The sequence below is a fragment of the Callionymus lyra genome, chromosome 1 (assembly GCF_982586985.1).
Source record: "Callionymus lyra chromosome 1, fCalLyr1.hap1.1, whole genome shotgun sequence".
Classification (NCBI taxonomy): Eukaryota; Metazoa; Chordata; class Actinopteri; order Syngnathiformes; family Callionymidae; genus Callionymus; species Callionymus lyra.
In genome coordinates, this window is record NC_141818.1 from 12,670,928 (window position 1) to 12,776,594 (window position 105,667).

The 105,667-nt window shown below is 39.4% G+C and overlaps 9 protein-coding genes across 9 annotated transcripts; 7 read left to right on the forward strand and 2 right to left on the reverse strand.

Annotated features, from left to right (window-relative positions):
* Positions 1 to 11,407: 11,407 nt before the first annotated feature.
* Positions 11,408 to 13,644, reverse strand: tmem167a (transmembrane protein 167A). The gene is made up of 4 exons (XM_087802554.1): positions 13,584 to 13,644; positions 12,325 to 12,434; positions 12,200 to 12,234; positions 11,408 to 12,129 (listed from the first exon to the last, which is right to left on the reverse strand). Exons 1-4 carry the CDS (start codon positions 13,584 to 13,586, stop codon positions 12,059 to 12,061), a joined length of 219 nt encoding a protein of 72 aa, XP_087658680.1. The 5' UTR covers positions 13,587 to 13,644; the 3' UTR covers positions 11,408 to 12,058.
* A 69-nt stretch (positions 13,645 to 13,713) lies between these two features.
* LOC148088097 (DNA repair protein XRCC4-like) lies at positions 13,714 to 41,923 on the forward strand. Its single transcript, XM_087802671.1, has 8 exons — positions 13,714 to 13,785; positions 19,035 to 19,195; positions 20,657 to 20,838; positions 32,009 to 32,175; positions 32,581 to 32,721; positions 33,109 to 33,182; positions 36,916 to 37,027; positions 41,584 to 41,923. Exons 2-7 carry the CDS (start codon positions 19,057 to 19,059, stop codon positions 37,017 to 37,019), a joined length of 807 nt encoding a protein of 268 aa, XP_087658797.1. The 5' UTR covers positions 13,714 to 13,785; positions 19,035 to 19,056; the 3' UTR covers positions 37,020 to 37,027; positions 41,584 to 41,923.
* Positions 41,924 to 56,183: 14,260 nt separating this feature from the next.
* LOC148088098 (versican core protein-like) lies at positions 56,184 to 64,897 on the forward strand. The gene is made up of 7 exons (XM_087779202.1): positions 56,184 to 56,254; positions 58,046 to 58,422; positions 58,516 to 58,690; positions 58,971 to 59,098; positions 60,478 to 60,771; positions 63,738 to 64,832; positions 64,890 to 64,897. The coding sequence occupies exons 1-7, from the start codon at positions 56,184 to 56,186 to the stop codon at positions 64,895 to 64,897; spliced, it is 2,148 nt and encodes a 715-aa protein (XP_087635328.1).
* A 1,284-nt stretch (positions 64,898 to 66,181) lies between these two features.
* LOC148088099 (uncharacterized) lies at positions 66,182 to 69,491 on the forward strand. The gene is made up of 3 exons (XM_087779203.1): positions 66,182 to 66,278; positions 66,494 to 69,396; positions 69,486 to 69,491. The coding sequence occupies exons 1-3, from the start codon at positions 66,182 to 66,184 to the stop codon at positions 69,489 to 69,491; spliced, it is 3,006 nt and encodes a 1,001-aa protein (XP_087635329.1).
* A 130-nt stretch (positions 69,492 to 69,621) lies between these two features.
* LOC148088100 (uncharacterized) lies at positions 69,622 to 71,681 on the forward strand. Its single transcript, XM_087779204.1, has 3 exons — positions 69,622 to 70,352; positions 71,157 to 71,226; positions 71,676 to 71,681. The coding sequence occupies exons 1-3, from the start codon at positions 69,622 to 69,624 to the stop codon at positions 71,679 to 71,681; spliced, it is 807 nt and encodes a 268-aa protein (XP_087635330.1).
* A 2,518-nt stretch (positions 71,682 to 74,199) lies between these two features.
* LOC148088101 (uncharacterized) lies at positions 74,200 to 78,868 on the forward strand. The gene is made up of 3 exons (XM_087779205.1): positions 74,200 to 74,303; positions 76,041 to 78,574; positions 78,798 to 78,868. Exons 1-3 carry the CDS (start codon positions 74,200 to 74,202, stop codon positions 78,866 to 78,868), a joined length of 2,709 nt encoding a protein of 902 aa, XP_087635331.1.
* A 183-nt stretch (positions 78,869 to 79,051) lies between these two features.
* LOC148088102 (uncharacterized) lies at positions 79,052 to 83,608 on the forward strand. The gene is made up of 3 exons (XM_087779207.1): positions 79,052 to 79,137; positions 79,194 to 83,166; positions 83,528 to 83,608. Exons 1-3 carry the CDS (start codon positions 79,052 to 79,054, stop codon positions 83,606 to 83,608), a joined length of 4,140 nt encoding a protein of 1,379 aa, XP_087635333.1.
* A 1,150-nt stretch (positions 83,609 to 84,758) lies between these two features.
* On the forward strand, positions 84,759 to 94,091 carry LOC148088103 (versican core protein-like). Its single transcript, XM_087794377.1, has 8 exons — positions 84,759 to 85,885; positions 85,959 to 86,072; positions 86,136 to 86,249; positions 87,625 to 87,783; positions 87,921 to 88,003; positions 92,322 to 92,466; positions 92,548 to 92,730; positions 92,795 to 94,091. Exons 1-8 carry the CDS (start codon positions 84,790 to 84,792, stop codon positions 92,941 to 92,943), a joined length of 2,043 nt encoding a protein of 680 aa, XP_087650503.1. The 5' UTR covers positions 84,759 to 84,789; the 3' UTR covers positions 92,944 to 94,091.
* Positions 94,092 to 95,896: 1,805 nt separating this feature from the next.
* On the reverse strand, positions 95,897 to 105,005 carry LOC148088104 (hyaluronan and proteoglycan link protein 1-like). Its single transcript, XM_087794391.1, has 4 exons — positions 104,753 to 105,005; positions 99,429 to 99,773; positions 98,238 to 98,537; positions 95,897 to 96,877 (listed from the first exon to the last, which is right to left on the reverse strand). The coding sequence occupies exons 1-4, from the start codon at positions 104,835 to 104,837 to the stop codon at positions 96,588 to 96,590; spliced, it is 1,020 nt and encodes a 339-aa protein (XP_087650517.1). The 5' UTR covers positions 104,838 to 105,005; the 3' UTR covers positions 95,897 to 96,587.
* Positions 105,006 to 105,667: the final 662 nt, after the last annotated feature.

The window sequence follows — 105,667 nt, forward strand, 5'->3', positions numbered from 1 at the left end:
AGCTGTAAAACTAATAAAACGCCCTCTAGTGGATACAAGGAGAAGATAGTGCCAGGGTGATGAAAGGGAATTATTAATTTTCTATAATTTTCCTTCACTTTTCCCCGTTTGCTCATAAAAATACAACACTTTTGTTCACTTACAAATTCGCAAAGTATTGTGGGATGGCAGCTCACACATCTGCAAGCTGAGCTGGCAAGTATAGAATTAAATTTAAAATTCCCTTAACTTTAGAATACAGATGAAAATAAACGTACAATATTAACAATTGAAAATAGTCTACTGACTTGTGAAAATGAACAATAACATTGAAACGTGTATTGTGTTCTTTAAAACACACATTAGCAATATATTTTTGACACATTTGTACTACTTCAAAAGCTCTTGAAAATGGCCACAAAAAGTTTAAAATAAAACATAAGTATTTGGATATACTTTGAAAAACGTTCTCGTGTCGGTGACTTGATTTGTATCCAAGCAACTGCAACTCTGGGGGAAGACATTCCCATCTTCACCACTAGATGGTGATGATGGGTAAAATATCCACACGCAATCTACGCGTGCACACACACGCACACAGCATGTGTTCCTCATTTGTGCGGGTCTTCTGGGCCGAGCATGTTGGACCGGGTCATCTCTTGGTTCTGATTTACGACATTTCACTTTGTTATATTCACATGTTAACAGATGATCGTCGTTTCAATGCAATTGTTTGTTCTTTATTTTCTCTGTGGACATTTATGTCAATTTAATGTTTATAAATGAGTCCAGCAGTTGAGTTACATGTAATTAGAGTACTTATGGTTAAGTAAACATAACTAAATATGTTGTTTGTTCTTCTGTGTGCTTTGATTTATTATAATAAAAAAGGTCCAATTATTGATCACTTTTTATCATCACAGTCTGTCTAGAAGTGTCAATGGATTCCTGCAACCCTGGAGACTGCATTGTTTCCTTTGATACATATTTAAAAGTGGAGTCAAACCTTTTCTTTGTTTTATGTGTCTTTATCTTTTAAAGTATATAGTTTTAACTGTGTATTGTTCTCAATTGTTTAAGTGCTTTGTGACCCTGGTCCAGAAATGCGCTTTAGAAATAATCTTTACTTTACTTACTTACAACCACACCCGGGAACTTCTTATTGTAGTTTTGTATATTTGCACACTTGGCTCTGGTTCTTGTTTGCCAGGTTTTTTTTGGAGATTGTACCAACCATCTTGTTAGTCATGGGAACAAAACCGAACAGTCTGAAGTTTCATCCTTTTTTTAAAAACTCAAAGTTTTGATATGGATGATTCAGATTGTTGGTCAATATTCACAAAAGCACATCTAGACGATATATTGAAGACTTTAAATCGATACAAGTAGGTCATTGGATTTGTGCAGCACCGTCTCTTTAAGACATGTTCTTTGAAAGGTTCTTCAAGCAACAACCTGTATGTTGTCGCAGGTTCAGGAAACATCTGTCAAATATAAATCGATGAAGTTGAAAAAAAAAAACAAGAAGTTTCAACCAATCAGAACTCTGGTTTTCAGGTGACGTATGAATTTAGGAAAAATGTATTGAGAACAAAAGGAAATTCAATTAAAATCTATGAGCTGCAGATCCACCATAATGACACTCCGCTTACTTTAGACCCCCGGATCAGTTGCGTGTAGTTTCACATGGAGAGATACCAGTTAAGGTAGATTAGGCATGTTTTAAGGTTGCCTAACTGGTGAGGTACTCTGGGCATGTGCAGATTAGAAGAGACCCCCGGGGTATCTTTTTATTCTAGATGCTGCCACCGCGACCTAATCCCGAACGATGGAAAACTATTTGATGGAAGTAAAGTAAAATTACATATATAACAGAATATTTTAATTCTTATGAAGACATTAAGTTACCACTTAAAGGTGATTCACTTCAAAACAAGTAGTACATGTAAAGCAAATGATAGTAATTCAAGATAAATGTATGTTTTATTTAGAAATGTATGTTGTTAAAGTAGACTAGACTTATCAACAAACATTAGCAAACTATTGGATGTGATGAACTTAAAAAAAAAAAAAGATTTACAGTGACCTGCACTTAGATTTATAGGATTTATTTCCATCTTTTTCCGCCTCTTTCCGCTCCTCCCTTGAACATATGGATGCTGTCATGATGACGGCGAGCGGTGATGACGCAACAGCGACCACAGAACCCCGCGCAGTTTCACTGACGCGCGTCATCTTTCCAGCAGAAACAAACACGTATAACAATGGTTCTGGATCAATGTGCTTTTCATTATCACTCACATGTCTTTGTGTGTATTTACTGGAACAAGCTGCACAAGGCGTTTAAAAAGCAATTCATCTTAAGGGCCCTTATGGACACACACGTGACTGTTGTGTTGCTTCTATATCTATATTTTACACTTACTAATTCTATTCAATTTCTTATAATGGGGATGAAAACCAAGCAATATTATCAATGTGCATCTTTCAAAACTACTTTTTTTCAAGAATAAACATTAGTTATTAAGTGCAATTCTACTCGTGGCCACAGAGGGGCGCCTTTGCATTGACTTGTCTCACTGTATCTCGGTGTGTTTGTGTGTATTTACATCTTGTGAGGACACGATCTACTTGCAAGAGCTGAATAAAACATTGATATGTCTGGCAGTGGCTTGGTAAGTTGAGAGGAGAGTGTGTGGGATGGAAAGATTTCAGATTTATTGATTTATTGACTTGGAGAACATTTCTGAGCCATGCAACTGGTGACGTCATCCAGACTGACTAACACACTTGTCTTTAACACAAGACATTAGAGTTACATTGACCGTGTCAATGGAGAGTAAAATATATTGCACTGCACTTTTGTGGTCAAAGGTGTCGACAGCTTTTTTTTTGTAGCTTAAAACCAATTTATTATGCTTAGTTCTTGTGTTAGGAAACTTTGGATGAAATACATATTTCAGCTAAGGAACAAGAAGGAGTGCATACCTCCACGAAGGAGCTCACTCTACTCTTTAAAACACAGAATAAACATTTAATCAATCAAGTTGATTTATTTCAGTGATTCAATTATTATATATTTTTTTGCTAGTCATGAACGCAGCAGCAGTTAAAAGCCATACGATTGATTATTGATTCCTTCAAAGCCTTTCAGCATCCAGATGGAACTCTTGAACTCCTAACCAAATTGAATCAACAATATCAACATTTTCAGAATATGTTGTGAAACACAATCAATTTAATGATTCAGGTACTGTCTCACCAGCGCCCCCCTTTGGACTACCCATGTTAAGGCAGGATATATGATGGGATTTGTTCTTCCTCAGGCTGGTGTTCTGCAAACTTCATTTTCCTTTGCTATGACCTTGGAACGAATTTCTCAACATGAGTTTACGACTCCATATGTGTGTTTGTTGTGAGCATTGCGAGTGTTTAAACACTCCTACAATTGTAGTATCAATACTTTTGCTGTGTTGGATCAAACTTAAAAACACGATTATTGAAGCTGACAATAAATAACTGAGGGAAATGAAACAAATCCATTGGACTAACGTCTTGTTTTCAATCCTCAATTAACCGTTGAGGGATGAGTGGTAATAATAATAAATAGAAAGAAGTGGGGGCGTCCAAACGTAAACATTCCCACGACTTTCAAAGCCAAAGCCAGCGAGGGAAGAGCATACCTCTGCCAGTGTTTGGGTCGAACACAAACAGTTTTCCTGGACTCTCTGTAAACCAGGTGATCATTTTTTATTTTTTTTCTTCCTTCCCAGCAGTTATCAGTAGCGGAGAAGGTTAGCGAAGCGAACGATACATCTGCACACGACGCTGTTTACTCCACGCTGTCAGAGAACACTTCCACTCGTGAGGGACGACTGGAGGATTTTTCTTCTTCTGTCCTCTGGATTCATTTCTTAACGACACTGACGAATGGTGCTAGAAAACACCAAATATGTCGAGGGATTATATTCTTAAAAGTGAATTAGGGAAGTTAGCTTCGGCAGAATCTGTGAGAGTGAAGGATCTCGACATCATCTGACTCACGTCTGAGGGAAGCAGGAGAAGACAGAGGAGCCTTTGTGGAGCTGCTCTGCTGCCACGTCTGGAAATCCTCAGCAAATATGTATTTTTTTTATTCCCACTGGAATAATCTGAGCAATAATGCCGATGAATCATCGAAATAATCAAAAGCAATGGAGTTTATTTTAGCTTAAAATATTGCAAATTACAGAAGAGAATTGTGTTTCTTTTTGTATTTGATGCTCATTTATATCTTTGTCTCTTTTTTCCTAGAAACAATTATCTTAGACTGATGCTCTTCTTAATCCAGCCAAGTGTTTATTTTCTGAGTGGGAACTCATTACGCTTCACAAGTGTCGCACCATCTTTTTGAAACGAGCAAAAATAATTAAAAACAGTTCGTGTTGTGATGGATCATTTATCTCACCCGCCGGTGAGAGCTGCAGGTGATGAGAGGTGATGGTTGTTTTGTTTTTTTCCTCCGCAGATAAAAGTCTTTCAGCAGATGAATCAGTTTAATTACACTGAGAATACAGATGATACACCTCAGCCTGCTCCATGACATCACGACTTTACGTTTGAAAACACTTTTGAAACAGGTGTATTTATTAAAAGTGTATTTTACATTCTCTAGTTGAACCTTTTTGTCAGCAGACGATCTAGGAAAACTGCGTGAAAATACTTTTTAATATGTGTCTGTTTGTACAAAACTCTCTTTTAATTTAAATATTTACATTAGAAGATGTGATTAAGCCCCGCCCACTTTTTCTTCTTCTTGAGATTAAATCTTGTTTACCATAACAACACCCATGCTGAGTACTAGCGTACTCAAAGTTAGTATTTTTAGTGCGTAAGTGCATCTCAATTCTTTTTTCTTTATTTCTTCTTCCAAACTTGCAAAACGTGCTGCCAGCAAGTGGCGATAGTGTTCCTACAGCTGGTTGAAACCATCGTTAAATAGAAGTAGAAGAAGGAGCTGTCGCGTCATTTCCGGTTAGTGTGTAGCAGCAGTGTTTGATTTGAGACATACTATCTGTTGAGAATTTGCGTACTAGTTAGTATGTACACTATCCTGATGCATACTAACTTCTAGTATACTAAGAGAAGTATTCGATTTGAGACACAGCACCACTCTGCTGTGATTGATCAAAAGTCGAGCTCTGTCACTTCACGTCATCAATCCCAGAAGTATCTACCTCCAAGGGACTTATTGTATAAACAAAGCGGGGCGTAATTACAGCTGGCTGGAGGAGGAGTGAAGCCATTATTACGTCATAATGGACTCCGCTCTCGTAACCTCTTGTTCGCCAAGATTTCCGACAGGGAGAACTTTATAAAGTAAAAAATTTCTAAACATGGTCGTGATGAGATCTTGGAGAGGAAGACTTCAACATTTGAAACATGTGAGTCAGTCGGGAAAGTTGGAGTTTGACATTAGTTGCCCTTTAAAAGAAAACAGAAACCACAGTATTTTTCTGGAACAAACTCTTTAATTACGACGCTTGACACAAACTTACCTAGAACACGATGATTTGTTTTTTTCCTTTTCATCTTTCTGGAAATTGAAGCTTTGAGCCTCGAAATGACGTCACGTCCTCGTGATTATCGTGTTCTTCGCTCACTAACACAGAATACAGAATTCCTGTATCAAGTACTGACACAAATAACCACTATAAAACACACTGTGGACCGCACACGATCTGTTCATGGGGATGGACTTTGGAACCAGAATTCTTCGGTTTATTAAAAGCCAAAGTAATGAATAAACTAATTCTAACTCATAATAACTAATCCGACCGCTGTAAATGATGCTCGTCCGACATTAGCATCACAATCAGCCACTAAGTCAACCCTTCCGTCCTCCGCACACCACGAGAACCAACCGAGTTTTCATCTCCTTCCTCCTGTGAAGGCGCATTTCAAAGTCTCAGTAACATCATTAATTGGTATCAGAGAAGCTTTACATCTTCCCCTTTCCACCGATAAATCTCCACGGGCGCCGACCGCGGCCTCCTCCAGCTCCGTGCAGCTGCCTTGTAAGGCAGACCAGAGCGAGGCCCCGGGGCTAATGAGCGCCGGGAGAAGCGTCCTCGGAACAAACCTCCGCTGCCACCTTCAAAGGAGCCATGTGGTGACCCAGTTACTGCGGCCACGGGGAGCTGTCTGACTGTAAGAGTTTAAAAATTTCTCATGTTACCATTAAATGTGCGGTAAAAAAGATTACACGTGGAAGGAATTAGAGTGACCTAGAAGGGCGGCTTTCTTTCACACACTCAGGACGTCGCTGTATTTCAGTTTCATTTTTTTTTTTTTTTTTTTTGGGGCGGGTAATGAGGAAGTGAGGACAGGACAAAGACGTTGTGGAGTGGACTTCAAATTCGAGCATTTATAATGAGGCTCTGAGAGTAATCATTAGACCTCAGATAAAACAGCTTTTTCCTGCCGTCGATGATCGGCTTCCCCCACGTTTTGAATATCTCTCTCCCGAGTTCATCTGTCTCTGTCATCATTTCAATGTTTAGAGTAATGGTGTTTGAGGTCCACTTAAAAAAGAGAGACATTTCCTTTTGTAAAGAATCTAAAACGTCTGAAAAACATAGCGTGTACCAAAATTAAAAGATAAATAAATAACAAAACTACATTTTGGGAATAAGTAAGACGTCAGATTATCAAAATTAACTAAATTTGGTCAGTTTTAAGAGGAAAAAGTAAACAAAAATAATGAATAAAAAAGAAATAGCTTGATGCACGTGTGAAAATTTAGAAAGAAAAATATTTCAGGAGAAGTTAAAAGAGCAACCATGACTCAAGAACATTTCAAAATGTTAACACTTATCTAAATACAAATGGTCCAATATAGTAGGTTAGAATAAATTGCATGTAAAAAAATGCTTTAGTTGAAAAAAACCCCAATAGAAATATGAATCAAAAACTAAATTTTAAAAACTGATAATTTAGCCATTGTGTACGTAGTCTCTGGGTCAACGTAACCCAGTGGCTCGAAAAAAAAAATGTGTTTGAGGTATCCCTTGTGTTGTCTCGGGGTCAAGATCAGCGACCTCCACCACTGCATATGTATTGTATGGAAACCGGGGAGGTTGTTCACCTTGACCTAGAGATGGCACAAGGGATACCACAAACACATTTGTTTTCGAGCCACTGGGTCACCTTGACCCAGAGACAACACAAGGGTTAAGAACCGGAATTAATTTTTCCATTTAAGGAAACACAGTTAGTTGCTCTAAAACAATTTATTAAAAGCTGAAAAACTTTAGTTACATGAAGCAAACAGGAAATTATGCAATGATTAAGATAAAAAACACAAAAAGATCATCAAGAAATCTAAATTGTATAAAAACAGTCATTATATTTGATTATATAACTTTTTTTTTGGCTTCTAGTATTTGATATTTGTTGTAGAAACAAGTGTTCAGCTCCAAGAAACTGGTCACGCTGCTAAAAGTTGACTAAAAGTTGAACTTCCTCCTGGAGCTCTAAGACCCCCTGCATCGCTTCACCTCCTCTACGCTCCTCCGCCAGCCGGCCTTAATAAACCTCCCTTGAACTCTCTCCACTGGTCACAGGTTAACAAACGTTCCGGAGCGACACAACCTTCTCATGTTCTCATCAAGTGTCCTTTCCTGGGCAGGAACATCAAACAACCACACTCGCATTTAATATCTTTATTTTTCCTGATTATGACATCCACTCATTTCCCACTGGCCTTAAAAGTTCAAACACAAAAGGTTAATAAAAGATGGCTCATTTAAATCCCACCAAATGAAAGACGGAGGAAAATAAATGGATTTTAATTTAACATTTGATAATCAGAAAATATTATTTCTTGCATAAAAACGATTGTTGTTGTATAATTTTGCTAAAGTATATATATATATATATATGTATACTGCATATATATACATATATATAAAAAAAATAATAATTTAGTATAAATTGACAAATGCCAACGATCAGAGTTAAAGTTGACGTCCAAATATACCGAATCAAAACAAATTTGCACCTAAAATGATCCTAATGTAATGACTATATTCGTGACTTTAGGAACGACCAACAATGATTTTTATTTCATTTTTTCGATTTGATTTGCTCTTGGATAGTTACACCTTCGGTTAGTTTCCTGCACTGCGGTTCTTTTATTTTGGCATGCATGTTGACAAAGGGGGACATTTTTTAAAACCTGTAATGATATTAATGTTCTTCACTAAAGTATAGTTTTCATTGTTTTACTGTCATTATTAAACTTCCTCATGTCATGGTCCTGAGTTGTAAATCTAATTTATTCTGTAGCCCTTTAAGTCCAGAAAAAATGTATCAACTCATTAAAATGAAAAATCTTTAAGTAATGTTTAGTCCATGTCATCTTTTAAATGTGATTCTCTACTAACGTGCATTGTTTAATCCTCTTTAAGTGTTGTGTTAAACTCAACATTTTCTTTAAATCACTTTACTAATTTACTACTTTCTCGCCTTTCCTTTAGTATCTAGATTAGATTAGAGTAGATGGACTTTATTAATCCCTCTGGAGATCTGCTTCAGGAAATTGGGTTTCCAGTAAAGAATAAAAACAAGAACAAAGATCAAATAAAGGAACAAAGTGCAAGGGACGACAAAGTGCAAATATAAAGAACATAGCTCAAAGGAAATGAAACAAAGGAAATGACACAAAGAAAAGTAAAAAAAAGATTAACATAGAATAACATCATCCTTTCACTCTACTCCTGTGTTTTGTCTAATAGCACAAGGAATGAATGAGTCCCTGAGTCTATTAGTGTTGCATCATGGGAGGAGCATTCGGGAAGAGCGATCTGCTTCTCTGCTCACTGATAACAGTGTTCAGAGGATGACTGTCATCATCCATGATGGACAGTAGTTTGTCCAGAGATCTCCTCTCAGCAACTGTCACCATCAATATCACTTGAGTCTAGTTTTAAAATGTATTTTAATTCAACTAAATGTAATTAAATAAAAGATGTTTGCCGGAATACATTGAGTTCTTGACCCATGACGATTACTTACTTACTTACTTAGTGGTTGATCTCTTGGTAACAAGCTGGACCGAGTTCATAAGGCATTTGTTTCTGGGCTGCACGGAAAAAACAATGAATATATACAGTATATGTTATACTGATTATAAAGTGTCTAATATCTGCCTTTAGAAAAATCAAGAAGCTTGTTTTGGTCACGTGATATGTCCCTCAGATGAGAAGCCGACAACTAGTGATGGGTTCATGAAGCTTCACGAAGCAGTGACCTTTTCTTCACAGTCCACTAGATGTCACAATTTGCTTTATACGCTATTGCTTTGAGCAGATCGTTTTTAAATTGAGGGCACAACCTACTGAGCTCGAAAAAAACGAAGCTTCACCCATTTTTCCTTTTCATTTCTTACCAATGACGAGAAAACTTGTCGACTGTCAAGTCGAACATTACAAGCGCAAAATGCTGCTGAGAAAACATTTCAGCTTGAATCCACGCAATTATGGTTCTAATAAGAATAATGGAACCTCTGGCATCGTCGAGAAACAATAATTCAAGTGACAATGTGAAAAAGAAAAACACTCCGAAGACATGGTTCAGACCAAGGCTGCCAGCTGGCATCTGTAAACATCCCAAAACTCTGTTCTGTATTTATTTAGAAAGCCAGCTGTGCCCCGTGATGGAGACGAGGAGCTCATGAAGAAGAGGGGAAACCGGGCCAAGCGTTGTGTGGGGATGACATGTACCGCACTAGGGCTGAGTTTTTGACACGACGACAACACATTAAATAGAGATTTGGCGTCGACGAGGGTAAATTCGCCGACGCCAAGTCAAATACATGGATCCATTAAGTCACTTCGTAAACGCTTCGGGTTGAGTCACGGCCGAGCATTTGAGGCCGTTTCCTTCCAGGTCAAACCTTTGACCAAATCATCGACTTCAAGTTGAGAATATCTTCTTTCCTTTCATCGCTTCATCTCCCCGGCGACGCTCCTCTCGCCCGTCACTATCTCTGCAGCCGAAGATAGAAGGCCGAGGGCGTCCGCCTCCTACGCGTCTCCTCGTCCTGCGTCACCGACCGATGATAGCGACTCCACCGGAAGACACTCCACGCGCCGTTATCTCCGCCAGCGAGTGACAAACGGATGCATACCAACATGGCAGCCACGCGTGGGAGTCGAAAACAAGCCTCTGCGACCATATAGACAATTTATACTCTTCATCAAACCTTCTCTAAACTGCTTTGAGGAAGAGTTTCTGGCATAAGTCACACCTCAAATGGTCACAAAACCAATAGTAACCCTTGTGTTCTCTCAGGGTCAGGGTGACCCGGTGGTTCGAAAACAAATGAGTTTGAGGTATCCCTTGTGTTGTCTCAGGGTCAAGGTAAACAACCTCCACCACTGCATGTTTTACTAGATGCCAGGGAGGTCGGTTATCTTGACCCAGAGATAACACAAAGGTTAAAGGTCTTAAATGAAGGGCCAAGTGCAATAAAAATGGACTTTTTAAAAAAAAAAAATCAGATTTTTTTTTTATTGCCCTATTTTTAAGTCACGGACCACATGTGGCCTTTTTACATCCCTCACATTAAGTACTTGCCAAAATAAAAAGCTTTAATGGTTGTAAACTTTGCTTTTAAAATCATTTAACCCTTGACTATCTTGTTTTAGTAATTCAATATATCTTCTGTCATTACATGTTGTATTTTTATTGTCGATGTAAAAACATACAGTTTGATTAGGAACTTGGGAAAATTGTCCATAGGTATGAGTGTGTGTGTGAATGGTTGTGTGTCTTCGTTTGTCCTTGGTCTGACTGGCGTCCTGTCCAGGGTGTCCCCCGACAAAACTGCTTCTTCTGATCATAAAACTACAAAAATGTCCATTATTTCCTCATGATTTCAAGTAATAGTTCCATAACCAGAGATCAACAAATACTGGAATACGTTAAGGAAATCTACTGTGTTGATCTGAATGTATTCCAGTTCATATTGGCTGTTTGACTATTTGAGTTGCTCAATACTCCAAAGAATGGATGTTATATGTCATATATAAGCCTCACTTTTAATGCACACGTCAATCTCACAACCTTGGTCTGGTGTGTATCAGGCTCGGTTGATTTGATGACGAGATTTTCCAGGCTTGTCGGGACTCGGATCCAAACCAGGAAAGATGTTTTTTTTGAAGGTTCCAAACGTTAAGTGTTCCAACTCTCTGATCTGGTAAATGGTTTCGTGAATCGATTCCGACCTAAAGTCGCCAAAATCCAACAACACTCACTCGATATAATTTAGGAGGTAAGAATGAGCAATAGTGGAATTACAGTCTTCAAGAAGTACTTTTTTTGATTTGAGTCGATACATTTTTCCATGCTTTAAAAGGTCTCCAAAATATACAAGCACAACAACTCAGGACCCTGACATGAGGAAGCTTTATTACGACAGTACGACAATGAAAACAAGCTCACGTGTCATCATCAAGCCATGGTTATCAAAAGAGGGACATTTCAGAAGTGAAACCAAAAGTGAACTTACATGAACCATGTTTAAAAAACTGTTCAATAGATATCACAAGATATATCCAAAAGCAAATTTGTGGGACAACCAAGTGGCCAAAAGCATGACACCATTAGCTCGACGTGGAATACAAAGGTTGGCTTCATCAGCTGTCATCTCAGGGGTCACATGACCATGTGTGTGTTACAAAAACATTCTTTCAAATGAGTGAAAAATGGACACAACATAGCGACAGGTTAAACTTTTGATCCCAGAATACAACTTTTTTTTCCGATGAGTTTAACAAGGAGCATTTGCCCTGACCACACACTACCCAGAATCACATCAGTCCTGGGATGACTCTATTGCCTCAGACAGAGGGGTTACCCATCTACCCCTCCTTCCAGAGTGACACATCTTCTCCCTCAGTGGCTTGAGCGGGTGTTGAGAGGCTCCTGCATCGACACCCAGATCACAGAGGAGAACCACAGGAGATCTTGTGCCAATGTTTTGTCCGTGCACTTTTATTCACCAATAATTCCATGTGTGGTCGCCTTTGGACAGCTATTGTTGAAAAAGTGTACTAAAAGCCATGATGATACAGCAGCAGGCCACCCAGGGACTCTTCCGCTCTCCTGCAAATGTTAAAGAAAGTAGATGGATTTAAAAAAAAGCTACAATATTAAGTTAATATATTAACATTACCTATTCTGGCACACTTCCAGAAGATTCCTAGAATCCTGAGAGGACAAATAAAAATTTAGGACAGGCGTAGAAAACATAACTAGTACTTGCTGTTGAGGCACTAAGCAATAGAAGATGCATCCTACCCAGTTTTGTTCTTGTCCAACAGGCTGGGAGCCAGAGCTCTGATGTACGCACACGTGCAGATCAGCAGCAGAATCACAGTGAGCAGTGACTGGAAGTTAAAAATGGCCGACTGGAAAAGAGAAAGAGAGAGGAAAAAAAAAGGAAAAAGGTGTTAACTTTTGGACAATGAAGAGCATTCATCTGCACAAGAAAATATTTGACACCCTTTGAACACAAGCAGATCTTGTACACAGATCACAATTATAAAATGGAAACAATTACCAAAATTACTTTGTCAAACTCGGGGCCAAAATGTACAACACTGTCCAAGTAAAGGGCTGAACAAATCCAACATTTAATGAACTGTTTTTAAGCAAATATGATACCTAAATAAACCATAAATATTAATGTGCTTTCCATCCAATTCCATTTTTTTTACCACTTTTGTTTTAAATCAATTTTGGATGTTTCCTTATAATTACAGATATCAGTCATCTCTGTTTCTTATGATTTTATAGATCACTATTCTCCATTAACCTGCAACAACTAGGGCCCTGAGTTCGAAGCATGTGCTTTACATAAACATTAGTTACACAATTATTATCTTAAAACGTCTAATATAAGTGCTTAACAAAAGGTTTCATCATCTGGCAGTTTATGATCTATTTGTTTAAGATATGAGATCTCTGTAACTGTACTGATACAATATATATATATATATTTATATTGAATAAGAGCACTGAGATCAAACTGTTGAACATGACAAGTAACGGTATTAACTTACAGAACTACCGATACAGGCTGCAACGTCATTGAAACTAAAGTACTACAGTGTGGATAAGACACAAAATAGCTGAGCTCCAGACAACCACAACCCCTGTATACAAAGACAATGAATGGACACTGTCAGGAAACAAACCAGGTTGTATCAACTTTATGGCTCATGAAGTTATAAACAGATCATGACGTGGCACACCATTCAAGATCTAACTGTCTTTTGTCTAAGACCGAACACAAGATACTCGCTTCATATCCATCGAATTACTATAGAATTAATATCATTTAAAGTTCGACAAAGTGTCACGAACATAAACTAATGTTTACTCGCAGGGGGAATCGTTAGCATGAGTTAGCTTGCACACGCTAGCAAGTCGATCAAGCCGCTCCAGCTAACCGGCATTTTAGCATTTCATGTTTTATTCTGACAACTATTATGACGATATGTATTTTAAAGAAAGTGACCCGCGCGAAAAGAATAAGTCATCAACAGAAATCTTACCATTTTTCGTCTTAAGTCAACGCCACATCACACTTCCTCCCGAGTGGAAATTACGTAATGCTATCCTCGGACATGACGACAGAGGAGCTTGTATCGTGATTGGCTCACGAAAGGTCATAGTTCACAACGTCTCAAACTGGTGTTGACGGAAGAAGCGACAGTGAATTGTCCGATGAATCCTTCGGCTGTAGTTTAATATCAAGTAAGTATCTCTGGAATATTATGAATGGAAGTACACATCGGGGAGAGGGATTGTTACTAAACTCTCTCCACTGATAGTTATCAAGTGAGGTGAGGCGGTTTTAGTAAAACCAAAACATTCGTTTTCTGATCTCGCATTTGAAAGTGTTGACTTTTATACATGCATGGATCGTTTAAACGGAGATGCCACATGCCGAACAAGCTACCATTTTAATGTAGGGCTGACGTTTAAATAGATAAAGAAAATATGCCATTCTTGGTGCAAGTCCTGTCAGACAAGAGAACAACACCAAAAAAACACATTCATGATGGTTCCAGTCACTAAAAGTATGAATAAAAGACAGTTACATGTTTTAACACAAAGACAGGGAAATTAAAAGCATAAATAAATACGAAGTAAATGTTTTTTTGAGGGGAAAGAGGAGGCTAATAAGAGGTAGACATAATAATAAATATGGTCCTTTTTTCTGTTCCTTTCCAATCTCTCAGTTTAAATAATTAATAAGAACTAAATATGTTTGGATATGTGATATTGTATGTTTAATTCAGATCTGTGTAAATTGAGTAAAGGTAAGATAACAAATATACAACTGTTATAAGACACAAAAGGGCAACAGATGTGTTTATTTCTCTTAAATATATGTTGAAACTCTATTGTACTCATCAATATGTTTCTGTTTGTACAAAACTCTCTTTTCATTGAAATATTTACATTAGAAAATATGCTTAAGCCCCGCCCACTGAAAGCATTTTTCTTGATATGAAATCTTTTTTTTCCATAACAATGCCCACTCTGCTGTGATTGGTCAAACATCAAAGTTTATCACCGCATGTCATCGATCCCGAAAGTCTCCACCTACAAGAGACTTGTTGCATAAACAAAGCAGGGCATGATTACAGCTAGCTGGAGCAAGAGTGAAGACTTTTATTAAGTCATAATGGACTTTGCTCTTATAACCCTTCGTTCGCCTAAGTTCAAGATGGGATGAGAACTTTGTAGTGTAATAACTTCAAAACATCATCATGATGAGGGACTTGAAGATAAAGAGACTTCAACTTTTGAAACATGCGAGTCAGGAAAATAACATCCCTATTATTACTTACTTAATGGGCTATAATATGCTAGACAAGCTGTAAAGAATAAATATTGTATATAATTGATTGTTTTAAATGTATGAGAAAACCAGGTTTTGCACTTGAAGTTATAAAACAATTGTTCGAATATTTTCCTGCTTTCACTGGTAACGGATAAATACTTTAAATATTATATCCATATGTTTTGTTTCAACATTTTATTTAGGTTTCAGTGCAATATAATACGATAGATTGGACAGGTTGATCAGGAGGACTGGCTCTGTGGTTGGAATGAAGCTGGACTCACTGGTGACAGTTGCTGAGAGGAGATCATTGAACAAACTACTGTCCATCATGGATGATGACAGTCATCCTCTGAACACTGTCATCAGTGAGCAGAGAAGCAGAATGAGTGCACGAATGCTCCTACCCAGGTGCAAAACAAATAGACTCAGGGACTCATTCATCCCTCGGGCTATTAAATTGTACAATTCTGAGTTCGGGGGCAGGAGTGCAGTGAGAGTATCTGGATGTTCTGCTCCATGTTAGTCTTTGTATCCTTTGTCTTTGTTGTTTTTCTTTCCTTGACCTATGTTCTTTGTCTTTGTCTTTAGACTTAGATTGTGTCATCTTGTTCTTCCTCTTTATGTTCTTCTTCTTATTTTATTTATTATTTTTTATTGTTTATGAAAAATTGCTGGCTATTGGTAAAAAACAATTTCCCGAAGGAGACCTCCTGAGGGATCAATAAAGTTTTACCTTACCTTACCTTACCTTAGATTGATCGATAGATGGATACTTTATCAATATCAAGGGAGATTTAGCTTTATCCATTTGCAAGAAAAATACAATCACGTGCAAATCTACAAATGAAATTTAAGAGATTAAATCAAATCTGATTCTTGTTGGCAGTTCTGGTTGGTTAAATTCATTAATTGAATTTGATTGCTTTATATCACTCTCAGCTGCCTAAAAACGCTCAAAGCAGGCCTTTCTATGTAATTGTAGTTTTTGTTTTAACGTCATCCTGATTTGCTCTCTGGAACTGATTTTTATAAGCCAGCATTGAACGCTGGAGAAAAACAAACACGATTTGTTTTGGAGGAGACTAAAACGGGGAAGTCCAGCCAGGGAAGGGAAAGTGGGCAAGTGGGCTCGTCTAATTGTCTGAAGCCCATTATGGAGCTAAAGGACTCGCTGTTTTCATCTAACACCAGATTTCTAATTAGAGGCTTTCCCTGAAACGGCTTTCTCCTAAGATTGCCTTATTTGCTTTGTACTTCCTGAACACAGAATTATGTCTCTCTGGTTAAGCTCAAGAAATAACAATAAATAGTTTTGCCACAAATTACAAAGGGTGGATTATGCTCGTCTAGCGTCTTTGTGTCATTAGAGATGATTAAGACATTCCAGCTATTTTGTGTGCGAGTAGATCTTGTGAACAGATGCTAACAGGAAGACTTCGACGTGGACTTTGAAGCGCTTGTGTGGTTTGCGATACGAAACAGACAGCACTGTTTATTTAATTGGACTGTCCTTCTGTCATTAGCGCAGGTCATCATCCCCGTGCACCAGATGTTACAGTAGCTAATGAGTAGCTCCACTCACTTTATGAGGTTAAAGTTGAGCCTTTCAGCTCCCACTTCTCTGCCCAGCCACACCCCCGCTGGATGCACAAGGGGTCAACTTTAATCTGTCTCAAGATCATCGTGTGAGTGCACATGTAATGGTGGTGGAATGTCTCGCGGGGGGGACATATCGGGCATGTGCTCGGTCGTCATGGAGAGAAAAGATACTAGAAAAGCAAACTGTCACGTCATGACTTATGGCACAGTTACCCAAGGGGCTCATTTTCATTTTTCAGACATGTCCACCTTGTAAAGTGGCAATTAGGGCCGTCCTTCTCCCCCCGTCCTCACACGTCTGCCCTGTATTTAAAGAGGAAAGATGTCCAACTCACCTCTCACTTCATGTGGAAGCAGTAATCACATGTTCAGGCCTGGACTTCCACAACTGAGTAGAGTTATTGCGAGCTTACACAGAATGATGACCAGAACAGTTCTGTCCGTCTGTCTAACTAACACTCGGTGTCTGTATGTATGAATTACATAGTAAATGAGATTTCCAAACCATCAGCTTATTTCTCTAACGTAAAAGAAGGCAAAAGATCTACCTTAAAAAATCAAATGGGTCTAATTTCAATGAAAATCATACCACATTTTATACATATTTAATACAGAACTTTAGCTAATTCCACCAATTATAAGGCCAATAATCCAACAATAACTCCTCCTCCTCCTCTCTCCTCAGTTTTTTTCATTTCTTTTATACAATCTAATAAGATAAAAATATAAATTGAATCCTAAAACTGTAAGAACAGAAGTAAGGATAGTCCTCGGAGATAAACAATTATCAAGAAATACAAAAATTCAGTGGATAATAGTAACACGGAATGATCTTTTTTTCCGTAGAGCAAGTTTAACTGATCAATATATATATATATATATATATATATTTTAGAGAAAAACCCTGACAGTACACTGAGCATCTTTTTTCAGCAAAAGAAGCTAGACTTCTGACCTTTTTTGTGGAATTTGTTTAAAAAAAAAAAGATATATAACAAAACCCAACCAACAACGTATTGTGCAGAAAGGTATCCATCGTCTTGACTCTGTTTCATGCATTTGTTTAAAATACTGTAAGGCATTAAGATAAACATCTTTATCAAATCCCAAATACGCTTTTAGAAATACATTCAAGCCGATTTGTTTTTTCATACTCTCATACTCTTGTAGTAAAACTCCTAAACGTTACACAGCAGTCGGATTTTCTCTTTAAATGTTTGTACATCACAGACGTGAAAACCTTGCTTGTCATCCTTTCATCCACCATTTCCCAAGTGAAATACTCCCAAAATGTCAAACTCTTTCAAAGCGTTTCTGTATGGGAAACGGCTACATATATACTCTACCGCTAGGCAGAAACACGATTGTGCACATGCGATTTTCAGCAGAGATTGTAAAGAAGTGAGATGCCTCACTCTACTGGAAAAATATGTCTGGCGACAATAGTGAATAAAGTGAAAAGAAATTTGTTGATTGATCGATCAGTCGGATGTTAAAAAGGCAAATCTATATCGGTCGGTATACTGCATATACTACGTATACCACACAGCCCTTACCCATATATATATATATATATATATATATATATATATATGTATATGTAAATGTATATTTCTATTTACGTGACTTCTTCCCCATTTTCTTTAGACCCTTAACTAAGCAAACCAATATACCTGACTTACCCTGGTAACAACAGGCATTTCAGCTAGTTCCATATTGTTTCACAACTGTTCTACCACTTGCTATAGATTAGTGTTTTGTTACCTGAAGAAGCAGTTCTAGATCAAATTTGGGATTTTGTGTTTTTTATTTGCTGTTTTAGTACTTGTACTACGAACCAACGGTTTATACCTCCTCTTGTTTAATTTGGATCTACACTTGTCTCTTATCAGTGTAAAGATAAACAAGTTCATACCTTACAAATAAAAGATCTGTAAATCGACATGCTTCTTATCTCTTTATTTCTGTTTCTTGATTCTTCAATTCAAAGCTCTTTCTTCATCGTAATACCCAATAATCTAGCTGATATCTACAAGCTACGTGTATCATTAAGAGGCCATTACATCTTCAAACGTGTACCTTGTTATTGGTGGATTCTGCTGATGTACAAATGAAAATGTTGCAAGAAGTGATGGATGATATAATTGTGTGCGTAATCCATTCTCCTTGGGGTGTTTCCAAGCAGTAAAAACAGGCTCGGAGGCAACAATATTTAGACCCACATCAAGAATAAAAGACAACAGCATGTAATTACTCTGCTGGTGGTGAGGAGCCCCATGCTACCAAACAGAAACCAGCGAGAACCTGTTAATCTTCATATGGTTCCACTGACTCAGCTGACCCTGTCAAAGACCCACACGGAGACTTTTATTACCCAAGCCCGAGAAGTGAAACAATGAGGCGCATTGATGCAACAGAAGGATTCCCACCAGCCTGCAACTGGGGGACGGACAAAGAAGCATTATTTTAAAGATCAAATTAAGAAACACAAAAAGTGGAAGACAATGAAAAATGTCAGAGGGTTTTAAAGTTTCTGTGTTTTTTTCTGCAGATCTGCGGCTGATCCTGCATCAATGAGTGGCACGGTGCGGAAGATTTCTCTGACCTCTGAGCCCCAGGCCACCTTTTTCCTGCGAGTTGACTGGACTCTAGACCTGACCTCAGGATTCACACTCGCGCTCACTGATGGAAGGTCTGCGTGGATTGGTGAAGGTAAAGGTTTATGTCGTCCACTGGATTTTAAATCTGCCCTACAAGCTCTTTTTCATGCACGTCCATCAAGAGTTAGTCGCCATGGATAAGGTTTGTGTATTATATGTAAATAAGTATCACAATACAGGGACATCATACTGTATGCACAACCATATATTGTGTTTCCTTAAAATCATTTAATTGCAGGAAAACTGTCAAACGCACAATTCTGTTACATCCACTTACTGAATTCAAACAGAGGATCTATATTTTTATTTCACACAAGAATAAATAGAAATGAAATCAACAAATTATTTTCATGTTAAGTAATAAAAAAAAGAAGTTACAATACTGTTGAATATTGATATGGTATCATGAAAAAAATCTTTCTAATAAGTGTATTGATATTTTTCTTACACCCCTAGTATTGATGACAACGGTAAAAACAAAAAAAACAAATACGAATGGCTGAGTTCACTGAGAGGTAGCGGGACACAGAGAGATAAGTGTTGCTAAGCTAGTTTTTCCATTTTATTTTACCATGGAATAAAGAGAAAACATGTTGTTTATTGTTTATTTATTTAAAATTTAACTGAAATTAAATACAACATTTTGAAAAAAAGCCCTTTTTTTTCTGCGATTAAATCAAAACAATCCCTGGCAATCTGTATATAGTTGTTGTTTGGTGAAGTCCAGTAATTTATCCAATGAAAGGGACTTCTAAAGTTTACAATGTGTGTCTCGTTTGAATGTTTATTATTTTTTGTAGCACTATAATACAAACCAGTTCCATTTATGAAGGTATAAAAAAACAACATAGTTGTGGTTAATAATGAACACAAACCTAAAAAGTCTTCAAGTTGTTTGGTGTCAGATTGTCAAACATTAAACAAACAAAAACATTTGTAGCCATAGAATGTATAGATGTTTAAGTTCTGAAGAAGGTATTGCTTCAAGTTTTTTTTCCAGCACCTGTCTGAGTCAGATTGGATGATATTGTAACTGTTAACCAGAGGGACAGCGGTGACCTTGTTTCCAGTCATCTCTCCTGCAGCTTACAGGTGTCTGAATCGGATTAAAGTCGACAACGCTCGTCTTTGTACGGGGCAATGCCTGTTCTGCACTTAAGGGTTCTTCTCCTGGAAAGACATCTGGATCATAAGTGCTCCCCAGTTTTCCGTTGCTCCATCTGCAGAGTTGACAGGCAGAGATGGGTTTGTGACAGCTATGTTCAGGCTTCTGGCTCTGTGCGTTTGATGTGTTAATTGGGACCCTCAACGCTCATGTGAGCAGCTGTGCAACAGCTGATGACATTCCCATCAGCTCCGCTGCATTCTTCCCTCTCGATCAGCTTTTCACGCTCGCCCCCCCCCCCCCCCCAAAACATCACAGCCTAATTTGTGTTTACCATTTCGGCTCTTTCAGTGACCAGCGTGTGACGCAAAAAGGGAATTAAAACATTCCGACTTCTTCTTGTTGTAGTTTCAGAAGACGAGGTGACGACTGAGGCTGAGAACCTGGGGGTCACCGAGGAGGTCTATCTGAAGGACCTGAAGCGGGCGCTCACAGGAGACGGTCCAGGAGATGACAAAGAGACGTATTCTTTCCAGCTGTCTGCAGATCATTCTCGACTCTCCTATCACAAACTCTGTGATGGCGTCGAGGTGAGCAAAGTTATTGTGAAATTTTCAAGTCAATCCTTTTTAAATGTATGTACAGCACTGAGACGAATGATGAACCACTATTTCAGGGTGTGTACAGTGGCTGTTGTGTGGGGCCGTCAAGCAAAAATAAAGGAGAAAAAAGTAAAATCACTTGTCAAATTGAATCAATATAAAACTATAAAGTAAAATCTAATAAATCAAATAAAAACTAAAATGTTTCTTTTTAAATATGTTTAAAATGTTCACTTTAATCATTTTCAGGCACAAAAATGCTCAAAAAAACAAAAGCTATTTATTGTCATATTTAAAGACTAGTAATGAAAAGGAATACAAAATACATTTGTTAGTTTTTACATGACCTCTTGCAATAAAGGGGCCGTTGATGTTTAATGGATGTTATCATATAGAGGTGGTAAGCAGCTCCATTCTCCAACAAGGTAGCTAGTTCTCTAGCATGAGGGAACTTATTAAGGTCTGTTATGTCCCTGAAAAAAACACTGTCTTTTTCAGTGTAATCAGAAAAAACTAATCATGATGCATATTTGTGTTTAACCCTTTTTTTAGACTTATGACTTTTTTTATTGTCATTGCACAGAAAACACAGCAGTGGAACTGGCGACGAAATATCATTGCTTGGCAACCGTTAAAAACACAGCAGAGAGATGTATATATAAAAAGTATAAATGTAAATATTAATAAGTAATAAATTGTGCAATATAGTATTAACAGAATAAATAAATAACATTATAAATATTGCATACAATAATTAATGTATATAAATATGTATATATTGTGTGGTCTCTGGTGACCCAGTGGCTCAAGGGATGCCTCCAACAAATTTGTTTCCGGGTCTTCGGGTCACCTTGACCCAGCGATAACACATGGGTTAAGAAAAACCCTTTCACTAAAAACTTTTTTTAAATTATTAATATGTTTGTGGACAATGCTATGTAGTAAAGGATTTACTTTACAATGACATTCAAATATACATTGCATAATTCAAAACATTTAAACTAGATTTAGATTTTAATTAATTAATTTAAAATACATTCTTGACACATTTTTTTATTTTGGAAAGCTAGACAAATGCTCATAGTTTGCTTGTAAATGTTTTCCTTCTCAAATATCTAAAGTTGTAAACTGGAAAGAAAATGAAAAATTCGATGCGAGAGTTTGGACTTCACTGTTTCCCACATCTGTCTCTTACAATATTTTTCAAAAGCCTTGCAGCTTTTTAAAAATGTAAATGTATTCAAAAACATGACATATATACATGAAAGTCCCTTCTCAAGTTATACTCAAGTTCTTTTTTTCGATATTTTCCACATCACAGCCATGCGTTTCTTAGGCTATTACATTTGCCGTGATTGGTCGGTTTGTGGTTTGGCCCTTTTCTTCTAATCGAGGCGATGCACAGGAAACATGCTTTTGGATGATAAAATGGGAAGTTAAGTTCAAGTGAGGGAAGTCTGTGTGAGAAACAAAGATGTTCGCTTTGAATCTAGATCTCGATCTTTAAATTAACATAAAATACTGGGTTAAACAAACTCCCCTTTAAATTCTTCATCTTATCATCACCCCCTGAGGAGAAATGCATGCAACAACAAGGCCAAAGAGAAAGGAAGTCTCTTTTTTTTTTATTTTTACTAGGGGTTGTTAACTAGATAAGTTTATAGTCTCTAGATCATTGCAGAATTAGAAAAGCCTGGCTGCCTCCAGGCCTCGCTGGACCCCGGCACAGATTGAAATCATTCAGTCCGCTGCATCAGATAGAAACAGTCAAACAATTGTGCTTTATTGGCTGCAGCTTGTGAAACGCTTGTGAATGTCTGTAGTTATTAATAATGAAATAAAAATCAATCTTTTATTTCATGCGTCAGATCATCCCGACATTTAAGACCCACTTAAAAAAACAATGCTTGAAAAGTGATAGTTTAGTGGATTTCGGAGGTGTCGCCTCCAGGAAACGGGTCACCTCAGGTCCTGGGAGTGCAGTGACAATAAAACTCTTGATTTATAGACACAACTGTTCGAATTGAAGATTGCGAAACGGCCGCTGGTAAAGGCCGTTTCTTTCTCCAGCCAGGTCCCCTTGGCCCGAGAGTTCCTATGACTGTGTCCGGACTTGCGGGGACTGTTGTTTTAGGAAGTCCTCCTAGTGTTGTTCATGTCAGATTGTAAATCCTCTGTTCCTTCTTGGAAATACTGACGTTTTCCTCCGCAGCAACATTCATCATTCTATCATCTAATCGTGGGGTGTAATTGGTACTGACTGTGCTTCTTAAAAACCCCCTTTTTGAGCGTCCAAAACCTAATCATCCCCACGTGCAGCCTGCATGTGCGTGAGCCCCCGGACCCGATGGTCCAGCAGGTTCTTGAGCATTACCTCCGAGCCGCCACGGTAGTTAAACACCTGCATTTGCCTCCTCTCCGCGCCGAGTCAGAGGTTAAAGGTGGCAAATTCTTTTTTTTTTCCCAGCCCGGTAATTTCAGGGTTCCAGAAATGACCAAAAGTTAGACAAGTTTCCTCTAGGAATGAAGGAAAGCTCCGTCCAGACAAAACAGGTGGTGAACTCGCCCTGACAGTGATGGTTTATGAATATGAGCCCAAAGGTGCAACCATTGAAGGTAATAAAGGTGTCATTAAACAGCTACTAAGCAGGTGTTTAACAACGCTTAGTTGCACATTAGGTTTTTTTCAATGCCTTTTTAAATACCAATCTGTGATGTAAAAGAAAAAAAGATAGTGTAGATGGATCTACTAAAGATATAGAGCATTAATATAGATGAATAAATACACGTTTTTATATCAAATTTACCATACTCTTACTCTACAAAAATGGCTAATGAGCCACGTTTACGACTTGGTGGTCTCGCTTTGTTCTTCCATTTCCCTCTATTGTGTTTAATGAGGAACACCGTCATGGTTTTTCTTTTTTACACATCGCACATGTCGTGTTGAGAAGTCAGCACAAATCTACCGCTGCAGTAATACGGCACGTCATGCACTCGATTTTGAGATTTGAAGTCGACTCTAATGAAGCCACAGAAGTCACAGGGTTGATCACACGTCGTATTTTGATTGTCAAATAAAACGTTTATGGTAAAACTGGGGTTTAAGCTACACACTTTCATTTGTCTTTGTCTAATTCACATTTAATTACTTGAGCTTCTGTGCAACAGTGTTGTATGTTTTCTCACATGTGTGCCCTGGTGTTTTATCCCTTATTGGAATTTTTAGCTGCAATATCACATTCGTTATAACATTAATGACTGGTAATGAACTATTTTCATTGCTAGTAATTGACAACTCTACCACTCCTACTACTCTTCCTTGACGTTTTTTGGTTTTTTTTTATTAACAATTTCCTACAAAAACTATATCAACAAGCTATTTCAAAAACTGATTTTTATTTTATTTTAAGTAGTAAAAACATAATTGAGGTTTATTTATTATTATTATATTTTATCTTTTTTCTTAACATACCTTCACCAGGAGATATTACATTTTTTATATTATTTTTATATTCTATGTTTTAATAAGATATTATTTTTATTGGTTATATAATTATTGTACGTCTTATTTAATCATATTTATATGAAGTCGGTCAGACTTTTGTTCATATTTGTCATATAAAGAAGTACAACATATCCATTGTCATGGTGATTTATCCCAAACATTTTTTTCACTTTTTCACAAGATCAAGATTGAATCAAAGACATCATCATTTGGATTTTAATTTGAATACAGTGTGTCTTAGGGGTGTTTTCCTGCTCTGAAGGTAAATTATTATTATAAGAAAACTGGAAAACTTGTATAAAAATACAAGTGAATTGGATTTGAAATGATTGAAGTGACTTTGTATTTTTCACCTGTATTCATTGTATTTGCTTTCTTCTTCAAAAACACAACAAACTCTGATAGAATTTAAAGGAGTTCCGTGTCTAAATTTAGGCTCGGCGTTCGATGATCATTGTGGGAAACTATCTACAAAGACAGGCTGGCAACTGCCGCCCTACATTTCCTGCTGGTTATCTGCCTCACGCCTCTGTACGGTGGCTGATGGGGAAAATACATTTCCACTGAAAACCCACCAGAGCTGATGTTCTTCTTCAAGACCGTCTTGGAGCATCAGACTGAGGCCACATTTTATCATCTTACAAAGGGCTGTTGCCGTCACACACAGACATCTGTCCAGCCCAGACATCTGCCGATGTTATTTGTGTCCGCGTCCAGCTCTGTGTCTTGACCCACCTCGTATTATGATATGGCTTTCAATGCCACTGTGTTCTGGTGGCCTTATCCTCCACCCCAGTCGTCCTCTTCTCCACAGGCTTGACCTTCTGGTCTGCCTCTCTGTTTGGAGACACACCAAACAAACAAACAATCAGACCACACACTCAACCGTGATTCACAGATTTTGTATTTGCCATTCCATTCAGTAGGAATGAAGCGGATTCTGTGCCTGAATCACTGTGAAGACTTCTATATAAATAACCATGTATAGCAGTAATGGACAATGAAAAAAGTTAATGACAACAAAAAAAACTTACAGTATTCATTAAACCTCTTGAAGGATGTAACAATACAATATATGGTATGAACAGAGCAGGAGGACTCTTCTGTCTTGTCCAGACCCGGTTGTTGCGCTGCTTCTTCCCAGAAGGAAAATGGTTAAAAGTGTGTATGTCTTCTTAAAACCTCTGTTTTGACTTTACCTGGATCCAACATGGGAATCCCCACATCTTCCCTAGAAAATGAATGCGGCGTGAGGTAGATCCTAGGTCGGCCCCGGGGCCTCCGATCACCTCTGATTAAGGCAAATATTTCAAATAGTTTATTGATGAGTTTGTAATGGTTTAGAAAACACATTTTGCCTGCTTTATTTATTTATTTCTTGCCTTTGGACTTCCTATTTTAAGTGGACTTTTGTGAACTGACAAAACCCTCCTTTATAACAACCAAGGGTTTATGTGCCCTAATACTGTACACAGTATATCTCTTACTCTACAACTTTTAATTCAAAAGTATATTATGAATCAGACCTTAATAAATCCCTAGCTAGCCTGGTAAAGGTGGTTTAGGATCACCGACTTCCCACACGGTGACGTCCTCCAGGAAAGCTGCGACCTTTTAACTTGTTTGTCTCAAGAATAAATAGAAAAATCTCCATGGTGACGTTTCTTATTTCCAAACAAACCCAAATCAGCTTTAAGAATAAACACTTTGTATGTGTTTAAAACCTGTTATTTTTTTTGTTAGATTTATACCTTGTTTAGTAGCGAAGCCTTTTTTTCTTTTTAAGGGCATCCATTAAAGGAAATATAAACTCTCGGTTATATGGAGCTCTCGTGTGAACAGCAAAGGGTCTTCTTTGGAATACTATAATCAAAGATGTTAAATCTGATGGCTTGCTCGGTGAATAACCTTTTCTCAAAGCAAAATAAAATAGGATGTTGTAGTCTGATTTAAATGTTTTGAGCTGGCATTCATTTAAGCGCTTTTAAAATCTGTATCCTTGTAATTTAAGCAGCATAAGAGCATTTCTCAGTCACTGGCCTTAATATTAGCATCTGATTTACTACAGAAAATAAAGCTTAGACAGTTGAAGCTGTGGTCAGAGCAACAAAACGGTACAAACTCGCCCACTTCAGTAAATGTACAGTATTTTTTTTAAAAAGCAGTCTTAATTTGTGATCACGACTAAAGCGCAGGATTTACAGCTCCCAAGATTAGTGCCTGTCACCGGCAGCACATCATACTTTAGAAGCGACTGGCATCTCATTAAGCTCTCGGTGAAGTTCTGAGATTTACAGTAGAATCCATGCAAAGAATCTGCTCTGAATCACTCTGACATCCTCACGTCGCCTTCAACTTTTATGAGAACTCTTAAGGAGTTTCATCCTCTTTTGATCCAGGGTGGTCTCTGTTGTAAGACTCCCATCCTATCAGATGGACTTTTTGTTAAATACTTTCTTTTTTTTTCAACGAAGTGGAAAAGACAATTGAACTAACATTTCAATTTGTCAATGATCGAGATATGATACGAGCTTACACTTGTTGTTGGAATTTTCCATTTAAAGTTATTTAAGACGAGAGAAAAACAACATACAAACATTAGAGTTGGATCCTTTACCACATTCTGATAGATTAATAATAATAAATAAGATGCAGAAAGATAAAGTAATTTAGCCTCCAGACCAAGTTACTATCATCAGGAAAGCTAAAGAGTGTATAGATGCAACCAACAATTTTCAAGGTGAAGTCTGAATAGATTATATAAAGTTATTTAAGAAGAGAGAAAAACAACATACAGACATTGAAGTTGGATACTTTACCACTATCTGATTGTTTAATATATGAGGATCAGAGTAAATAAGATGCAATAACATCAAGTAATGAAGCCTCCAAACCAAGTTAATAACGTCAGGTAAGCGAAAGAGTGTATAGATGCAACCAACATTTTTCAAGGTGAAGTCTAAATAGATAAGAATCTTGCATAGAAGGTTGAAAGAGTCTCTGCTAATTTATTCTTAACTTGTTTGCTGTTGTTCGACTGAATAATGTGTCAGGTGTCAGCAGATACGAGTCAACTTGACTCTCCATTAATCACTCACACCGGGCCTCTTTCCTTCCAAGACCATCTATATATCTGGATTCTATTTTCCCCTCTTTGACCTCCTTCACCTTCAGAAATGCTCCCTCCAGCCATCTCAGTGTCTCGTCTGCTCAATAGACCGGGAAGATTGTCTCTGGCTTTGTAATACGCTCATTTGAACTCTGTGATGTCGGAAAAACCAGTGTACACTCGGCTCAGTACGTTACTACATATTCATGACTCTTTATTGTTCCTTCAAGTTTATTTTATGTTATATTTTGTATGTGTGGTTTATTTATATTGGATAAGGTTCAAATGGTTCTAGACTCATTTGTCTTTTGGCAAACTATGATTACATTGGTGCCAGAAGCCTTTAGACCAATTAAACCCTCCCTTAGAACACTATTTATGTTACTCCAATATGCATGTAAATTAAAGATGTTTTTTTTTGGTACACATTTAAGCAAGATGTACCAAAAGTATTGAATAAGAAAGCGTCACAATCCAACCAATAATGGCTTTTTATACACATTTTTAAAATTAAATGCAAATCCTTGCTTTGATCCCCAAAATATTCAACTTCCAACAATCCATGTTAAATTCCCAATTATAAAGAATTTCAGATGCTACAACAAGATAATAATGTATAAAATCTCAATTCATAGATGTTGTATAATTACAGTCAAACTTTATTAAAACCATAATACAGAACTCTGCAGCAAGAATTCTATCCGGCTCTAGTAGAAGAACTCACATTTATCCGATCCTTAAATCTCTTTCACTGGCTGCCAGTTTCTTTCAGGATCAAATTTAAAATTCTGGTTCTTACTTTCAGATCTATTCATGGTCAGGCTCCTCCTTACATCAGTGATCTGATCCAGCCTTACACCCCAGCTCGGGCTCTGAGGTCTGTGGATCAGAATCTACTGATGGTTCCTGAACACGGTTCAGGACCAGAGGAGAGAAATCCTTCCAGGCTGTTGCTCCTAAGCTTTGGAACGATCTTCCTCTCTCTTTGTGTTTGATGGATCTACTGATTCCTTCAAGAAACATCTTAAGACACTTTTATTCGTGCAGGATTTTACTTGATTGTCTGAGACTCCTGTGTTTGTCTCAGTGGTGTCTTGACTTTTTAAGCATCTATTTCTTTTAGTTTTGTTTTGAATGCTTAAGCACTTTGTGGCCGTGGTCCAGAATCGCTCTACAGATATTACTTACTTACAACAAGATAATAATGTTAACTCATAAAATCTCAATTCATAAGTGTTGTATAATTAAAGTTAAATGGAATTAAAACCATAAAAAAGTACAACATTTGTATGCAGTCCCTGAGACACATTATCATTTTGAAATGACTCTCCTAAACTTTTCCCAGATATGATAAAATTCCCGTAGACGAGTAAATGGAAATTAAAGGCTTAAAAGGAATCAACACCACATGTTACTTAAACACAAGACTTACCGGCTGAATTCCACTGTCTTGTCATAATACTTGTTATGAATATTGTTGTATATTGACACACACAGAAAAAAAGGTTCTCCACAATCCTCGTTGAACTCTTGATAAGAAAGTCCCGCCATCTTGGCTCCATGTTTCAGTGTTCACTTAAACAAGCAAAAACGGGAGAAAAATAACGCGGAGGAAGTTAATTTAATATGAAACGAGAGAGCAATGAGTCCATGTTGTGGTGTTATATTTTGATACCAAACATGGAGATAAGTGCGCTTCATTTAGCCTCCAAGAAAACTACAGAAGCAATTTGTAAAGTACACTGATGCTTCAATTGCGTAGTATAACTCTGCCAACAGAACTCTGGCTTCTCCTGTGATGGAGTTTGACGCCTGTGGATTAAAACATGTTTCTTCAATGTAGCCAGACGAAAACCCAAAGAGAGGATTTGTCTACTTTCCATCTGGCTTTTTAAAATATTAATGTTATAAACTATTTAGAAGTTGCATTAACTTACCATTATTTTGTCTTACTAAACAATGCTGCATCCCGACCCATGATTATCCCCTTCGTATAGCCGCGGTTATGACAAACTCTTTCTAATTGTGGGAGTCTAGAGAACTGGATTTCCACACCAAGTTGCATCTTCACGAGTCTCGGCCCCGAACAGCTGTGTGGCCTGCTGGGACAGCAGCGGCTCCGGACAAAAATGACAAGTATTTTATGAGCGCTTTTGAAGATGATGGCTTTATTACAGTGGGTCTGTGACCTTGCAGCAGCCCACTTAAGATTTAACGCCCCATCGCCTTCTGGTTTCTCATCGCACCGTCAGCGACACGTCTGTGTGTTAGTGCTCGGAGGTCTACAACGAAACGTGCACGTATGACTGTTTCGATGAGCTGTTGGTCAGTTAGTTTCTAGTGAAAATAAATAATGTCTATGATTGACAAGGAGCTGCAGATAGTTCCTGTGCATTGAAAGAACACACACAGAATAAGAAGATGGTTCACAGGTTAGTCACTTCTTTTCCAGACAGACAAACACAGTCTTCAAACATATCGTGACACAACTGCTCATTTCATCCAATGATTGCTCAACATTTTGGGATGACACTTGGGTGTATTTGTTGACTCAAACTTACTTGCGATGGATTTCTGTTTGCCTTGGAAAATAGCATCAGCTTTTTTGCTGAAATGTGCACAAACTTTTGATCAACGTTTTGTACGTTAAATTAATTTTGTCTTTACATAACAACATCGTTTTTTGCAATAAATACATTATTTAGGCTTTTATTTATATATAAGATATGAAGATAGATATAAATAGTATTCCTTAACACACATTTAAAAAAATAATGATATATATTTAGATGATTAGTCATCAATAAAATGAATTTAATATATTTAAGTTCATAACTTTGCAATCCTTTAACAAGAGATTAGAGTCTAAATTGAACATTAGTCTTAATATTAATTAGTTCAGAGTAATCATAGCATAATAAAAAAAGTATATTTAGCTTTTTTCATTTAGTATTTAGATTTTTCAATACATTTTCAGGGTAACGTAGGAATATGCTATCTTAGAAATGCTTAGATTTTGATGTTGCTCTATAGCCCCACCTGGATTTATGAAGGTTGTGAAGTTATTTAATTTAATTGTACGACTTTTAACCACTAGTTCTCAAGCAGCCAAACTCACAAAACGGAAAACTATAACATATATACAACTGGATCACTGAGGTGAATGGACAATGGTAACAACAGCTGTTTTTGGCCATTCAACAAGTTGTTGTAGTTAGGAATGCAACTGATCCAACCACCTGGTGGTGAAGTTGTTAAGGTGCATGCTACACAAATATATTGAAATATATTATTATTATTGGTCTGGAAAATATTTTTCAATAAGCCAAAAAAATTCTGTAATTATTTAGGTTGTTTATTTTCTTTCATTTGATGAGCTCCTTGTTGGTGATATGCAGTGTTCTTGCACATTCTATATATGTGTGTTAAATGGTTAGTTTACCCAAAATTCAACTTTACCCATTTTCTACTCACCCTCATGTCGAATAAGGGTTATATTCAGAGTCATCCTCTCCTTTTTAGAGTTTGTAGACAAAAAATGATGTTCATTTTAATCTCAGTCCAAAAAACAAACTTAAAAACATCCAAATACCTCCATGATAGTCTATAATGTACATGTTATATTGATGCCTCAACTTCAGTATTTAAAAAGAACACAAACAAATCATTATATATATTTGTTTGTTTCCTCATTGAAACACATTGAAAGTGTCAGTGCCCAAGATTGCTGCCAGCCTAGCAGCTTCCGCTGCATACAAGCTTAAAATAAAGTTGTGCAAGATGGACGTTACAGATGATCATTGTAATATTTGGATGTTTTTAAATGTATCTTTTGGACAAAGGTGAACCTGAGCTCTGTTCGTAACAAAAACGAGAGGTTACGAGAGAGTCCAAAATATATATATATATATATACTGTATATATATATATACTGCAGTTAAAACAAAACTCTTCAGCGAAAATTCTGAGAATTCTAGTAGAATAACTCACATTTCCTTAGGCTTTGGAACAATCTTCTTCTCCCTCTGTGTTTGTTTTATGTTTATAGCCCTTTTTGATTTTTTTAAATTTGTATGCATTTTAAACTGTGTGTTGCATTTTAGTGTTCAAGTGCTTTGTGACCCTGGTCTAGAAAAGCGCTTTACAAGTAACTATTATTTACTTACTTGCATACATTTTTGTCTATAATTCTAAAAAAGAACACATTACTCCGAGAATAATCCCAACCCTTAGTAAACATGAGAGTGAGTAGAAAATGAGTGAAGTTTGAATTCTGGGTGGGCTATCACTTTAAACATCCAAATGCTGATACAGCAAAAAGAATCTCCTTGGACTGAATTTCTACCTCCACCCTTGCTCTTTTTTTTTAACTTCATTATCATTGTTTTCGTTGATCCTCTCCTTTTACTAGCATAAACACAACGTCAATGCACATCATTTTCAACCGAAACTTTGTAGTAGAAAAAACAGTTGTTATAACTACTATTGTGGAACAACTGAATTCTCATCTGACACAAGTCTCTTCTAAAAATTGAGTTTAGGTCCGGGTGGGTTCAGCGGATCTCCATCCAGCCCCGGACCCGGTCCTGATGACCCGTGAAATGATTGGTCAGTCCATGAAGCAGACGGCTCTCCTGGCCACAGAAAACGCTTCGCTGCTGGAGGAGAACCGTGAGCTGAAACGGACTCACAAGCGAATACGAAGCGAGTAAGATCAGCTTCAGAATTTTCATTTCTGTCGTTTTCATCGACCCATGCACTCAAAGTTAGGTTCCAGATTATTAATGCAATTATTGTTTATTTCTATTTCCAGCCTATAAATGCATTCATGCCACTATTTTGAGAGTCTCGCTCACTGCTATTGCTTTTTAATTCCCACGACCAGCTGTTTATTTGCACAGCGACCACACAGTGACATCACCATTCGCCACCCAACTCGGAGCTTGTCAGGGTAACGCCCAGAGTTTCGGGCTAAGATTATCATTAACAACCTTCACATAATCTTTATTTGTATATTGTTCCGTACACAACCCCCAAACCTTGTTGTTTCTTTTTCAATAGTGCGAGTGAAGCAGGGTTTTTATTGTGCAACACTGTGATCCTTCTCCTCTAGCTTCGATCAGCTGGTCCAGGCGAAGGAGCAGAAAGAGAGGAAGTTGTACTCTTGTTTTGTCATGGTGATGAAGGAGAAGAAAGCGAAGCTCCGAAGCCTGAGGGACGAACTCGACCAGCTCGAGAGCGAAAAGAAACGCAGGTAAAGAAAATGTGATTCATGGCTTCGACAACCTGAAGGTGTCAAACATTACGCACGAAAGGGTCGTAGGGCCGTTGGATCGACGTGTGTCACACCTCATTGTTTCGCGAGAAATACTCGACGTCTTCCGCTTTTATGAGCTGGTTTTGTGTTCGCCTTCTGCGGCGCCGTTTGCTCATAATGTCTCAGCTTTTATGCTCCTCTTTCCTATACATTGTAAAAGTAACGTGGTGAAAGCCAAACAAGCAAGAAAGAATGTCAGTGTCCTCGGATGTGTGGCAGCAATATTGAATTGAATACTATGGCAGATGAATATAAAACAAATGGTTTGATTTAACTGTCACTTACAATCTGCTCATGTTAACAAACGTCTATTGTTCACTCAAGACCAAGTCAAGAACTGAACAAAGGATCGGACCAAAGCGTTCATCCGTCCCAGGAACCGACCGTCATCACTGCAGGTTTGTTTTTGATTATTTACTGTGTGGTTGTGTATCTGTTATTTCTATCAATGGTAACCATTGATGTTTAATTTCCATCTTTAAGTAAGTAAGTAATTTTTATTTTTATAGCGCTTTTCCAGACCAGGGTCACAAAGCGCTTAAACAATCAAAACAATATTCAATTAAGTATATACTTTAAAGGTCAAGATAAAACTAATAACACAACAGGAGTTCCAGAAAATCAAGGAAAAGCCTGAACAAATTTTTATTATTATTTATTTAAGGAAGTCGACCCATTAATGCAATGCAGACTTCATATACAGGAGCACAATAACTGAATACATTTACTCCCCATTACCCTATAAACTCCAAAAAGTTAAAAATAATTAAGCCCATTTAACCCATTTTATTAAAAAAGGATTAACTGTAACTCAACAATATAATTAAAATACTTTTTCCTAACACTAAAATCTGTTACGGTTCCCACAAATGCAACACATGTCGCGTCATTTAAGGTTTCATTTGTCAATCAAAATTGAATCTATTCGTGTTTGGAGTATCCCAGCATGCATCACATGAGCCCTGGTTGCATGTGTGGTTTTATATTGTGTTGGTACTGAAGGAGAGTCCATTTGTTTTTCTTGTCTTTTACAACTAATGTGAAAAACCCAACTTTCCTGACTCAAATGTTGAAGTCTTCCTCTCCAAGATGCAGTAAGTCCCTCATCACGACCATGTTTTGAACTTATTACTTTATAAAGTTCTCCCCCGTCTTAAATCTGGGCGAACGAGAGGTTACGAGAGTCCATTTTGACGTAATAATGTCTTCACTCCTCCTCCAGCCAGCTGTAATCACGCCCCGCTTTGTTTATGCAATGAGTCCCTCGGAGGTGGTGACTTCCAGAATGAATGCCGCGCGGTGACAAACCTTCAAGAGACGCCGAAATCGACACATTAGTTGACCTTTTCTGTTTCATTTTGAATATATCTTTTGTATGCCACACATTTTCTTTTTTACGTAGTTGGCAAAACCTTTACCACGGAGCATCCTTCAACCCCTGAAAGTTAAGGTGGCTAGCAACGTCCCTGATGAAGTGTTCTGGGTTCGCTGGCATCCAGAAAGATCCAAGAACACTCCGGAGAAATATTGTCTATACAGAAAAGCGCAAGCATCGGTTCCAAACCTGCTGAGTGGAGGACGAATGATGTTGACAAGAATCACGGAATCATGGACGGTTCACTAAACTGTAATCTCATTGTTTAGATTTTGATCATTTCAGCCAAAAAGAATTACACAGTTGTTGTCTTGCTCGCTGGAAATTAATCACGCCACAGTCTTTGGTCTGGAAGGTTGGACTTGTACGGAGAGTCGGTCGGTCTGACTTCATAGGTCACAATCTGACTAAGCAAATCAACGCACTTTTGGGCTTTGGAGTTTTCTACGAGCCCGGTTTATTGTCCAGTAAAGCTGACAGTTGATCGCTATTGATTATGTGAGCAAGGGGGGGTTTGTGCGCAAACTTAAGCGGAGAATATACCCCCGGGTACTGGCTTTCTGGGAAAGACTTGAAGTGAGTCATACCCTAACAGAGCTGCTGTGATTGCTTCAGCACGCCTCGCCGTGAGGTGGTCTTCCCTTCCTGTATCACGCCGACCCGGCTCCACGTCACGACTGCTGAGTCAGACCTCCTCGTACCTCAGCAATGGCGTCTGCTGGGAAAACCCTTTGGGTCCCTCACATCCAGAGTTGACACCCCGGGAGCAGCTGATACGGTTGACACTGTTACGCCTTCATCTGGTTCTGATTTCCGCGGCTCTAATTTTCTCTCTTTTACATTGTTAATGTCCGCGCACAAGGCTCCCTTTTCCACTCTGGACTGACGTTATTTGAAATGATTTTTTTGACTGGCGTCTTTTCAAAACTTGTTATCTGATGTTTTTTTTCTATCCCCCTTGATGATTTTGTCGCTCCTGAAGCTTTACTACTTGGGTGTGGTTTCACCGTCATGGTTGCACGAGGGGACGTGTGTCAGTGTCTTTAGACGCTCAGACAATTTCCAAATGGGCGTTTCTCCACTGGCTGTTATGACTGTGACGCAAAAAACAAGTCGTGTTGTCGGCCATTAAAGTTTTCTAGCGTTTGTTCTAATCCGAAGGTTTCGTGTTTGGTTGCCCCGGCAGCAAATGAAACCCATCAGCAAGATGAATAAAACATTCACACGACAAGGTTTTGTGACTAAACTAGCGCCCTCTTGTTTTTCTCTTATGCCTTAAACAAAACTTTTTTTAAATCAGTTTATTGTAACGACCAGAGTCAAGCACCAAACATTTTCTCCTGGACGTTCTTGGCCTCGGTTAACCTTCTTAGCCCGAGGGTGTGTTTCTATAATGCGAGATAAGAAAGAGTAATTACAGAGTAGAAATCCACACAAAGGAAAGAAACTCTCTCTTTGACCTGTTCCCTCCAGGTATGGCATCCCAGCGTGACAACATGGGAAGCAGATCGCTCGCTCTAGGGGGATTGAGGATTAAGGTGATTGACAGGGAATGTCAAAGAAACGAAACGATTCGGGATCAACTTCTTTTTGATCGTGAATAAATGATGATGATTTTATTGTTTTGTGTAGCTCAATCCTACTCCAAATGTCTTCAGTTCCATCATCCGTGTTGTTTAATAAGAATCCTCATCTCACTATCAGCCCATCTCGGGTCAACTGAGATCGCCTGTTAAGCTAACACATCTGAGGATCTCAAATATGCTAGTAGCGGTGTTTAAGGGTAAACCAGTGTGTGTCGATGTGTACAAACACAAGTGTGTTCTTGTTTAAACTTAAGTTGTGTGATTCCACAAGGAGGCTCTTTGGAAGACAACAGGGGGTTTTAGATCATTTCAGCCACACATCGATTTTGAATTTATATTCAATACTCAAGCATCCTTTCCACTGTGTCCATTCACGTGGTCAAATCGTAGCCGGGTTGGCAGATATTCCCCTTTCTTTCTTCCCTCGTTTCCGTTCCCATGCTTCAAAAAGTCCCCTACATTATACACAGACTCATTTAAGCCCATGCAAACTCCCACAATGCTCTTTGATATTTGCACACATCACCACAGACGTCTCCTTAGTCACACAAGCCGGAGAACAATTTGGTCTCCTTCCCTCCCGTTCAAAATGATGATAAAAAACACATTTTATTTCATCATAGCCAAACATGAATGTACTTTTAGTTAAAGTACACAACAGCCAGCTTGAGTGTCATTCGGTGTAAAGTGACTCAATCAAGTATGAAAGGGCTTGAGAGTAGATGGTTCTGCCTTGACAAAAATGGAGTCGATCAAACATCCTTGATTACAATATAACATTAAAAGACACAAGTGAGTGTTTTTCTCTGCCTAAATACAAATCATTTCACTTCTTTATCAGTAATTGTTTTATTTAGAGACTTGTTTTTCTTTCTGCTTGACCCTCATGGGTTTTAACAGCAAGTTAGCATCCTCTACTTGTATGCCTTCGTCATGTCCATAAACCTCTTTATCCAATATATCGCTATATTCCCTCTATACTTGTCCAAAGCATCCATGACTTTAACCCACTTCTTCTATTTCTAACATTCAAAGCAAAAACACAACAAATATTTATTGATGCATTTAAAGAAAAAGAGCCTTTTTTTTTTTAAATACCTGCAGCATTTTTCCTTCATTCCATAATGGATTGCTATAAAATGTAAGTAAATGAAATTCTTTCTAACTCAGGCCGGGATATGACTTGCTACGGCATCACGATGGAGCCTTCTGATGATGGACAGGAGAGCCAACAATGTGACACCCAAGACACGGATCCATCTTTTGATGACTGAAGTAGCAGGTTAGTACGGAAATTGACTTTAAAAATACAGACACTGAAACAAATGTTTAAAACTTGATATTTCATTTGTTTCTGAACCAGAATTTTATCTGAAATGTTCTTTGAAATCTCCATGACATGATATTCAACCATGATCTTATTAGAAAGTTGAAATAATGTTTTTATTCTGAATGAAAAAGAATAATTCATATTTGTTTCATGTACTCATCAAACATGTGAGTAACATTCATTCTGTTCCCATAATCGTTCTTTTGTCGCTGTGTGGACAACATCTTTTTGAGTTGCCTTTGTAAACCGTTGCTTCAGTTCTAAAGTTTGTTTTTGCTGATTTTTCATGCTGAAATATTCCCTTATAGCATGTTACTTCTAAACAGTGAAGCAGTGAAAAGATGGCTTCATATACTGCTGTCAGTTGTCTCTTGTTTTCTCAAACATGTTTTATAAAAGATCGGGATCTTTTGGGAGTGAGAACAGGCTTATTAGATAAGATGGAATTTATAAATAACTCTGGAGATCTCCTTCGGGAAATAGGAAGAACAAAGTGCAAGGGATGACAAAGTGCAAATATAAAGAACATGGATCAAAGGAAATGCACAAGAAAAGGATATAAAGATTAAAATAGAATAACAAATTCAGAATTATACATCTTATACATTCACAGATGAGGATAAGATGAATCGGCCAGCACAGATGCAACGGCTCGCATTTCTTCACTTATATGGAAACTGATCTGCTTGTTAGCATTAGCCTCATCATAGTAAGTAAGTAAGTAAGTAAGTAAGTAATATTTATTTATATAGCGCTGTTCGAGACCAGGGTCACAAAGCGCTTAGACAATCAAAACAATACTCAAAAAAGTACATACTTTAAAGATCAAGATAATACTGAGAACAACACAGGAGTTCGAGAAATTCAAGGAAAAGCCTGAACAAATAGAAACGTCTTAAGGTATTTCTTAAAGGAGTCAGTAGACTCTATCAAGCGCAAAGAGAGAGGAAGATCGTTCCAAAGCTTAGGAGCAACAGCCTGAAAAGATTTCTCTCCTCTGGTCCTGAGCCGTGTGTGTGGAACCATAAGTAGATTCTGATCCACAGACCTCAGAGCCCGAGCTGGGGTGTAAGGCTGGATCAGATCAGTGATGTAAGGAGGAGTCTGATCATGAATAGCTCAACTCAACTGTACCTAGTTTGTGTTGCGTTTCCACCAGCTCGGTACTTCGAAGCAGATTCTCATTTTGGTACCTGCTCCACTTTAGTTCCGAGCGAGCCGAGCCGGGGCTTAAAAAGGTGACGTCAACCGACTACGAGCCACTGATTAGTCTGAGAATTACGTGATTAAAGAGCCATCAGTGCATAAAAAAGAAAATAAAAAGGAGTACAGTATGTCAGTTTTTCCGTGGCCATGATATTTTTGGAAGTTTGATCGAGCGACCTGGAATGAAAAGGGTTTTGTCTGTTGTTTGTCTTTGTGTCGTGTAAAAAATGAGGTGAACAGTGAAACTGTGTTGAAAAGCACCAATTGACATGTCATAAATCAGTCAACACTCATTTAGATTTTATATTCAACAGAAACATGTTTGCGGAGGACGGATCATCCAAAATTCTAATCATTTAAATGCATTCTTTCAACACATTGTCTCGGACCCTTGAAACAGTTTATAACTATAAACAGTATAATAACTCATAATAGTTATTCATGAAGCTTCATCACTAGATAACAAAGTTCTTGACCACAGATTTTTTTTTTTTAGTCATGATCACTCTTGTTTTTTAAAACAGAATGTTTTGAAAAGATAAATCAGAAGTTGATGCTATAACGATAGCAAGAAACCGTTCTCGAGAAGCTGGTTGGATTGAGCTTACTAGGGAATTCATTTATTTCTTTGTGTTAGATGTGTGAATAATTTAAAATCCAGTAGAATGTGGTTTAAAAAGGTTACCCCTCATTTAAAGAGATAATAATAAGAAGCATGACAAGGATGAACTAATGCGAACAAAAGTACATCTTGTGTTGTTAAGTGAAAAGAAAAGAAAAGCAACATATTTTCTTTTCTTTTGTCATTTTTCAAATACAAATCTCAGCTGAGCTTCTCTCTAAGATTTAGCTACTACTTGTTGTCCAAAACTATATTCATCTTAATTTGATGTGAAACATGATTTTCTTTTTCCTTTTTTTTTTAACATTTATTCTTCTTTGGAGTCATTGTTGACTAATCCCCGCGGTCAGAGAAACCAGCGTGGTCTATCAAAATCACCCCCTTCCTTGATCCAATTGTCCCATTAACAAATGTCAACTCATTATTCTGTCATCAGCCGCGGTTTTTACTGCGGCGCTCTCGCATGCAGGCGCAGAGTCTGTGCCGCTCAGACGCACTTCCCAGCATTCTCGCGTCCAACTCTGGATTTCTGTCAACTCGTTTATTTTTTATGATGCTGGTGCTAATTTCTCAAGCAATTACCTGCCGGTTCCGTCCAAATGGCTGCCGTCTCCACAAAACGCATGCACGGTTCTATAAATTACTCTTGAAATACTTAACTGACATTTATTTTCTCTGTACATGTTCTACTTTGAATAAATATATATATTTAGTTTACTACATTTTAGTTTATAATATTGAACTTATTTTTGTGAAAAACACATAACAACTTTTAGTTTAATTTTAAGATTAAAGAAAATTATTATTTTAATGATAATTAATAAGAAAATAATCATGATTTTCTGGAACTCCTGTTGTGTTATCAGTTTTATCTTGCCCTTTAAAGTATATACTTTATTGAATATTGTTTTGATTGTTTAAGCGCTTTGTGACCCTGGTCTGGAAAAGCATACAAATACAAATTACTTACTTACTTACTTACTAACATTTACTTTTTCTTTTCTTGTTTTTTATTCATTATACATTTCTGAATCTAAATAGTTGCTCTAGTCCAATCTGATATGTCGATTTTCTCTCGTGTAAACTGGTGTCCCACGTATTGTTTCTTGTGATTATTTTGACACCAAATTTTCTTTGAAATTTTCAACATTTTGTGAGTCATTTATTGTAAATTAATGGCCACTTTTACTCAAATAAACTCTGTCTATACCAGACATTATGAACATCTGGCATGAGGGACATTTTTGCCCTTGATTGGAATTATTTGCGTCTCAAAGACTCATTAAATGAGTCTTTTTTTGTAACAAAACTAACTGCTCAATAATAGTTAAAGACAATAAAAAGGAACTACCAACCTACTCTAGTTAAGGGACTCAAAGATCATGAGCTATTAGAAGATGTTGACTTAGTAAGTAAGTAAGTAATTGTTATTTCTAGAGCGCCTTTCTGTTCCCAAAGCGCTTTAACTTAGTAAATGTTGTTGGAAGAGATTGTTTTAAAATGAAAGGCTTATCGGACAGATTACTTCATTTAGATATGCTTTTTTTTTAACTTTTCCAAATCAACTTTTAATTAAAGTTTGGCAATGCTATATAATGAAACTGTGGAAATAATAATAAAAACAGTGCTACAAATTACTTTTTTATTAATTTGCTGGAAATTATATTTTAAAGTAATACAAGTTCAGTTAACTAGTGTAAGTAAGAGTCATTGATAGATTTTTAAATATAAAGGCTTTGAACCATCAATTGTACAAAAGGACTCCAATATTTTATTTTCAACCTAAAAAATTGTCTTTTTCCACAAATCATTAGCAAATATCGCTAAAATAACACACTGTGGAGACATTCAGTTTGTAACACGTTTAAGAAAGCAAAATTATTTTTATCACGGCCTGTATTTCCCTTCCTGATGTTACATTACCAGTAAATCATGGTTCAACTAAACCAATGACCAGTTTAGTTTCAGCTGCACACACGTCCCGTCGCTCCAGCTTCTGTCCACTTACGTAATATTTCTGGTTTCAAGAAAATTGAAAACGCTTTCTAAACCGGAACCAACTTCTTAAAGGTTTCTCTTGACTCATGAAACCAGAACAAATATGCGGCATCTGTCTCACATTAGCTGCACAAATCATATACTTGTGTTTATCCCGAGTCGAGAGAAATGTAATTATTTTGGATCCTCCTCTTCCACGTTTTCTTTGGCACCCGGTACGAGTCTGATGCCGCCGTTTGTTCGGCCAGACTTGGCCCTGGATCAGAACCTGCATGTTGGACGATACAGTAACTGCTGATCTTATTGTATGTTGACCAGGCTCTGAAGGGTCGGGATTGATAATGAATCTACTTTTTTTCCCTTGACCTTGAGCTGGGTTTTTGGCTGGGTTTGAGCTGGAGTGTTACGTGCCGAGGACAACACCCAGAACAGGGTGTCACCACCAGGGAACCAAAGCTGTCCTCTTGCTACTTACTCATCATGTCTTGCTTGTCTTTTCGCTCTTTTCATTACCGGCATCATCATCATCATCATCATCCCTCTCATTTCCACCCTGAAATTTTCCTCCACAATAATAGGACAGTCTTTGTCTGAGCTTTTTGATTCTCCCGTGTCCTGGCGAAATCTGAAAGGATGGTGAAGAATCTTGTTTGACCGTCTTCCTCTCACCTTCCGCCGCCAGCTTTAGGTCCCGAGGTCATCACAGCGAGGGGGCGAAACCAGAGAGGAGACCCTCTTCCCCGGTCTCACCGTTTTACCTTTGACTCCTGGACCTTTTGCGGTTCGGATGGTACCCGCACATCGGTTCGGAAGACGACGGGGGGCCGCCGGGGTAATCCCAGCGCACGTGATGGCGGCTTCAGTAATCCTCCGAGGAATGTCACACTTTTCTAAACATCTAAATAAATAACAGCATCAGGATATTCGTCCGAAATACGCTGACATGTGGGTGGAAAAGCACTCTTTTAATGAGATATTTTGTCATTTTTTTCTTCTAAAAAAACACAATAAAGTCTCGTGATTTTAACAACAATCCTGTTTAATTCTTTAAATAAATTCAATGTAATTCTAACTTTACAAGCTAGCTAGCCATTCGAGCTAACTAGACCAGCTAGCTGAAAGGAAAACTGCAGTTTAAACTTGTTTCAATTGAGTCAAGATTGTTATAACTCTGATGTAATCTCGTCCAGTGAAAGTGGGAGGATGGAAGATGGTTTTCAGTCGTCAAGCAATGTATTTATAGATGTATACATCTAGGAAAACCTTATGAATTGAAATAAAGGCAGTATTTAGAGATCAGGGGCATTGTGTACTAAGGGGTTTTACGCACAAAAAACGTGCTTAGCCACCTTTTACGTCAAAGTCCATATGTATCAACACTGAAAAGAGCGGTAAAAAGTACATCATTACCGCAAGGTCTGTAGTTCGCGTACGCCTGGATCAGCTACTCAGATGCATGAGTTACGATCAATATTGATCATAAATTAACACACAGTAGTTGTACTTACACGGGTTAATATGTTCTCATGTTCCCAAATAAGTAACTAAAAGAGTGTTAATAATGATGAAAAGATGATCGCCTCAGCTTCATATGAATGTGTGACACGGCTGCGCAACACAAGCACAGATTCTTATTACATTTCTAAAATTAAAAGCGTACGATGACATGAGGAAAACTTTAGCTGCTTTTATTCTTCAGCTTCACTCTGATTAAACGTGATGTCGTTTCACAAGAACGTCGGTGACTCTCGTGAAGAAGACTTAAGGCGATCAGACGCTGATCATTTTGTTCGTTATATTATAAAAACAACCTCTTCATTTACATTTTTTATGAATATCAGCTTCAGGATATACGTCCAACTGGATTAATATTCAGTATAAAACGCTCAATGTTGTCTTTAATAAATACAGATCATCCGTTTGCTGAATGAGAACATATTTATAAGTTTGTGAATCATTTAAAATCCACTCGTGTAACAACAAACACTTTCCACTTTGCCGTGGAAAAGGTACGTCTGTCCGTTTTTTGTGCGTACGACCCCTTAGTACATAAGAGCCCTGGATTATGAATATTAAATTTAACATGTGTGCAAGACTAATTGAAACCTTGCTAGCGTAATGTCCTCGTATCAACCACCGATATCCTGTTAAAATTAAAGGAAGTATTGTTAACCGACTGACCTCTTAAGTCTCACGTCTACATCCTTAAAACTTTGGCCCCAATTTTCCAAATTATGTATCTCAGAGAAGCTCCTGCCTTGAGAGTTTGGGCAGCGCAGGTCTAAAATTATACAGCGACGAGTGACACACTGATACACCCACAGTTTTCGGAGGAGAGATTGTGTTGGTATTTACTTCCTGCAGCTGTAGCAACCGCACACACAGACCCTTGTTTCATACTTTTAAATTCTGTTTGAGTCCGTCTTCGGTTAAAATATTGTACCAGGTACGACTTTATAGTCTAATAATAATGTCTTATTGATGGATAGTTTAGCGTACAATGCTAAAATGCACAATATGTTGGTCAGATTTATTTATTTTTGGCAATACACAGTTAAAATATATGCTTTAAAAGGCCAGGACACGTAAGACAAACACAGGAGTCCCAGAAAATCAGGGGAAAGCCTGCACAGATAAAAATGTCTTAAGATGTTTCTTGAAGAAGTCAGTAGATCATCAAACACAGAGAGAGAGGAAGATCGTTCCAAAGCTTAGGAGCAACAGTCTGGAAGGATTTCTCTCCTCTGGTCCTGAAGCATCGTGTTCAGGAACCATCAGTAGATTCTGATCCACAGACCTCAGAGCCCGAGCTGGGGTGTAAGGCTGGATCAGATCACTGATGTAAGGAGGAGTCTGACCATGAATAGATCTGAAAGTAAGAACCAGAATTTTAAAATTGGTCCTGAAAGAAACTGGTAGCCAGTGAAGAGTTTTAAGGATTGGGGAAATGTGAGTTCTTCTACTAGAGCAGTTCAGAATTCTTGCTGCAGAGTTTTCTATTAACTGCAGATGATAAATTGTAATGCAATTCCTAACTAAGTGTTTGCACAAATGTTTGTTTGTCCCCCAGCATCTAACTTTAAATAGCTGGGATAGTCTCCAGCCACACCGCGACCCTTGGGAAGTTTGCTAGCTTCATGGAATGAACTGTAGAAAATGAATCATCGAACCATTAAATCTTTCCGTAAGTAATTAAGCCAGAGCAAAGGCACAAGTTAGTCACACTGACAACATTTCCTGGTCATTTTGAGTCATTTTTTAAAATATATGTTGATAATAATCATGTTCACAGCAAATTTTCAATCGATTTTTTAATGAACTAAAGACAAGTCATTCTCACGCAGGGTTCTACGACGTAAGTGCTTTACCTTGACCTGAGTGCACCTCTGGATCTCTTCCAGAAATGAAGTCAAAAACTGTGTCAGGTTTATAAATGTTGTCCCCAAACCACCTCCTCTTTTCTTGGAGCTGCAGCAACAGAGCTCAGTGTTCCCAGAAGGAAACCAATGATGGAAAATCTTTGTCCATCTATTGATTTAAAATGTTTACACACATTTATATTCTTTCAAGTCTTTTTTTTTTTTTTAATCTTCGTGACAACACCTGGAGTCCTGCCGAAAGGGTTAACGCCGTGTTTTAAGGGGGCGATGACGCCTGAAATTAAACTTCAGTCCCCGTCTTATCATCGTCCTTCACTTACTGCTGCACCTGTCGTACTGCACGCCTCGCCGGGACAGAACCGGACCGCGGAACTGCGGCGACAAAGTTCTCTTTGTCTTTTGAACGTCGCCAAAACCCTCGACTCTTCGGTCCGACAGTTGAGTTTCTGTGTCCGTCATGTCCACACGGATCTGTCAGTCAACAAGAAAAAGTTAATCCGGGGTAACCTGCAGGTACATCTGTTCAAGGATAATCCTATGGAAGTATATCAGCGCCATCAGAATATTGAATGATTGAGTTTAACATTTTAAAAAGGTGAGCTTTTTAAATAAAAAGTTGTATTTTTTTAATCATTTAATAGTTTTTCTTTAACAGTTGAATTTTAATAATTTATATGTTGTAACATTTAATTAGTATTTTACTTATTTAGTGCAATAATTAAAATATTGAAATGTTGAATTCGTTTTTATTTAATAATTGAACACAATCATATGTATAATAAAACAGTTTGAATGGTGTTTAAATATTTTTTAAATTTCACAATAATGGAACTATTTTTTACACATAGTTTGATATTTTAATGGGCACAGCTGGAAGAAAGTTGAATTTAAATGGCTAACGATTAAAATACATTGAAATTAGAAAACATGTTTTTATATTATTAGTATTTAAATATAAAACCATGTGTAAATAAAAATGTATTTAATTTGAAAATATTCCATTTTTTGAATTCAATTATTCAATATTGTCCCCCGCCTCTCGCCCCGAAAAGCTATGGCACCCCACGCAACCTCCATAAGCGACAGAAGATTAATTTATCCTTGTGTTATCTCTGGGTCAAGGTGACCCGAAAGCCCAAAAACAAATGTGTTTGTGGTATTCCTTGTTTTGTCTCTGGGTCAATATGAACGACCTCCACCACTGCATATGTATTAATGAGAGCCAGGGAGGTCAGTTTAGCCTTTATAAACCCAAGTTATTACATTTTAATGCATGAATAAAATACTACATTTTTTATAAAAAAAAGTTTTAAAAATGTTGAATTAAATCATGATGACACTGATTTACTACCATATCATCCTGTCCTACTATCTTGATAACCGAGAGACTCCACATCGAGTCAAGAGTGTTGCCAAAAGGGCTTTTGGTTTCAACCCGTCATTACGAGTCTTTTGATCCCTGCGATCGTTGTCTCCCCGACGACTGATGGGAGTCATTATTTGAATGAAACCAAACAATGTGCAGATTTGAAAGTCAGATAGCGAGACATTAAGAGTGTGTTAATGACACTCCAGCTGGCTGGAGACGAGCCTTTCTCTCATTGTTTACAACTCGTCCTTCAGTCAACATGTGTTTTTCCTATTATGGTTACTATCCTGGGCCCGTCGCTGTTCGGGAAGCCTGTCGCTGGATGTGCACGCCACCCAAGCATTTTAATGGGCTACACTGATTTAATTTTGGTCTCGCCGTGAGGAACTGTAATTGCCACTGAAGAAACCAAAATGACTTTCTACGAGTGGATTTTCAGTAAATGCCGGTTGATATTTCCTCCACTTCCTGTCGGTCAGACGGCAGCATCATCCGGCGCTCGGTGGTTCAGTGCCGGAGCGCTGGTTCGACAACAACGGTGGCGCTGGCGCTAACGTTCGGTCCCGAAGTTTATTTGAGGAAACTGGATTGTAAAGTTTCATTTAATCAATTAAAAATCTAAACGATCTCTTCACTTCCACTGTAGAGTTGCTTTGACTACCTTCATTCCGTTTGTTATCCAGTTTTGTATCATGAGAACATTGTGCCAGTACCTTCTGTTGACCTGTAGGGGTCGTTCCTCACTTTTTACTTTTGTACATCACTTTAAATAATAATAATAATGTCTATTTGTATAGCGCCTTTCTAGACCAGGGTCACAAAGCGCTTGTAATATTAAGACCAGACTTAAGGAAGCAGTATTAGAAAGTATTGGATAACATCATGATGATCAATCATTATTTTAATGGAACAAATATATTTGTATATATTTTGGGACCCAAATGTTATTTTTATTCTTCTAATTATTTATGTGTCATTAAATGACGAATATGTATCATTGTGACATCATATGAAATTTAAGATTTCAGTTTCCAAAAGTAAATGAAATACATTTGAATTGATTTTACACTTTTGAACAACAACAAACAAGTCTTTAGACAGTTTTCTTTCTATTGTTTCTTTTCCATTTTATATTACAATTTAACTATAAGTAGAAGAAATCTTGTTATTACTAATTGCTTACTTTATTAATAATTAATTAATAACCTATAACTGGGCTACTTTCCTGACTCGCATGTCAAAAGTCTTCCTCTTCAAGAAATAGTAAGTCTCTCATCATTACAATGTTTTGAACTTATGCGATCTCAGCGAACAAGAGGTTACGATAACTCAGTCCATTAGGTCGTAATAATGGGGTTTGCTTCTACTGAAAAAACAAACTCCACACAGAAAGGGTCACAAGTTGACTCCCTCATCGACCTGGAAGCAAACCAGCAACCTTCTTCAACCTTTGCCAACCGCCGAGAATCCTATAATTCCGCGGTGACATTCTTCCTGTTAGCATGTGGCTAATTGTGCGCCAGATGCAACAGATTTTTTATAAAGTAATAGAACAAATACGACAATAGATAGCTGGTTAAGGTGTTTATCTAAATGCTGCCAAAAAGTATTTTCATATTTGTATTTCTGTGGTGAAAAAAACACAACAATTTCCTATTGTTTTAATCGTCAAGAATCCTATAATTCTGTTACGATTCGTTCTTCCTGTTAGCATGTGGCTAACTGTGCTGTAGTTCTACCACAGATTTTTATAAAGGAATCTCAAATATATGTTTCTACTCCATGGTAAATAGTCAAGATAACCAAAAAGTTAGTTTTGATTCAAATAATTAAAGTGAATGTTAAGTGTTAACGTTCTTCTGTTAAACATCTCAAGCAAAGCCTCCTGGGAAATGTTGAACCTCAGGGCACCAACCTTCGCTGATCCACCTTTGAATTCAATTTACTCTCTCTCTCCGTAGGATCTATAAAAGAAAATAAACCCACTTTTCTTTTTAAAGCTCTTGACCTTTCAGTCTCTCTTGGAACGGCTACAGAAGCAACAATTGTAAAGCGTGGAGAGAGAGAATCTGTGGATGTTGGTCAGAGCGACGCGACCACAGCTGACATTGCTCTTAAATGATTGACACCTGCCCACCGACGGACACCTGGTGCCACAGACGCTTGTGCCACTTTGTTTACTCTGCAGCGCTAGTTTGAAGCCTCTTTTCTTTTCTTTTTTTCCTTTCAATTATTTTTATGATGTTCGGAAGCCGTGCAAATGGGTGGGTGTGGTTGGAGGACGAGAATCTGACACAGTCTGGTTGGGTTTTTAATAAAGTTGCAAGTGTGACATGAAGTGTTTACAGAGTCACACAAAACTAGTATAAAATGTTATATATTTATAACTCTTATGGTTACTCAGGCAAGAGTCTGAGATCGATATGGACCAGAAGATCCCGGTTCAAGAACTCTTTCTACCCGTTTGCTGTCTGCATTATGAACATTATTTAATTAAACTTTATGTACTTTTTTTTATTTATTCATTATTCATTATTTATATGCAATTTTTCTCATTTTCCCCCTTTTTTAAATTTCATTTCCCTTTTTTATTTTCAATTTATTGTATTTAATTTGATTCATTTCTTATTATTTTATTCATATTATTTAATTTTTATATTCTTGTGTCGTGTTTACAACATTGGCAATAAAAGTTTCCTGATTTTGGTTCTATATCATCATGTGACAGTTGCTCTATGACCACCAGGGTCTTCTGTTTAAAATGTGTTTTTGACTTGTTGATATTTTTTTGGCAGAAGAATGAAATACAACTTTATTTAAAAAATCCGCCTTCACAGCACTTAAAGCCTCACCAGATATTTTACAGTGAGTCAAGATAAAGTTAGGTAAAGGTTTTCATTTATTCTCAAGTACACATGAAACAATACTATGTTGTCGGTCGAGGAGCCAGCTAGCACTGAGGTCTCGACCTTTTTGAAATGTTTTATTTTTAAAGAACCAGCCTCATGCTTTACTAAGATATCCAGACAAAATAATAATAACATGGCGCTATCAAAAAAAAGAGAAAGACAAATATAGCCCTTCATTACACTGAATCAATGGATCGTTTCACTAAAAAACAACATTTGTTCTGATCGGTCAAGAGCGATGGGTGGAATGGGATGTTGTAGAATTTGTTTTCTTTAATAAAACTTAAGACTATAATAATCAATACAACAAATAAAATATGTATTCTTCGTGTGCAGCCCAGTAACAAATGAATCATGAACCACTGAGCTACTTGACCAAGTGTAATGACTCGACTTTAAAAACTTTATTTATTATGATTTAATATTGCTTTTAGCCACCTTTTCTGCCAAAAAAGCCCCTACTTAATTTTAATATTTACAAACGAACAACATAAAATAAATAAAAATAAGCAAATTCTAGGTTTTTTTCTTCCAATTATCTATAGTTAATGTACGAATATTTTTACCCACAATTTTAAACATGTTTTTACTGAAGATCACTGCAAGACGGTACTAGGACTTAAAAGAATGTTCTTTAATTTCCAATTTTACCTTTACTCAATTTATCAAGTATGAATAAAGTATTTGGAAGAAAACATCTAATTATTTGGTTCCACTTTAAACTTTATTAATTCATACAATATATTATTACGGTGTACTGTTTAATTTAGAACAACAAAACGTTTACTGGTTGAGAAAGATCCGGGTTCATGCTGTTTTTCTGATAGGTCAAAAAAGCATAAAAATGACCCTTCAAATTTTCAAATTATCATTGACATTATAAATACCTACCACTATATATTGATTTTATTTGCATTTGTTTATGTATTTTGGACCTTGTGTGACCATTAGACCACAGGTCGGTGTATTTTAAATTAAAGGAAAGTCACTCTAGACACAGAGAAAACTTTCTTCCAGCAACTTAAAAAAAAAATCCAACTTTCATCCCTGTATGAGTCAAAAACTGACCAGAGAGTTTGAGCCACAATACATGCTTATTACAGGCTGGCAGTCACATGGCTCGATTTTTAGATGTAACCATTTCATCAGAGCAATTAAAATACCAAAAAAAAAAAGAAAAAAAAAAAAGAAAGACATTCTAGGTCTTTTTTAAGACTCGGAGCTCAACAAGTCCTCAAAAAAAACAACTCCAAATTATCACACTGACCGCCAAGTGTCTGGTCAAGAGGGATGTTTTGGTTTTCGTGTTTCTGTGAAGCACGTCAACTCTGTGACCCCTTTTCTGAATCGAATTATTAAAAGTGATTTGATTCCTGTGTCTGACCTCACGTTGGCCAGGGATTAACACATCAACCCAATTAAGTTTTTTCATAAAGCAGGTTGTTTGTTGAGAAAAGTCAATGCAAGTGTGTCAAGTTTCAAAATGATGTGAAATTTTAAACATTTAAAAATGTCGTCAATCTACCAGACGCGCCTGGTTTGACTCGAATCACGACTTCCTGCCTTACAAAACGTTCAAATTAAAACGTGCATTGACCTGATTTAAGTAAATGTAATTGTTGCTTTCCCCTTCTTGGCCTCCGACTAAAGCTTCTGGGATCAGCCTCGGTGGTCTGGGCCTCCACACTTGGCTCCAAAGGATCAAGATCCAAGTCTGTCCAGAGGCAACTTCATTTTCCCACGTCTCCCTGCTCCGAAAGTTCTATCTCTCGTCCTAAACATCCCGGTATCTTCTCTCTCTCTCTCTTTCTCGAGGTCTTTCATGAAACTTGTGATGTTTGGAGCTTGAAGTTTCGTCGGGGGCCCTTATCAGGTGACTCCACTTCCTCTCTGACTGGGGTCACTGTGAACCGAACGCCACGTAACCAGTAAAAAATCAAGAAGATTCATCCGGGACAGATCCTCTTTGGTTCCAAAGGGAACTTTGATCATCCGTTTATGTTGTCTGAGGTGGCATGGTGCCGGACGCCGGACCACCTTTATTGGTCATGTGATATGTGGGTCATCTTGAGGCCCGCGCTGCAGACGGTCAGGATCAAACGCTCGTTGATTGGCCGCTTGGCTCATCGATTTATGGCGACCGAAAGGCAACAGGACGCCGAGAGTCACACACGGAGCAGAAACGCTTTACGCAGCAGTTAGTCGAACGTGTTCCTTTGAACCCGACAGTGAGTCAGTGGAGAAGAAAGTGAAGCTGTTAAAGTCTTTACATGTCGAGTCCAAAACGAGGCGGTTATTGATGGAGCCGGAGTCGGTTTGTTGCATTCCAGAGATGGATCACGTATAAGTCAGTGTCGCTCGTACTTAAAAATCATTATTTTCAAATATTCAACGGTCGTTTTGGTTCTGGTAGGTCAGTCCTGGGTAAATTGGGGCCACATGCGGCCCTTTGACGATATTAATGTGGCCCTCATTTGGTCAAAGATTATGAAGAAACTAAAAATTGTATTTTGTATTTAATTATTCATTACAAGTCCCTACATATGACTATGGTGCGTTTGTTTTAGGACTTTTGTCATTTTTGTGTGATTTTATGTGAGAATAAAAGAGAGTTATAAAAATGAAGTTATAATTTCGCATTTGTATATTGGTTGTATTAATAAAAAAAAAAAATTCTGTAATTTATTTTTTCTTGATGGCTCCTCACTACAGCCACTGTGTAAAGAAATATAAAGTTGTATCTCAATTAATTCATGAACTGAAATTTGTAATTTGTTTTTTGGCGCCGAATTAAAACCAAAGTGTTTTCATGATTTACAAACCCTATATCAAGAGTCAGATACATTTGTCAAGTAAGGCCCTGGTCCGGGGGCCGGTACCAGTCCGTAAGACATGTTTTACCAGGCCGCACACAAAAATTACAAAAATTGATGTAATGTATGTAATTATGTAATGTTTTATACATTTTCATGTAAGTAAGTAAGTTAGTACCTTTCTAGACCAGGGTCACAAAGCGTTTGAACAATCAAAAACAATAAACATAAGACAAATACAGGAGTCCCAGAAAATCAAGGAAAAGCTTAAACAAATGAGAATATCTTAAGATACTACGTGAAGTAGTCAGAAGATCCATCAAACACTAGAGGGAGAGGAAGATCGTTCCAAAGGTTTTCCCTCCTCTGGTCCGGAAGCGTGTTCAGGAACCATCAGTAGATTCTGATCCACAGACCTCAGAGCCCGAGCTGGGGTGTAAGGCTGGATCAGATCAGTGATGTAAGGAGGAGTCTGACCATGAATAGCACTAAAGAACCAGAATTTCAAAATTGATCCTGAAAGAAACTGGCAGCCAGTGAAGAGTTTTAAGGATGGGGGAAATGTGAGTTCTTCTACTAGAGCGGGTCAGAATGCTCTTCTTCTGATCCTGGCAAAATATTAATTTAAATATAGTTAATCTGCAACACTTTACAATCGGGAAAACAAAATAACCATTAATAAGCTAATTATTAATATGTTTAATAACAGGAAATTAACCAATTAACCATCATGAAATAATAACTCACACCTTGTTCATTGAGACTATATTCATGATATTAAGAAGTTCACAACAATTGTATTACGTATTATAACCAGGAAATAAAGAAATACATTTAAATAAAACTAGCATCTCTCTACTTAACCCTTACTGGTGTAAGTACTGTGAGAGAAATAATTACTTTTAATTATTATTTCTCTTTTAAAGAAAAAAAAAGAAATACAAACCAATTCAATAAAAAGCATCCATAACACAATTACTCAACAATAAATATTTGTAATTGTGTAAAAACATTGTGACTAAGGTATGAACTTTAGATTAGGGAACATATTCACAATTACAAATACTTGTTATTTAGTAATTAAGAAGCTATTAATACTAGTATTTCCTCCTTTTTTTTTAACTTTACAAATATTATTAATAGTGAATTTCTCCTCTTGTGGTACGTACGTGAATAATGAGTAAATAGAGTCAAGCTAGTTTTCACCAAATGAATCTTTAACTACCTGTTTATAATCAATAATAAAGGTGTTGTTCAGCAAGAACTCTTAATATCATGTTATTAAGGGTAGAATATAGTCATAAACATGGTGTGAGTTAGTATTTAATGATGGTTAATAATTGGTTAATATCCTGTTAATACAGGTATAAATAAGTCGATTATTAATATTTAATATGTGTCCCTCATGCTAAAGTGTTACCAGTTAATCTAGTTTGTCTTTCAAGAATTAGACCTTTTTAAATTGATGACACCAAATGTAATTCATTGGCATGGTTAAAAAGCTGATTTAATGAATAAAACTAAAGAATAAAAGAGTATTTAAGACTATTTCTTCATGAAGCTCAAGGGAGTACTAGGGAGTATCAAGAGGATGAAAGAGTGTGAGGGCGTGTGATCCCTGCTCTAGATGATCAATGAATCCTTCAACAAAACTCGCTATAAAAGCCACGACACCTGTAACATCAGCATTTACGACAGATCGCGCTCCGACCAAACCGAAGTCGCGACACTCTTTGATGATCCCTGGAAAAGTTCTCAACCGTCTGACCTGTCAACCCTTCACTGGTCCAGGTCCTGGGATGATTACAGTGCAGGCGGTGATGGAAAAGACAATCATGGCTTTTTTTTTTTTTACAAGACCTTTGGGCTACAGAGGTAATCTGTGCTTATCACCCTCGTTCAGACTCTCAGCTGCTTCCACAGCCTTCAGACGACAGAACTATGATTTTGGACGACTAGTCTTTCCCGCTAAAGCCTTCGGATAGACCTACCTGTCAGCTCTGACCCGCAGCAGACATCTTTATTTATGAGTGTCTGTCAGAAGTCCATGTTCTCAACACCCGCACTTTGGCTCTTCTTACTGACTTTGGCTGTTAACCTGCTTGTGTAGGCAGATTTTGTCTTAACAATTTACACACAATTTATTATTGTTTGATCATGTGTAGCTCACATCGTTCTGTTTCTTGATCTTTCAACAAATGTGGGACTAGAAAAGCATTTAGAGATGGTAGACATTTTTGTCCGACACTTATTATATCTGTACTTTTGTACTGTGTTAATTTCCTCCCAAACTTTTGTTTGTATATTCTTGTATATATTGTTTATGTGTTCTATACCTCTAATTTTTATCAAAACCAATTCCGGAGACGTCCACAACCACGGAAAATTATATGTACGTATATCAATATGTAACGATGAATAAAGCTGCTCTTGAATCTTGACTATTTTCTCTATTTAAAATGCTATTAATATCAGTTCATTTTAATTTGAAATGAGCTGATTTGGTTAATAAATGACAGAAATGTTTTAGAAATATCGTCGAAACTGAAGTCTTAACAGAAAGCGATGAATTCTTCAAAATATTTGTGCATCCAGATGGTAATCCTAGAAAAACAGCCAAGCTGAATTGTCTTTTCACTTTCATTTATTTGCTAAAAAAAAGGATGGATAAATAGCAGCAGTTGCATGGAATCCTTGGTAGAGGGAATAAACGCCCGAAATCTTTCAATTTTAAAGCTAAATCGACAATATGTTTTTGATATTTTCAGAACACTTGCTGTTGAAATCATGAGACAAAACCTTTCAAAACAAATTACCTATAGTTTACTATTTTAAGTCGGTCCATACGCGGTCACTCAAATTAAGGGGAAAAAACCCTAAAATTATTTTTAAAATATGTTTTTATAAAATACAGTAAGGAGTTGAACTAAATACATTTATGTCAGCTTAATTCAAACCAACAACTTCTCAGTAGATATCTAGATAAGTGCGTAGGAAAACTAACCCACTTCTAAGTTTGTGACCCACCAGTTTAGTATCCCCTTTTTAGAGCTGTTTATTTCGCTTCATTTTCATGTTAAAAGTTTATCTTCGTTCCATAGATACATTTTTTTTATTTTATTTTTTTAAATTAATTAATTTCTCTGCCTTGGCAAAAAAATCTGTGACATTCCGGCTCCAGAGTGGCGAGATCTACCTTCTAACCAGAGTTTTCCTCATGACTTTTTTCTCTTGAAATGACACTTGACATGTGGAGTGATGGACAATGTTGTGGCTCTTAAGTCTCTATAAGTCAGATGTAGTCAATGTAGTCCCCTTGACTTCTTCACACGGGAGCTTCACAGCATCCATCACCTATTAAAAACAATTATTCATGTTACACGCCTGTCACAATTGTTACCGAGATCCCAGATGTTGTGGCCCAATAAATGCAGATGTGTCTGGGGAGAGCTGCCTCACTTACAGACTCTTGGCAATAACAGTGAGAGTGTGACTCAACCAGGCTGTACCACCCTGTTTCCATTGCGCATCCCTGGATAAGACTTACGCGCGACTTACGCGCGACTTTTTTGGGTCGATCGGTTTTCTGATAACGCAAAACACTTGTGTTTATTTATTTATTTACACAAAAAAAAAACTTTCAAGACCCTCATTTTTTTTTCTCCCTCCTGGAGTCTCATCATGAGGAGGATGTCACCCCACCTTTGGCCCAAGTCTCGCCCCCTCCTCCCGAAGGTGTCTCATTCACTTTCCAGCGCGCCCCTCCTCTCACTGACGAAATAACAGTGTGAGTTCAGCAAAATTGAACTTGTTGCTGTCCAGCACTTCACACACACGACTCGAGTGGCTGGGACCAGGACCATCACCCACGAGAGCAGCAGGGACGATCATTTTTGGAAGAAGATTTTCAAAAACCCAACCCTTTTTTTTCATTTTTTTTTATTTTGAAACTTTTGCGCACGGAGGACTTACCGGGGGATTAAGGACTTGATTTGTCTTCAGCGCAACTTTATGGAATAAAACGTTTTCAAAGTGAGTACTTTCTGTTTATTTTAACGCATTTATCGACTTTTTTCTCGGGTTTTGAGAAGGTGAGAAGGTGGAACTCATTGATAAATCTGAGCGTCAGTGAAGGAGGCGCACGGATGCTGCGCTGTCCCCGGATAACCTCGGCTGCGAGATGCGCCACATCAGCGACAATATAACCATTTAATTCCTTTTTTTCTCAACTTAATATCCCATTTTCCCACTTCTCAAAAAGTGCATACAAACCTCAATTTTGCATCTATTTTTTTCTTTATTTCTTGTGGTAAATCTTCAACGAGGGAGGGTCCTCATAGCCCGTGGGTAAACTTGCAGGGGTCTTCCATTCAAGTCAATTACCATTACACAGTGTTGCGTAAAGAAAAGGGTCCCCAGCACCAGCTACCAAGAGCCAGCCACTTGTGTTTATACAGCAGGGTGCAAATGAGGTCGGGGGGCTCCAAACACTCTGCTGTGCGACCCCACATGACGACATAACTCACAAGTATTCCATCATCCAAAGCACTCAATGAATTATACTGGAATGAATATTTTTGTTTTATTTAAAAGGTAAATGAAGCTTGGAAAACAAGATGACAAGTCCAAAAAAAAAGAAATTGCAGATTTTTTATCTAGTGATGCATTTATTATATATTTATAACCAAAAGCATGCAAAATAATTCAGCGCACATCATAACATCTGGTTAGTTTTAAAGGATTTTAATTTCATTCCCCCCCCCTAAATATTCATCTAAGAAGTCTCTAATGTCTGTTTGTCTCTCCTACAGATGCTTCTAAATATAAAGCACATCCTTTGGTTACTTTGTCTCTGTGGAGCTGCGACAGCGACAGCAGGTAGGTTTACATCACTGAGCGGCTACTGTGTGATTAAAGTTTTTTTTACTCTCCTGTCTCTTTCGAACTGGATGATTTGAAGGCAGTTTTTTTTTAGAGTCGCACTAAGCAGCACTGCATGTTGGAAAGCAAGAGACTGTGATTAGCTTCTTCCGCTGTGAATCATGTGAGAGTCAGAGGTGAATGTGAGACGGAATCTTAAGAGTTTGGATCTCGGGGCCAGGAGACTCTGTCCTCCACCGTCCCTCCTGGCCCCGGTCCTTTGGGACACCTTTCAATTAAACTCTGCCCTCCGTCTGGAGCAACACCTGGTTTTAACGCTCATCCTAGTAGGACCTCTGTTAGAGCACACACACACACACACACACACACACACACACACACACACACACACACACACACACACACACACACACACACACACACACACACACACACACACACACACACACTCACACACATTCATGCCTCCTGGGCTGTCCCACCACTCATTCAGGAGCATTCCCCACATTGTTCCCAGTGAGCCTCACCACAACCATACCATCACCAGATATTTGCCACATTAGTAAACTGAGGAAGTTGGTTTGATCGGCAAATGCTGGTCTCAGATCACCTGGATTGTGTTGTCGTTTCCGCCCTGAACCCGCTCCCCAATTAGGCAAGATAAGTGGGGACATAAGTGTTAACTTGCAACAAGATTTTAAAAATGTTTTAAAAGTGGTATTTGTGAGACTATGGATATTTATTTTGGTTTTAGTTTTTTTTTTTTCAAACAAGAAATCATTGACAATGTATTCCTTTTTTCCTAACTAGATTTGCACAATGCGGTTTCACTTGACCTTGATCCATTAGTATTATATTTTATAATTTTTAATTAAGTTGACAAAATGCATGCCATTTGTAGGTTTTTTTTTCCCTCACACCATCTTTGTAGCACAGTAGATAAGATTAAAGATAATGATTGAAGTGATCTGTTTAAATGGCTTCTGTGCCTGAGGTCGATTACTCCACAGATAGTGGCTGGAACATGAATAAATACCATTAAGACGACGTGTTTATTTACACTTCTCAATTACTATGGATCATTCCACCCTTTAACTGCTTTCTTGAGTATAAGATAAAGTCAATTATTTTTAAAATCAGTGAGATTCAATGATAGTTAAAGAGTTGAATTTTGAAAAGTTGGACATTTAAGCTTTTAATCCAACATTTCTTTGTTGAAATAAAACCGTTGCTTCCTAATAACTTTTTTAATATCCTAGTGACCTCAATTATAACAAATTCAATTGAAAAAACCCTCAAGGTGTGCCAAAAACAAGAGTGTTTTAAATGCCCCATCATAGTCAGGGTATGTTAGTGGCTGAACTTTACCAAGAGTATAATGAATTCATAGCTTTTTCCATGTTTTTTTTTTCAATTAAATATATTTTTTAATTAGAATTTACTTAATTTTGTAACTTTCTTTTTTACTTTCTTTGAGCGTAAGGCCTTCCTTATCTGCCTCTGTATACCAACATGCTCACAATAAGAGCCACTGGTCTATTCATATGCGGGTCAACAAAACTTCCGAGTCAGCTTGTTTACATCTTACAATACTTGAAGGTGTTGCCTCAGGTAGAACGCCTCTGCTACACGTATAAACAAGCAAGTACAAGCACACAATCCCCCGCAACAACACTTCAGACAAGGTTGAAACACAAGTGCCTATGCTAGATGGATGGATGTCAGAATATATGAAATAATAATAATAAAAAAGCATTAACTGTATCCTGTTATTTTCTCTTTCAGCTACAAGTTCGTTATCGATCACCCGGCCAGTCTCGGGGTCTCTCTCGGGGAGGGTCACTCTCCCGTGCTTCTTCTCTCCCATCCCAACCACGGCGCCGACCATCGGGCCCAATGGGACGGTGGCTCAGTCGAACAATTACTTGCGGATCAAGTGGACCAAGATAGAGGGCGACCGCGAGTCGACGGTGCTGGTGGCACAGGCCGGGGTCATCAAGATCATCTCCAGCTTCAAGAACCGCGTGTCGGTGCCGAGTCACCCCGAGATCGTGGGCGACGCCTCGTTGACGATGGTCAAGCTGAGAGCCAGCGACGCCGGCACGTATCGCTGCGAGGTCATATTCGGCATCGAGGACACTCGGGACACTGTTGACCTTGACGTCAACGGTAAGAGGTTCAGTCAGTCTGAACACTGGTGGGAGACAACCGGTTGTCATCGACATATATATTGAGTTTTTCCTTTTTTTTGTGTGTGTCCAGGTGTGGTCTTTCATTACCGTTCCAACACCAGCCGATACACATTAGACTACCAGAAGGCTGTGGATGCTTGCCAGAACATCGGAGCTTCTATCGCCACTTTTGACCAACTGAGAGCAGCTTACGAGGACGGGTTCGATCAATGTGACGCCGGCTGGGTCGCTGATGGGACAGTGAGGTTAGTCCCAGAGCTTTAGTCAATACAGCCTCAGCTGAGACCGATTCACTATCAAGACCGTAGAGTGTCAAGATTGAGACCAAGACCAAGACCAAAATAGAGATAACCCCAGTCCAAGAAAAGACCAATACCTATAGACTGTTACTGCCACAGTCCATTAGTGGTCTCAAGACCAAAATCCAAAACTAGTTAAATCCAATTATAAGCGTCAATGTGACCAAAGTAATACATATACCATTGATAGGAATGTTTGCCTAATGAATGACCATGTGACTTGCAGATATCCAATCCGAGACCCGAGGCGTGGCTGCTTCGGCAATCTGGGGAAGAAACCTGGCGTCCGGTCGTACGGCAACAGAAAACTGACAGACACCTATGATGTCTACTGTTATGTGGACAAACTTGAGGGTAGGTTAAAAACACAACGTTTCATGATGTAATAGGACGACTCAGAAGAAAACCCTGACATGTTATTTCAGCTGCAGGTTGGATTATGATTCGCTCATTTCTCTTTCCACTTTCAGTTACCATAAAAATACATTATTTAGAAACGCAACATACATGTTAGAGATGAATCAACATCGACATATAAAATAAAACCCAATCAGAAACTTGAAACTACTTCTCTATATACTTCATTATTCTGATGGTTAAGATTTAAATTGAAAATTCCTTTTTTAAAAATAACATTAATGAGATTTATTTGGACAGTTTGAGGGCCATCAGCCAAACGACACGTCCCAACCCTTTCTGCCACTAGGGACTAAAACTATCATCTACTTCTTTTACCTAATCCATACATACATATGTGCATAATGCTTAACGGTAATAACCTTTCATTGAACTGGGCGATGTGCAATGACTTGATCATTTTAATATTATGACATAGATCTACACCCAGAGTATCACTAAAGCAACATATGTAGAAAATAAGAAATTGCTGCTCTTTTATTTTGTAATTAAAAAGAGTAGGATATGGATTAAGAAACAGGACCATTATTAACCTGATTATTTGACTTTATCGAGTATAATTTCCATGTTACTCCTTCATCAGTCGGCATGTATTCTTATCTCCCGATGTACACGTCAGATAATCTAAAAAGAAACCCATTGACTTTGAGTCATTCAAATTGAACCTGGCAGACGAAAAGGTCAAGAACGTTGTCTGCATTTCCATCCCACCTCAGATAAAAGATCCTCTTGTTGTGAGGAGTAGGAGGTATTCAGCTGCTCCTGAATAAATACAAACAAATAGGACTGGCAGTTCATGTGACTTCATTTTTTGCTTTTCTTTAATAGTTTTTCTTTATTACTTTCATTACAAATCTAACGTTTTGTGAAAATATTAAGATTTTACCCTTAATCTTTGGGTTTGTTTAGTTTTGTTGATGGCCAAGAATTATGGTTATGGTTAGAACACATGGTTTGATGATTTTAACATTTCATTATTTCATCATCTAACATCATCATTTTTGGATAAGAAAAATCATACAACAAAAAGAAGGTTTATATTTTTTACATAGTCTCTTCTCTTATATTTCTCAAATATTCCTGTGGCACATCCCAGCTCTACTGGGTTAGAGACTGGAGAGACCCTGTACATACTAGACAAAAAGAATATTCACTTACACACAGATAAAAAATAATGAATTCAGCCCTAAATGCTATAAATGTTCATGTTTGCTCACGGAGCTCAGTGTCGCCGCCCTAGGGGCCGAGCCAAACCCCTTTCATATAATCATCTAAATATAGTTTTTAACTTATTTACTGTGTTTAATTCTCTCCAGGCGAGGTGTACTACGCTCCGGTCAAGCGACAGATGACGCTCCAGGAAGCAAGGAGAGAGTGTGCTTCGAGGAAATCCGTCCTGGCATCTCCCGGCCAGCTTCACGCCGCCTGGAGGCAAGGGCTCGACCGGTGCGATTATGGCTGGCTCTCGGACGGCAGCGCCCGACACCCCGTCTCGGTGCCGAGGCTGCAGTGTGGCGGAGGCCTCCTCGGCGTCCGGACCCTGTATCGCCATAGAAACCAAACGGGCTTCCCGCCTCCGGCCTCTAAACTCGGAGCGTACTGTTTCAAAGGTAGGAGTGAAGACGCTTGTTTGTGTTTTGGCCTCGTTTGAGACACGCCATTGCAATCCTGCCAAGAAAACAGAGAAGGCCTGATGTCATCTTTCATTTGTCTCTGCTCACCCTCTGATTTTCTGCCTCCTTCCTCCACTCGACACATTCCCACATCTGCACCAACCCAGTATTTTAAAAAATGTTTACAGCCCGTCTCATCGCTCGTCGGATTATACTTTCAATTTGTTTATTTTGAGGCGCATAAAAAAGTCATCTGAACAGGATATTGTGTCAGACCTGTCTGGAAGTGTCCAGTCGACCTCATGTCTCGAAGCAAAGTTTTCCTAACCCTTAGAAATGTGTCATAGGGAGGAGTAATATAAATATAGCGACTCTTCTGAAATCGCCTTTACATTATATGAGGCTAACATCAACAGCTTTTTTGTCTCACTTAAAAAAAAGGGCTCATTCCGAGGCTATTTCAGGCGGGAACTAGATAGCCTGGGTGGGACATGACATTGGGAGGAATTCGATTTGACCTCAGTGGGCGTGATGGCTCTGATCTTATCTGTCCGAGGGGATCAAGAGGTGAAAGTTTTTCTACCACCTGATTCCAGTTCAACATGTTGTTGTTTAAACAAGTCGTGAAGTATGTCGTTAAAGGAACTCCTATGTCCGTTAAGATGATTTATTGACACAAATTACCATTTATATCTGGTTATTACAATTCATTTCTTCTTATTCTAGTCATTTAACAGTTAATATACGATGCAAAAAATATAATTTAAGTCACTGACTTACACCTTATTGGCCTTTCAGTGATGGTATAAAGCACAAAAAAGACAAATCTGTTTGTATTTCTAAATGTAAAACTACTTAGTCTCCATACTATACAAATACTACACCTGTTTGGTCCCACTATCTTCCTCCATTTTGTTTTTTGTCATTTCCGCTGTCAAACTTTGCACTCCATCATTCTCACTTGAACTTATCAGAGCAGACATTTGGATAATGGACAAAGCTACTGCTGGACTTCTAAATCCAGTCATCCCCGGCGACCCCTGACCTGGCCTTTCCATCTTTCACAAATGAGAGGTTGAGCAGATAAGCTGTCCTCCGGCCTGCCATTTAGTGCCCCCGAGCAAGGCTAACTCCTGCGATGATAAGTTCCCCTTGGAGTTCAGAGGGCGCACAAACAGCCCCTCGCCTCCTGCCCTGTGTCTTCCATGTCAGCCATTCCAGTCCTGTCGTATTTACGCGCCGGTCTAAGTGCCTCTCAAGTACCCTTGTTAGGTGGGACGCGCTCCATCACTTGTATCATCCAAGAGAAATATTATGTAAACCGGGAATAGTTACATCGGCCAAACTTGTTCGGAGAGACGCCGGCTGAAGTGAGGGCGACACGGGGCGGGAGGGGGGGAGTCAAATAATTGCTTTCTCATTGGTCTCTTGGATTCGCTGTTGAAAACAAAGGCCTCTCTTGCAGCAACAGTGTAAAAAGCACTGGTGAGATAATGCACTCTGAATAGACACAGCTCCAATTTTTCCTGTTAGGGAAAAAACGTCTCGCGACTGCATCACAGATAATGTCGGGAGGGGAAAAGCCGCCGTAATGATCAAGAGTCTTGAAGCCAAGCGTTGCAAATCAGTTAAAAAATGAGAAAAAAAGAAGCATAAAACAGTTTGAAACCAGAGAAAAACACTAACAAGGATTTTCTCACTCTCCTTGAATCACTCCAACACAATGAAAATGCATAATTCCTTCATTTAATTTTCTCCTCGTTTCGATGATTGTTATGACAGGTTGTACACAACACTAAGAGTCAGGAAGTTCTTGACATTGAAGTTCCTAGAAACAGGTAGTGTTTGTGTGGAGCTGTCAGTGCAGCTGTTGAGCATCACTTCCCAGAACATTTCTCCTCTTCAGGAACATTTGTTTTTGGGGAAATAAAGATGGAAGTTTGGCGTCACAAGAGTTACAAACATGTTTCAGGAATAGAAAGTAACAACATTTTGAATCAAGCTAAGATTTAACAAAGTATTTTGGCCAAATGTATTGTTTTTTTTGCTAATACTGGAACAAAAGAAACATAACAAATTCACCAACAATAAGACATTGAGTAAAAGAAAACTAACAAAACATAAAAAAAACATGAGTGAAATTAAGCTGTCAAGTTAATGGTCCGGAACAAACTAGAAAATTGCTGAGCCTTTGTGGTAGCTGGAGGTCAGGAATCACTTGTCTCTGATGTGACATCTTATTTTTACGTCTTTGGTTTACTATATAAACAGTTGATAAGATTTGAGTTAAATAACTGGAAATTGATTGGTTACATATATTTCATATCAATGACACACTTTTTCAATATAATATGTTTACTTTTAAATTGTACTTTTACTGTTAAGATTTTTTTTTAAATTTGTATATGTAAATAATTAGAATTTGAATAAATTAAATCAGCAATGTTGGCACAGAAGACCTTGCAGTTGAACCTTGAATGACATTAGGTGAAAAGAAAAATTACTTTTGAGGAACGACAAATGTTTTATAATTTAAATGGATTGGGGTTTCTTATCTTGTTTCATACATCTTTATACCCCCATTATATTTTAAGTATATGTGGTCATTTGCACTGTCTGGATGATGCACTTTAATTTCGTTGTACTTTGTGCAATGACAATAAAGATATTCTGATAATATTTTCTTTTGTTAGGAAGGTTTTGTGTCCATTATAGATTATAGCAAGTCTTTTGAAGGGTATGTTTCTCTTCTTAGAAACAACCTCAGTCTGTGTTGTCTGTTCTGACACCCTTTGATTTACATTATGTTTCAAATGCTAAAAAAGATCTGGGCAATAATATTGGTTAAATATGGATTGATGTTTTTTTTGTCTTTTCTTTGATTTCACATGTTAGAAGATTAGAAGAGGACTGTGTTGATGTCTGGTGGTTGTTAATAACTATTATAAATCTCTGTGTTGTAGAGAGAAGAACTCTTAAGAACCAGACGTCGTTTGTGGATCTCCTGCTAGGAACCAGCACCAGCAGCTCTGCTGTGGACAGCAGTACTACTGAACATGGACTGACTTCTGCACCCGAGGCGGAAGACCAACCTCAAGAATCCTTTCCTACGAACGCTCCGTCTATGTTTTCAACAAGTATGTCTCCCCCTCGCCCGACCCCGGCAGGGAAAGAAGAGGATTTCATCACAACATTCGCACCTTCAGTTAAGGAAGATGACGATCTGACAACATCACCCGTCTTCAGCGTGGAAGACTTTGAAGATACTCATTCTGAGCCGTTGTCCCATCGCGGCGACACATTCACCGAGGCCCAGAAACCTACGGAAAGCACCGAGCAGAGTGAAGATCCTGATGACAACCTAGTGATCGAGATCAGCACAATAAGACCTGACGTTGCCATTCCTGATGCCTATTTGAGCACTGAGCCCATGTTCGCCGAAGGCAAGACGGAGGAGACCATTGTGGATCCTGGAACCATTGGAACCAGAGCCACTGAACCAGCAAGTGAGGAGGTGTTCAGTTCCCAGGAATCGACGTCTTCGCCAGATGAGACGTACTCAACGCCAGTAGATTATATCGACGAGATAGAGATTGATTATGGCGTCGAGGCGCTGCCCCCTAGAGAGGACATGAGTTTTAACTCTGTGACTGAGATTCCGGTTTCTACAACCACCTACATGTGCAACACCAAACCTGGCAGTGACACCGAGATCCCTACAACGGAAAGAACCAGCCCTGAATCCAACAAGGTCGAAGAGACTCATTTCCCTGCCGACAAAGAAGAGAGCTCAGCTGTGACAACAGCTCCTTCCCTCCAGGACAGTGTAACATCCGCAGAAGAAGCGCCAACTAATGATATCATCGATGAATCCCAAACTCGACTGGGCGATCACGGCGGGGACTCCTTGATAGAAGTGGAGGCGACTTCCTCGGAGATCAGCTCCGAGTTCTTTACGTCCACCCCAGTGGTTCTGGCGGTGGAAAGGCACACTGTCGGTATCACGGAGGCGCCGACGATCCATGAGACGACAGTGAGCGGACAACACATTTCAACAGGTCAGTCTAAATGCAGCTTAACTTGGTAAAAGATTGACTGTGTTAAACTCAAGGCAGATTACTGAAGATGTCGATAAAGTACGCAATTGAGACACCAGGCTTTAAGATAAACTAAGGAATAGAGATTAGAAATATTAGCAAAGATAACCTGACTTCAAAAAATATAAAATAAGAGATAAATATAAGTGAAATTTCAAAACATTTCAAACTTATGTTTGTTATCGGTGCAGACTCTTAAGTGAAGGGTAAAAAGAGGACAAACTCTAAGATCCTGATGGTTGATTTAATAATAATTTATTTGATAATTATGACATTTTCTTCTGCCTGTGACTCTATACTAAAGAAGACTAAATGTGGAAATGTATAAATAAACATCTTTGTTGAGGACTACAGGTGGAAAGTAGAATTGTGCTAAATCTGGTGCAGCCATCTTTTTAATCTAACTGCACATTGTTCTTTTAAAATAAACTGAAACTGAACAAATGGCAGGCTTTGTAAAATGTATTTTTATCAACAATTTGAATGACCAATTTGTTTTTGGACCATGTTATTATGAACTTAAACAAAGACCTATTTCAGTTGAAGTGATTGAAAAAACAAAAAACAAAACAAAATGTATACATATAAATATCCCTATTGATATTAACAACAAAAAAATAAAATTAATAAATTATTGAATATATAATTAAATTATATATAAAGTTAACATGCTGTCTGGGTATGTAGCCATAACACGGAGATAAAGCAAAAAACCTTAAATAATTTCGGATAGCCTTTTATACAAATATTTTGTTTCTACTGTTTATAAATGACTAAATGCTTCATAGACAACTCTATGTACGGAAAAATAAGGTTGTAAATTAAATTCAGGTTAATGCATTAATCCAGCCACTAATACGTCATTTATTTTCTTTAAATACATGTAACAATTTTAGCAAACAACAGCAGCATTATTCCTCAAACCTTAGTATTTTTAATTCTCTAAGCCGCAGTCTTTGCTGACATTGTTCTGGCAGAAAAGAGAATTGTTGAAAAAATGATCTGCTTGGTTGTTAAAGTGATGAATTAAGTACTGGACTGATTGGACGCTTGTTCAGCGTTTTATTGGGGAAAGAGCTAAGTGCTCTCTCAGATACTACAGCAGTTGTGTGTCTGTGTGGCCAATTTTGGTTGCAATGGTCCATGTGTTCTTATGGGTGCTAAGTTTAGGAGGGTGGTGTTTATGTTTTCTATGTCGTCGTCTTCTCACTTCTGCTCGATGTGTTCGTGGTGACTTGGGAGCTGTCGGTATGTAGCGGCCCTTGAGCCTGGCACTAACAGATGTTGGCAGTCTACCTGAGTAAGCACAGATGCCTGCTCCTCTTAGATTGGACGGCACCTCCAGAGGTGATGTCATTGCTAACATGCCGTCTGGCCTCCGAGGCAGCTGCAGACGGAATGACCAAAGTGGGCGTTGCCGACTACTCTTAAAAAGCTTCAACATGTGACGAGGCTCTGCCGGAACTTTGACAGTGTGTGGAAAATATTGTGGCAGGAGATACGTGTCGTTGTCTGGCCCTGCTATTCATCATCAGGGGCTTGTTTAATTTGATTTATTTTGGATTCAAATGTATTTATAACTTGATTCTAATGACTTGGAACTAACTCAATTCTCTCTGTAGCGCACCAGGCACTACCACCGGGCGATTCCCGGACTCAGATCTTCTCAACGAGTGCCGTCACCGACTCACCGACTGTGGGGTATATAAACGGAAAGATCGAGATCACACTGGACCCCCAGAGCCCTCAAGAGGAGGAGGCCAAAGGTACCCAAATATTCACAAATGTAGCGTCATCGGGAGAAGGTGCGACCACAGAGGTCGACTACGGTTGGACCGATGCTCCTGTTAACGGTTCACTAGTCGATTACACCGTTGTTGAATCAGTGCCTCCTCCAAGCGATCCTAATGGGGCGAACACAAAAGCGTCTGAGCAGGATGTGGCTACAAGCGTAGGAAGTGATTCATCTGCAGAAATCACATCTACTTATCCTGATCTGGTGACTTCACAACCTGAGCCAAACAACGCTGACACATCAGAAAGCGCTGATAAAGAAACAACCATCTCATCTGAGCAACAGAGTTCAAGTGAGTCAACAGTGATTCCCACACGTGAAATAAGTGAGTCAGAAACAACTGACACAGTAAATCCTCCAAGCAGTTCTTCGCAGTCAGACGCACACACCACATCTGCTTCTCCAGCTGCAGAACATGTCACTCAGCCGACTTTAAAGAGTGTGTTCACTCCCTTCTCTAATGACGTTGATGGGAAAACACCAACATCAACAAGTGATCACACACAGGCCCCTTCTCAGTATTTGGAAGATGGAAAAGAGGCCCAGGCCCAAAAGGAATTTGCTGTTAGCACAAGTACTCCGCTAGTAATTAGCTCAAGTCCTGCCATGACAACTACGGTGAGAGAGATAACATCGAATCAAGATTCCAGTAGCTCTGAATCATCGTCGTCTGCTTCCTCTCCATCGTCTGAGTCAAAGGAGAGCACTTTGGCAAGTCGGACTGAGGGCAAACCCGGCCAGGATCCATCCTCGGAAGAGGAGGCCTCCGTGGTTCCAACAGCCAACGTTTTTACAGAAATCTCTGGTTCACATTCAACGGCGGATATTGGAACTCCATCTCCTGTTTTGAGCCAAACGCAGGCGACTGTTGATGCAACAAGTGAGATCAGAATTGTACCATCTGTCCCCGGAACGACTGACAAAGACCATTCGACGACTACTAATGAATCCTCTGGCTCTCCACTTTATAGCGCTCTCGAGATCATCAGAACGACAATAGCTCCCTTCATTGATATATTCACAAGCACACAAGGTGCACCGTTATCAACAGAACAAATCATCGAGACTAGCAAAGGGAACTTAATCGACGCATCTTCTTTAACAGAATTAGCAGCTGGACCAAGTGACTCACTACCTACTCTGTCAACTGAAGCATCAACAACTTTGGAAATCGATACTTTTTCAGCTGGAACTGATAAGCCGATTGGGGAGAAGACGTTCACCGAAACAACAGCCGAGACAACTAAAGTTCTGATTGATGCTGAAGGTTCTGGTTCCTCTTATACATCCACGCAGACACCTCTAATTCTTGACACATCGTCTCACCCGAAGACCCCAGCTCTTGACTCCGTTGAAGAAGTCTCTCATTCTGAAAAACTTTCCCCGAACGCTGATGAAACTTCACAAAGTCAAGATATTAGCACAGCGCGGCCTGGATCAACAATAAAACCGGAGACCACATCGCTTTCAGAGGATGGGATCAAAGAAACCGAAACATTCACGGTTTCAGATTTGCCGAGTCAGCCAATTTCAGCCGTTACATCGGCATCAATCTCCGCTCTCCCACAAACGGATGAAAAGATTTTTAGCGAACAAACATCTAAAATGCCCAACAAACAGTCTGTTCCTCCCACATCCTCCTCACTCTTTAGCGGAGATAAACAAACACCCGGATCATCTGAAATACAAGAGGCTTTTCAAACAAATCAAAACGAGGAGGCATCATTCACACAAACCCTCTCTTCTCAGTCGACCACAGAGGCTCCAGCTGTATCAAGTTTACATCAAACGGAAAGAGGAGCGGCTTTGATTGCGAGTGTAACATATAATCCATCCGTCCCAAAAACAGACGTACCAACATATTCAGCTACAAGCCAGTACGAGGAGGCATCTATTCCAGCGATAACACCGACTTCCTTTCAGACAGAAGTGACACCTCATGGAGATGCTGCAGTTCCTACAACTCCTTCTATTTCAGGCATTTTAACGCAGCAGGTTGAAGAAGGTGGCTCAGGTGACCTGATTCAAGCGGTTGAGGTTCAATTCAGCCATGAGGCAACCACCTCTGTCAGTCTATCAACAATGACACCTCAAAGTGATTCGAAACCATCTGTTGGGGCCCTCGACATTGAAGGTTCAGGTTTTATTGAGATCAATATTGGAGACTCTGTGATCCCAACAACCACATTTACTTCCTGGCCAAAAACTGTAACACGTGAATCAGGAACAACTAGGGCATCACCAGATAAAAGTTCTGTGCCAACCACCGATAAAGATGTCTCCGATGATCAAACCATGTCAACCATCAGCAAAGCTACTGTTTCCTCATTGTTTAGCCCCAAAACAACACCACCAGCCATTAACGAAGAACATACGGTCGCCATAGGTTCTTCATCTTCATTAGACACAGTCACACCAACAGTGAAATTGGCAGAAAGTCATGTAACTGAAGAACTAAAGCACACACCGACGACCGTAGAGCCATCAAGTCCTCCTAAACTGGCAACACAAGCCTTTGTGAATCTGGATTCGTCATCAGAGATTATATCAACGGTTGCAGATGTTGGACATGATATCAGTGGCACCACAATAATGGAGTCCAGTCCATCTTTTGATCTCTCAACTGTGGAATCCTCCGACATAGTTGCTGTGACTCCTGTGGATACGACTGGCGATGTAAGTGAAGAATCTGTCACTATAGCCACACCTTCACCGATAACACATACAGAAGTAGCCACAAGCCAAACCTATACAACAATGTCCACCTTGAGTCAAACAAACAACGATAGCGTACAAACTAAAACCTCCTCTTTGTTCAGTACTGAGCCACCAACAATCCTGCCAGCTCAGGAACAACAGAGTACTACGATAGAACATACCACTGCTCTCAATACCTTGGTAGATGAAGAAGCCTCTGGAGACCAATCACTACACATTTTTACTCAGATGTCATCAATGACACCAGCATCTTCGCCTGTTCTGGTGGGCACAACTCCAACACCACTCACTACAATGTCACAGAGTAAAACTGTAAGTAGTACAACACCCATACCCTCTAAGGAGTCTGTCCCCAGTATTATTGAAGAAGACAGCATCAGCACAGAGACTATGGTGGTGGAGTCAAGTCCATCCTTTGTAGTGGAAAATTCATTCACAACTGTTGACTCAGAAGGTTCTGGAGTTGATGATTTCACAGTGGATTTGGTCGTCAAAGCAACTACTATTTCCTCAACCTTCACCACTAAAACCCCATCTTTTACTACAGCAGAACAAAGAGAGTCAATTTCATCCTCAAAAGCAACTGTAGCGTCATCCCTTCACAGCACTGAGGATCCAACAACTGAGTCACAAAAAGTGACGACCAAAAGCCAGACTGAAAAAACAAAAGTCAAAGCAGAAACAATTATTTCCAGCTCTTCATTGTTTAGCACTGAAGAGCCAACAAGGTCAGTTGAGAGAATCATAGATTCTACTGACAACACTAGTTCTGTCCTGCCTTCTTTGGAAGAAGTTGGATCTGGTGACCAAACCCAGGGTTTATTTACTCAAACTTCAGTTCACCCATCTCAGTCGTCTGTCGGCATCACAGGGGTACCATCAGCAGCAGGATCCGTGTTTCCACATTCTTTACCAGGAAGTGACAGCAACGTTTTTGCTACTGAGGCAACAACTGAACAGCCAAATGAATACCCAAAAGCAACCTATACCGCAACAACCAGAGGCCAGGATGAAGATACAATATTGAAATTCGAACCTACTACTTCTGCCTCTTCATTGTTCAGCACTGAAAGTCCAACATCTCCATCGCTTGAGGAAAAGCAAAGCTCTGTTTCAGAACCAGTTTCCTCGGATAACACTCAGACCAGCTCTGTTATAGCCAAAATGGAAGAAGATGGTTCTGCTGATCAAACCCAGCTTATGTTTTCCCAAACCTCCACTGTTTCGCCTTCTTCATCCATCTACATAACCAAGGGGCTGATGGAAACATCAACTGATTTTCATACTCTGCTGGAAACTGACAGCCAGGTAATGGATACTAGTGCTATAACACAGGAGCCAATTTCATCAACAAAAGCAACAGTTACTGGAGCATCATCACATTTTAGTACAGAGAAAGACATGTTTGATTCCCTTGAAACACAAAAAGCTACAACTAAAATCCCAGCTGAGGAATGGTCATCTAAAGAGGACACTACTACTCATGCTTCATCATTATTTACCACTAAACAGCCAACAGCATCATCAGATGAAGAAATCCAAACTTCAGGTTCAGTCACCAAGTCAAGCTTTGTGGTACCTCAACTAGAGGAAGGTGGTTCTGGTGACGAAGATCAAGGGTTGTTAACTCAGACTTCAGCTGACCGGTCCCCATCTTCTACCCACACCACTCTGTCACCATCTACAACATCATCCTTTTTAAAGTATACTTTGCCTGAAAGTGACACTAAAGTTTCTCAGCCAGAGGAAGTTACCCATGAGTCAATTACAACTTCCATAGCAACAGCTACTTTAGCATCATCACTTCGAAGCACAGAGAAACCAACAACACAGTCCCAAAAAGTGACAAGCAAAGGCCAGACTGAAGAAACAGAAGTTAAAGAAGAAACAATTATTTCTACTTCGTCGTTGTTTAGCACTAAAAAGCCAACAACCTCAGCTGCAGAAATGATAGATGCTACTGACAACACTAGTTCTGTCCTGCCTTCTCTGGAAGATGTTGGATCTGGTGACCAAATCCAGGGTTTATTAACTCAAACTTCAGTTCACCCATCTCAATCATCTGTCGGCATCACAGGGGTACCATCAGCAGCAGGATCTGTGTTTCCACATTCTTTACCAGGAAGTGACAGAAATGTTTTTGCTACTGAGGCAACAACTGAACAGCCAAAAGATTACTCAAAAGCAACCTCTACCGTTGAGTTCATGGACTCACAAGCAACAACCGGAGGCCAGGATGAAGATACCAAATTCAAATCCGAGCCTACTTCTTCTGCCTCTTCATTGTTCAGCACTGAAAGTCCAACATCTCCATCGCTTGAGGAAAAGCAAAGCTCTGTGTCAAAACCAGTTTCCTCGGATAACACTCAGACCAGCTCTGTAATAGCCCAAATGGAAGAAGATCGTTCAGCCGATCAAACCCAGCTTATGTTTGCCAAAACCTCCACTGTTTCGCCTTCTTCATCCGTCTACATAACCAAGGTGTCGACGGAAACGTCAACTGATTCACATACTCTGCTGGAAACTGACAGCGAGCATACTAGTGCCATAACACAGGAGCCAATGTCATCAACAAAAGCAACAGTTACTGGAGCATCATCACATTTGAGCACCGAGAAAGACATGTTTGATTCCCTTGAAACACAAAAAGCTACAACTAAAATCCCAGCTGAGGAATGGTCATCTAAAGAGGACACTACTACTCATGCTTCATCATTATTTACCACTAAAATGCCAAGAGCATCATCAGATGAAGAAATCCAAACTTCAGGTTCAGTCACCAAGTCAAGCTTTGTGGTACCTCAACTAGAGGAAGGTGGTTCTGGTGACGAAGATCAAGGGTTGTTAACTCAGACTTCAGCTGACCGGTCCCCATCTTCTGCCCACACAACATCATCCTTTTTAAAGTATACTTTGCCTGAAAGTGACACTAAAGTTTCTCAGCCAGAGGAAGTTACCCATGAGTCAATTACAACTTCCATAGCAACAGCTACTGTAGCATCATCACTTCGAAGCACAGAGAAACCAACAACACAGTCCCAAAAAGTGACAAGCAAAGGCCAGACTGAAGAAACAGAAGTTAAAGAAGAAACAATTATTTCTACTTCGTCGTTGTTTAGCACTCAAAAGCCAACAACCTCAGTTGCAGAAATGACAAATGCTATTGACAACACTAGTTCTGTCCTGTCTTCTTTGGAAGAAGTTGGATCTGGTGACCAAATCCAGGGTTTATTTACTCAAACTTCAGTTCACCCATCTCAATCATCTGTCGGCATCACAGGGGTACCATCAGCAGCAGGATCTGTGTTTTCACATTCTTTACCAGGAAGTGACAGAAATGTTTTTGCTACTGAGGCAACAACTGAACAGCCAAAAGATTACTCAAAAGCAACCTCTACCGTTGAGTTCATGGACTCGCAAGCAACAACCAGAGGCCAGGATGAAGATAGCAAATTAAAATCCGAGCCTAGTACTTCTGCCTCTTCATTGTTCAGCACTGAAAGTCCAACATCTCCATCGCTTGAGGAAAAGCAAAGCTCTGTGTCAGAACCAGTTTCCTCGGATAACACTCAGACCAGCTCTGTAATAGCCCAAATGGAAGAAGATGGTTCAGCCGATCAAACCCAGTTTATGTTTGCCAAAACCTCCACTGTTTCGCCTTCTTCATCCGTCCACATAACCAAGGTGTCGACGGAAACGTCAACTGATTCACATACTCTGCTGGAAACTGTCAGCGAGCATACTAGTGCCATAACACAGGAGCCAATGTCATCAACAAAAGCAACAGTTACTGGAGCATCATCACATTTGAGCACCGAGAAAGACATGTTTGATTCCCTTGAAACACAAAAAGCTACAACTAAAATCCCAGCTGAGGAATGGTCATCTAAAGAGGACACTACTACTCATGCTTCATCATTATTTACCACTAAAAAGCCAACAGCATCATCAGATGAAGAAATCCAAACTTCAGGTTCAGTCACCAAGTCAAGCTTTGTGGTACCTCAACTAGAGGAAGGTGGTTCTGGTGATGAAGATCAAGGGTTGTTAACTCAGACTTCAGCTGACCGGTCCCCATCTTCTACCCACACCACTCTGGCACCATCATCAACATCATCCTTTTTAAAGTATACTTTGCCTGAAAGTGACACTAAAGTTTTTCAGCCAGAGGAAGTTACCCATGAGTCAATTACACCTTTGAGAGCAACAGCTACTGTCGCATCATCACTTCGCAGTACTGAGAAACCAACATCTGAGTCACAAAAAGTGACTGACAAAGGCCAGACTGAAGAAACAGAAGTTAAAGCAGAAACAATTATTTCTACTTCGTCGTTGTTTAGCACTCAAAAGCCAACAACCTCAGCTGCAGAAATGACAAATGCTATTGACAACACTAGTTCTGTCCTGCCTTCTTTGGAAGAAGTTGGATCTGGTGACCAAATCCAGGGTTTATTTACTCAAACTTCAGTTCACCCATCTCAATCGTCTGTCGGCATCACAGGGGTACCATCAGCAGCAGGATCTGTGTTTCCACATTCTTTACCAGGAAGTGACGGAAACGTTTTTGATACTGAGGCAACAACTGAACAGCCAAAAGATTACTCAAAAGCAACCTCTACCGTTGAGTTCATGGACTCACAAGCAACAACCAGAGGCCAGGATGAAGATAGCAAATTAAAATCCGAGCCTACTACTTCTGCCTCTTCATTGTTCAGCACTGAAAGTCCAACATCTCCATCGCTTGAGGAAAAGCAAAGCTCTGTGTCAGAACCAGTTTCCTCGGATAACACTCAGACCAGCTCTGTAATAGCCCAAATGGAAGAAGATGGTTCAGCCGATCAAACCCAGTTTATGTTTGCCAAAACCTCCACTGTTTCGCCTTCTTCATCCGTCTACATAACCAAGGTGTCGACAGAAACGTCAACTGATTCACATACTCTGCTGGAAACTGACAGCGAGCATACTAGTGCCATAACACAGGAGCCAATGTCATCAACAAAAGCAACAGTTACTGGAGCATCATCACATTTGAGCACCGAGAAAGACATGTTTGATTCCCTTGAAACACAAAAAGCTACAACTAAAATCCCAGCTGAGGAATGGTCATCTAAAGAGGACACTACTACTCATGCTTCATCATTATTTACCACTAAAAAGCCAACAGCATCATCAGATGAAGAAATCCAAACTTCAGGTTCAGTCACCAAGTCAAGCTTTGTGGTACCTCAACTAGAGGAAGGTGGTTCTGGTGACGAAGATCAAGGGTTGTTAACTCAGACTTCAGCTGACCGGTCCCCATCTTCTGCCCACACCACTCTGGCACCATCATCAACATCATCCTTTTTAAAGTATACTTTGCCTGAAAGTGACACTAAAGTTTCTCAGCCAGAGGAAGTTACCCGTGAGTCAATTACACCTTTGAGAGCAACAGCTACAGTCTCATCATCGCTTCGAAGCACTGAGAAACCAACATCTGAGTCACAAAAAGTGACAAACAAAAGCCAGACAGAAGAAACAGAAGTTAAAGCAGAAACAATTATTTCTACTTCGTCGTTGTTTAGCACTCAAAAGCCAACAACCTCAGCTGCAGAAATGACAGATGCTACTGACAACACTAGTTCTGTCCTGCCTTCTTTGGAAGAAGTTGGATCTGGTGACCAAATCCAGGGTTTATTTTCTCAAACTTCAGTTCACCCATCTCAACCGTCTGTCAGCACCACAGGGGTACCATCAGCAGAAGGAAGTGACAGAGATGTTTTTGCTACTTCGGCAACAACTGAGCAGCCAAATGAATACTCAAAAGCAACCTTGACTGTAGTTTCAACACCAGAGTTCATGGACTCACAAGAAACAACCATAGACCAGGATGAAGATACCAAATTGATATCTGAACCTACTACTTCTGCCTCTTCATTGTTCAGCACTGAAAGTCCAACATCTTCATCAGTTGAGGAAAAGCATACATTAGTTCCAGTCACCAAGGCAAGCTCTGTCGTACCTCAACTAGAGGAAGGTGGCTCAGGTGACGATGATCTAGGATTGTTAACTGAAACCTCAGCTGACCGGTCCCAATCGCCTGCCCACATCACTATGGCACCATCATCAACATCATCCTTATTAAAGTATACTTTGCCTGAAACTGACACTAAAGTTTCTCAGCCAGTAGAAGTCACACATGAGTCAATTACACCTTCCAGAGCAACAGCTACTGTAGCATCATCGCTTCACAGCACAGAGAAACCTACATCTGACTCTCTGGAATCCCCAAAAGGTACTGCACCTAGCCCTTTGTTGTTCAGCACTGAGAGGCCGACAGCATCATCTGTTGAGGTACAATACAGCTCTGTTACAGCTCGCTCTAGCTTACCTTTACTGGAAGAAGTTGGCTCAGGTGACCAACCAATAGATTTGTTTACTCAAACTTCACTCGATCCATTTTCTGGCCACATCACCAGTGCTCCATCAGCATCCTCCTCCAGGATTCCATATTCTTTCCCGGAGACAGACAAGGTTTCTGCAGCTGAGACAAAAACACAACAACCTACTGTATCCTCAGAAACAACAGGTGTTGTGGCTACATCACTAGAAAGCACTGCAAAATCAACATCCACTGAATCGCAACAAGCAACGACAATAAGTGAGACGGAACAACTCAGAGTAGAAACTACGGCTTCTGCAACTTTGTTGTTCAGCACAGAAAAGCCAACAACACCACCTACTTTGTTAAGCTCTGTCCTCCCTCAGCTGGAAGAAGGTGGCTCGGGTGATCAAACACAACATTTGTCTACTGAGACTTCAACTATCTTGTCCATCACTAAATCACCAACAGAAACATCATCCGTTTTTCAAGAAACTGAGTATAAAGACACAAATGCAACGATACAAGAAAATGTAACTCAATTGTTGAGTACCACTATGGAAGCATTTACTGTTCAACACCCCACTTCAGCACTTTCTGAATTAACAACAATCCATGCAATAACAATTAATCCCAGTTTGTCACCGCCAATATCCACAACGGATATAGATGATGATGTCATTAGCAGTGACACTATGATGGTAGAATCCAGCCCATCCTTCAGCGAATCATTGCTTGACACCAGCACAGAACCTTCTGGAGACAATGATTTCACCAAAGAATCACTTATATCTGTCACATCTAAAGATTCAGTGCTGGGCACAAAGGCACCCGCTGTCACAGTATCACATCAACCTCAGTTAACGTACACATTGAAGCCAACTGTCACCGTACTCCCCTCCCTTTTGAGCCCTGGAAGCCACAGCCCATCAGAAGAGACAGAAAAATCTATTGTATCGGGATGGGACGATGAGAGCCGAGGTGAAGGAGCCACCAAAGAACACGGGAAACACACTTCCATTCCAACAGCCTCTTCATTGTTTAGCACTGAGAAGCCAACAGCACATCCCGTCACGACAAGTTCCAGCACGGTACAGACCAACATAGTTGAGGTCAGCTCTGTGGAGGAAGATGGTTCAGGAGAGAATAACTTGGAGTCTATACCCTCTATAAGTCCATCACTGACAGCAGTTGAAAGAACTTCACCATCAGATAAAACTGTTGCAGACCCCGACAGTTTCTCTAAAAAGACAGAAACTGAACAAACAATTAAACCTAGCACGGACACAGGAGCCCAGACAGTTTCCTCATTGCTTATCACTGAAAAGCCAACAACACTTCCTGTCAAGAGCGACGTCCCATCTGTCCTGACTCCATCAGATCAGGATGGCTCAGGTGACACATCTGAGGACATCTTTATGGGATCAGTAATCACGCCGACATCTCTTTACAGTACCTATAAATCAACCCAAACATTTGGACCTGACACAACTGCGCTTCCATTAAGCATAACTGCAGACCCTGAAACCTCTGGAGACGGTGATGAAGTCACAGGGGTGTTGCTCAACAACATATCAACACTGTCAGGCAATACTTTGTCATCCGTCACATCTTCATACATGACCACTGCACCTGAGATACTTTTTTCTATGAGCACAGACAAAGCAAGTGAACAAACCAGTGAGAAAGACACAACATCTCCAACAGTTTCTTCTTCCATTAGCACCGAGAAACCAACCGATCAAGCTTTCAATGAAAATGCAACTTCTTTTAAGACAGAGACAAGCTCTCCTGCCCTGACTTTGCTGGACAAAGATGGCTCAGGTGACCAACCTGAAGACATGTTTAAACAGACGCCATCAATGACAAAAGAATCCAATGTTTCCATTAGTGAATCCACAAAAAAACCTGAAGCTGTATCACTTACAACAAGTATCAAGGAGGCCCATGGGGACAGTATTACAACTGATTCAGCTGTGTTAACCTCTGTAGCACCAACTGCAATTACAGAAACTTCATCTGTCAAAATAGAGACCAGCTCTGTGCTAGTGAGCGACAAAGGCTCAGAAAACCAACCACAAGACATGTTCACTCAGCTCTCTACTGAAGCATCTTCTCTTGACAGGACTGCGACACCAACTCCAGAAATCCATGTTGTGTCAACTACTGCATCTGCATCGTCATCATTTACCGTTACTTCTGATTCTACTTCAAAGGAGGTTGATGGTCTGAATGGAGGCACACACATTACATCGACGGCCAGTAAAATTGATGAAACTACTTTTAGGGATCAAGAGCATCAGACTTTTTCTGTGACAGCAGCATCTTCTCTGTATAGTACTGAAACGACATTACCATCTCAAAATGCTTCATCTGCTGTGAGTGTTGATTCTTTAGTTACATCAGAGACAGGTTCTGATGCGGTTAAAGCAGAGGAGAGCACACGTATTACAAGTCCTACTGGCTCCTCTTTATCCAGCACAGAGAAACCCACACCAGTGCCAACTGAAGGCAAACAAAGTACTATCTTAGATGTTTTTACTGCAGACGAGGAAGATGGGTCTGGAGAATTATCCAAGAGTATATTTACCTCGACCACTTCTGCCACAGCTGGATCTTCTCTTTACAGCACTCAGGCTCCTAAAAAAATGTTACCTGTGGTATTAACTACTGAGCCCACTGCCTTTCTGGCTGGATCCACAAGAACATCTGAAACAACTGAGCATCCATCCCTTTTGGCAGTTGATCCTGAAAGCTCAGGAGAAACAGATGATTTTACTGTGGATTCTCTTTCACCAACAACACCCCAGACCAACATAGCTGGAGCGACAAGTGAGGATTACAGCCCTGTGCAACAAATGACAGAGATGCCAGCAGTGACTGTAGCATCGTCTCTCTATAGTACTGAGACAATGACATCACTTTCACCTCATTCCCATGATGTTTCATCCGCACTTGATGTCGAGGGTGCTTCAGTTACAGAGACAAGTACCAGCTCTGCTAAAGTGGAGGAAAGCAAGCATACTGCACATCCTACTGGCTCCTCATTGTTCAGCACGGAAAAACCGACACCCATACCGCAGGCTGGTTTTACAGGAGAGGAAGAAGACGGGTCTGGAGACTTAACCCAGAAAATGTTTACATCTGCCTCATCTGCGACAGATGTTTCTTCTCTTGTCAGCACACAAGCTCCCACACAAATGTTACCTGGTACATTGTCCACTCCTTCTCTTCCTGAATCGACTGGACAACCTAAATCAACTGTAACTGCGGCTCATTTGAACACAGTTGATTTGGATATATCTGGAGATGGTGAGGATTTCACAGGTGAATCTTTCTCAACAACCACCTCCACTTCGACCTACAAAACAGAAAAAGAGTCACTTAAAACTGATGTAAAAGAATCAACTCAAACTTCCAATACTTTTTCTACAACTTCATCGCTTTTTAGCACAAAAACACCAACTATCTTTGTGGATAAAGTGACAGTGACAACTCAAAAACAAGACATAAGTATCACTCCAGAATGGACTAGGACTCAAGGTTCATCACTCTTTAGCACTGAGAAACCCACTCTGTTGCCAACAGCAGGATCGTTTCCCTCACTCAGTAAATCTACAGTCAAACCAGGAACAACATCAGTGCTGCTGACCATAGAAACAGAAAGTTCAGGCGATGCCAATTTCACCGAAGACTTTTCCGTTCAAACAACTATGGTCTCTTCTAAAGCGCCTACTGAGAAACATGTTGAAGCTTCAGGAACCTTCCTCGAAGAAGATGGATCAGGGGCCCAAGTACAGACCAGCTTAAGCCAAACTACTATATCCACGGCTATATTTTCTCACACTACTACTGAGGCTCCAAAAGCAGCCACATCTGCAGTGGATTTCTCTACATTTGAAGCAACTTCTGTTTTGTCGTCAACTGAGGGAAAGTCTGATGTTGATGAAATAGGCAGTCAAACATCAATCGTTGAATCTGTACCATTTTCACATGGATTCATAATGACAAATGAAACAGGAAGATCTCCGGCTTCTACTGTTGACTTTTCATCTTCCATAAAAACAACTACAGAAAAATATCTTGAAGAACCCACTTCATTGGTGGGGGGAACAACTGCCACCACAGAACACCAGAAAACACAGAGCACAGTTCAACCTACAAAAATACAAATGATCAAAGAATTTGAAACAGGTTCAGGAATTTTCACTAAAGAAGAAAGCTCTGGCGATCAAACAGAAATTCTGACTGATGAATCGTCCCTTGTAACGTTTGTGTCAGCTACAGAGAAGTCAGTGGATACAAGCAGTCAATCAATGGTTCTTATTGGCAGCTCAGGGGACATTTCTACAACATCTCCAAGTTCCACCAGTCCTTCTATTCAGATCATTGATGAAACCGAACTGTTTGATCAAACCACAACTTCATCGTTGTTCAGCACAAAGAGACCATTGCTACAAACAACTACAAATCCACTGATGACTAGCTCAACAGTTACAGCAATTACTGAAACTGAGGAGGTTTCTGGTGAGCAAACAATTACTGTGACACATTCGTCTGTTGTGGGTTCACGGTCTTCAACTACCCCACCCACTGAGCAGGATAAAGCCATCTCTGATTTTCTAAACACAACTTCAAAGCCAAGTGTTGTGACAAAAGCATTTTTCGCAGAAGAAGAGGGGTCAGGATCCTCATTGCCCATCACAACAACCGCTCCATTTGACACAACAGTATCACCAAACATCTCTGTTACTGAGGCAGGGAGCTTTGGCGATAACAAAAAAGACTCCACAGATGAATCCCATATAGATCCCCCCCACGTGAGTGAGAAACATATTGAGGTTGAAACAACGATGGTCGCTATAACCACTCCTCACGTACCAGCGACATCCCAGCCTATTGCAATCCCGAGTCCGCCCGCTGTACCCTCGAGGGAAACATCTACTTACATTGACATGGAGATCTCGGGGAGTTACTCCGGTGATGATTTGGAGATAAGCGCTGATGGCTCTGGAGGCGATATGGGCGTGGACACTGTAACAAAACCGTTTCAACATTTTGTGGCTACAGATGAGACAGAGAGAGAGGAAACCATCTTTATTAAGACAACAGAGTCACCTGCACGTTTATCTGCAACCTCTGCAAACCCCATAACTAACGAAGTCAACTACATTGAGCAAGGTAGTGGTGACTTCATAGATGATTTGGAAGGAGAGAGTTCTGGTGTGGACTTCGTCAATAGTACAACAACGCATTCACCTTCAGACACAAGTTCTTTTTCCCCCTCAACTACCAAACAAGTTACTCTTTCACCAATGGCTGTCCCTGATGCAGATCCCAGTATCCAAACACAAGACAGTACTCAATCTTGGTCATCTCACGACACCACAGAATCTTCTACTCCTAAATATGTTGATGCCAACATCTTTATCCCAGCAGAAGATGGCTCAGGAGATGAAATGGTTCCTTCTTCGACTCCAGCACTGTCTGAACTCGCATCAGCAACTTTGAGGGCTGACACTGTGTCTGTTACGGAGACTTTGCCTTCCTCCGTTTTTAGCACAGAACAGCCGGGGACGTCACTCAGACCTACAAAACCAACTGAATCTGCAGCTTCTTCTATATTCAGTACAAAAACTGCTACATCATCTTCCATCTCAGTGAACACTACTCTTATTGGCAGAACACAAAGTCCTGTTTCAACTGAGAAAGACACCGTTGGAAGTGAAATGACAGAAAGGTATACCTCAACTCAAACATCTATGGAGATTGTTTCTTTCAGAGAAGCAACTGGCGAGACAGAGCTGTTAGTCACATCTGCGCAAGGGGGTGAAGTAACTCCACAAACGATAACTCTATTGAGTTCTCCAATAACTTCTGCTACAGATGGAGATATTAACCTCACAACAAAACCATCCTTTGCAGATACGGCCTCAAGCACAACTGCTAGTTACACATTAAATCCAAGCCGTGACCATGAACGAGACGAATCAACAAAGTCGACTCCCATCCCCTCTATTGTGTATCACAGCGTCACTGACCAACAGGTTGTCATTGTTACTCCGAGCAGCCAAGTCACAAGTAATTTGACAGAGCAAACGCCCACCATGGTCCTGCATTTCTCTAAACCATCAACCAGCACCACTATCATTTTTACAGAGGATTCAAAGGATGAAGAGGATATATTTTCTGAAGTTTCCAGCACAACAAGTGAGGGTAGTCAAAGCCCTGAGCTTGTCACCAAAAACGACATCATAATCGATGCAGACACCATCTCTATTGTTCCCTCTTCTCCATTGTACCCATCCATTCAGACGGAGGAAGCCGGTGGTATCAAAGCCATTACAATCACCCCAAAGTTTGAGATTGTCGAAGAGCCGGAAGGTTCAGGCACTGATGGGGCTTTTTTCACGACTACAGTTTCATCCCAACCCACAACAACTGAAGCTTCTCCCTTGAAAGGAGAAACTAGCAAGGAAACATCTTCTCCGAATACAATTACACATTCACCACAAGCCGCACAATCAACCTCGGCAGTGTCAAGACTGTCAACTGACTCCACAACACAGTCGCAAATATTACATGAACCTTATGACACAACGGTTTATGGGGAGTTGCTTGCCAGCACAGTTGAACAAGAATCCTCGAAGATGGTATCACAATCAACAGAACATGAGATGGCAGTGGAAACAGATAGTACATCCTCTCAGGAATCTTCACCATCAGTCAGTGTTACACCAGGCACACCAGTGTCTGCTGAGACATCTGGTGATATATTATCAGGGGACGGTGGTGCGTTTGAAGGCTCAGCTGAGGAAATACCAACGGCCAGCACAATAACCACCACAATGGCAGTTTCATTGTCCTCATCAGATGGAGTGACAACATCTGCAAAACACACAACCATTGGAGCATCTTCGTTGTTCAGCACTGAGGAACCAACACGTTCCCCAGACGATGATGCAGAAGGTGTTAAAACATTAGTTTCAACTGTTCCTCAGAGCACAGACAACTCAAAAGTAACTCACATGCCAAAAAACGTAGAAATGACCTCAGATTCCAGAAACAGATCGCTTGAGGAAGTAGCTGGACCCCAATCTGTTACAGTAGAAGCTACTGAAAAAGTTCAAAGTGCTTCCACTACCGAAGCTGTTTCACTTTCTCAAGCTACCGTGTCTCCTCAACCACACACGTCGGAACCTGTCGTATCAATTAAGTTTGTTACCACATTTGTCCCTGAACCGGCTTCACAATCAGAGGTATCGTATCAGCAGGCAAGGTCGGAGGTTCCTTCCACTCTTTTGCCCCATGTTGAGAGTTCATCAGAAAAAAATGTTCTGGCCACAGAAAGCCCATCACCATTATCTGAAAAGTCTATCACAGATACTCCATCAGTCGCTGCTATTACAGATCTTGGCGAACAAGTGACCACAAAAGAAACACCCTCAGTTGACACCATTGTAGAGTCAGGTGAACAGACAGCTTCAGGATATAGTGATGAAATATCAGGAAGTGAGGACGTAGCTGGACCCCAATCCGTTACAGTAGAAGCTCCTGAAAAAGTTCAAAGTACTTTCACTACCGAAGCTGTTTCACTCTCTCAAGCTACCGTGTCTCCTCAACCACACACCTTGGAACCTGTCGTATCAATTAAGTTAGTTACCACATTTGTCCCTGAACCTGCATCACAATCAGAGGTATCGTATCAGCAGGCAAGGTCGGAGGTTCCTTCCACCCTTTTGCCCCATGTTGAGAGTTCATCAGAAAAAATTGTTCTGACCACAGAAAGCCCATCACCGCTATCTGAAAAGTCTATCACAGATACTCCATCAGTCGCTGCTATTACAGATCTTGGCGAACAAGTGACCACAAAAGAAACACCCTCAGTTGACACCATTGTAGAGTCAGGTGAACAGACAGCTTCAGGATATAGCGATGAAATATCAGGAAGTGAGGACGTAGCTGGACCCCAATCCGTTACAGTAGAAGCTACTGAAAAAGTTCAAAGTGCTTCCACTACCGAAGCTGTTTCACTCTCTCAAGCCACTGTGTCTCCTCAACCACACACGTCGGAACCTGTCGTATCAATTAAGTTTGTTACCACATTTGTCCCTGAACCGGCATCACAATCAGAGGTAGCGTATCAGCAGGCAAGGTCGGAGGTTCCTTCCACTCTTTTGCCCCGTGCTGAGAGTTCATCAGAAAAAATTGTTCTGACCACAGAAAGCCCATCACCGCTATCTGAAAAGTCTATCACAGATACTCCATCAGTCGCTGCTATTACAGATCTTGGCGAACAAGTGACCACAAAAGAAACACCCTCAGTTGACACCATTGTAGAGTCAGGTGAACAGACAGCTTCAGGATATAGCGATGAAATATCAGGAAGTGAGGACGTAGCTGGACCCCAATCCGTTACAGTAGAAGCTACTGAAAAAGTTCAAAGTGCTTCCACTACCGAAGCTGTTTCACTCTCTCAAGCTACCGTGTCTCCTCAACCACACACCTTGGAACCTGTCGTATCAATTAAGTTAGTTACCACATTTGTCCCTGAACCGGCATCACAATCAGAGGTAGCGTATCAGCAGGCAAGGTCGGAGGTTCCTTCCACTCTTTTGCCCCATGCTGAGAGTTCATCAGAAAAAAATGTTCTGACCACAGAAAGCCCATCACCGCTATCTGAAAAGTCTATCACAGATACTCCATCAGCCGCTGCTATTACAGATCTTGGCGAACAAGTGACCACAAAAGAAACACTCTCAGTTGACACCATTGTAGAGTCAGGTGAGCAGACAGCTTCAGGATATAGCGATGAAATATCAGGAAGTGAGGAAGGTTCAGCATCAGCTGAAACACCTTTGCTGACACGTCTGCCAGAATTGTCTACGACTGAAGAATCGTTGAAGACCCATGAAACGAATTCATCGACACAAGCTCCTTCTGCGACAATCTCGGTTGAGTCACTGTCATCAACCTTTGAGCCATCAATAGAAACAGAAAAAACAACCAAGGAGGGAAAATTCACCAAATCTACCACAACTGAAAGTATGTCCTCGGAACCCACTTCGGATTTGAAGTCAACATCATCACCGTCGGACGTTCTGGTGGAGTTTGCCACAACACTTTCCCCTCTACATCATCGTACGACTCCCTCTGAGACACTGGAACAAGCCAGATCAGAGACTGTTACCATTCACACTCCCACTGACTATTCTTCATTCCATGCCCCCTTATACTCAACCGATTCTGTTCTTGCAAGTCAGAAACCAACTGAAGTCACTACATCCCTTGATACTGACTCTTTTGTTCAAGAGGAAATATCAACAGTTGCTCAAGAGGCAACAGTTTTCCCAAGTGTTGTCAAACTGGATTCAACAACCGAAGCTAGTTTTACAGGAATCCAGAAACCTACTCCAGATTATGAAGAGGAAATTCCAGATTACAATTTATTCGATCCAAATATGGTGGAAAAGGCTCCCCCTGCCATCCCACAGGCATCAGAGACGCCAATTTATCATGCTGTCACCACGACTGTTAGACCAACAGTAGAGCAAGTGACCAAACCTGCGCCGGTTGCAGCTGGTGTCACCGCCATTCCTTCGACTTCAACTTCTATTTCTACAGAGTCTTCAAGTTCTGAAAGCTCTGAGAGTAGTTCGGGGAGCACCAGTAGCTCAGGTGAATCTAAAACGACCCATGTTGTTGCCACTTCAGAAGCGCCATTTTTCCAGAGCAACGCTAGTGAAAGTGTCTCCAGCAGCTCTTCAGAAAGCTCATCTGCCAGCTCAGAGGTTGAATCTGCGAAGTTAACGTCAACAACGCCGAGAAGTGACATTGAACGAGGTCATACCACCGAGAAAATCCAGACTGTGTTCAAGGAGACGAGTACAGCTGCCACAATATTGGAATCTGTTAGTGAAACTTCGTCTGAAGAGGCAACAAGAGCGGACCTGGTTGAGGGAACGACTGCTCCCACAGAGAATCCTACTGAGGACAAAATAATTTCTACAACAACGGAAGGGCCCGGTGATCTGGCGATCCTCTCCACTTTAGTCCCTGAGAAACCTCTTCAAATCACCATCTTCCCGGACTTTGGACTTGACCTGGGCCAGACAGTTGTCGCAGAAGCTGTTGAAATCCCAGGTATGTTTTTGTTTATTCAATAATACAACCTACTCGACAGTTCAACACATTTCCTCCTTTTTCCCATGAACAGGTGTTGACTCTTGCGTGGAGAACATTTGTTTCAATGACGGTTCCTGCTTTAAGAGAGGTGGCATTCCAACCTGCAGCTGTCCTCCTGGTTTTACTGGGGATCGATGTGAAACAGGTTGGTTTCTTGAACTTGTGTTATCATGATTTGGACTTCTGTCTCTGACTATGTGTCGTTCAGATATCGATGAATGTCATTCCAACCCGTGTCGCAACGGCGGCACTTGTTTGGATGGAATCGCCTGTTTCACCTGCTTGTGTCTGCCGAGCTACAGCGGCCTGGTTTGTGAGGAAGGTAAGTCTGTCTGTGTGAAACAGAACTTCATTTTATTTCATTTTTTTTTTAACATTCAGGCTTAATCTTTTAATTTGTTACTTGTGTCCACCCTGGATGTTACTGAGCTCACTCGTCACATGAATCACATTTGGTCTGTGTACGCAGACACAGCTGCTTTTCTAAGAAAAGTCCAGCCTGGATGCAGTTTGGAAAAATAACTTTCTGGGGAACCACCCTGAGAGGGACTGGGCCTCTGCTGTGCTCTCACACACACAGCAGAAATGACTCTCCAGTTCACTGTGAAACAAGTTGTCATTCGCAGCATTAAAGTTTAATGCTCATTGTTAAAAAAAAGTTATTTTCATTTTTTTGTATTTTATATTAATAATATAAGGTTTTTCGGTTGTTTAACTCGCAAACGAGCAATTTAATAATTATTTTTGAAGGTACAAATATAATAATAATACAGTTTAAATAAAAAAATGGATTTATGCCATTATTCACAACTTTTATTTAAAATAAATTACTTTATACTAGTGGTTGGAAATCATTTTATACATTAACTTTTGTTATTGGTCATCACTGCATTATGGAAAAAATAAAATTAAAATTAAAGAATGTAATAAAACCCAACTATAAATGCCAATACTACTATTTTACAACTTTTATCTTAAATAATATTGATATATTTTTCATATTTTCTTAAATCTTTTATAAATACTTACAAAAAGACAAGTTGAAATAGTAATTATTAATACAAATAAATGCAAAAAAGGTATTTTTTATCTTTCACATTATAAGGGCCACATACATACATTCAAAGGTCTGCATGTGGCCCCAAGGTTGGTGTTTAAATGTAAATTTTAATGTGCAAAGAGCTAATGTGAACAATTAATTTTAGTTGTATATTTTATTAGAATATTTATAAATAATGCAGTCACACATGGGAGGATATCAGTGTAGTTGAAAATGTCAATAATGGAAACAAATACGCACCTGAAAATGCATATTGAAAAAAAAATGCAATTCTAAGACCAATATTTAACTTAATAAAAGTGTTCAATATCAAAACATAAACTACGTTTTTAGGCTATTTTTTTAATCGGCTGTATTTGATATTGACTTAAAAGTCTTCCTCAGTTATCTTTCTGCATCCCTAAAACATTCCTTGTCCTACTCTATCTCCAGTGATGGAAACAAACATTAACTAGATCTACCTAATGGTTACCAACTTACCCAAAACAATCATCAGAACAAGATACCTGGAAGCCTGCAGGGCCAGAATTCTCAGGTGTTAAACTCCCGATCAGATAATGATCGGAATGTTGATATATTTGTCGTTATTGTAAAGCAGAACCTGGATCAGTGACCAATGTCTTGTTCCCTCCTTTAGACACGGAGACTTGCGAGTACGGCTGGCACAAGTTCCACGGACACTGCTACAAGTATTTCCCCAGCAGACGGAACTGGGACACGGCGGAGAGAGAGTGTCGCATCAACGGCGGCCACCTCTCCAGCATCCTCTCTCACGCCGAGCAGCAGTTTGTCAATCGTAAGTCGTGATCGTACTCCTCACGTCATTATGGAACCATCGCGTTGTGAGCATTCCACGGCTATCTTTCTCCAAAGTGCACTCCTTACATGGCCATGTGGCTGCAGGGTGATGTAATCTGCTGTGTTTTGGTCCAGGTCTTGGGCAGGACTACCAGTGGATCGGCCTGAACGACAAGATGTTTGACAACGACTTCCGCTGGACCGACGGCCGACCCCTGGTGAGAGCCGCTTCCCTTTCTGCTCACGCTTTGGTTTTCTCAATGGCACGGCTGCAGAGTAAATATTTACTGTTGAAAGTGATTTAGATGATGGATGCACTTGGTCTATGACCCCTAGAACTTTTATTTTGAAAATCCGGAGATACGCTAACTCATGAAAAGTGTAGAGTTCAGGAAACAGAACTTTACCTTTTTATATATTTATATAAGACAAATTTAGACACACATTTAAGGGAAATAGAAGTGAAACAAACATTTAAAACTGCAACATATATTGCTAAAGAGAAACACATACTTTTAAAATCTTTAAATAAAAAACATTTTAGGAATATAAAAGTACTTGAACTCATACGAAACCTTTGAAAAGGGTGCATACATGAGTGGAATTGGAAAAAAATGTAATCCAAGGATGAGAAAAATACTTGAATCAATGAACAAAACTTAAAACCCTGATTACTAGTTATAAACAGTAATTTCTACTTTAAAATATTTCACTTAAGAATTCTCAATATAAAGCAATGTGTTTTGCATAAAATACAATAAAGAAAAAATGGTTTAATTCATACATTCACACGATCTAAACTTAGTAATTAATATTTTATTAATTTGTATTAATTTAATGAAAGAATATTTGTGTAAGAACACTTTATCATGTAAGTATTTGATTAGTATATTTAATAAAATAAATAAATAATATAAAATATTTGACAACAATGTGGGAATCATACAAAAAAATCACATAGATTTACAGTTTCTGAAAACATTAAAGGGGTAAAAATCTCATGACAGCAGCAGTATTTCCTTCAGCGTCAACATCATGTCTAACGGAACATAAACATCCACACACGAGTTGCGAGTTGAATTCCCACAAAGCGCCCGACATCCTCATCGCTTGACGAGAAGAAAACGGTGATTCCGGAACACATCCGGATTGATGTCCTCACTTCAAAGTCAGTCCTCGAGGGGCTGAAGATACTGGAAGTGTTGAGGCGGCCTGAGGGGGGGTGTTGGGGTGAGGGGTGTGGAGGGGGGTTCGAGATAAGCGTAGACCGCCCCAGGAGCTCAGCTCCAGGGGTGACGAAGACGTGAGTGACACTGTATACAGTGAAGGCTCGGCAGGCGCCGACAGGTAGGGGTCCATCTTCGGCCCCAGCATGCATCGGGAGGCCCCCGCTGTCATCTGTTTGGGTGGGACGGGGCCACCAAGTCGGCAGACAGATGGACGGCACCTGGACTGGAAAGACAGAAAGTAGTCACGGGGTCAGAGTGGGTGGTCACTCCCATGGACTTTTTTTATTTTTTATTTAGGAACCTTTCGACTGGATCTTTTATTTTCTCGACTTATCTCCGTGTGTGGGTGATGAAAGTGCGCTCGGTTGTTTGGAGGAGGCCCCCGGCTGGGTGGTGTGTGTGTGAACCCGACGCGAGTCGAGCAGGAAGCCGGCGTGTGTGTGTGTGTGTGTGTGTGTTTGTCGGCCGTAATGACAGAGCGGAAGAGCCCAGGGTCATGATTGTTGCGGGGGATTCATCTTTGATGAGGCAGCGCCGCTGAAAGACTGCAGGTAGTTTCAGGCGAGGATGGGCAGCTGTCGAGGGGGCAGCTGTGTGTGCGTGGAAACAAATCGGGATTCAAGTCTCATTCAGAATTTTTTTTGTGTGCCATGTTCATCAAAAATACTTTTTTTTGTAGACAATGATAACAGGAAAAAGTGTGAGTAACATCTTCCTGCAATAACATTTAGTTTTATAATAACAAAATATTTTCTTCCTTGAAGTACTAATAGAACCAGCCAACATCTCAGTGGACTTTGCACTATATATACCTCTGCCAAGGAGGTAATAAAGTTATACCTTACCTTACCTTACCTTACCTTACCTTACCTTACCTTACCTTAATGTAATTATTTGTGTTTTTGGAAAAATAGTTAAAAAACGGATTTAATAGAAAAAAATGTAATATTACAACAACAAAAAAAATAATTGTTTGAGACGTTCAGTAACTCAGTCTGGATTTAAGGTTTTGAACGTTCTACATCATGATGTATCATGGTTTACACCACTGGGAAAAGTTAATTCACTCGCCAACCAGTAGGTGGCAGGCTCCCCTTCACTGATAAATGGGAAGCGCTACCGTGACGTTACCCTTCCTCAGCCACATGGGGGGCCAACTAGGCAGCATGGCTTGAGGGCCTAGCGTTCATTCGTAGAACCATGGTACGTTAGGTAACCGGGGTTTCGGTCATTTACTTGTATGGCTTCTCACTGCTCCGTTTTAATGTGTAATGCATTTGATTTATGGACCAACCTATTAGATTAAAAACAGTAAAAAATAAACTCGCATGACTGGAAGTAAAAGAACATTAAATGTACGATGAATAAATCTCCTCAAAATGCTGAATCAGCAAGAGATCTATAGGGTTCTTTATGCAACATAATTGGCCCAAATAAGGTTTTATGTTTGACTCACTTTCATCACTTTACAGGATTTTAACTTGACAGAAACAAGGATTTTGAAAGGATCACTTGCTTATATTATTAGAAGAAAATGTGGTCTTTTTTTGAAAATAAAATTAAAACAAACAATTGATACAACAGAGTTTATATGAATAGTTTCTTTTAATTTCCGTTTGTCCCTGTAACAAATACCTCAAAGACCTGGGGGTTGGGAACCATCGCCCTAAAGCTTTAGTTACTCTTCTCTGCTTCAGATCATTTTTAATTTTAATTTTAAATGAGCTTATTGTTTGGTGTCGAAGATTGATCAAAAACACCACCTAAAGAACCAAAAACAGTTATATTTATTCGATATTTACAATGCAAACTGTCATTCAATTTGTCTCCACTAGAGTGCGGCAAAGTCACTGGGAAAGAGGCAGAAATTTGCTACTGAGGGGCACTGAATAAAAACATCAGCAATTATACATTAATAATAAACAATACCATGATCCAAATTCAACATAAGCTGTTGCTGGAAAAAAAAATCTTCAACTGATTAATCAAATGTTTAATTATTGTAATTTTCATCTAAAAAATGTTTTGCTTATCTAGCAGATGAAAGGTGTTTATTTCTTAAAGCAATGGTCTCTGATCCTAGTTACTACTGTCTGAAAGGTCTTTTATTTTGAAAAAAACAAACAAAAGATATAATAACATTTAGTAATTTTAACAATTCAAAAACACATTTTATAGATTCAATATTTTTTAATTCATAGCCTTTTCAAATTCAGCATAAATGCGAGTCAACAGTGCCACCAGACAAAACCAAACGAGTCCAGAGTATCTTTAAACTCCAGACGTTAAAACAAAGCTGACACTTTTCAGAAAAAATAAGTTGATTGACGCGCCAGTGCTTCGACGTTGTCACCTGATCGTCTATGCGTCGCATGATTGGCTGAAAGTAAAAGCAAGAAGCTCGGTGCTTGTTGGGTTTTGTCTTGAGGCAATTTTATAGGCTTCAAATAGTTAAATATTGAATTAAAAAGGTTACAAATATTAAAATATTGAATTTAAATTAATTTTCGAATTATTGAAATTAAAATATCAACTTTAATGTGAAATTATGTCATACATTTTAATAATATTAAAGTTTTTGAATTCAATTATTTAACAAAACAAATTCAACCTTGTATTTGTACTGTTAAATTCAACCGTTCAATATTCTACTATAAACTACTTCAATAAAAGTATCTAAAAGTTATCAGACACACATATATAAAACACCATCATCTGCATACAATTAAATGTACATAGATGCAAATACATCTTCTTGTAACCGGTCCACAGCTTTTGCTGATTCAGCGCATTTTTCATGCCCTTAATTGTAGTTTTTAGCAGATCTTGCTATTATATTTTACATTTTTTCATCTGAAGGTTGCTCCGTTAATACAATGCCGACATTAGGCCTCGTATAGCAAAGTATGATCATGTATAAATGGTTCTAATGCATTAAAAAGTGTATTTTGTATGTATTATTCATTTACATTTTACTTACTTTTTCCCTACTTTTTTTGTGTAATCTGTCGAGTATATATTAATCCCTCAAAACATTTTTTAAAAGTTAGTTGAAGAAATTCATTGAAAATAACTCATATATACAAGAATAAAATTGCAGCTTATTTAGCTTAATAAATGTCACAGCCTGATGACGCATGTCCTTTTTTTTTTAGGGATTTTCTTGTCTTTCTTTTTGCTCGACGGCCCCTAACAACATTCACAGAATTTAATGTGGCCCCTTGAATCATTTTTAATTCCCCCCAGGGGGTGCCTGCTCTGAAGGAAACTTTTTCCTCTTTTTCAAACTTCTGTTTTCCTTCCCCAGCAATACGAGAACTGGAGGCCGAACCAGCCCGACAGCTTCTTCACGTCCGGCGAGGACTGCGTGGTGATGATCTGGCACGAGGACGGCCAGTGGAACGACGTGCCCTGCAACTACCACCTCACCTACACCTGCAAGAAGGGCACAGGTAAGAACCAAATAGTTCAGCTCAGAACTCTCTCGAGTCGAGGTCGAGACTCATCCGTGAACCGTTGTGTGTGAATCTCAGTGGCGTGCAGCCAGCCCCCCCTGGTGGAGAACGCCAGGACGTTCGGGAAGAAGCACGGACGCTACGAGATCAACTCCCTGGTGAGGTACCAGTGCCGCTCCGGCTACATCCAGAAGCACATCCCGACCATCCGTTGTCGCGGTAACGGCCACTGGGACGTCCCGAGAATCAGCTGCATGAATCGTGAGTAGAAATAATACTAAAATAAAACTCATCAGATGAATCCTAAACTGAACTCCCTCCTCAGCGTCCAACTATCAGAGAACCTACATCCGGAAACACGGCCACGGCAGCCTGTACAGCATCAACAACTTCCGACGGTGGCCGGACGAGAACTACAACATCCAACACCGGGGCTACAGACGAAGAAGAGACAGGACTAGGAGAAGTTCTTGATCGCCACCTGGTGGTCACAGCCTGATATTCCATCCAAAAAAACAAAAAAAAAAAGCAAAGTCGGGAGAAACCCGAGCGCGTGAAGCTGAGCAGCGTGTTTTTTTTTTCATTTTATTTTGGGTGATTGATGGATATGATGAAGTGCCCTTAGAACAGTCGGTGAAAAGACTCTTCCAATCAACACGACTGTTTTTTTTTTTCGTAAAAAAAACCTTTGCACCTGGATACTGGAAATGCAATCTCTAAAAAACATATATTTATGAAAACTTTTATGGAAACTTAAAGAGTAATAAAAAACAATAGTTTCTTAGATCAAATAATAGTGACATCTTGGCAGAATTGTGCGAGGGGATTTTTTTTAAACAAACATTATGACAACCAGCCTTTTTATAAAAAAAAAAACAATTCTGCAAAGACAAAATATATTAGAAAAAACTTTACCAGCACACACTTTCTGTTTCAAAAGTGGGGACACGCGACTCTATTTTTTTTCTGTGTTCCGTACACAACTTGCACTTATACAGTGTTATCCAATGAACACACAAGTGCTTTTTTTTCCTGCTTCCTTCTGCACACTTACTGTCTCTGTACTCGTCAGAAATTGAGAGAATGTATTTTGTGAAACACTCAAAGGACTTGAACGCTGTTGAGCTAGAGATAATTTATTTCAAATGGACTTTCTTTTAGTTATTGCTAATGCGCGGGTCACGGAGAGACCGGCGTTTGTTCTTTTTTTTTCTCATTAAGAAAAAAAAAAAAAAAAAAGTGGAAAAGAGTTTTGGATGCTGCTGGACAATATAGGATTTTTTAACAACTTTGTACAATAATAAGTGGACCAAAGAAACGCGAGGGCCCAAACGGCTGCAAACATTTTTATTCAGTAACATTTATGTGAATGCAACTTTTTCTAAAATGGAACTTTTTTTTTTCTTCTTTTTTTTTTTTAAAATGTCCACCTGTGAATGTCTTGATGTGTGTTTCAGCCTTTTTGTGCACATAATATCTTTTATATATTTATGACATATTTCTTTTACAATGTGAATGTCTGTTTGTTTTTTTTTATTTCATAAGAAATAACTGTTGTTGTACCCCTGCTTTCCGTCACATGAAATAAAGATATGAATCTTATTAAAAATGTATTGTTTTTTTTACTTAAAATATAGAAATATAGTGGGAAAAGTAATGTTGCGTTGTAACCACAAGGTGGTGCTAATGCACCGGGCTGTACATCTGAACACAAAGAAGATGAAGGTTCGTTTTAAACATCAAGAAAAACAACTCTTTTAACTGTCTTCCAGTGGTGAGTTGATGTCTGTCTGTGAGTCTTGTGACTTTGTCAAACCTCAGACCGAACATCCAATTTTCCACCTACTGAGGTCCTTTAACCTCTGAAGAAGCATCAGACATGGCCTGCAAGACTCATGATGCATTCAGGGGGAGCAGTTTTTACGACTATGGTCAGTCAGAGCAAAAAACCTGTTGTCAAGGCCGGGTTAGTAAAAGTGATGGTCATGCTCTGACTTTACAGAGGAATTCTAATACACTGAAATGACAGAAGGGCAACACGGTGTGAACCCGAGGTGCTGGAAAAAAAAGATCCATCTCTAACACTTGCAACTGCTGCTGATGATATAAAGTTTAATCTCTAACTATGATGACGGAGAAAGGATTGAAGCTACATCTGGAGAGACACAAGGCAGAGGAGAATTCATTTCATTTTCATGATGGTAATTGTTGGTTGTTTTTGTTTTGCATTATTTAGTTTGGATAATTATTTTACCAATGTTCAATGATTCCTAATTTTTTATTTGTTAATGCCACTTTAACAATTTCACAGGTTTGGACGAAATCTAATACATTTAATTGTTTTTCTAGTTTAATTAAAAATAATTTTGGCTAATTCTTTTGGCTAATATAATCTGTGGCATTTGTCGACGGGTCATGAAGTTCATTGTTTTTATTTTAGCATAATCTGACCTAGTTTATTTTACTTATATATATTTTTACAGATCCTAAATTTCCATATTTTCAGAAATTTTTCTTTAATGTTTTTTTGTCAGGTATATATCTATTTTTTTGTTTCTACATTTTATTATTTATTTATTTATTTATTGGCTTTGCAATCAGAGAGAAAAGGCATGTTCTAAAGTTCTAAAACTACAGATTTTGATATTTCAGGATTTGTTTATTTGTATTTAGATTAAGGTCTTTACTGACTCCAAGATTTCAAACTTTGATTTAATTTCCCTCACATTTCTTGTATATTTTTTTTGCGTTTATTTTGTTTTTTCCGCGTATCATTTCTTCATTTTTTTTGTTTTTCATTCAATTTTCTGTTACAATGTGTTATATTAATAACATGATTCATAATTTTTTTTCTTCTTACCTTTTTGCTTTTTTATTTCTGAGACACTGCCAGACTTCTGTGATGGATTTTTTTTTAACTATTACCAGTAAAAATGCAAAGAATCCCATAAGGAGGGAAGCAAAGGCAGTTCTGTTTTACAAGCGTGCCTGGAAACTTGGATGTGAAAATGAAATAGGCCCATAAATAAAAATAATATTGTAGTTCTGGCAACACAAACAAACCCCAATTATATCTGGACAAGAAATCCCTTCCTTTTCTTCAAATGATTTCTGAAAAGAGCAGAGTTTGGCATCGCTGGGCGGCTCCACATTTACATATCTTAACAATTTTGCCAAAGTATTGACCAAAACCTGACCTCATTCCCATGCAGTTGAACAAACACTTTGTCACAGATCTCTTTGTCTGATGCCGCGGCGAGCTGCCAGCGCTGAAGAGAAAACCTCAAGGAACATGTAACTCACTTTGGAATCTTCTCCTGCCAGATATGCGACTAAAACCTCCAATTACTTGATGACAAATTCCGACTGAAACTTTCAGTCTATCAACGAAATACGAACAGTAAAAGAAGAGAAAACTTTCATCACATCGGTTGCAATGTTTATTTGAATGAATTTCCAGACAACAAAACTCTAATGCACAAAAGATGGTTTAAACAAAGTGCCCTGCTCTATGTGACGAAAGTCGTTTCCCCTGGAATTTAAAAAGATGTTATGGTAGAAAAACTGGTCGACAATGATCAAGATCTTCAAATTCAAAAGAGCTATGATTCTAAAAAATAATTGTATCATGAAATTCTTGACAAAAAAACGTTAATTTTATGTCAATGTTATGCGTGTGTTTTTATGTGTGTGCAAGGATACGCCATGGCGTCGGCTTTGTAAACTCTATTATCTCTACAAAAGGATTCATAAAAAAAAACGTACAAAAAATATTTTTGTCAGAAACAAACAGATTAAAAAAAAAACATGTTTCTTTCTTGGTGGAGTTGGTCACAGTCTGAAATGAGTTACATTCATATATCTGTTAAGCAGTACATTTTGAGTTTTGATTCCATTATTCGTGTCGTATTTACTCCTGAAATACTGCCTTAAATGACAGCCGTCCTTTGACTCTCTTCGCGTTATTTCTTAAAAAGCAAATTCTACTTGAATCGATGTTGTTAAAAGAGGTTATCACAGTTTTGAGGAGAGTAAGCTGCTAAGCTAAGACTTTGACTCTTGCATTATCGAAGACATTGCTGCTCTTTGGTGGTTACGACTCGATGCACTTGAACATCTCACTGGTCGGCTTTGAAGCAGTAGACGCCGTACGCCTTGTGGTTCTTGTCCGGGAAGGCGACGAAGCGCACCGCCGTCTCCAGCGGGCTGCAGTTCTTGCGGGACCTGGAGATGGGGTAGCGGATGCTTCCGTCGTGGAGCCAGCCGGCGTCGCAGCGGTCGTAGCCCTCCAGCTTCCACGCGCTGTAAATGTGGCCCACTTTGGCGATCTCGGCGTCGTCGTCGATGCACGCCTGCACCGCCTCGTCGTAGGTGAGTCGTTCGGGCTGCACGAGCCAGTAGAAACGTCCTTTAGGGGAAATAAAATCTGTTAAAGTAGCACTAGTAGTAGACAGGTTGATCAGGAGGGCTGGCTTTGTGGTTGGAATGAAGCTGGACTCACTGGTGACAGTTGCTGAGAGGAGATCATTGAACAAACTACTGTCCATCATGGATGATGACAGTCATCCTCTGAACACTGTCATCAGTGAGCAGAGAAGCAGAATGAGTGCACGAATGCTCCTTCCCAGGTGCAAAACAAATAGACTCAGGGACTCATTCATTCCTCGGGCTATTAAATTGTACAATTCTGAGTTCGGGGGCAGGAGTGGAGTGAAAGTATCTGAATGTTCTGTTCTATGTTAGTCTTTGTATCCTTTTTCTTTGTTGTTTTTCTTTGACCTATGTTCTTTATCTTTATCTTTAGACTTAGATTGTGTCATCTTGTTCTTTCTCTTTATGTTCTTCTTATTATTTTATTTTTTATTTATTATTTTTTATTGTTTATGAAAAATTGCTGGCTATTGGAAAAAAACAATTTCCCGAAGGAGACCTCCTGAGGGATCAATAAAGTTTTACCTTACCTTACCTTACCTTACTATTGGACAATTAAATACATTTGTTTCTATTTTCCTTCTACTGTTTTAACAGTTTAAAAGCAAAAGTTTTAAGCTTCCTCTACACCCAGGCCTCGACCCAAGTGTATTTGGCTCAAAAATCTGTTCTCTAAATGCAAGACAAAACAGGCTTTGGCCCTGATTTTTGGCCCCCCCTGAGATGCTGTAGTTGGGCCAAGGCCCGTCACGGCGGGGTGTAAATCCTGCTGCGAGAAAAAAGCCTCGAGGCATTCACTGCCCCGTCAGTAAGAAGACATGACATAAACGTCTAGAGCCCTGACACCCCCAGTCAGCCTGTGAGTTTGGTTTTCAAAAACAGAGATTTTTGGCTCCTGTTGGGTCTTTTTTGCTCTTCAGGGAAGATTCAAAAGGTATTCTTCAGCAATGACGGAAATGAATGAAAGCGCCGTCTCCAATGCACCGATGGACAGTTTGATTACGTGGCAAAGTTTAATATCTAAGAGAGCCGTTCAAAAAACAGCCAGTGATTTCTATTCTACTCATTTTACCAATATGATTATCGTCGTAGCATTTGTCGTAGCATTATTGATTTGATAGCTATTTTAGCATTTTACATTTTCGTGAAGAGTTATGAAGTTCAGAACTCACTTAAACAACTCAAAGTACTTGCAAGAAATAAGGGAAGCTTTAGAAAGCAACCAATCCTTCAAGTTATTTGTGGATCCAGATGTTAGTTCGCATCATCTCATTGAAAATACCTTCATAGCCGTTTCGCTAACAAACTAAAAATAACTAATAATTAATATAACTCACCCTTCAAAGCCGATGCGAAGCAGAACACATCAAAGCGGTTCATCTTGTTACGCCTGCCGTAGGACCTGAGGCCGGGGCCGCTGTTGGTGCCACCACAGGCAGGTCTGGGCTTGGTGATCGGGTACTGGACGGTGCCGTCGTCCAACCATCCGGCGTTGCACCAGTCCAGGCCGTTCCTCCAGGCCTCCAGCAGCTGGTCGTGAGTGGCCACGGTAGCACCCTGCTCCCGGCACGCCTGCGCCGCCTCTTGGAAGTTCAGATTGTAGCGCCCGGTGTTGGGAGAGTAAGGAAATACAACACCTGTGAGAGAAGAAAGGCACTTAATTAAGTAAATTTCTTCAGTAATGTAAGCAACTTTAACCCTACAAAAACAGAAGGATATTTTTTAAATGATCAATTGATTATTCCCGGAAAAGACACTTATTCAAAACACCTCCTTCAATAAAGGGTTTAAGCATTCTCTAACCTAGGGCTGGGTATCAAACTCTTGCACTGACCAAAATACTTTTATATTTTTGAGTAATATACTTCGTCTTTAGGAACCCAGTTTCGATACCCATGATCAAAACATGATAAATTGTGGATGCTCTGTAGAAAAACTGATGAAGAAGGTGAAGATCCGTCAGCAAGTATTGTTTTGCACTGGAAATTATTTGTTAATGATTTTTTGGAAATTTACTATTTGAGCTATGTGTTTTTTTCTGTTGTTTTTGGCTTTACTTTTATTTATTTATTTGTTTTTGTTTGTTTTTGAATCGCTGTGCTGTGCATGGCTTGACATATATTGCCTGGGTCCCTGGGATCATCGCGTTTCTTCAATTTACTAGATTGTACTGCTCAGGTTCGCCAACATATTCTGTATTTCGTCTGTTTTATTTTATTTATTTTTTCTGTATGGGATAAAAATGGAACACTTAAAATGTTTACACTGATATTGTAAATGCTCTTTCCTGTTAAATTAAATAAAAAAAGTGTGGAAAAAAGATTTACTATGTTTGACCTCATTTTCTGTCTGTTAGAAAAAAAATAGTTAAAATAATTGATATTGGAAAAAAGTGTAGTTCAGGAACCGATATCGGAGTGAAGGGATTGAAATCAATACCAGTATCGATACCGAGCTCTACTTCAACCTCCACTGAGATTCTTTCTTCCAACATTTGGACACGTAGCAGAAGTATGAGGTGAAATTACCGTCCATGGTCGCGCCTTCAACTTCGACAGTGATCTCTTGGATGGTGTCCACCATCCCGTTGATGACCTCACACCGGTACACGCCCTGGTCCTCCTTGGCGATGTTTGCGATGACCAACGAAGCGTCGTCGTGGCCGCTCTCCTGCAGGAAGACGCGGTTCTCGAAGCTTCCGTAGGTCTTCCTGTGGAACCCCATGGACAGCAGGACGTCCTCGTTCAGGGCTTCGTCCTCTGCTACCTTTGTCCATTTCACGCGGATTCCGACGTGGGCGAAGGAGTCGGAGTCCGAGTGCACCAGATAGCAGGGGAGGGTGGTGTTGGCGCCGAGCTCAGCCAAAACCTTGACTGTAGAGAAAAGATTGCCGGAGTTAGCCAAGTACCTACTAGTGCCTACTGCGAAGGGAAATTTCACACGTCCCACAACTTCTGTCTTGACACTTATTGTAACTTCAACAGTTTTGCGTTGGTCAAAAACAAATACTAAAGTTATTGTCATCATAAAAAGTTTGTTCAAAAGTCCCAGTTTCCCTCTCTTTGATTCAGTCAAACTAGACTGAATAATGTAGACAAAAAAATCTAACTAGAACCAACAAATCCCCCCAGTCAGTTCCTCAGTTGGGCAGAGGCCAACATTAAACTCCAAACAGCAGGTCTTTTGTGTCTCGACATGAGTTCCCACAATCTACATGACCTCCATACGTAGACCGCACAGGGTTTGCTTAGTTAAGACGACCCGGAGCAGCGAGGGCTGGCAATAATAGGCACCAGATGCACGGATGTACACAACCTCTGACCCCCTCTCACCACTGGTTCAGCTATAGACAATGAGCCTTTATGAGCCTATGCATTTAAACACCTTAACCATCACATCCTGACACATCTCATAACTATAATTCTCAGCGTGTAGAACACTTATATTAACATATAATACAAGAAATAATTGATAAAAGTTTCTGATGCCTTGAAATAAATACTTCCTTAATAGACCCTTAGCCTTTGACAACCACCAGACTAGTGTTGCACAATTGGTTGAGACGAATTGGTCGATTAAAGATGATTTTTCTATTTCTAATCTCAGACTGACAAGCGTTCCCCAACACCCTCCCCAGCCTGGCGTACGTATGTAGTTTCACAAGCTGTGAAACAGCCTTTTTTCTCTTTTGGGTGCCAGTGCTTACGTCTCGGAAAGCAGTCATGACTTTTATTGAAAGCTTGCCAGCCCGGGTGGTATGGAGTGACATCATCTGCTGACTTTCATAAAAATCTCTACATGGTTTATGGTACACATGTGAGCTGGATGGGACCAGACCCAGATTATTTCAAGGAGGATCACTGAAAACGGCGACTTCACAATAGTCACTACTGTGAAATAAACAATAGAACTTTCTTATTTATTTACTTACTTACTCTGTGACACATACAAAGATAACTTTTTGTTTAAATACCTGCTAATAATCTCTTGTATGTATGGTTTTCTAAAATCCTATACTGGGTTCCATTATGCATTGCAACAGTTAAAGCAGTGATAGATGGTGTTTTTAGGTATTTCAGGTACTTCTCATTAAAGGGTGACCATATTTTACTAAACAGTATTCTTTGAAATGCATTATGTTCTGAAAATACCGATCCAAGGCGGTGTCTGTACAACTAAATATAAGAAGTGCAACTACACTCAAAACTAGCTAAAAGATTACCTGATAAGAAGTGAAACATAATCATTTGTGTAGGGCATTTTTCAGGGCATTTATTTGCTAATAAATGTACTTTTTCTAGGTTTAAGTAGAGTGGAGGATCCTTTGTGGTGCCCAAGCAATCCATTGGTACTGTTCTGTAAAGCTTCTGTGTCCATGTGGTAGAGTATTAATCGTTCCAAAGTACCATTGTTGCCATTCTAGTGTTGCTTTCGACATATCAACAAGCTTCCAAACTAGCTTAACCCTTGTGATATCTCTGGGTCAAGGTGACCCTGTGGCCCAAAAAACAAATGTGTTTTTTTGTATCCATAACAAACTCAGCCACTGCGTATGTATTTCTAGGAGCCAGGTAGGTCGGTCACCTTGACGCAGAGACACCACAAAGGATACAACAAAACACATTTGTTTCCGTGCCTCCAGGTCATCTTGACCCTAAGATAATACAAGGGTTAATGAGTCACAAACAACTATATATTTGTTATAGCCCAAGACTCACTGATTTAGCGTAATTGAGTTGTTTATGGCGGCCATATTTTGTTGTTTCTATTTTAACTGTTAACTGCTCATGTTCATTTATAAAACCATTTTTTTGTTCATAATCAAGACTGTGAACTCATCCATGTTGTATATACATGGATTTTAAACTACTTTTACGGTTGACAGCCTCAACATTATGTTCACAGCTGGTGTTGGTGAGCCTTTGAAAATGAAGATTTACACTTCTTTACATTTCTTTGAGAAAAGCAGCAGGAAATAAAAGCACCTAAATGAAGTGGTGTATCCTAAACCACTACCTCATGTGTCCATTAATGTTTATGGGGGAGCAGCGAAGAAACCCGCCGCAGCATCCTTGAAAGTAATGAGGAATAATCAGCAGTAGCATTCAAGACTTCCTTTAAAGTCATTCCAGACGCCTTCCTGTTCTGGAATGATTTGGTCGACAGACTCGCGTCCCACAGGAGATTGCAACCTGGGCCAGGAGGGGCTCGCCACTCTTGTAAAGCGAACGGCTTGCCATGTGTACTCAGAGTGTGTACTTTGGGAGGTGAAAGGAAGCCTTTTGTCTCCCATGTCTCACCCCCTGAACACATCCTATTTGTTCAAGAGCTCCTGAGGTCAAAGGTAGCGCCCGCTCGTCACATGCGATACATATATTGGTCGTCAGAGTGAGTTTTTAAGTGACATTAATAGGTGCTGAAGTAAATGAAGACATGTGTATTATAATACCAAAAAGTAGTCCACAGCTGCAGCCAGGACCCTCTGACAGTTTATGAGCGAGCTCAACTCTGCCTCACTCAGTAAACTCTGGAGCATCGACAGGTAATTGGAAGCATCTGCATTCTTATAAAAGCGCAGCAGCAACTTTTCCACTATTTTCCCTAAACATGGCTGTTAAATCGTGAGCTCAACAATATGCTGTTTGTTTCGACTTCTGCCAGTGAAGGAGCAACAGTTTAATCCAAATTATTTTTAGATCACCTGATTTTGAAGCCAAGATTTAAAAATATATCTTAATCTGTTTATTTTAAACTAGGATTGTTGAAATAACAGTTAATTTTGTATTAATTAATTCATTTTCTGCCTCTTATTCCCTTATTGGTGTTGCAGCAGGGGCTGAGAGACGGGGGACACCCTGGAAAGAACGCCAGTTTGACACACAAAAGACAAACTACTCACACACACACACTCATACCTACAGACATTTTCCCCAAGTTTTCCAATCAACCACTTATTTTTTTGGACTGTGGGAAGACACCAGAGTACCCGGAGTAAACCCACAAAACACTTAAAAATATTTATAATAAAAATATAAAGCTTTATGATCCTTTAAATTCAGGCAAGGTTTGGCTCACAGGCAAAAAAGAAATAATAATTATGCCATTAAATGACATCCTCCCACTACAAAATTAAAATATTATTGTAATTTATATATTCTGTAAATAAACAGTAAATTAACTGTGTTCAGTTGTTTCATGGTGGCCTAGTAAAGAGTTTTACCACCTTAATTTATTATTTTCATTATTTAACTGCTAGGATTATGAATTGTGTCACACTGGGAAGGGCTGCAGCCTCACAGCAAGAAGATCCTTGCTTCAAATCCAGAACTGGGTTTGGGCATCCATGGCTCTTAACTGGTGTAGCTGGGACAGACCACAAGATAATGAATAAAATAATTAAACTTATATGTCAAGATAAGAGAGGTGGGGTTTTTTCCCAAAGTTAAAATAAAGTGCTCACCAAGTACACAGACTATAAAACACCCTGAGAACACGGTTATGTTTAAAAAGGTTTTCTCTGTATACGGCCACTCCCTGTGAAGTGCTTTACAACATCTCCTGTTTGTGTCAGTGGATTGAAGGAACTAACAGCTGGAAGATACACAGCAAAACTCCACCTACCCACTAACAGCTTCCTGCTGTATGCTGGGAACACACACACACACACACACACACACACACACACACACACACACACACACACACACACACACACACACACACACACACACACACACACACACACACACACACACACACACACACACACACACACACACACACACACACACACACACACACACACACAACCTAACATAAACATCTATTCACTCATTCTATATCATTTCATTACCAAACCTTTTCCACATTAACCTTGACAACCAGACTGTTTCATAGCAACCAAGAAGCCAGGACGTTGGTAACAGACTATTACCTCGCCGTCGTTCTGGCCTTCCCCCCGTCACGTCGGGGTCTCTGTACGTTGGCCTGCTGCTCGTTAATCTTAACTTGGCCGCCGTTGAGCGGTTGACAGTTATTTTGGCCGATTCCCAAAATCACTCCCAGTGCCAGTTAGTGAATACGAGCAGAAACCAAAAAAAAAATAAAAAAATCTCAGCTCTGCAGACTCACATAGTTGAGAGCAGACGCAGTAGCAGAAGCTATTTTGGCTAGTTTGGAAATGAACCATCATCTCTTCATGACTAATATTTCCTCTCCTCCTCCATCCAGCTGGAACATCCTTACTCTCCTTTACTGAGTCAGCAACATTTCTGAAGGTGCATTTTTTTTGTATGAGAGTGAAGAAACATGAGTCGGAAATATTTGGACATTTGTCATGTTTCGAAAACCAACAGTTGTTTCTTCAGTCAGTCGATGAGTAAACCGTTGTACAGTCGGCTGAGGAGGTCAGAGGCCACCCCGGTCGTTCTGTTGGCTGCTAGTTATTGGCAGAGAAAACCTTCTATTACATTCAGGTTTTGACCAAAATGAATGTCAATTTTCAACATGTACTATAGGTGGATGGAAAATAAGGTAAAAGGAAGACAAAATATGACCTTTTTTTATTTATTTATGCAGAATTAAATCACAAAGAACAACTCTATGGTTCTTTTTAGGAGGCTCACACATTCTTTTGACTTAGTAAAGTTGTATTGTATTGTGATTCAAAACATGTTTAACTACTACTAAAACATAAACGACACCTTTAAAAACTAAACTTATATTTAGAGAAATACATATTGCTTCTGTAAATGTAAATGATGGGATTCTTTTTGATTAACCTTTGACAAAATGTTCCTCAGTTGCTTGTCAGATGCAGAGAATATCATGATCATTGAAGTGAAAATCTTACCTTTGAATAGTGGAGGTTGACTGGGCGTCTGGCAGAAGACGCTGCCAGACAAGGTCAGGAGGAAGATGGTGAGCAGAGCAGCCATATTTTCTTATTTCTCTTTTCAATTAAAATTTAGCCAATTTCTGGGGTTAAATCTATTTTTTTAAAGGAGTCCAATTCTTCTAAAGGATGTAGCCTTTCTTTGTGTCCCCCAGTCCCGATGGGTGCTACCAGAAAAGTTGGGCTCCTCAGTGGTCCGCACAAGTGCCTTTTATTGTGGAGACCACTCCCCCACCCCTCAGCCCATCACCATGCACGGCTCTATGGTGTCTCCCCTTTACCACATTATCTCTTCAAACCCCCCCCCCCTGCTTCCACTTCTTTTCTTTTTTTTGGGGAGGTGGTGGGTGGGAGGGGGACCAGGCCTTGTGGTGAAACACTTGGAACTGCCTGGACTATGAAGGGTGTTGAACGTATAGGACTACGGTGGGTGGAGAAGTGAAGAGATATATAACTTCTTGCTTCCCCCATTTACTTTGATTTACTGTTCTTCGACGCACTCTTTCCTCTTTTATAGCCAGCTCTGAATTAAAAGTTATGTTGAAGTTTACAAACAAACTGCAAAAAAAAAATTAGAAAAGTGATGTATCAGCACTTTGCTGGGCGTTTTCGTTTGTCAGCACTATTACGAGTCGTGTTCTGCTTTTGTCTGCAGCATGTGCATACATTAGAGTCCCTCCTCGCCGTTTTACTATAGCCATTCAAAGTTATTTGAAGAGGCTTCCAGGACGCCTTTTTTCCCACTCTAAATTCATCCGATGTCGGACCAGAGGCATCGGCTCAGGGGAGGCGGGCCGTGGATTGTGTTCGAGGTGGGGTCTGTGTGGTCTCCGCTAGAATATTTTCACAGCCGTCCAGTTTGTCTTGGGAAGA

What these genes read in the sequence shown, in the direction of transcription:
- LOC148088097 (XM_087802671.1), top strand. Translation starts at nt 19,057, where the DNA reads ATGAGTGGCACGGTGCGGAAGATTTCTCTGACCTCTGAGCCCCAGGCC. An exon ending in CACAAGCGAATACGAAGCGA is followed by an intron (nt 32,176 to 32,580) that starts GTAAGATCAGCT and finishes CTTCTCCTCTAG; the next exon opens with CTTCGATCAGCTGGTCCAGG. An exon ending in GAGAGCGAAAAGAAACGCAG is followed by an intron (nt 32,722 to 33,108) that starts GTAAAGAAAATG and finishes TGTTCACTCAAG; the next exon opens with ACCAAGTCAAGAACTGAACA.
- tmem167a (XM_087802554.1), bottom strand. An exon ending in TTGGACAAGAACAAAACTGG is followed by an intron (nt 12,235 to 12,324) that starts GTAGGATGCATC and finishes TTGTCCTCTCAG; the next exon opens with GATTCTAGGAATCTTCTGGA. An exon ending in CTGGAAGTGTGCCAGAATAG is followed by an intron (nt 12,130 to 12,199) that starts GTAATGTTAATA and finishes TAACATTTGCAG; the next exon opens with GAGAGCGGAAGAGTCCCTGG.
- LOC148088101 (XM_087779205.1), top strand. Translation starts at nt 74,200, where the DNA reads ATGGAAGAAGATGGTTCAGCCGATCAAACCCAGTTTATGTTTGCCAAA. An exon ending in ACCAAGGTGTCGACAGAAAC is followed by an intron (nt 74,304 to 76,040) that starts GTCAACTGATTC and finishes GGAACAACTCAG; the next exon opens with AGTAGAAACTACGGCTTCTG. An exon ending in CAACATAGCTGGAGCGACAA is followed by an intron (nt 78,575 to 78,797) that starts GTGAGGATTACA and finishes CTCATTGTTCAG; the next exon opens with CACGGAAAAACCGACACCCA.
- LOC148088103 (XM_087794377.1), top strand. Translation starts at nt 84,790, where the DNA reads ATGTCCTCGGAACCCACTTCGGATTTGAAGTCAACATCATCACCGTCG. An exon ending in CACCTGCAAGAAGGGCACAG is followed by an intron (nt 92,467 to 92,547) that starts GTAAGAACCAAA and finishes TGTGAATCTCAG; the next exon opens with TGGCGTGCAGCCAGCCCCCC. An exon ending in GAGAATCAGCTGCATGAATC is followed by an intron (nt 92,731 to 92,794) that starts GTGAGTAGAAAT and finishes CTCCCTCCTCAG; the next exon opens with CGTCCAACTATCAGAGAACC.
- LOC148088104 (XM_087794391.1), bottom strand. Translation starts at nt 104,837, where the DNA reads ATGGCTGCTCTGCTCACCATCTTCCTCCTGACCTTGTCTGGCAGCGTC. An exon ending in TCAACCTCCACTATTCAAAG is followed by an intron (nt 99,774 to 104,752) that starts GTAAGATTTTCA and finishes TTTTCTCTACAG; the next exon opens with TCAAGGTTTTGGCTGAGCTC. An exon ending in TGAAGGCGCGACCATGGACG is followed by an intron (nt 98,538 to 99,428) that starts GTAATTTCACCT and finishes CTTCTCTCACAG; the next exon opens with GTGTTGTATTTCCTTACTCT.
- LOC148088100 (XM_087779204.1), top strand. Translation starts at nt 69,622, where the DNA reads ATGACACCAGCATCTTCGCCTGTTCTGGTGGGCACAACTCCAACACCA. An exon ending in ACAACTGAACAGCCAAATGA is followed by an intron (nt 70,353 to 71,156) that starts ATACCCAAAAGC and finishes GTCAATTACAAC; the next exon opens with TTCCATAGCAACAGCTACTT.
- LOC148088099 (XM_087779203.1), top strand. Translation starts at nt 66,182, where the DNA reads ATGCCTGCTCCTCTTAGATTGGACGGCACCTCCAGAGGTGATGTCATT. An exon ending in CTGCAGACGGAATGACCAAA is followed by an intron (nt 66,279 to 66,493) that starts GTGGGCGTTGCC and finishes TTCTCTCTGTAG; the next exon opens with CGCACCAGGCACTACCACCG.
- LOC148088098 (XM_087779202.1), top strand. Translation starts at nt 56,184, where the DNA reads ATGCTTCTAAATATAAAGCACATCCTTTGGTTACTTTGTCTCTGTGGA. An exon ending in GCGACAGCGACAGCAGGTAG is followed by an intron (nt 56,255 to 58,045) that starts GTTTACATCACT and finishes TTCAGCTACAAG; the next exon opens with TTCGTTATCGATCACCCGGC. An exon ending in TGTTGACCTTGACGTCAACG is followed by an intron (nt 58,423 to 58,515) that starts GTAAGAGGTTCA and finishes GTGTGTGTCCAG; the next exon opens with GTGTGGTCTTTCATTACCGT.
- LOC148088102 (XM_087779207.1), top strand. Translation starts at nt 79,052, where the DNA reads ATGGTGAGGATTTCACAGGTGAATCTTTCTCAACAACCACCTCCACTT. An exon ending in AAGAGTCACTTAAAACTGAT is followed by an intron (nt 79,138 to 79,193) that starts GTAAAAGAATCA and finishes ATCGCTTTTTAG; the next exon opens with CACAAAAACACCAACTATCT. An exon ending in TTACAGATCTTGGCGAACAA is followed by an intron (nt 83,167 to 83,527) that starts GTGACCACAAAA and finishes TTCTGACCACAG; the next exon opens with AAAGCCCATCACCGCTATCT.